This window comes from Artibeus jamaicensis, unplaced genomic scaffold (genome assembly GCF_021234435.1).
Source record: "Artibeus jamaicensis isolate MK-2021 breed Jamaican fruit bat unplaced genomic scaffold, CSHL_Jam_final contig_497, whole genome shotgun sequence".
NCBI classification, from domain to species: Eukaryota; Metazoa; Chordata; class Mammalia; order Chiroptera; family Phyllostomidae; genus Artibeus; species Artibeus jamaicensis.
In genome coordinates this window covers 5437076-5579775 of record NW_026521863.1, presented here as the reverse complement: position 1 = coordinate 5579775, position 142700 = coordinate 5437076, and the positions used below count along the sequence as shown (strand labels likewise).

Genomic DNA, 142700 nt, shown 5'->3' with positions numbered 1-142700 from the left:
TACAAATCAGCAGAGAAAACAACCAAGAGGCTAACTGTGCGTGGTTTCCCTAAAGCCCGAACCTTTAGAAACGGATTTACAGTAAAGCGCGGCACAGAGTATTGGCCGTCCTTCTTCAGAAAAGCCTGTAACCATCTACGACGTACGCGTAGGACTTCCGTGGGAGTTTTGGACCGAGGCATAGCTCCGAGCTCTGTCCCTGCACACCACACGCAGTAAAGGATGGTATGTGCAGCCACCCGGAGGGGACGGGGGCAGGAAGGCCAGCTGGCCAGGCATCACTGTAACTAATTTGTGGCACATGAGTGGGAAGCTCTGACTTATTTGTGTAATTAGAAAAATCTTCCCCTAAAAGTTGAAAAGGTCAAGTTTAGCCTGCTGCAAAATATAAATGAATGGCCCTAACGAGACAGTTGTCTTCCACATGGTGATTTACCAGGAGTGCGGCGCCGGCCTTGTCTGTGAGGTCTTCTTGTGTGACTCCCCCCAACACTGGAATCCATCGGGTCCCCAGCTTGTGCACTTCCTGGTCCTTCTCCCCGGTTCTGGCACAGACGGGTGACTTCAGCAGGCAGTGCACATGCGTGTGCGTGAAGGGAGGGCGGAACACGGGTGGGCCTTCTCGCAGCTCCCAAATCGCGCCTTAAAGACGGCCACCTGCTCGCCCGCTTTCCACCACTTGAGCATGAGCTCACCTGCGCCTCCTCTCGCTGTAACAGGGATGCTTGGTGGTGGGTCTTTCGTACTGGGAACCTTCTGGTTTATTCGAACGTGCCCTTTGAATACAGCTGTGTTGGGGCTTGCAGACACGTTTTGTTGTTTAAAGCAAACACGAGCCTTTTGAATACTCAGTCTTTTCCAGAAATGAGTGCTGCCACCAGCCCGAGGCCCTGGCTGAGCGCCCCCGAGAAAAGTTCCCGCTGGGGGCTGCTGCCCCGCTCCCTGACCTTTCCGCCCACCACACACCTCCCACTGCCCGGGTCGAGTTTCTTGTAAAAGGAAGAGGTGCCCTTATAAGACGCCCCCAAGGAAGGGCTAGGGGCTAAGAAGTAAGGTGTTTCAAACTCTCCCCGGTGGGTAATTAACTGTTTAGGGAGAGGAACGGGGTGGAGAAGCTGGGACTAGAGCCACAGGAAGTGGGACTCCCTCCTCTGTTCGTAAATATCTTCTGGGTTTTCTCTGAGTTTATTGGGAAAATACCAGATAATTTCCATATATGTGAGGGATTATAGCTCACTAGTATGGAGTACAACTTTGTTATTTAATTTTTAACTTTTATTCGTCAATTTCGGTTTACATTATTTTATACTAGTTTCGGGGGTACAGAATGGTGGTTCAGTAATCACGTATTTTACAAGGTGTTCCCCTCAATATTTCTAGTACCCACCCAGTGTGGGCACTTACACCCTTATTGACGACTGGAGCATGACTTTGTCTGCCTGTGTGTACCCCTCGGAGCCCGCCCTGCTGCCCGACCTAGAGGCTGTGCCCTCAGGTGCCCGAGGGGTCAGGCAGGAAAGGCAAATGGTGACAGGAGTGCCAGGGACCGGTGGGCACTGCGGAAGACGCCAGAAGCCCTGCTGTGTCCAAAGGGGCAGCTCGCTGGTCGCATGTATGATGGCGGGCCCACTGTTAGTGCCAATTATTTCAAAAGCCAGTAAGTCAAAATTCTATGGGGCGTCAGCTAATTCTAAGCATTTATTTAAACACAACAGGGAGCGATGCTCGGCCCCCAGCCCAGGTCATCCTCGTCACAGGCAGATTTACAGCGTGAAAGCAGGCAGACGCTGGGGTCTCTGGTGATTTGGGCAAAGTATTTGAACATTTTTAATTCGATGTTTATAAACCACACGGAGAGTAACAGGTCTAAATGTTTCATAACCTAAAGTATTTCCTTGAGCTTTAAAAAATATGGACACATAGATCATCCACACAACCAGTAAAAGGAAGTCAAGTTTCTTAGCGGGGCCTAGGGCTTTTCCACACTTTAAACTTGGTCCAGACACTTCCCCCCCTTTCACTTCTCTTTTCATTGCTGCCCCCCCCAGTGGCCCCTCCCCTGCTGCTACGTGTCTTGAGTCGCACGGGGCTGGGGCCCGGCTTCTGCACAAGGCTGAGTCTGTGTGGTCCTGAAACAGGAAGCCGCCTCGTGTTAACCACGTTTCACAACAAAGACGCCTCAGCGCTTTCACCCCGGGGGAAATTTTTTTAACGCACCGAAATAGGAAACAAGTGATGTAGCAGGTACCTGCTGAACGAAAATAACTTGGCCTTTCGCCTTTCCGAGTGGCGCTGAATTTCCAGCGCCGAGTGGAACTCGACGGTGGCTTCTCACAGGGAAAGTGCTGGCTGGCCGCACTCTGTGGGGACCCGGTCTGCTCCCCGGAACCTGACATGAGAAGTGGTCTAGTGCCTTCAGTGTCCTGCCAAGTTCAGGGCCACCTGTGGTCTGAGGGAGTTTGGGGAGCACGCCTGAGAGGGGAAGGCAAGAGGGCTCGGTGCCATGTGGAGCGGGGTGAACATGCTCACAGCGCCCAGACTCCATCTCCCAAATGTTCCTCGCCCAGCCCTTCCTTTTCCTTGGAGTTTCCCTCGCTAAGCTCCAGGCTCTTGGGGCACGTTGCCTGAGTTACTTCAATGGTTTCTGAAAGTTTCCTGGCCTCGGATCTTAACTCTTTCAATTCTGGGTTTCCCGCCATCCTCCACATCATTATCTTGGGGATTGTTTTAAAAAGCTGAAACCACTCCCGGGCTTAAAATCCACAGGAGATTCAGGGCTGTGTGAGGGCCCTCATGCTGCCTGGTGGGCCGTCATCTGTCTGCCCTGCCGTAATGCAGGTTCATTTGTGCACCCCGGCCGATCGCTGGATGCGGAAAATGTGCAACGAATGAATGAATGAGGCAAAGATGTGTGGAACCGCACTCGAACGTGTGTGTGAGTTGCTTCATTTGCTCCCCTGTGAGGTCATCTGGATGTATCTTGTCCTCTACTGGCTTGTCATAACAAGTCTGAAGTCGGGGGGCAATGGAGTGGCATGATGGGGAGAAGCAGCAGCTGGTGGGACCACAGGGAAGCAAGACCCATCTCGGGCTCTGCTCTGGAGCAGACAAAAGTGGGGCGATGAGAGAAAGGATGGAGCCGGGAGGCCCCTGTTATGGAGTGGCCTGGCCAGGCTCACCGCGCCAGCCTCTCCGGACCAGCAGTGCCGCCAAGTTCAGCACACGCTTTCACAGTGGACACAGTCCCTTGCCGGGCACCTACTCTGTGCCAGCCAGCGTCTGGGAGAGCCAGAGCCAGCGAGCAGAAGGTCCTTTTTTCATATTTTTTTTCCTTTTTTTACTGTGTGGCCTGTTTTGGGGCCTTCAGCCCACGGGCAGAGGCCAGCTCATGCTTTGAGGCCTCGGCTTGCTCTGGCACAGGGCACAGTGACACCCAGGGGACGGGCCTGCCATAAATCCAGTCCCACGCATAGCGAGCAGAAAGTTCTAAACTGTCACCTGGAGTTATGTCAAGGGTCCTTTTCTTTCCTTTTCCTTTGTCAATTGTATAATAAACAATCAAAGTGAGAGTATTTATGATACCTCATAACAAATGACAGACACCATTTATTCTCTCTCTGCTGGGTGTCCAGCTTTTTTTTTTTTCATGTTGGAATTTTACTTGGGGGTTAGAGTTGCCAATTCTTTTCCTGTGATGTTTCATTAGTTCTTTAATATTTCCTCTAATGATAAGATTGAGAGTTCAGGGCCCCTTCACCCCATCACTCACTTGGTTTTAATTCTCATGTACTTTGTGGACAGCTGGGGCGGGAACCCTCGGGCCCCATTTATAGGCGGGCAGCCCGAGGCTCAGAGAAGGTGGGGGACAGAAGGGCTCAGGGGCCAGAGGAGGATGTGAATCTGGGTCCCCAGACTCTCGATCTTACATGTAAACTTGGCCTCTTTAGTTACATTTGTTTGTTTTGTTGATCTCTTCAGAGACCGTCCTCTGAAGAGCCTCCCACTTGCTTCAGGCTGTGCTGGAACACTCTGTGTCCCAGAGACGGCTCTCAGAGGGGCCGACTGTGGCCTCGGGGGAAACCCCAGGGACAGCAGCCTGGTGCACGCCCACGGGGGTGTGAGGGCAGGAAGTGGGGCGCATGGGCTGTCCTGGGCACCCGAGGCTGGCTGCCCACCTCCCTGGCAGCCGTCCCAGTCCCCCTCGCGTCACGGTCGCAGCCCCTGTCTTGGTGGTGTTGCGTAAAGGAGACCTGGGTGGTCCTCAAGAGGCAGAGGCGGGGCAATCCAGCCCAGGTGTACCTGTGGCTGTAGCTGAAGGTCAGTGTCATTTCGGCTGGGTCTGAGGCACTTAGCATGCTGCTACCTGGGAGTCCCAGGATGGCTTCCTGGGGGAGGGCACATGGTTGGTTTTTTAAACCAGCTTCTCAAAGGGCTCCATGCCCTGCCCCCGAGTTATTTAAGATTCATTATGCCATAGGAATATCATGAATATGTAAATGACATACTACGTATGGTGGTATGTAGTATGTCATTCCTAGGTGGAGGGGCCCTGTATTCTCCCCCATCTCTGGAGATCGTATGTTGTGCTCACAAAGGCCAGTGTCTCTGGCTGCCTTGCACACGCTGCCCTTGGGGACGTGGCCCCCACCGGGCCTGGCCACCTCCCACTTGTCTGCTTGTCTATCAGAACCCAACTCAGGTTTCGCCTCCATGATCCTGGGCACACCTGGGCGCCCAGCTCTACACCTCCCAGCACCTTGCTCTGGCTATGACAGCTCTCTCGCTGTCCTGCTCACCTGTCGCTATGTCGGGAGCACCTTGAGAGCAGGGCCTTCGGGGTGTCCGCCTGGGCGTCCACAGTGCCCAACTCTGTGCCAGGAACATGGAAGGTGCTCGATCAGCCAGTGTTTGACTGACAGCTAGAAGCCAGGCCAAAAAGAGCAGACACGAAGCCCACGCCCAGCTGTGTCAGGTCAGAAGACGTGGTGGCCTGACCCACACAGCACTCTTTCAGCATCAGGTGAAAACTGTCACTTGCATTCGGCTGGTCTGGCCATGACGGCCAAGGCAGGAAGCTCAGTGACTTATTAGCACTGTGCCCCTTTCTAAGAAGATGTGTGAGTTCCGTTTGCTTTGGAAAGCTCATGGAGTACTGAAGGTCTTGACCTTGCCTTGGTCCTGTGACCAAGTCACCCAGCCTGGGTGTGATGTGTCCTGAGCCTCAGTGCTGTCCCCTGCTCACACAGGTGCACAGCACCTCCTAACACGGAACACCCAGTGACAAAGGGCCATTGGCAAGGGAGCCGGGGGTCCTTTCAGTGTCTTTGGGAGGAGAATGGATTTGATCACATGGGTCAGATCGTTTGTTGGTCCCAGAAGGCAGCACTTTCAGGTGCTGTGTAAACATTGGGACCCAAAAGCAAAGCTGCGAAATCCATCTATGCTAGTGACAGACAGACAGACACACTTTAATTTCGCTTACCGTCTAGAATATCATTAACCACGAAAGCAGTTTTGCTCAAAACCGACCATCATTTGAGTCTTCTACAAACTAGATGCCCATTCAGGACTTTTCTCGTCCTTCCCTACCGCGGACATCAGCTACGATAGAGCGTTAGGGTCTGCGAGTGCTCTGAAAACTTCATGGGAACTTTTAACTTCCGAAGATGATTCCCAAACCCAGTATGCTCTACTGGTCAGGTATCCATTCCTGGCTAGCAAATGCACACCATCTCCCACCTCACCCCTCCTCCTGGCGGTGCTCGGGCCTCTTTTCCAGGGTGGAGGGCTGAGAAGTGGCCAGCCTTCCCAGGTAGCAAGCACCCGGTGGGGACACCGCGGTCCCCAACAGGCACGCCTGCCCTCCCGAAGGCCAAGTGTGTTGTTTGGGCTCTCAAACAAGTTTGCCTGACGTTTGAAGAGCTTGGGAAAGTCATCTTCACCTGCCTGATGAAGAAAATAAGTTCCTGTAACTTTCCCAGGGGGTGGCCACTGTCCTCACGTCCCCTCTTCACTCCCCACTCTGCACCCCAGCACACTGGAGACTCGGTGGCGGAGCACAGTTAAGGTCCCAGCTCGATGACGCTCCAGTCCCTCATGCACGATGCTCCACTGTACCCCGGGCCTCTTCTCTGCACCCCTTTTTCTGCCCCCCAACCCAATGTCCCAAAACCATGGCGGAGCCTCAGCCGCAGGCCCAAGCTCACAGGGGTGGCCAGGCAGTGTCTGCAGTGGTCCCCACGGGCCTTTCTGCTCCCCCTGTCTCCACCCCATCTGTTCACAAAAGTCATGACATCAACCCTATGAGTCAAAGGCGACCAGCCAGCAACAGCTGTGTGACCTTCATTCTCGAACGACAAGAGGCAGCGAGGGAAAATCCCTCCGCCGTCGCTGCCGTGGCTTCCTTCCAAACGCTGACTTGTAATGACAGAAGCTGCCGGTCCACGGGCACCAGGGCTTCACGTGCAGGAAGGAGGTCTGCGGGCTCCGGGGTGCGAGGGGCACCTCACAGGGAAAGCTGGGAAGGGGTGGGCCATGGACCCTTTGAAGGCATCAGTGATTGAACTGCATTTGGCTCAGAAAATAGCCCGTTGAGGCCCTAGGTAAAAGCAGGGGCTGGCTGTGCAAGTCCCTGCACCAACCCGGCCGGGGAACCACCGGGGCTGGAGAGGAGCCAGCAGAAACCTTGCCCTCCAGACCGGGCTCGGCCTGTTCTGAGTCAACTTGACCCTTGACTTCCGGGTCTCCGATGGGGAGACTGACCCTGAACTGCAGTTGTGTTCCAGCTCTTTCATGGGCAGCAACCAAACAACCCGCCACCAGTGCTTGGCTTTATTTCTGCGATCCGCACTTCACCCGTGTGTCAGCTGGCGCTCAGCAGGGCTCTCAGGGCCTTGTTTTCGGTTTCACGGAGGAAGGCTACAGACCTCCGCTGTGTCGGGGGGAGGGCGTCCGTTCCCTTCTGTTGTTTTGCCGACACCTCATATTCTCCATGGACTCCTACTTTAGACAGTAAGGAGTCCCCGACAAGGATGGGGTCAAGGGCCTACCCTCAGATGGGAGGCGCCATGGGCAGGAGCAGAGAGAACTGGTCGTCTCCCTGGAGCCCAGGGGGCCAGCCCCTTCCGAGTTGGAGACCCTTGTAATGCAGTCACCTAGCTCTTCAAAAGGCCCAGTCATTGCCAGGTGTGGCATTGGATGTCGCTGCGTGTCAGACCTGTTGACTATAAAACCTAAGAACTCATTCCCAGGTGGAACACACGAAGTTCATGATCAGCAATTATGTTGACCCTGCAGGGAAAGGCAGGAAAGAGAAGGGCTGTGGTTTCTAGCCTCGTGTGAACTTACAGGTAAACGAAGAGCCAGGACGTGGGTGGCAAAACTGGGCTGCAGATGCCTACCCTTGGCAAACGGGGTGGACAGTGAAGGTCCCCAGAGGAGGGGGTGCTGGTGGGCGGGGCCGGCTCTCTGGAGCGCTGGGTCTCAGGTGTGTGGGGAACCTGTGAGACTGAATGGGAGGAAAGGATGAAAGAAATGGCTCCTAACTGGCCTGGTGTTCAGTGAAGAGGGAGCCTCTCCTCTCTAGGTGCCCCCCCCACCCCCGTGTCCCAGCCAATGGCTCCCTTGGGGGCAATCCACTTCGAAAGGTTTCTTGACCTCTGATAAAAGACAAAACACAGGAAGGTGCCCTTACTCATTCCCACCTCCAGATGGATAACTTCATCTGTTCCCTTTGTAAAGTCAGGTTTTCATATGAGGGTAAAGCCAGGAAAAGCCCTTTGAAAGCCGAGAGGTCCGGCTTCGTGTCTCTGTGTGGTCAGCCTGGCTCTGGGCACCCTCGAGCCACAGGTGTGACAGCCATCGTGCTCTGAGGGTCAGCCTTCTGAGTCACCAGCCAGATACACATCACGTCCTTCTCTTTCCTCTCACACAACTACCCCAAGCGCTGGCTGAATTTCCTGGTTCCCAACAGTTGAATCGCAGTGAACTGTCTTCCTGCCGGCCACCTGTGTTAGCAGAAGAGCAGGCTGGCGCTGGGCACCGGCCCCGGGCTGGCCAGCCCGGGGGGCCCTGTGGAAGCAGCCGCATGCCAGTTTTCCACCTCAGCTTCTGGACCTGGCTCCGTGACAGTCCCTGGCTCCTGGGATCCCATGGCTGCCTTGTGGGCCCTGGGCTGGCCTGCAGAGTGAAAGGGAGGGGCGGAGGGAGGGTGTCTGAGAACCTGCAGACTCGGGCAGGAGCCGTGCCCAGTGAGAACCTGCAGACTCCGGCAGGAGCCGTGCCCAGTGAGCCCGGCCAGAGCGCCGGCCCCTCCTTGCAGAGCCTCCAGTCCCCGAAGCCGTAGAAGGGGTGTGCCCTACGTTCTCCCCCTTACCTGGCATCCATCGGAACAGGATACCAGTTGAAATCTGTTTTCTACGCCTTTCCTCTTGGGAGATAAAATCTTTTACTTTATTATAAAAGGAAGTGAAAATATCAGAGCCCAGGTGGGAGATTTTTGGGAGGAGCGGTAATGGTTACTATTCCTTTCTTTGCTCTCAAAATGTTCTCTCTGTTTTGCTCTTTAAAATGCATTATTGTCTCAGAAACAGAATTTGAGTAAGTCTAACACCTTCAACAAATCCTCTGATTAGCTGCTGATCTGACTGACTTGAATGTGGTCTAGCTGTTTCCCCCAGCAGAGATGTCCCCAAGATACAGTATCCTCTTCATCTGTTTTCTCGCCCCAGCGCCTACCCAGCTAGGAGTCTGTCCGAAGCTGCTGGTGAATGACGGGCTGTACATCTCGGGAGGGCGGGGCCACACTTCCCTCCCTGCAGGGCCTTCTCCAGCTCCAAGCACAGGGCCGACTGCAGAGTGGGTGGGAGCAATTTAACTCCTAACGCGCTCACTTGCCAGGGACTGAATAAATGAAGTGAACCACATGGGGAAATTTTTTTTTTAAGTTTAAAGCTGCGGGAGTGAGTGGAGGGGAACCGAGAGCCCGATAATGCACAGTATCTACATGAGACATGGCTGTAGCAGCTCTCTCTTGCTGTTTTTAATGACAGTGTGGGAGAAAATGGCCCGCCTCAAAGCCACGGGCAAGATAACTGGTGTCGGAGGGGGTTTACCTCTGTCTATGGTATGGATTAAGGAGCCACCCATTCATGCTCGCACACCTGCAGAACACCTGATTGGCCCGTTTCCAATTGGTCTGCAGTCGGCATCTCCCTGGCTCCACGCAGGGCCCTGTGCTGACGGACTTAGGCGTGTGTGTACAAATGAGGCTTGTCCTGGTCCTCAGTGAGCTACATAAACGGGTACGTGCCTGACAGGCAGCACTGGAGAGAGTGGCTGACTGTGGAAGGGCTAAGAGGACAGGCTTAGCAGAGGAGGGTTTGTTGGGCTACTGAGGTCAGGGAGAGCTTCCTGGAGGAGGTGGGCTTTAAGCTGGACTCAGCAAGACCAGCGGGATCGGAGCAGACAGACCACAGTGTGACTTGGAAATGGGCTGGGCAGGCTCAGGTGCAGGGAATAGATTAAGGAGAAGGAGCCAGAGGAGGAAGATTTTACGGTACTGTATCTCTTGTTTAGCAGGCGACACACGGGCTGGGCTTAGTGGATACATTTTAGCTCATTTGGAAAGAAACTGGAGTAAAAATCGATACATGCGTCACTGCTACAAACCCAGCTTCCCTCCCCTGGCATCCCTGTGAAGGGCTCTCTGCTCACACCCCCACCTTGGCACCCCTCCCTTTACTAAGCAGGGGGTGGGTAGAGAATGAGGTGCAATCAAATGTCCTCCCAGGGAAACTCTTGCAGAAGCTTTGTGATGACATTTATAACCTTGGGTTTTCTTGCTATTTATAAACACACTTCTACCCCCGAACCCCAGACTGAATTCTCTGCTCCTGGGCTCCTACCGGAAGGTAAGCTGTCACAGCCTTGGAGGTTGGGCGCCCCATACTGGTGAGAGTTGGTAACTGCAGCATCGGAATGGCCATTCCCCGTCCCCCCCCCCCCCCCCGGTGCCCCAGACTTTTCCAGGCTTGAAGCTAGATGGAAATTGGCCTTCAGGTGAAAAACTGCTGATATTTACTGAGCACTTTCTAGGTGACAGGCTTCTTCTTCAGTGTTTATGTGGACCAACTCATTTTGTCCTTACTGGAGCCCTGTGAGGCTATGCCCATAAAATGCTATGCCCGTTTCATCCAAGAAAGTGCCCAGGCGTCAACCAAGGTGTGCCTGCTGACACAGAGCTGACTCAGCAACCAAGTGCAGGGCTTGCAGGAGTGCTGCTGATATAAACCTGCACCACGGTGTTACTAGACATCGAAGGAGTGAGTTTTAAAGCTCAGTTAGGGTGCAGATTGTTCAGGTCAACAAGCCTAATGCCTTCTACATGCAAGCCCCTGACTGGATGCTACAAAACGAAAGACAATGTTGTAATAACAGAGTTACCATCACTCACGGTGAGGTATGTGGTAAGACATGTGTTCAAGTAATCAGAATACAGACAGAATGTTCTAGAACAGCCATTTTCAACCATTGTGTTCCAAGACTTTTTAAAACATGCAGTACCTGACTGTTTACTCCAGGGCACTGACCTCTTTTCCCTTAGGTTGTCAAATAAAAAAATGACAACAGACAACCCAACCACAGCCGTGCAGTGTGACCGAATAAAAATTTTGCCTATTTTTTTGGTCAAATTGGCAAATAATATAATACATTGTTTGTTGTGCTGTGGAGTCTTAGTATCTCATTTATGTGTGCCATGAGCTGAAAATCACTGGTCCAGAAGAATGCTGCGGTAGGGAGGGAGGAACCAGGACTTCGGGTGGGGAGGGAGGCCGGGTGGGAGCGGCAGTGCAGATTTGATTGGATGTTCTGGGAGGGTGCCTGCCTGCCCATCAGGAGCCTGGCTGATGATGGAGGAGATGGCAGAGACGGTGGGGGGATGGGAAGACACGGCTTGTCTGGGGAGCTGTGCCATCAAAGGACGGGGGCAGGAGAGCCGAGGGTGTTTGGGAGGTGGTCAATAAACGAGGCGGCTTGAAGCTAAAGGAAGAGGAATTAGGTAAGATTGGAAAGTAAAGTTGGGCCACATCACTACTTAAAAATGTCAAATTACATTATGAACGGTGAAAATTCTGGATGAGCAAAGCGAGGAAACCAGTAACTGTTTGTTGGTACAAACAAAATTGTACAGAACCAACTGTACAGAACGGCGGAATGCACCTAAAGTTCAGATTACATTTGCAAAGACCACAAAGGGCGCTATAAATAGAACGTCCCCACTTGCAGCTGCTCTGGACCAGGGCCGAGCAGCACACCTGTGTGCACAGCTCCCCACCGGCCTGCTGCACTAGCTCTACCGCACCCTTGAGCACTTGGGGACGCAAAGTTTGGACTGGTAGCAGACCCCAATTAAAAGGCGTCTAGTTGCTTCGGGGGGCAGCGGGTGGAGAAGACAGTCACCATGAACACATTGATGATGATGATGGTGATAATAATACCAGCCGACAGTTACTAATCACGTACTCTGGGGCACTGTGGTCGGTGTGTTGTATGGACTAGCTCTTCTTCACCTCAGTCCTTCACAGCAGGTGCTTTTATTATCCCGTTTTACCCAGGAGAGTCCGGAGAGTCCACACACCTAGTAAGTGGCAGCCCTGGAACTCAGTCCTGCACTGTCTCTTGTGTGCTAGGGTCTGACCACTGTCTCAGTTTATCAGCTTTTAGCAGTAGCTCTAGGCTGCCAACAGAAGCAGGGCCGTGAGTTTAGTGACACAGGCAGGTGCTTTTTAAAAGGACACAATGTCCAGAATAGGATGGCTCTTGGAATGGGAGAAGGAGCAGGGCCCGAGAGCGTCAGGGAGCTGGAGTTGTCTGACTGTGTGCAGAGTGTGCAGCACCTGGTGCATACACTCGAGCCAAGGTCATGAGCTACCCAGACCGTGACCTCCAGAGGACACAGCTTCGCCTGTGTCGGTCATTGCTGCATCTTCTGTGCCTCGCTCTGACCGACAGCTCCTGGATTTGTATTTTGGCTGTTCTAGCTCAATCTGAAGTTACGCTTTTTTAAAAAATCTAGTTAGCCCCTAGAGACACATTTTCTTTCCTTCTAAGGGTCTTACTCTATTAGTTCAGTTTGTGGACATAAAAATCTGTAAGTAAACACACTGGTTCAGGAAAGGTTAGCTGAATGAGTCTCAGAAAACAGAGCAATTTTCCAGCACGGTGACCCCTAGGGCGTTCTATCGGGGTGCAGCCGCCCTGGTTCTGACACCTCTGGGCTATCTCCAGACGCTGTGTCCGTTCCCCCACCCCATGCAGTTCGGGAAGACCCCAACCAGTGAACCTCAGAGAGAGACTCTCTGAGAACTGCCAACGCAACTCAGTGAGACGTCTACTCAGATTCCTGCAAACAAGTTTTCCTTTTCACACAGCTCTTTTGTGTACATGGTGGCACTCGAAGGTTGTTTGGTAAATACAAATAAAGCTAGAGGAACTTAACGAAAACAGAAAACTCCCTGCCTCCAGTAGAAGAATGCACTTGTCTCATTTGTACAGCTACCATGTGCACAGCTGGACTGAACCCTTGCATTTGGAGGACCCTCTGCTGAGCAACACTGACTCTTCCGCTTCACCGCGATGGATCTCTATCGCCCTCCCGTGGCAGGCCTGTGCACTGCCGTGGCTATTTCTGAGACTCCTGGAAGGTTGGGCTGTCATAGAACGGACTGTCAAAGCTTGAAGGGCCCTCAGAGGGTTTTCACGCCATTATTTCTCCAGCTGGAGTGTTGGGACCAATTCTGAAAAGCCTCTGAATTCCCTGAGATTAAAACTTTGTCTGAATTTGAGCGACGATCTAAAATATAAGCATATTCTGAGTTCCATGGATGGCCACTAATATCCGCTGCTCAGAAATTCTGTCTCCTCATTTGTGGTTGTGCTTGTGGTTCCAAGTGTTCCTGACTCAACCATCGAGGGAGGCCCAGGGAAGCTCGGGTGCCCTGTACCAAGGACGGCCTTGCCATCCAAGGACCTCGGGCTGGGCGCAGGGACCCAGCAGGATGGACAAGCCCCCTGCAAAGGGCCTGCCTGTCAGCCCCGCGCTGGGGGAGGGGCAGTGTCCTTCAAGAAGGCAACATTCCTGCTCAAGTCAGTTTTTCCAATTGAGTTCAATTGACTTGTGGTGTGGTTATTTATTTTTTTAATGTTTTTTTAAGTGCAATTTTGATACTAAAGAGCAATAAGCCCACATGGTTTCCCCTTATCTTGTAATCGTGTTTACTTATGCATGACAGTAAAACGAAGTACCCAGCTGTGCAAGACTGCAGATTTCCCTTTGCAAGTGGCCCACTTGTCACCCGTGCGCAGACCACACAGCCGAGGCCCAGGCGAGCGACCTCACCCTCCCAGCGCCTCACGGGCAGGCGGTGGCAGGGCCAGAAATGCACAGAAGAGATGCGGCTTCTAGGCTCGCAATCCTGCGTTCTGCCCACGGTACCACCCGAATTATCCGGATTAAAAAAAGTCTATTTTGATAGAGACCAACCCTGGTCTTTGCTTCCCACGGTCAGTGGAGACCTGAGTCGCCATTTAAAAATAATGGAGTGTGGTACACTCCTCCCTCTCATGTGAGTTCAGGTCAAAATGCCCCTCACATGGCCCGTCGCACTTTTCTTAGCACCGGAAAACATAACATGTGATTCTTGCCCAAGAACACTTTCTAAGCACATTCGGGAAAGACATACATGGAATTTTAAGATAATGAATTGAGTGCAGCAAGGAAACACTGCAGACAGCGGTACCTGTCACTCTGTCTGTCCCCGCCCAGGTGTCTCCTAACACTGCTTGCCTTCCCTGCACCCCAGCAGTTCTTTCTGTCAAGTCTCCTAGGATGCCGAGCATGGGATCTCAGCGCCCCTGGTCCTGCGGGCACATCTGCCGAGGGCCGGGCCTCGGCCCCTGTCCCCCAGAGGTGGCCTGGGAGTGCGCCTCGGGCCCACGCGGGAACGTGGTGGACTGGCTTCCAGGAAGAGCTGTGCACAAATGTTACCAGGAGTGCGGCTCCGCAGGAAGAATCCAGGGCCCTGTAGGGCCGGATCTCCCACGTCCCTCGACAGTTTCTTTGTGGTCAGCTCTGCCGCTTCGCCTGGCGAAGAGCAGCGGGTTCCCTGGGGTGGCCAGTGGCCCTTGTCACCAGCGGGGCTGCATGTGCCGAAAGCACCACTACCATGAGTGCATGTGTGGGGGCGTGAGTGTGACATACGTGTGCCTGCATGTGCCCATGTGTACACGGGCACATAGGGACGGCCTGGTGGTTTCCAGCCACGCCTGGGAGTGGAGCAGCTCTGGGTAGAGTTTGGGTTCCTCTGGCACTGAGTGACCCCAAGATTCATGACTGGGGTATCCCTGACTCGCCGAGATGATGCAACTCCAACCCCACCCCCAAACACAGGTGCGTGGCATTTCCAAATTCAAGGCTAATTAGCTTCAAATCCGGTGAGTGCCCTTTGAAAGTATGTCCATCCTGTATCTATAACATGAGCAGGTGTGTAAGTAAAGGTCACGCAGTTTGTGACAACCAGGACAGTCCCCGTTCATTTGGAGATGATCCATTCATCTCCAAACAGGGGCGTTTTATTGCTTCTTCTCACTGTGGGGGGACTGGGTCGGGTAAGCATAGCTGACAGTGGGATGATGTCATCCCTTGTTCTGACCTCCTTCACAAGGTGCCTGTCACCTTTGACCATGTCCCTTTGGCCAAGACACATCACGTGCCAAGCTCAGCTTCAAGGGGGTGGGGGAATAGACACCACCTGCGGGCACAAGGGACCAAGGAGCCACAAAGTCACATGACAGAGGGTATCGGTAGAGGGACTGGGGACTTTTTAGGAACCTCCACATCCGAAGAGCAAAGATGAAGACACTGTCTCCACTCTCTAAGGATTCAGAGTCTGGGTGCCCGTGATCCAGTGCCAGAGCCGAGTAAACCCTAGAGTGTCCACTGTGGGCCCACATGGTGGGCACAGGCTGCCCAGGGAGGGCGACTTGCTAGCCCCAGGCACGACCTAAAAGGTGGGGCGGGTCTGATGCCCTGAACCAGCTGCACAGAGGATGGAGGTGCCTGTGGTGGGGGCTGAGGTGGGGCCTGGCCGGTTCTAGGGGGAGGTGGCAGAGGAGGCCACCAGCTACACCTCCTCTATTATCACAGAACGGTGCCACAAAATTCTTTTTAGTCAGTCTCAGATTCTCACTCAGGTGACTCTGGAAAGTTCACTTATACAGTCCTAGCAGGTTTATCAAAAAGTTACAAAACTCTTTTTTTTTAAACCTGGCACAGAATGAAAAATATGTGGATGGATTTTTATCACTAGCCTTAGGATGATTTATTGAACCCTCTTCCAATTTGAGGTGCATGTTAATATTTCTATGGGCGTTGCCTTTCTTATCTCAATTATATGGTCAAAGGAAAAAGACACTTAAAAATCTGCAGCTGAGGCAGTTGCAACTTCAGCTTTTTGGATTAAATCTGGCACAAGAATCCTGGCAGCCTGAGAGCCGAAATTGCTGGAGAGGTATTTATTATGGCCCGCGGCCACTGCAGCGGGACTGGAATCCTGTCTGAGGCTGCAGAGAAAGAAGGGCCGAGGATTTATGGAGGCACGAACCGCATGGGCGTCTCCGCGAAGGGTATTAAGTGTGATGGGTGCTCCAGGTGATGGGGCTCGAGGCTACAGATTTATTTTGCTCTCTGCTCCTAAATGACAGAAGCCTCCGTGGAGAGTGCCTGCCCCCCTTCCACCCCATTTTATTCTCTCCTCCATCCGCTGTTTCAGCTTCTCTCTCTGTTCCTTTCCTCACTTCTTTTTCCTTCACCCCAAGAGAGGAAGCAGCTGTCCCTGCGCCTGGCAGGGCCCTTCTGCAAACTCTGAGTAGAACAGGGACTGGACCTGCAGTGCCATCGGGGATGGGACAAATTATGGGCTACTTTTCCAGAGGGGCAGCAGGAGCTTCCCTCAGCAGATGAGGGAAAATACAGGAGAGGGCTCAGAAACTAGGGTTTTTAAATAGAATCTGCTTCATTCTTGCACCACCTCCCGCCTGAATTCCTGGCATCTATTCTAGGGTTTGGCCCAGAGTGAGTGTAGAGGGGGAAAGAAAGCTGAGGTAAGGCTGTTTCCTCATCCTCAGAGCTTCTGTTTGTTGGGGGGGGGGGTGGAGGGAGAGAGGAGGGAACACAGGGAGAGAGGGGGAGAGGAAGGAGGGGAGGGGGAGGGAGGGCCGCAGGGCGGGACACTGGCACAGGGTCTGACCCCTGGGATTTTGAGCTTTGCAGGCATGGTGGACTGCGAGTGGAACAAGGAGATTTGGGAGGAGGTTTGCAATGTCTCTACTGGACGCAGCGCACAGAGGTGTTAGTACGGGGCTGTTCAATGCAGCGTGGTTGGGAATAATGAAACGCCAGACACACTGACCTGTTCAATAACAAGGCAGCAGTTTAAAACTGCGGCTTTGCTTCTCGCGGGATGCTAGGCAGACATTAACACATAAGGCTTTAAATGTGGCTCTCTACCCACTGACATTAAAATGTATTTGTGATGTATTATTAAATTAAAAAGCATGTTATGAAACATCTCTAGCATGAGCTTATTGTGTAAAAAAAAAGCACCACTGTACATATGTACACAAGTAAAAAACCTGGGTTGATGTACACTAAAGTGTTAGCTGTGATTTCCCCCTAAGTGGTAGAATTTGGGTGCACTCTATGTTCTACTTAGTCTATTTCTTTCTGTATTGCTTGACACTTGACAATAATGAATGTGACCATTTTAGGAGTCAGAAAATCATTAAGAATACTGTTGTTTTGGAAATAAAATCCACCTTGTGCATTGCCTCGGTGAGGTTAAGTTTTCTGAGGAACAATGATTCTAAGTTAGCAAACGGGACTCTTTCCTGAGGGGTTGCGTCCCCTTCTGCACTGTGAGGGTGAACTCTCGGAGTGGTTTTCTCTAAATCAGGGGCCCTCCCACCTCACCAGCCCGAGGAGGCTATGAGACTGCAGCTCGCTGGGCCTGTCCCCGGGTTTCTGACTCAGCCTGGGGGGCCCGAGAACTCCCATTTCTAACAAGCTCCCAGGTGGGGCTGATGCCGCTGGTCCTGAGCCACACGTCCGACTCTGAGAACCATCAGTCAAATGAAGGAAAATGGTGCTTCAAAGTCGGAGGTCACCATCTTCTTCCCAATTTCCCAAATTTTCTGGAATAAGTGTTCCTTTAAAAATACTGCAACCAAAAATTCCTGAATTTTTATGAGGCCATTTTTTTCCTCAAACTATGCAACACATGTGTATGAAGCAATATTCTAAGCACAGTAGACTCCAAATGCCTGTAAACTGGATTTCGGGTCAAAGTCTCCGCCTTGTGTCCTGGTCCACGCAGACATTTCACGAGCAGTGCAGCGACGGCCACTGTCCACCTTGTGTGGCAGTTCTGCAGTTCTGCCCATTTGCTAAATTCTGGGCCGAGGCCGCTGCCCAGAAAGTCACGCTATTGCTGGCAAGTGTCTTGGCGAATCTGGGGGGTGCACACCCTCGTGTGGAGTTTCTCCAAACTCCATTTGTCTTCCTTGGGCAGCCGCCGAGTCATGGCGAGCTTGGGCCCCTGGGCCCCTCGGACCTGCCTCCCGAAGTTTGCGACTCACCTGTCTGGTCAGTGGGGGGCGCTCTGCTCAGATCCCTTGGGCCCTTTCTTACCACGTCTGTGTGCCCCGCTGGCCCTTCTCAAAGGACAGCCCTCGGGGGATGGCAGCTCAGCCCCAGCCCCCACGGGGTCCAGCTCCACACCCACGGGGACGACCCTGAGGTAGGATTTACCCTCCGAGGTCCCTCCGCGGATGAGCCTGCAGCTGGCTCCGTGGGGCTCTGACTCAAGCTGGAGCCTTTGCAGGACCGCTATCGGGCCCTCCTCACTTCCGGTCAGGCCAGGAGCTCTGGGGAGCTCTGGGGAACGGCGCACGTCCTGTGTCAGGGGACAGTCATCGGACCTGCCTAAATATGTGTAATTTACTCCAGGAGATTATCAACAATCAAGTGCACCCATGGGCACTCTGCTGACCAGTGAGGACATAGAGGGGACCTGAGGCACCGCTGATATTTTGGAGGGAATCACATCCTGTTTGGGAGAGGTAAAACTTGTAGTTTAATGTTTGAAAATACACTGGGGCAGGGTATTAGTCAATTCGTACTAGCCCACGTGTAGGGTAAGTGGAGGCAGTCTGGCTTCCTCCCCCAGGTGTCTGGGTAACTAAGGGAGGCAGTGTTCCCATAGCCTTGAATGGGCCGGATAAACTGCTCCCACAGCATGAAGTGGGCGCGCATGTGCAGTGTGAAGCTCTGTTGCATGAGATCTGTTGGCACCCTTCCGGCTTTGTTTGCCTCTCGTAGTTAAGCAGGCAGGGACTCCCTACTGGGCGCCACGGCATGTGCCACGCTGGGGAGCAAGGGCCACACTGCATGCCATGCAGAGGGACAGGGGACATGCAGAGACTTGAAGAGACATGTATGGAAACACACAGCTTGCATGCAGGCACTGCTCGCCCAGCTGTGAATAAAGGGGTGTCAAGCGTCACCACGGCTCTGCATTTTCTTCTGTCCCCCAGAATGCAGAGTGGACCTGCCAGGCCTCGGCAGGTGCCACACACCTCGTTTTCATCTTCGGGTCGTTCTCTGCATCCCTCCCCTCCCCAGTGGGGGCTGCTGGGACAGTCACACGGTCCTAAGTATGACACGCAGTCCAAGTGGTTCTGTGTGGGGCACAGAAGTCACAGGAACACCCGTCAGGATGAAGGAGGAGATGTCTCAGTGGGGACACGAGTGACCATGCAATGGGGGCCAGATGGCACCTTCCTGGGGACTCTGCACCCTCTAAGCTTCCTAAATGTAGATGCCCCCACAAGGAAAGGAGAGGGAGAGCCGGTGGGGGCTGAGGTTGCCCTTCTCCTCACCCTGGCAGGATGGAGAGGAAGCGAGCGCAGTACAGAAAACAAGAACCGAGAGCCGTGGCCACCGCTCGCCCAGGGGCAAGGGCCTCACTGGCAGTGTGGGACGCAGTTCCACGCTATTTCACGTGCGTGGGAAACTTTTATGGGGTCAGACACGTTCTGCCACGTGAGTGTCTTCTTGTACAAAGTGTCTAATATCTTAGACCTTCAGGCAAGTAAAAGAGCTGGTTAAACCAACAAATAAGAAAAGCCCTATGCAAGATCACACCCTCATTTTATGCTCTGCTTTGACTTGCTTTACTTTTAAGTTTTCCCAAGGCCGTGTAATCCCCAATTCAAGGCTGGTTAGAACTGAGCCCAAGCGTTTTCACAAAGCCGAGGGAGGTCGGTCTTCTAAAAACAAACATGCAAGACTGAAGCCGTGCCTGTGACTGTCACTGACACTCTCCTGGCCCGAACTCTGTCTCTTTGCCTCACCTAACTGCAGGGCATCTGAGAGACACACGGGATCACACACATCCCAGTGTGTGTCAAGCCACACACTTGTAACAAACTGCCACAAGTGTGTGGCTTGACACAACATACATTTATTTTCTTGGGAGTCTAGAGGTCTGGGAGAGAGATTAGAGGTATACCACCGGGCAGGGATTCTAAAATAATAGGTGGTCAAGATCGGGTTGTGATTCCCTTCCATGAAGGGCATGGTCAGGTAGGTTTACAGCGTAGAGAGCGTTCGTCAGAAAGGTTGCCGTGGAAAGATATCACTCTGGGTACCAACCCTGCCTCCCAGAGGTGGGAGCATAGGGGTGACCCCCTCTCTGTCTCAGACCAACAGGAGCCTTAACAGGGCCCTTCAGAATGAGGGGGCAAGCAGCTGACACACAGCTGAGAATGTAAAGGGGAGGCTTTTGTGCTCAGCCCAAGGCGGCTGGGCAGAGAGTGGGCCTGGACAAGCTGCAGAGAGCCACGAGTCAGAGGTGGCAGGCGGGGAGGGTGGGAGGTGGGTCGTGAGTGTTTCTCATGGGCCAGTCGTGGACCACAGGGGAGAGAGAGCTGGCCATTCAAAATCCCACCGTGGAGGGCTGCCCAGAGGGGCCATGGGCGATCAGCCCTCTGGAGAAAACAGTGTTGACAGCATCATGCACCAAGGGGACACCCAAAAAACTGGAATTATCTTCTGGAGGGCAGTCCCCTTGGAGTATGGGCTTCCCCCACTAGGTGAGAGTTCTAGGAACCCATCTGGATCAGTGCACCAGCTGGCGTTGCTGTGAGAGGCTGCATTTGGCTTCAGTGAATTTTTTTGAAGACTCTTTCAACGTGTTTGCCCATTTTTATGATGGGTGATTTACGAGCCCACCTGCCCACACCACACTGAGTGTTCAGCAGTTTTTGACCAAAAATGGCATGACCCTGTGCCTATTCACCTAATCTCTCCCCATGAGGCGTTTTTTTTTTGTTTTCCCCAGAAGAAAAAAGTCCTCAAAGGGAACCCTTTTTCAGATGTGGAAAAGATAAAACAAAAAATGGCAGATGCACTAAAAGGCATCACAATGAATGAGTTCAAAAACTGTTCTGAACAGTGGAAAAAATTCTGATGGATGTATTGCATCAAATGGGGAATACTTTGAAGGTGACTGAGGTTCCAACATGTAAGAATAAATACACCATTTTATGGGTAAATTCCGGGTTTTTTGTGTGCCCCTCAAAAAGTGCTATCGCTGGGTCCCCCAGGGAGCCCGTGGAGAACCTGCAAAAGCACCCATGGCAGAGATGCCAACCAGCAAGATCCCCAGCCAGGCAGGAACTCACCTGCCCACTTCTCACTGCCTCTTACTTGGGACCTGGACGGGTCAGCATCCTTCAGCAAGCTGAGGGCTGCAAAAACCTAGGGGAGAAAATCAGAATAAGCAGCCAGCTTGGCCCAGCAGGCTCCAGTCAGAGGGCTGCGAGAAAATATGATTTAAATCAAGTTTGCAGTTTTTATTATACAGGATTAGAGAGGTTGAGTTATTGAATCGACACAGTGTTTATGATTCAAAGGGACCATAGGGTTTGGTTATTACCTCTGCGTTCACGGAGGTCATACGGCTGCTGGGGTTTGGTCCCCAGAGCAGAGGAGGGAATTTACTCACTGTGTATATTTTAAAAGAACGGGGTTGGTGGCGGGGGAGACAAAAACGAGGACATTTTTATAATATGACACCTTATGAGGCTTTAAGTTTTTACATGGCCATTATTACACTTTACAGACTGTTCTGGAATTTCCTTTTTTTCCACTTACTGCTGGTTAGGGGACCGGCCCTGGTCTGTGTAACTTTGCGGCACTGACTCGAAGGGCCGCCTGCCACCCCACAGTCTGGGAGCGAAGCACTGTCTTTAACCGGTCCCCTACTGACGGCATTCCTGGTGGTTCTATTACTTACCATCAGGAATAATACTGACTTGGGGAGGGGAGAGGGTGGGGTTGGGTGGAGGTGAGAAAAGGAGAAAAAGTGGGAACCACTGTAATAGCATATGGACAACGAAATAGATAAATAAACAAAGAAAACAATACTGCAATAACCCTGCTCCCCACCTGTGTGATGGAGATGAGTGGACTCGGTGCATTTGCTAATGGTAGCACCTGTATTTTTCTTTGGGGTAAATGGAGCTGTAATAAGAAAACATCTCAAATTTTTGACTTCTGCTGTTTTTTAAAAAACAAACGCTGTGGGGCACTGCTTGCCCTGCGCAGTCTCACGCCCTCTAGTGGGGGGAGCGGGAGTCAGGTGACCCAACTAAGCCAATCAGTGGCTCCCTCCTGGACCCTGCCTTTTGGACTGAATGACGCAAAAATGGAAAAGGGGAGAAGAGCTCTGTCTTGAAAAGGGTGCCTTCGAGAAGTGGCCAAATGTTTCTGCCCGAGGGCTCACCTTCCCAGGCCCTCGTGAGTCAGCCTTTTCTCCATGCAGGGGTCTAGCCCTGCTTTGGTCTTTTGCTTACTCTAGCTTGAGTGTGCCCCTGTTCTCAAGAATATAAAGAATATGTGAATTTAATATTTTGTCAAATACCGCTAGTTGCCCTTCCATCTGGGGTGGCAGTTTAAACTTCTGCTAATGGGTGGGAGCTTCTGGGCTTCATTTTATATCTGTTTCCTTTAAACAATTCTGTGGTATGGATGAGGCTCCTTTTGATTATTTAATTTCCTAATAATTCTGTCTACTTCTACATAACTGGAATGTCATTTCCCACAGCGGGTTTGGCCAACAAATCACTCATTTATTATCCTTAGGATGTGCTTGGTTCATATTTATTTGCCAGAGGTAGTTGATGGACGGGCTCAGTGTCAAAGTCATTTTATTGATAAGTGGAGGGTTTCACAAGGCCATGAGCCACCCACTTGGACTCTGAGTGTTCCCAAGTGGACTCTTCTCATGTGACCACTTTAGCAACTGTAAATAATGATGTAATCGTGAAACACCAGCAGAACAGGGAAGTGTGCTACCAAAAGTTCCTTTTTAACATCATGTTTGCCAGTGACTTTAGTCTTACCTTCAATGTGCGTTAGAAAAGCCAGCTGTAGAAGTAGGACAATGGGATCCGAACTGAAGGCATGTGAGGAAGACTCCGGTTTCTCCACCAGGCGCATACCATCATGAGAAGGAATCATGTAGGGCTTTGTGCCCCGTGCGAAGAAGAATGGCCAGGTGATTTATGAACAACAGGGACCCTAAATCAAGATGAAGGACAGTGAGCTCTCTGTCATCAAAAACTGTGTGTCCCAGGGAGAAATGAAACCACGCCCACCCCCAAGTCTGGACACATTTCCTGCAGTTCGAATACAGGAAATAATGCACATTTTTGACTTTTACCTCCTCCGCTCGCTCCGCAGACCTTTGTTGAAATTTAAAGTGTGGAAAATGTCCGGGGGAGAGAGGAGGATAATGCTGGAACGGGGCTGCCCTGAGGCTTTCTGTAAGAGCAGGAATGCTATTTGAAATATTCCACAGTGGGTGTTGTCATGTAAATCAGTATGTAAGGCAGAATTAAACTCATCTTCCCCACGTGCTTTCAAGGCCCTCAGACAGGAAGCTTACTTACACAAATAAAGCTGTGTTGTTTTGTTACTAAGATACAGGGGGAAAGATTGCCTTTTGTGTGCCAAGCAGTGCAACTGACAGGCAGAGAAATTGCCAAGCGCCTGAAATAGATAAAGGGCCTGTTGCCAAGTTCCCCAGTTATGGTGGGCCGAGGGGAGTGGGCATCACGTGCTTCTCACGGTTCACAGTGAGGAAGTGTGTTTGCCGTACATAGGATTTTTGTAAATACTATTCATCAGTTTTTTTCGATCTCCCTTGTGTTTTGAGTTTCTTAAGTTATTATTTTTTAACATGAGGGGATGATGAATTTTGTCTAATACTTTTCTGAGTCATAGAAGACCATATGGCTTTTCTCATCTCATCTGTTAATGTGGTGAATTACACTTATTCTAATGGTAAACCTCCCCTGAATTTCTGGGAAGGGGCGAATTTGGACTAGGTACATTTTCCTTTTTATGTTTGGCTGGATTTGGTTTGTTGATGTTGTTTAGGGATTTCGTATCAGTGTTTACCAGTTAGAATGTAACTTTCTTTCATCATACCATTTTTGTCTAGTTTTGGCCTGGAGACAGTATTAGCCTCATGGAATGCTACCAGCAGAGTAATTCTGCATTTTCCATCTTTTAGGAAGTTGGAACAGTTTTTTTGAAAGTTATGTAGAATTTGCTCATAAAATTGACTGGGCCTGCTATTTTCTTTATGGGAGGATTTTTAACTACTGATTTAATTCTAGGCATTCTTTTTCTTCTCGAGTCAAGTTTAGTACATTATAATTTTCCAGGCATTAGTGTATTTCATATAAGTTCTCAAGTTTATTAACATAATATTTATGAGCAGGTCAATTAATTATTTTGAACAGATGATACAATATATTTCATAATATATTCTTTTCCTTTTAATATCTGCTGTTTGTGTGGTGGTGTCTGTCCTCTCTTCCTATTATTTTTAAATTGGTGCCTTTTTTCCTTTTTTTTTTGATAACTCTTGCTAAAGATTTGGTTACTATATTAGTCTTTTTTAAAACCAATTTTTATAAACCTTTTTTCTCAGTTGTAACTTTGTGTTCCTTTTTGTTGATGTGTGTTCCTGTCTTTATAATCTCCATCCTTTTTCTTCAATGGATTTATTCTCTGGTTCTCCTAACTGTTAATGGACATTCAGTTTACTTTCAGTGTTATGATTTCAAATACAAATGTTTAAGCTATAATTTTTTCTCATGTATTTAAATAGGTAAGGGGATATATTTTTCACCTTTGCAACATCCTACAAGTTTGGATTTGTAAGAGATTTATTTATTCTTGTTCAGTCCTGAACATTTAAAAATTTCTATTATGATTTTGTCAATCTTTGGTTTTAACAATATATTTTTAATTTTGATTTCTGATTTCATTGCACTATGATAAGAGATATAACTGTATGGCACCTTTGTTTTTGAAAATTTGACATGGCTTTCTTATGATTTAATTCGTGGCTAACGTCCATACGTGTTCTATGTGAGCTCATGAATAATGTGTGTTCTATATATGGTCATGAAGTCAGGCTTGTGTGGTGTAAGTCTACCGCTTCACTCCTTTGTCTGGTTTATCTACCTATGATTGAGGGAAAATATAGAAACGTCTCCTTCTATTGGTTTAAAAGCTATGCAGTCTATATTTCCAGTTGTTACCCTTAAAAATTTTGCTATCCTTAATTTAATATTCTGATTTAATTCCCCTGTCTCTTTCCTGAACAGTAAAAACTCATTCGTACAATCCTAACAATGCTTAAGACTTTACAGTTTTGTGATGAATATTTTCATTTTCTTCTCCTTTAGCGCCAACCGGTCTTTCTGTAGATTACCTACCCGTATTTACTTCCCCATGCCCATATTTGGGAGGAATAATGGTTATTAATGCTGCTGTTGAGTTCTGTTTATATTTACATTGGTGAAATATTATGTTACTTATGTTATTAAATATTTTACCACATTTTTTTGCTTCAAAAATTTTCTCCTTATTTTCTCCTTTTCTCCTCTAAAACCTAGGTGTGTCTTATGGTCCAAAAAATACAGTACATATTTCCAAAGTCCTTTGTTCACTGTCCCCCTTTGGATCTCAGGCCTCATTCTAAGTCACTGTTTGCTTCCTGAAGTTCCTGGAGTAAAGGTCTGTAGCTGGTAAGGAGTCCCAAATTTTATTTATCTGAAGATGCATTTATTTTACTTAATTCTTGAAAGATAGTATTTCTGAGCACATGATTCTTGATTGGCAGTTGTTTTCTCTCAAAGTCTGAAAATATGGTTCCACTCTCTTCATCCTCCTGTTGTTGAGAAAACTGTTGATTAACTTAGTTTTTTCGTAGGTATTCTCATATCTATTTCCGGCTGCTTTTAATCATTGGTTTACATTCTGTGTTCTCAGAATCACTACAGTTTACTTAGGTGTGGATTTCCTTGTATTCATCCACTTGGTGTTTGTTGTGCTTCTTACATCAGCAGATTTGTGTATTTTATCCATTGTCAGCCATTATTTTTTTGAGCATTGTTTCTTATCTGTTCTGTCTAATGTTTTCTTCTGGGGCTATTTTTTTCATATCTTTTTCTTTCTTTATATTTTCCATCTCCCTTTTCTCTGCGCTGCAATCTTAGTAATTTCTTCTGACAAGTCTTCCCATTCTCTGATTTTCTCTGCTGCCACGTCTAATCTATTAGTCATCTCTGTGCTCTGCTTTTATTACCAATGGCAATATTTTTTCTTTTTATGTTATGTTGGCTAGTGTTCACACCATTGTTTATTTTTTATTCTATTTATTTCTCTAAACATATCACATATAATCATTTTATATTTTGAATCTAGTAATTCTAATTATTAATTAGAATTTTGGAATTCTAATTCCAAACCTTGTCTCTGCTGACCCTTCTTATGTTGACCCTTCCTCTTTGGGCTTTCACGAGCCCCTATTTTGTTGATACTAAACTATGGAAGTTCTGAGGGCCAGGCTTGGGGATTTTTCATCTGGAGAGGCTTTGTTTGTTCTGACAAGGGTAGAAGATGTGTGTGACCTAGTCACTGAGGACTCCAGGGTTATTTAGGGGGTTGGAGGTGCTCAGATTCAGTCTCTGTCACGTGGGAAGCCAAAAGGTGAGTGATGGGTCCCATTAAAAGCCACTTTGACATCACGTACACCACATTCTGTTAGTTCTGCCTCACAATACCCTCTCTATGAAGTCACGTCTCTGCTGCAGCCCTGGCTCTGGGACCTTCCACCTGTCATCTAGCGGATTTCAATAGCCTACCTTCCTCTCTGCCTCCATTTCTTCCCTGTCCAATCAGTCCCGCAGCCAGCTGTCTCATTACCCTCCCTAGAGCACAGTTCTAATGTTGAGTGTAAACCCCTTGGGTTTGTACCACTTGTCACCTTTCTGAAAGTACTGCCACTAGATTATCCAACTTGCACCTCTAACTTGGCACTAGTGACTTGTGAACAACAGCCAATCAGTGTTCCTTTTCAGTGGCTTCCTCGCACCTTCAGAGCAAACTCAGACTCCCCAGTGCTGTCTTTACCTCGGTCTAGCACTAGCGCCGCCCTGCCTTTAAAACAGCGCCCCCTGCTGACCCCTTTCATGCATCTGACAGTCCAGCCAACTGCGATGTTGCAAACCTCTCCTTTTTCTTCCTCTCGTTGGTCCCTCTGAGGTGCATGTCCTGCCAACAGGGGCCTTACCTCTCCTTCAGGCTGGGTTCACATGCAGACTCTTTCAAGATACCTTTCATTTGCCTCCTCAGCTGAACATGCTCACCTGTGCATGAAGCAGCACACACACACAAGCGTGCAGATGCAGACACACACACACACACACACACACACACATCCTTCCCTCAGGAGCTAATTGCTTTGTCGTTTGTCTCAGGGTTCTTTTTCCTCTTCTCTGATGCTCTCAAACTGCTTTTGAAGGTCAGGTTCCGTTTCACCTTCGTAGCCAGTCCTCTGGCTTATTCAATGCCAACCCCACCTTTGATAATTCTTCTATGCAAGGAGAAATGTATTTATAGGCTCCTCTGTCTGTTAAAGGGAGGAGAACAGGGGCGGCCTCCCTGGGAAGACTGCCTGCCGTGGTCCCAACTGCAGACCCACAGCCGGGGCACTCTACGTGGACGGTGGGACTGGAGGCGGGCACATTCAGTGGATGATTTCAGGGGACTTCATGCTTAAGGGCTAAAAGATTAAACAGGCTTTCTATTAATTTGTATTTTCTGTGGAAAAGAGGAAAAAGGCAGATATACAATGTTGAACTTACGGTTCCCTTTGGAACAGATGAGAGGCCACACGTCTGGCCTCACGAGGGTCTCGGAGCACAGGCAGGAGGCCAGCTACTCGGGGCGGGCGCCCTCCGCCCTGCAGACGGGCCCTGCTTCCTGGGAAGATTCTGCTCGCTTGCCGACGGGCCTGGCGGTCTCTCCTCTTGGACAAACTGTAACAGTCACCTGATTTGGTGGTGGCTCAGCAGTTTCAAGTTTTCCCTGTGATATTTGAAACTTTGCATATTTTCTTTCTTGCCAACAGTTATAGCAAGACATTTTGCTTTAAAAAAAAAAACATTCCAATGACTTTTTCCTGTTAGGCTCTACAAACCAAGCTAACAATTGCCTAAAGAGAATACTGTATCCAGCCTAATTAGCCTTGTTGTGGAAGTTGCTAACTACTGCAATACCCAAACTGACCACATTTTTAAAAAATCATCACTTGAGGACATGCTTGTTGGTTTTAGAAAGAGGTAAAGGGAGGAAGAGAGAGGGAGAGAAACATCGATGTGAGAGAGTAACATTGGTCGGTTGCCTCGCGTAAGCGCCCCAGCCGGGGATTGCACCACAAACTAGGCATGTGCCTGACTGGGAATTGAACCTACAGCTTTCTAGTATGTGGAACGTTGCTCCAACCAACTGGACCACCCGGCTAGGGCCATGGTGCTTTTTCTAAAGTCAGGAAAACCTAAATGCAAATAAAGAGACCTTAGTCCAAACTGCCTCCCTGCCAATATGTCTTTGCTGCTAATTCTACACTGGAGAATGATTCTTCCACTAGCCTGTAATGCAAAGAGCCACTCAGTCTGCCATCAGAGTGTCAGGGTCTGCCTGCCAGCTCTGCCATGTCCTCACTCCATGAACGTGGGCTGGGCACGTAACCTCCAGTAGAGCAGTGGAAGCCTTATCAGTCACTCCCATCTCAGTGGGAAGGAGGCGATCAGATCTTTCCTTGAAGGAATGTTTGATGGGTGGGGGAGGCAGAATGCCAAAGGGCTCCGTGCCCAGGGAGTGGTATGAGAGGGGACACCACCCAAGAGGAAGGGGGCTGAAGGTCACCACTGACAAACTCTTCTTTGTCGCCTGCTGCAGGGCTGGTGCTGGGAAGCAGCATGTTGCCACAACCAGGGTCCTGCGGGCACCAAGACTTCACTGGGCCTTTCTGTGGCTTTCCTGGGGGCAGCCCACTGAGCTGCCATGGCAAAGCTGTCCGTGCATATGGTCGGAGGCCCGTGTGCCTGGTGTGGCCTGCTCCGCACACAGCGGTGCTGTGCCGGGTGCCTCTGGGGTGCCCACCCACTGACAGCGGGGCTCTGCTCTCCACAGGAGGGTGGGCGGTCAGGCAAACATGGCTGGAAGGCAGCCAGGCACGTGTTTTTCTAGCATAATGCCTGGGCCAACTTCTAATTCTGCCAACTGCAACTGGAAGGCTGTACATTTTGGGATCTTGTCCCACCCTGACTTATTAATGCCTCCTCCCCAAACTGGGCCCTTTAGTCCCGCAGCATTAGAGTGAATGCACCCCTAAGTCTTCCTACAGAAGTACAAACATGGTTAAAAACCTGGGGAAAAAGAAAAGAAGAGCAGAGAGAGGCAATGTTTAGAGCAGCTCCCGTAAGTAAGCTTCATGGCCTGTCGTGGCCTATCAATGACTCTAGACTGTCACGGGGGTGGGGTTGTTTCTCTCTCACCCTGAATGTGAGCTTTGAGGCAAGAGCTGCCTGGGCCTCTGTCACATTTGCAGATCCTAACCCACCCCCGACGCAGAAACAGGTGTTCTCAGAGGTCGTGTAAAGGAACAGGCGGATGAATGCTTCCTCTCGCTGTACCTCAAGCCCTGTGCCCACAGACACATGGCAGGTGACAACCTGTCCATGGCAGTGCCTGTCTCCTGGCCTGGGCCGTGGGACAGAAAGCCAGGACGAGGGTCTGTGGGCTTTTACATCACGGCAATCGAAATATGCTCAGTCTGAGTCCTGAACAATTCATAGGCTGGGTTGTGTATCTGACATCTTAATCCTTTGGGTTTCACCGCTTCCCAGGGTATTTGTACAAGAGAACTCGCCCTGGCACTGCCTGCAGTGAAACAAGTCAGGACTTCTGTTCTGAAGGAGCGTGTTTCAGGTGATGATGGATTTATGGCTTTTTTTTTTTTAGGAGCACCATTGCTTCCCACACCTTCCAAGCCCTGAGCAGATGGATGATGTGATGCTGAGGTCTTGTGTAACTGTTTGCTGAGCAACATTGCTCACCACTGGGATACGGAGGTGCCTCTGAGAGATCTGTCCTGGCCACCGAGCCACGTGAAACATCCCGTGTGGACCCTGGAGCTCTCATTCAAAATCTGAGGTGCCACGGTGCCATGGAAATGAATGTGCACTTGGAGTCAGGTGGTCTGCCGTGGACATACCCCCTCGGCAGTCCCTACTGTGGGGTGGACAAGCCACACCCCACCTTGGAGCCTTGCTCTTTTCTCTGTAAAATCAGATTAGCGCCTCTCAGCGTGTTGTGGGAACCAGAACAAAATAGGTAACTGCTCAAGAAAAGTGTGGTAAACATTAATTTATTTTATTGCCGGTGAGAAGCAATCTCTTTTTTTGTCCCATGTCAAGGTGAAGTCTACGTGCCTACTTCTATTTTCTTCTTCTTTTCCCTTTCCTCTCTGTTTATGGAATCCTAGAGACTGTGTTCCTTCAGATCTGTTGTGTCTGAATTGCTGATTTCCCCAGGCACTCCAAGCACAGCAGCTACTCACCCTCTGTCATTCCACTTCTGGCGGTCTTTTAAAAGTTGTGTGCACATCACCATTGTGTGTGAGTCTTGTATCATGACCCGCTGGTGTCATGGTACACGGATGCATCCACACGCGGTGCTTAGAAAGAAATGAAAGAGCCCTGAGAGCTGTCTGAAGCCGGAACGAGATTTGACGTCAGATGATAGCATGAGACGTGCGCTTTCAAAACTGGTCGAGTTTCTCCCAGATGGTCGTTTGCACTTGGTTTTCATCTGTCCACATGAAACAGGAGAGCAGTGTTCATACCGACCCTACCACATGGACCTGGCCTGCCGACCCGGACAGAGAGGGCTGCACTGTCCGAGTGGGTGCTGTTTGAAAATGGTGAGAGGGAGAGGCACTGCGTGTGAGCCCGGACTGGCCGGCAAAGCTGGAGATGGTCCCTGGGAACCATCCCCAGGTTGGTAGAGGACCAGCATGAAACAGCCGATGACACGCACTCAGTTTGGTTTGGATAAACAAAACAGAAGCAATAACCAGGAGCTTAAGAAACTACATGGAGACTTCCAGCCAAGATGGAGGCGTAGGTAGATACAGTTGGCCTCCTCGCACAACCCAAAGAAGGACAACAACAAATTAAAAAACAAAAAACAGCCAGAACTGCCAGAAAATTGAACCGTATGGAAGTCTGACAACCAAGGAGTTAAAGTAGAAACACTCACCCATACTGGTAGGAGGGGTGGAGATGGGCAGCTGGACAGAGAGGACTCACGACAAGGTGGCGGTTGGAGGACAGGGCGATCCCACATTCACACGTGGATAAACTGGGGAGTGAGACAGACTGCACAACCCAGGGCCCCAGTGGAGGGAAATAAAGTTACAAACCTCTGATTGAAAACACCTGTGGGGGTTGAGGCGGCAGCAGGAGAAACTCCTAGTTGGAGAGATCCACAGGGTTGTAGAATCAGCACCAGAAGGGCCCAATTTGCTTGTGGGTAGCGGTGAAAGTGACTGAAAACCGGCCAAGAATGGAGCAGACCACACTGTTCCCTCTCGGACCCCTCCCCCACATGCAGCGTCATAACACAGCGACCTGGGCTGCCCCGCCCTGGTGAACACCTAAGGCTCCGCCCCTCACTACGTAACTGGCACACTGAGACCAAAAAAAAAAAAAAGGTCCAAATAGGTCCAAATGAAAGAATAGAGCAAAGCCCCAGAAATAGTACAACTAAGCGACAAAGAAATGGCCAGCCTATCAGATGCACAGTTCAAAACCCTGGTGATCAGGATGCTCACAGAATTGGTTGAATATGTTAGTAAATTAGATGAAAAAATGAAGGCTATGCTAAGTGAAATAAAGAAAAATGTACAGGAAACCAACAGTGATGGGAAGGAAACTGGGACTCAAATCAATGGTTTGGAGCAGAAGGAAGAAAGAAACATTCAACCAGAACAGAATGAAGAAATAAGAATTCAAAAAAATGAGAAGAGGCTTAGGAACCATCAGGACATCTTTAACTATTCCAACATCTGAATCATAGGGGTACCAGAAGGAGAAGAGAAAGAGCAAGAAACTGAAAACTTATTTGAACAAATAATGAAGGAGAACTTCCCCAGTCTGGTGAAGGAACTAGACTTCCAGGAAATCCAGGAAGCTCAGAGAGTCCCAAAGAAGCTGGACACAAGGAGGAACACACCAAGGCACATCATAATTATATTAGCCAATAATCTTAAAAGCAGCAAGAGAAAAGGAGACAGTTACCTACAAAGGAATTTCCATGAAACTCTGAGTTGATTTCTCAAAAGAAATCTTGCAAGCAGGAAGGGGCTGAAAAGAAGTATTCCAAGTCATGAAAGGCAAGAACGAATATCCAAGATGACTCTATCCAGCAAAGTTATAATTTAGAATGGAAGAGCAGATAAAGTGCTTCCCAGATAAGGTCAAGTTAAAGACCTTTATTATATGAAATGTTAAAGGGACTTATCTAAGAAAAAGAAGATAAAAAATATGAACAGTAAAATGATGACAAACTCACACTTATTAACAACTGAACCTAAAACAAAATAAAAAACAAACTAAGCAAACAACTAGAACAGGAACAGAACAACAGAAATGGAGATCACATGGAGGGTTATCAGCGGGGAAGTAGGAGGGGAAGAGAGGGAGGACAGGTACAGGGAATAAACAGCATAACTGGTAGCTACAAAATAGACAGGGGGAGGTTAAGAATAGTATAGGAAATGTAGAAGCCAGAGAATTTATATGTATGACACATGGACATGAACTAAAGGGGGGAAATGTGGGTGGGAAGGGGTGTGCAGAGTGGAGGGGAATAAAGGGGGGAAATGGGACAACTGTAACAGCATAATCAATAAAATTATTTAAAAATTAAAAAAATATGTGGAAATAGTAATGTCTATGAGGACAATGATGACCAGAGAGTGGACTAAAAATTGACTAGAAGGAAGAAAACTCCAGAGGCCTTATGTCTGTGAGACGGTCATGTTCACAACAGATGACTGTGACTTTTAGATCAGATTCTTTTGAACTTTGTTTTAGGACTGTTTAAAGTGAGTTTGATTACAATCAAATTTGTAATCAGAATCCGGGCCTGTAAAGTTTACTGATGTCAATTCATATCGAACGTCATTGATTGCTCTGCTCTAGACATCAAAACTCTAGAGTTGGGGGTCATTTTGCATTGTACGTCGCCCTGAAATGCCCGTGCGAGGACGCCACTCTAATCTGTGACTCGCACTTCGCGAAAGGAACGGAAGTGCCCTGGAGGAGCCCTCACTGTGAGCTTCCGTAGACCGTGTCCTGTGTTAACTTTATTAAAACAATGTGGAAGAGTGAGCTCCTGAAATGAAAAGTCCGATGGAGAGTGAATGACCAGGGTAGGAACGGCGTGACTTCATATATTGCCCATTCTCTTTCTCTTCCCCGCGCTGCACCCAGTTAGTCCGAAAACCACCTACTGGCACCTTCAAGCTCTGCCCAGGGCCTCACTAGCCCTCACTTCCACCAGGGGGATCCTTCAGGTCCAGGTGCCTCTTCACTCAGCTGGACCATAAGAGCCTGCTCACTGGCCTTCGCCCCCCCCCCCCCACCCCCAGCTCAGCATGCAGATGCTGTCCCTTCTCTCCTCTGATCCAAATCCTCCAGTGCCTCCCACACCCTCTCCGAGGAAAAGCCTCAGTCCTTCGGGTGTCCTGGGAGGCCCTAACCAGCCCTTCCCTCAGCTGCCTTAACTTACCTCCTGCCAAGTTTTCATCACTGCTTCTTTTAGTCAGCTCCCCCGTGTCTAGAGCAGTGTTGGGGACACATAGATACACAGCAAGTGTCCGTTGGATGAGCAAGTGAGCAGCAACAAACCTAGAAGTGCTTCAGGAAGTCACTTGCGCTTAGTGCGGCGACGGCCCCCTTGGGAGGCAGATCGCAGGTAAAGGTAAATCCTGATCCTCATCTTCCTCAGGATGGGAGAGTGTACTGGTCTGTACTCACTGGCTGCATGAGACAGAAACCCCCCCCCCTACCGGAGCCAAATGGAACTTTCATCCCTGAGAACCCAGGTGCAGGAAGCGCGGCTGGAGCTGGGCAGAGACCCTCGGTCCCTGTTTGAGTGTGTCTTCCACGGGCTGGCCTCGCTCTCTCTGGGTGGTGCCGCTCCGCGCTTCAGCCGGAACCGGGCCCCTCTTGGCTGCTGTATCAGTTTCCTGTGGCTGCTCTCACGATGGCCAGTTGCGGGTGTAAAACCGTAGGAATTTATTCTCTCACAGTTCTGAAGGCCAAAACCTCAAAATTAGTTCCACTGGGCTGAAGTCGACGTGCTGGCAGGACTGCGCTCCCTCCACAGGCTCCAGGAAAGAGCCTCTTCGCTCCTCAGCTCCTCCAGCTTCTCGTGCTTGTGGCTGCGCCAGCCATTCCCACCCCTGTCTTCTGAGTACATCTCCTCCTCCTCCTCCCCCTTAGAGGGATGTAGGTGATGGTGTTTAGACCTGCCAGAAGATGCAGGGTAATCTCTCCATCTCAAGATTCTTAACTTAATCATATCAGCAAGGACTTCCCCCCTCATATATGGCAACATTAGGGTTCCGGGGACCAGGACATGCATCTTTTGGGGGGCCATATTTTGGCCTACCACAGCCACCATCCACCCACACCCATGACTGGGAGAAAGAAGAGGCTTCCCACCAGCTGCAGTTACAAAAGTCCTGACTCTGAATCGCCAGACTCGGGCCACTGGGGATCCTTGGACCAATTGCTGGGGTGGGGGTGGGGGCGAAGGGTGTTTGGGAGGCACACTAGAGCCACTTGGTGGGATTGGGGGGCAGGACTACTATTCTGGAAAGAAGGGCAGGGTGGGGAGGATGCTGGGCAGCCAAAAGCCATAGTTCCATAAATGGCATGTGGGCACGCACAGAAGGGAGTGATGTAAGAAGGTGTGTATTTAAACACTGACTCGCTTGCAAACTCCAAGGGCTGCTCACTGAGCTTACCAGATGATTGAAGAAGAACCCCCACTGGGACCCAGGAGAGAGTTTCTGAAAAGGAAGGCTGCCGGGCCATACCTTTTACCTTTTGTGGATGCTGTTGGGCAAGAGGCCCCAGCCCCAGCTAGGGCTTACTGGCATGGATATGCTGTTGTTTTGTTTCAGAAAAGAGATGCTGCATTTCTGTTTCATCGCCTACAGTCTATTTCCTCTCTACAAAATGATACAAATCTGCTCAGGTTTTTTAGGTTGTCAGCTTCAGCCGAATAAATTTGCGAGGACAAGCTGGGCGGATCAGAGCACTCGGCTCCTAGCTCCTCGGCCCTCCTGGCGCAGGCGTCCAGGTCGCCTCCAGGGGCGCTCCAGTCCGGGTGGACGTGCCGGAGGCTTCCCAGGCCGGGAGCTGACCGCTAACATGCGGGATTCCGGAATAGGGAACCCCTAGGCAGTGTTAGCATTGTAGGAATTGGAGGAAGCAAGGCCGGTCAAGTCCTTGGCAGGGACTCCTGGTGTGCTTAGTTAGGGATGGCTGCCTTTCAACCTGGTTGGTGCGCTCCACCGATGAGACAGCAGAAGCCCCAGGGTCTCGGCACAGTAAACCCCTCTCCTGGGTGCACGGGGTGTGGGGAAGACCGGCCGGGGTGAGCCGAAGAAAAGACCGCGAAGTGCGGATGGACCTGAGGGGGCCTGGCCCCTGCCCCTGAAGTTGAAACCAGAGATATTTAAAGGTGACATGGGGCATTCGTTGGCTTGGCAGCGACTGGACGCCTGGAGCCATTTTCCGAGCCAGAAAACGAGAGACGTTAGACAGTGGGAGGAACTTTCCCAGGCACTTGGTCCCGCACGTCAATCACCGAATTTTCAGAAACACCAAGCGGGGTTCCGGGGCGATCGGCACCCCGAGCCCGGGCCGCGTTCCCAGCCACCCCCGCCGCCCCACCGCCCCGCTGCCGGCAGGGGGCGCCCGCGCGCGGCTAAAAGGCGCGGCCGGTGGCGGGCTGCCTCAGTGCGGAGCTCAGCGGCTGGTACGCGGGCAGGGAGAGATCCGCGCGGGGCCGGGGCGCGGTGGGCAGAGCGCAGGGCGCACGCACCGACACGGACGGCGGGGACCCGACGGCGGCGCCTCAGCACTCCCGACTCAGGCCCAGCCCCCAGCCCCCCAGCCCAGCCCGCCGCGCACCTCGGGGTCCCGATGGCGCCCGAGGCCAGGGCGCCCCCACGCGCGCGGCGCCTGCTGCCTTGGGCGGCGCTGCTGCTCCTGGCAGCGCTGCTGCCCGTCGTCTCCTCCGCGGGGGCTCCAGGTACGCGCAGCCCGGGCTGGGCTGCCCGGCTCTCCGCGCCTCCTCACCACTTCTCTGTCCGCCTCCATGCACACCCACCCCGTCTGTCGCTCCGGGGACCGCCGCCCCGCTCTGTGCTGGCTGCGTGTCGTGTCACTAACCTGTGCGTCCTCATCGCTCGCGAGTCAGGGCGCCGAGGGGCGGCCGAGGGCGCGGAGCCTGGGCGCTCGGAGCCCGGCGCGCTGGAGGAGGGAGCAGGGACACCGTCTGAGCCAGGGGGGCTCAGTCCGCTAGGTTTCAACTTTGACGGCGAACGCCCGGGCGTCGGGAGACTTGGGCCGTCCAACTTCCCGGGGAGATTCAGGCAACGGTGGGGTCGGGGAGAAAAGCGACCTCTTGGCGCTGCGGCGCGAGGTGGGGTGCTGCTTTCCCTCGCCCAGAATTTCCCCGCGACATCCTTCTCCCCTCCAGTTCACCTGCCCGGAGGCTGGGATGCCTGTAGGTGGCAGACAGGTGGGACGGTTCCAGAAGCGCGTGGTGGCGGGGGCCGGGGGGAGGTCGGTACGGCAGCGTCCGAGGGAAGCCTCTCTCATGTGGAGGCCGCGCATTCCGGTGGGGACTTGGGAGCTGCGAGATGACATTTGTCCTGAGCGGAGGGAGAGGGAATTGAGAGATGGTCGTTTGGGGAGTAGCTCACCCTCCCCTCCAAGGCTGGGGCTGGACGTCTTTGGGGGCCGAAATGTGAATGACATTTTTCAGAAAATGCCAGCGCGCTGTTGTCAGATTTCTTGTACCAGACAAGTTGGTGGGTGTTTCTCTTTTTTAAACCCCCTGAGCCTCTGGTGGCCCTTGTTCCCACTTCCTGGGCAGGCATTCTCACACTTGAAACTGTGTGGCTTTTATTCATGTCATCGGTTTGCAGGAATCCAAGAAGTTGACTTTTTGTCAGTGCAGTTCCCTCCCAGATGAGTTATAAAAATTCAGATGTGAGTCCAATGAGGGCCATTTTTTCTGTATCTCTGTTGCCCTCTGACTACAAGGGAAAGGGGGAGCCAGGGGTCGCATCACCTTGTGGCTCTTTTTGTGGGCACCTCAGGCGCAGTCTTGCTTCAGGGTCACACCAGGTGCTGGGATGCCAAACGCCCCCCCCCCATACAAGACAGTATTAATTGCAGGTTTTGTTTTCCTCTCTGTTAGCAATCTCCAGGAAAGCCGCCACTGAGCATTTTGTACAGTATTTAACAAGAATAAAACTATTTTAAAGCCTTTTGACTTCCCCACCTACAACTCATGGCGGGGTTTTTTTCCCCCTAAATTAAAATTTTCTGAATGTTAAAAACAGTTTTGTTTTAGAAGACAGACTGGAATGGGACCCAGGCCAGACTGGCTTCATGGTGCTTGCCACTTAATTCCTGTTAGCTTCCCCTGCCACCTGCCTCGGGGTCCCCGCGAGCTGTCTGAAGCTGGGGTTGCCTGCGGCACCTCCTCTGATCTGCTGCGCTGCGCTCCTGAGCCCCGAAATGCTGGCGCTGGAACTCCCGCGGGCGCTTCTCTCTAGTGTGTGGGTGGGACTTGTGCAGTGGAATGATGACCGGGCTAGAAATGGACAAAAGAGGACCACCACATTTCGAAATGGATATTTACTGCACTTAAGTGAAATAGGAGGGAGACACGGACGGAACCTGCAGAGAGCTCCCAGGCTGCGAAGCAGATGCTGGGGCGCCTGATTTATTTCATCTGCTCCTCCAGAAGGCTTCCCCTCTGTGCTCCGGGTCTGACGGCCAGGCCCGGGCAGCCTCTCTGGCTGCAGTCCCGCCTGCGCCCAGCAGGCGGCTGGAGTCAGCCCCCACCCCCACCCCCACTTGCCGCCCAGACCCTTGGGGCCAGAATCCCTGTAAGGAAATCACGGAGAGCCACATTAATAGTGGCAGATCACCACTTGCTCAGAGGGATTTTCCTTAAAATAGAGGTGATTCACAGGGCATGGTGAAGATCTAAATAAACCCTTCAGCTTGGTCAATTAAAACATGAAACAAAATAAGCAAATGACACCCCCCCCTCCGTGCCCACCCCTCCATGATGGAGACATTTTTCTGAGAACACTGGACCAAGAGAAAGGGCAGCTTCCTTTCAGTGTAGCAGCCCTTCAGGACCTCCTGTGGCCCAGCCTGCCTCCAGCTCTGCCGTGCTTCCCTCCTACTCCTTTTCTCTTTGAGAGCAGGGTGTGAACTTGCCCTTGCCTTGTGCGGTAGGCACTGGAGCCCACCCAGATGAAAGAACGGTTCGATCCATCAGCTGAGTATGCAGCTCTTTACTGTGGCATGACAGGTTGTCACAGAATTGCAGAGACGACGTGTCCCTGGAAAGACACCACCAGACAGTTCCAGAGCATTATTAGTATGGCTGTTTCTCATAGTGCCTTAAAACCAAACAACTTTGTTATCTTATAGTTCAGGAGGTCAAAGATCGAAATGGGGCCAGTGGGCTGCAATCGGGCCGTGTTCCTTCCACAGCCTCTAGGGGAGAATCCAGCCTCAGCCTTTCCTGCTTCTAGAGGGGCCCGTGTCCCCCCGCCACACACACTCATGGCCCCTATCGGGGATCCTCCTCCTCTGGGCACCCAGCACCTTCTCCGACTCTGACCTTCATGTCTGCTTTCTTCATGGACCGGGACCCCTGTGATTACACTGGACCCACGGGGGATCTCTCTGTCCCCAGACCCTTAATGTAAACACAGCTGCAGAGCCCCTCCCCTTTTTGCTACGGGATGTCACATACTCTCAGGTCACAGAGATTAGGACGCGTGCATCGTGGGGGTTCATTATTCTGCAGGGTGAGGGCGGGTTTCAGGGGGAAGCCCCATTTCCCTTTGCTGGTCAGGGATCGGACTTCTTTTCACTATTTCTTATGGAATTTGGGGGTTTCTTGAAGTACAATTAAACCTCTTTTCAGGAGCTTTTATTTTTAGTTAGAAAATATAGAGGTAAGTGTTTTAAAGGTGTAAAAATCAAGGAGATAGAAGACTATATACGCCTTCACCTGTTCATCTATAGATGTTTTTGTCCGGATAGATCAGAAAATGAAACCTTGGATTCCTTTGAGGGTAGCTGGGGGTGGGGTAGCGGAAGGCAAATTGTTTCATTGTTTCCCTTATCGGTTTGGTAGCCACACGCTATGGCATTTGGAATTAGGGAGGTATCCGTTATACATATGAGCAAACACCCTCTCTTCCTTCCTTCTAGAGGTTACCCTTGTCTTACAAAGGGTATGAATTAATTCAATTTTGGGGAATTGTGTTATTACTATCTAATTAAGAAAAATTCTTCAGTATGGAGCAGATGGTTAACATTTAGCAATTGTGACTATGGACGTTTTGTGCCGCTGAGTATTAGGTGATGATGTCACGTGGAGGACAGATTTTTCTCCCAGATTTTCTCCCAGTTCCTTCTTTTTCCGCTCTGGCCCCGGCTGGCGACGGCGCTTGCGCCCCGCGGCCCTTAGAGGGCGCTCCTGGCCTTCCGGCGGCATTGCCACCGCGGGCGGAGCACAGGAGCTGAAAGAATTAGGACATTCACTTATCTGCGTTGATTTCCCCTTACCGTTTGTCTTTTTTTTTTTCCCTTCCCCAACTTTGCTACTTGTTAGTAATTTTCAACTGACCGCTGGTGAGAAAGAATCCTAAGCCTAAACCTAAAGCTGCGTCAGCAGCCCTTTAGCAGATCCTGCCAAAGCTGCAACAGCTGTGGGACCCTGGAGGGACAAGGGACACCCAAGGGGGCGGGGGTGGGGCGGGGCAACTGCTTCCTGAGAGCTGGTTATCAGTGTTGAGTGAGTTTCCATCAATCGGTCCAAGTAGCCCCCTCCCCCCCCCCCCCATGGATTTTGTTCCGTAACAGGGAGAGGGAGGCAAACTCTAAGGCGGTTTGTGAGTGCAGCGGAATCCCGGGGGGCTGTTCACGTTGCCGCCTCGCGTCCCTGCTGTGGCTCTTGTGTGTGTGGGCAGAGTGATTAAATTATAACCCCGTCATGATCTATAAAGTACCGGCCACTTAATTCTATTTTTATTTTTATGAGTTCTCAGGTGCGCGTTTTAATGTCTTTTTAATAACAACCAGCGGTGGAAAGAGCCACAGAGCTTTCCATTTCCCTGCAGGTCACTCACTGAGTTTTCACAGCGACTTGTGAAGCTGGTAGCGTTCTGGGTTCCCAGGGGCTGTGGAGGGCGGGGTGGGGCTGTCAGTCATCGCGCACAGGGTCCTGGACCCAAACCCCACGCTCCTGCAGACGCTCCGGGCTCGGGTGGGCTCCCATTGGCTTGGGCGTGGCCTGTCTTTCCCGGCTTTTCCTTCTTTAGGGTGGGGTGCGGGGCACCGCCACCCCGGATTTGCTCTGGACGCCCTTCTACTCCGCGCGCCCCTCCCATCGCCGCTGGCTGCGGGCCTGGCACGGTTGTATCCCACCCAGAAGCGTGTTCATCTCGAGTGGGGCTTGACTTGGGGCGAAGCGGCCGTCGACCCTACTCTCCCTGTTGTACAGTGTATTTGGCATTTGGATATAAGCAAGGTCCTCGCAGGGGGAAGTGCCCTTTGCTTAGTGGGTCCAGGGACAACGGCCCTCGGGCAGCGGCCTGGGTGCAGTTCGAGACTTCGGTCCGTCGCCGTTTCGTACAGGGGATCCCGGTGAATGTTCGACCCCATCATGGAATTCCCAACTCCGAGCCTGTCAGCCTTGCATTTGAACCAGAAGGCTCCCCGAATTCAAGTTGTTTAGGGCAGACCACCTAAATCAGGGGCAGGGGGTGGGGGGGTACAGACAGTGTGGCATCTGTGAGGACAGTCCCAGGTTGGGGCGGGGAGGGGCGGGGGGCGGGAATCAGACCGGAAGGTCCAGGACAGCCATCCTTGAACTGGACTTTGACAGCGGAAGGCAAGGAAGGGCAGTGCTCCCCCGACCATGCTGCGTGCGCAGCAGCCAGAATCCGCGGGACCGGTTTGAGGAATCGCGTGCTCCGCTTGGCTCCCACGGAGTGGCCCCCCTGGGGTAGCACTGACATTTGGGGTTGGGGGGTCAGCAGCAGCCAGCGGGGGAAGGTCCTGGAGTTTGACCACAATCCAAAGCAACCGTGGCCACAGAAGGAGTGTCCGCAGTGTGGCCCACCACGGCGCTAGCGTCAGGCGGGTCTGGAGCAGATGACGCCTCCGCACCTTGCGCTTGGGGGTTCTTTTCTATCCGCTTGCTTATTTGGGGTCGGCGGGTTCTTCATTAGAATATAGACTAAGCTGACTGTCTTCACCTGCAGTCCTGTCTGAAATGGCTCCTATGTTCTAGCAAAACCCCAGTTTGGAATGGGTTCCAGGGGGCCGGGTCTCACAGGCTCACACGTGGGCAGATTGGCAGACTTCAGGGTTCCAGAAACAGTTCAGTAAAAGGCTTCAGGGCCTGTGGACAGAATGCAGTGTGGTTTCTAAGGGGAAAATCTCTGTGCAAGTAATTTCAGGAGTCACTGAAACTCCAAGTGGTAAGTTGCTTGGATTAAAGAGGAAATCAGTGGATATAATTAATGGAAATTTTTAGTCTAGATAGTGACGGTCCCCCTTGAAGGCCAGCTAAAAGTTCGGCTCAGGTTCAAAAGACATTTTGTCCAGGATGGATGACCGACTGATCAGAAGCTGCAGACCAGACCGGGGTGAGCCGTGCTGCTCTTGGGGGAGGTGGGCGGTGAGTCCCCTGTGCACCTGGGCTAGTCAGCATCCTAGTCCACAACGTGACCAGCGCGGTATCCCTGGCTCCCAATCTGAGATGACACCAAGTTGGCCTGGAGAGGAATCCCACTGACCTGTGGCCAGAACCCCAGGCCCGGCAGGGAGAAGAGGCCAGAGACCACAGTCAGGTGTAGCCTTCTAGGAGTGCAGGAGAAGCGGCCTCCTCCAGGTGAGGCGTGGGCAGCAGGGCAGGAGGGTACCCGTGAGCTGCATTCTGAAGGACCGGGCAGAGCTGCTGGTGACAACGGGCGGGTCCTCTGGGGTGACAGGGGGAAGCGGCCTGGAGGCACAGTGTTGTGAGGACAGCACCGCCTCATCCTCGCATGTTTTATGGAATGTGTTCGGCCTGTCTGGCTGGCAACGTGCAGCTGTGGGTTGTCCACTGATGCCCCCACGCAGAGGGGGTTCATGGGTGCATGCCTTTCACAGAAGCCGGTGGTTTGCCGTGTTAACTGCAGTTCGGTGGCCAAGGATGCTTGATGGGACTGCTTGTCGGGCATCTCCTGCAGTGTGATCATTTCTCCCAGGCCCAGGGGTCAGGGCTTTTAATGTCCTCAAAGGTGTCAAAGACTATTTTAAAAAAGGTTTTAAAAGTTTTTATTTTGAAACGGACAGAGACTCACATGCAACTGTAAGACAAAACACAGAGACCCCGCGTGCCTTCCACTGGCTCCTCCCCAAGCCAATGTCGTCCCTAACGGTGGTGCAGTCCTCAGCCCAGCCAGGAAGCACACGCCGGTACAGTCCATCCTGCGTGTGGGTGTTTGCGCGACTTTGTCCTGTGTGCAGATCGTGTGGCCACACAGTCAGGACACCAGCTTCCGGCAGAGGGTCCCTCTCCTTCCTCTCCACCGCAGCCCGTGGCATCGGTGACCCTGTTCTCCATCTCCATGGTTTCGTCACTTCACAAAGGCCATGTAAATATAATTGTACAGTGTGTAACTTTTCGAGATTGGTAGAAGCCTATTTTTAAAGAGTATTTATTTTTGCCCCCTCTGCCGGAAGTCACGACAGTTGGTTGGCACATCATTTTGCATGTACTGGGGTATCATGGTTCAGGATCCGGCAGCAGGGAAGTCCTGCTGCTGCCTGGGTCTGAGCCCCCTCACCAGGATTATGGCAGGGACCTCCTTACCGGTCTCCCCGCTTCTGCCCTCTCCCCTCCACTCCGTTCTCAAACCAGCAGCCATGGGCATTCTCGTCATGCACGAAGTCACAGAACCTTCCAGATGCTCCCCATCTCTCTCAGATACAAACCTAATTTTCAGGGCTGCCCATGGTCGTCTTCAGCACCACTCTCAGCTCCAGCCCCCGGCCTCCTTGCTGGCTCTCTACTGTGCCAACTCCTTCCAGCCCCAGGGCCTTTGCACTCACTGTTCCCTCTGCCGGAACAAGTTTCCATAAACCTTTATCTGTGGGCTGGCCCCTCACTGGCTTCGGGTGATTTCTGCAGCATCATCTTCTCATTTAACGGTGTCCTGCACCTGTCCTCGGCTCGTCTCATTCTGGCTTCATCCATCACACCTGAGAGTCCAGTTGTACTTGACAACTGCCGCCTTCCTCTGCTGGAATGGAACCTCCGTGAGGGCAGGGCATTTTGTGGGTTTTGTTCACTGAAGTCTCCTGGTGCCCACCGAGCTTCCTGCCAACAGTATATGTCTAGGAAGCCTCCGCAGGATGACTGGGTGCACCTTCTCCAGTATTCATTTCATGCGATGGGCACTACGTATATTTATGTAGGTGGACGTGATACCAGCAGGCCATGTGGGGGTGACGAGTGTGGGACAGTCCCCTGCATCCCTGTCACCCTCACCTTGTGGGGTCAGCATGTGAGTTTTGAAGGGCGCTGGCTCGAGCTGGAGGTCCCATCTGCAGTGGGGGTGAAGAATTATGTTTACGCAGGTCACTAGTGTCCTGAGGCCGCTGCAGCCAAGGACTGCAAACTGGGCGATTTGAAACAGCAGACATGTATTCTCCCATAATTATGGAGGTTGGAAATCTGGAATCTGTGTGGCCGGCTCATATTTTCTCTGCAGGCTCTGGAGAAGAAACCTCCCCTGTCTCTTCTCGGCTTCTGGCGGCTGCTGGCAACCCCGCATGTCCCTCGGTTTTGGACGAGTCACTGCGATCTGTCTCCCTTGTCAGGCGGTATTCTCCTGGAGTCTTCTTTAAGGGTCCTGGTTGTACTGGATTAAAGCCAACCCCAGTCAAGCATGATGTTATCTTAACTTGGTTACACCTTCAAAAATCCTGTTTCCAAACCCCATTCCCAGGTCCTGGGCAGCATATCTTTTGAGGGGCGGACACAATGCAACCCACAATGTGTGGTATGCTGACCGACACAATTCCTCTTGAGTAGGTGAAAGAATTCGCACAGCTTCCAACACTGGGCCCAGCTGAGATGTGGGAAGACAGGAGTCACTGGGTGTATTGTGTGTGCTGAACTGGCACCGCAGGGTGCCAAAGTCCTACGCACATTCAGTGGGCTTAACTCGTGGCTCAGGCCTGGCTAGAGCCTTCATTCATAAAGTAAGTAATTAGGTAATTAACCCAGAGCTTCTGTGAGCAAGAGACAGTGTTAGACTCTGCGGCACAGGCCACAGACACTTAATAATAGAGAAGCTGGGACCAGCGTGGCAGGAAATAACGGCCTTGACTGTGGTAAGTGTAGCAGTATGGATCCTCTGGTACTTCTATTGTAGAACTTCTCCAGGCCAGTTACAGGGCTCAGCTCTGAGCGTTTTCACACTGCTGTGCAGAGAAGTACAAGATCAGCAAAAGAATTCACACAATTGTCTGAGGGCTTTACAGGGAGGACCACTTGGATATTGACTCAGTCTACATTTTTTCCTTTTCAGTAAAACTTCTTTCTTTTATGTTGATTTTATTTATTTTTTTAAAGGTTTCATTTATTTATATTTAGGCAGAGGGGAAGGGAGGAGGAAAGAGAGGGAGAGAAACATCAACATGTGGTTGTCTCTCATGTGCCCCCTACTGGGGACCTGGCCCACAACCCAGGCATGTGCCCTGACTGGGAATCGAACCAGTGACCCTCTGGTTTGCAGGCTGGCGCACAATCCACTGAGCCACACCAGCCATCGCAGATTTTTTTGTTTGTTGAGACTTCTCTGTGATGAGATGAGGCAGCCTTGTTCTCCCACCAAACGTCTGCCCTCTTTAACATTCTTACGTCGTGGGAAGCGGCCACATTCTCTTCTGCTGTAACAGATGTCCTGGCCCTACTCAGTTGTAAAGATCATTTTCTGCCCCACCCAACAGTTTCCTTCCATTATTTTCTGATTGATTGTAGAATTAAAGCATCTTCTTGTGGTTATTGACTCTGAGAGTCCAAGCAAACCACAGCCAAGGAGAAGAGAAAGCGGGGGCCGGGAGAACTAAGCTGTTTGACTTCCCTGAGACCCGAACTGACCTTCTGTCACAGCTGTGTCTGTCAGTTAGTTGGCTGGGACTCCAACGCCTGGGAGGAAGGGTCTGGGAGGCGGGACGCAGGCTTTTGTCTGAGCTGGTGGGTGTCTCCCTATAGAAGGTGAGGGCTTCGAGTGGGCTCTCTGGGGTGAGTCCATGAAGCCTGCTGATTCTCTGAGAGTGTAATGAATTTTCAGGACAGGAAGCAAGTCGGGGCCTTCCGGGGTGACGGTGGGGAGGGCAGGCTGGGCCAGGGTCACAGAGAGGGCTTGAGTGAGTGTCCTGTTCGAGTTCAGGCCCAGGAAAGCAGTGCTCCTCCTGGAACCTGGCCAGGGCCATGCTGTCGGTCGGCCGAGCTGGAGGACTGCCCTTCCCACTCCCCACCCGCACTGGTCCCTGGCAATGACTCCTGTTGTAGCGCTCAGCGGAGAGTGCCGATGCCCTCCCTCTTCTTGGCCTGTGCCAACAGACTGCTTCCCTCGGGAGATTGACGGCCATTGCCTTCCTGCTGTGTCTGTAATTAACTGGCTTGTCTTAGTAACTCTGTCACCCACCTGGGTAACACATTCACAGATGCTTACCTTCGAGGGCAAGTCACCGAACGCTCTCAAACGCAGAGTCCCCACTTCTAGAACACCCAGCAGAGTACTTAGGGTTGGGGATTCAACAGCTGACAGTTACGATAATGAGGAACTCTTTTCAATCACCTCTGGATCCCCAGCGCCCAGCTCAGAAGCTGACGTATAGTAGGTACTCACTAATTATCTGTTGTAGAAGTAAACTAAGTGGCTGGCCCTCAGTAGGTTACAACAGGTGTCCAGTCTCCTTTACTTCTCTCTCTATTTTTTTATTGCACGTGCCTCCGCTGCAAAACAAACTTCACTACATTAGGAGTGTCATGCATTCTTCCTCTTCATTAAAAGATCATTTTCCTGGGCCCGTTCATAACCACGAAGTGATTACCTGAAATGCTTAAAAAGGCGGTGTCTGTTAGGCACCTGAGCTGTCATGGGGTCCCTGGGGTGGCTGGCTTCCGGTCTCGTCTCTTTCAGGTACGCCGTTTCATACCTGCCGCGCCAGGACACTTACTTGGCCGGCCCCCTAAGGGTACTTTTCTGGGAGCTTTCTGAGTAAGACGGGTGGTGGTTTTAGCGACAGCAATGCCCGAGTGTTTAACATAGTTAGACAATGACTTTCACATTTTGGGCAAAGGAATGAATTTTGTAGGGAGTTTTTGTGGCAGGCATGTCAAGCAGTTTACAAGTAGGCTGAGTTGAGGCTGGACCAGCGAACAATGTGCCCTTAAGAAGCTATTTCTAGTTGTGAATTGAATTTGAAGAATGTGCAAAAGGTCCCACAAAAACCTGGGAAGTGCGGGGCCCTTGCAAGGTCTCTGATGCTGCTCCACAGCAGACAGAGTCCTGCGTCCCCTTTGTGTCGCAGGCATTTTCTCGTTAGGTCCCTCGTCTCCTTATTGCTGTTATAAATAACTGTATCTATGGAGTTCCTCCAAGTTCATTTCCCTAGACCATTCTGGGAAGCCCATGGCCTGGTGGGGAAACATTCTTGTTTTTTTCTCTGGAACAGTAGCTCCAGAGAAGATTTTTTTGCTTACACTGGTTCCTGAAGACAATGGTCAACAGCTTAAGACCTTAAATCCTAATGATCAAATCCTGCCAGCTCTGCTGGGGAAATTCACTCTCATTCCTGGCTGCCCCCTTGTCTGGACAGATGTGCTTACTCAAGTCCATGGCCTCCGACAAAGAAAGCACTGTCAAAATTAGGCGGCCCCAGGGTGGATGGCTTAGAAAGAACACAGGGGGAGAAATTAAAGTTAAAACAAAGCAGCTCCCACTTATGGGTCCGGAAATGATGACACCAGGTAGAGATGGATTGTGTTGCTGAGAACGAGGTGTCTGAATGACAGTGGCTAAGCCTGGAAGGGAATTGCTTATCTTACCAATAAACCTGGGAGCAGAGACCCAGGGACCCAGGGCCTTCCCATTTTCTACTCCCCCACCTAAGGTCAGGCCGTCATTCTCAGGCTTGTCCCTTCCTGTTCCGAGACGGCTGCTGCATCTCTAGGTGCTGACATCCCAGAGGGGGAAGCAGAGAGAGTATAAAAGGCCAAAGCACAGGACGGCAGATCCTGACCCCTTTGTAATGCTTCCCCATGGCAGTGGCAACAGCGTGAACTTCTACACTGATGTCATCGGCAGGCATCGATCCTGTCCTTGGCCACCCCTGGCTGCCGGGGAGGCTGAGGGTCATGAGTATCGACATCCCGGCTTCTGCTGTGGAAGAAGGCATGGGAGGAGCGGCAGTGGGGAGTGGCTCTGGGGCACCCCATCTGCAGCGTCTCCCACGCCCGTGTCTGAACTCAGTGCAAGCTGCTAAACAGTTACCAACTAGTCGGGAACTCTGGACCGGAATGGGCCTCATAAAAACTTAACTTAAAGTTTAATTGCCTCAGGAAACATCTTGAGGAAGAAGGCAGATTCATTTTAAGAGTAATGTTTGGACCTGAGAATTTGATTTTAGTTTTGCCACTTGTTAATTTGAAACAGAATTCCTCGCTGCTTCATTTTATTGTGTTTTTCCATTTGGTGGATCTTTCCCGAGTTAGGAGGTGGTAGGAGGGAAGAACGAAGATAAGGAAAGGGAGCAATGTGCCCTAAACTACGTTAACAAGTATTTGGCCTTTCTCTCATCATGTTTCCCACTAACACAAATAAACAAACAACTTAGACTCTAGGACATTCTAGGCAAGCTCTCTCTGTGAGGAGCCATGAACCCTCCAGGTAAGGAGAGAGCCTTTGCTCACCAGCGCCGCAGGATGGTGGCTGCAGTGAGGGTGCCTGGGGTGGGGGCCAGTTCCTGGGGACGAGGAGTGGCACAGAGGGAGTGCTGTGCAGGCAGCATCCGGCTTTCTTCTTGGGGGGAGTTCCCACCCATCTGCAGGAGTGCCTGGCGACCTCCGGCGATGCCAGCTGATGAGCAGCATAGCATGGGGGGAGGCAGGTGGGCGGAGCACCTCTCTCCCTGCCGCTTGGGCTTGCGCAGTCCTTGAAACGGTCCTTGAAACTGTCGGGTCAGGTGGAGAACGCTTGCGCAGAGAACGGTGACTGTCCGGAGAGACTCAAAGTGGACCCTGGCAAGCTGCACTTCAAAGTTTGAGACTGGGATGGTGCCGCTGCCTGGCTCCTCCGGGCCGATGGAGAGAAAATGCGATTCCCAGTTGTCTTCAGTGACCGCCAGTGCTCCTATAAGCCCATGGGCACGTGTGCGTGCTGATTTGGCCTTAGGGTGTGAATAAATGATGCTTTGTTGTTATCAAAATACTGGAAAATACCTGAGGGGTCAGGGGCAACCAGGGGACTCAGGTTTGGCGGAGGCCAGGGCAGACGTGAGCAGGAGGACACCCTGAGCCCAGCGGCCCAGCTGGCGCCTCTGTTCATTGAGACACGCCAAGGGCAGCCAGTAGTTGCTGCCCAGTCACACAGAGCAGCGCGGGGCATTTGGAGTCTTCTAGCTTCTTACTCTGCTGGCTTATATCCTCACTGGGTCACCAGGACAGGGCACTTCAGGTGTGGGGGCAGAATCCATTCAGTGTTGTGATGTGGGGAAATTGCATTTTGGGGAATGTGCCCCTGTGGGTAAAGTCCGGAGATCCCCGGCCGCCTCCGGTCTTCTATGGGACCGGCCATCCGCTTGGCTTGCTTCTCCTCTCTGATGGGAGGACAGCGCTCTGTGGCCATCCCGCAGTGGGGTGGCAGGTTCTGTTTGCAAAGCTCTTTCAGCTCCTTGGAGTGCTTTTTAAGTTTAAAGACTCCCCAGACCTAGATTTCGGTTTCATTTTCACCCCAGAGAACCGCGCGGAGTGCGTACAACTGTTACTGAGCCCACGTGTCCTGGGAAAGGTGGGAAGAGAAGCCAGCGTGTGACACACTCAGCCTGTGTCTGCTCAGCCCGGCCGTCCCTCCGGGTGGGAGAGGCAGTCGACCACCTGGGAATTGCACTAATATCACTCTTATTTCACAAGGTTGCAAAACGGCCTCTACTTACTTTCTTTTTCTTCTTCTTCTTCTTCTTTTTTTTTTTTGATGGAAGGGTCATAATTATTTGGCACATACGATCCCAACATCTATTTGAAAAATTGTTTAAAACGCCATCCTTTCCGCGTTTTGCCCCATGTTGCCGACCGTCTGGACGTTTCGGCATTTTGGAATATTCCTGTGCTACCTGGCGTCTCGGGGACAGTCTCTGGATTTTCCCACCTTTCCTCGGAATCCTGGTCTCAAAGTCGCCCGTCACGCCGATTCCTGTCCCTGAGCAATGTTGCGATGTCAGTGCTCGCTAACCCTTTCTGGCTTGTGGGTTGGATTTTTGGTGGAGCACTCACCACTTCACTGAGAGCTGTGTTTTCTTCATTTCGGGGTCTGGGAAGTATTTGGCGGTTTCCAGTGGAAAGTAAAACTTGAGTTTCAAACAAAGATGGAGCAGACTGACTTACATAAACATGAACGTTTCTAGCATTAGAGAGCAATCCTTGGTAATACTTAGGAAATAATTTTTGCATTTTTGGGGTTTTCGGGGTCTAGCTCATTTCAAAAGCCGTTACCATTCCTTTGGGGGTTTTCTCCTTCTCCCGGGCTGTCCTCTCCTCCTTCTCGTGCCGACTGCCAGGCTGGGCGGCTCGGGCACTTAGCTCAGAGAGGCAGCCGTTCCCGGCTGGTATGTGCCCTAATGTCTTGGGTGTGTCTGCACTGGCAGCCTTTTGTGACCAAATGTATCGGTTGTGTCAAGGAGCTATTTTTGACTTTCACAGAAGATCATGATTAATAGTCTCTTCGCCCATCGGGGCTGACTGCAAGTGGCAAAAATCCAACTTGAACTACCATATTTTTTAAAGATATTTTATTTATTAATTTTTAGAAAGAGGGGAAGGGAAGGAGAAAGAGTGGGAGAGAAACATCAACATGTGGTTGCCTCTCATGTGTCCCCTACTGGGGATCTGGCCTGTAACCCAGGCATGTGCCCTGACTGGGAATCAAACCGATGACCCTTTGCTTCACAGGCCAGTGCTCAGTCCACTGAGCTACACCAGCCAGGGCTGAACTACTATATTTTGCCATGTATAATGCACACCTTTCTGTGCAAATTTTTGAGGGAAAAGCAAGGATGAGCATTACACATGGGCAGTACTAATTCCATATCTATATAAATGTTTTTAATTCTTTTATTTATGCATTAAAAGTATAACTCTAGAAAGCAGTAACAATATCTGTATGCAGAATAATACCTTGGAATAGAATAATCAGCTTTGTTTCTAAATATAAATAAATAAATATTTAATAACAAATAAAAACAAAAGATTTTTTTTCCTGGTGGTTTGGCTGAAAAAATGTGGGAGCGCATTATACATGGCAAAATACGGCAATCTACAGCTCAGAATTCCTCGGTTCGTGGAGTTGCATGTGAGGGAAGTTCAGGGGTCGAGCCGGCCCTGGAAAAGCCTCAAACCAGGGCTCACCAGGTGGAGGAAACAAGTGTGTCGGTACACAGCTCATTTCAGATTCGCTGCCTCTTAGAGACTTTAGCATCTCGGGGCTGTAAGAACTGAGGCGAGTGGGAGACCGGATTCCATTCTTTTTCCTTCAGGGGGTCCTGAGGGTCTACACTACTCCCAGTGGGAGGCGGCAGAGGCCGCACTTGCTGGCAGCACCCCGAGCCCATCTGGGTGCATCAGTGGATCTACTCTGGCTGAAGCCAAACAGAATTAGTTTGAGGGGAAAGAAACGTGGACCTTAAATTTCTTTAAATTTCTAAGCCATAAGATCCAGAAGTCCTTGCTCTCAGACTTCAGTTTTCCCTGGGAGTTTCGTAAGGGAAGCGACTTCTCTCCATACCGGGCCACTTGTGTGTGGTCGGATGATAAAAACAGGCCTGTGCTGTGGTTGCACCCCCCTTGCTGAGACTCCGGTGGGTTGGTGTGGGTAGGGCAACGTTTGGGATTGGGGTCAGGCAGACCAGGAAAGGCCTGGAGGTCAACTCAGACTAGAGTTTGGAGTTGGCTAATGAATGAGTCTTCCTCATTTGAGAGCCTTTTGGAAACTGGGGGTGGGGAGGGAAAGCCCTACCTACAACCCCAGGAGGGCCCAGGGCGGGTCAGCGACTAGTACTGGGATGAAGGGGCTCCAGAGGGCAGGGAAGCGGGTCCTGACCCTCACTCTGAAGGGAAGCTGCGTGTTGACGTCAGGTTGATGGTCATGCCTAGAGGCATCAGGGAATACCTAGTTCTCGGAGGTGTTTTCGTTGACCTCATTAGTCTAAATTCCCCTAACATATTTCTCTGGAATCCATCAGCATTTTAAGTGAGCACCAGGTATATGGTCACACGAAAGGCCAAGAGAGATGCCAGAGTGGGAAGTCCAGGGAGGGGGAGGGGAGGTACTGCCCTCCTGTCTACCACAATGAATGGCTGTGAAGATATTGGTCCGCCAGGCTGGCCTTGGGCCCTAGCTCTGGACTCAGGCTTCTGAGGGTTATTGTCAGCCCTGGAGAATCCCTTGAGGCCTCTCTGCAGAAGCCAAAGACCCTCTGAACGCAGACGTTACAGAACCGTTGGCATCTTGGTTTCCAAACCTGAGCAGACACAGACACATACTTTGTCCCTTGAACCCAACTGGCCCGCTTGGATAAAACCTGAGTTTGGAGCTAGGTCCAAGTGAAAACTGTAGGAGCTGACTGTGCCCGAATGTCCCATTCCAGGACAGACCCAGTAGAGGTCTCCTGGGACCAAGGGCATGGAGCTGTCTAGCCTGGCAGCTGCCAGGTATCTGAAAGGTCACCAGAATATCATTTTACCACTCGGTCTCTGGCAGCGTATCCTTGAATCTGGATAAAGGTCACTGGTATGAAGTACAGAAACGACTTTGTTGTGGTGTGAGGTGGCTTGAGTCATAGCAGACTTGTTGGTTTCCTTCTTCCGTCTGGCACATCTCAGCATCTGTCGCCATTCAAAGGCAGCCTGGACTGGGGAGAGGTGGGAAGGACACGGACAGGGAACTCTTTTCACTTCACCCACCATCCCGTCGGCTGCAGCTGCAGCTCATTACCTCGTTTGCATCCTGTGGAGGTGAAAACACAGCCTGTCCAGGCCCTGCCCCGTCATGCACGCCGTGAGGAACCTCCCAATGTTCCCTGCCTTAGGCCACTCAGTTCTCATTGTGTTGACCTTGGGTTTGTCCTTTTTCTCCTTAGAGAGGCAGTTCGTGGGACGTAGAGCTTGGAAGAATGTGCCCACTATCGTCTTCATTAGATGAGAGCGCCGAGCACTTACAGAAGGCCACGGGCTTCGTTTACCTAGCAGAGGGGCTGGTCTGTAGTAAGTTCGTAAGGACACGTAAACCCAAACGAGGACCCACGTTCTCACAGTCCATCTTCAGCTTTCAGAGTGTGGGTCCTTCAGCAGAGACCCCAGAATGCAGCCTGCAGACTCTGGAACCGACTCCAGATTCCTCGTGCCTTCACTTCACACTGAAGGTGTGAAGTCGTGAGACCTACACCATGTGATCAACCCCCAAGAATAAGCTTTCTAGTCCAAGTTCACACACATTGACCTGCGCCTGCCTGGATGGGTTGTTCCTTAGGTGGATGCTGGTTTGATGAATGCACTCAGAGCCCAGGCGCTGGGGGTCCAGGTGGGGCTGGATGAGGGACCAGAGTGCCTTTTCCCCGGCCTTCCTCTCCTTGTCCAGTTCTTCCCGAGCAAGGCACAGACGGCATTCACCAATGGGACATCAACCTCAACTACCAAAGTCAATGGGAATCCAGGGAATGACAGTATTTCCTACCCAAGTGGCTGGCCCAATCTGGTGTGCTGGGCGTAGGGCGGGAAGTGGGGGTGTATTGGCCGAAGGCTCTTAGATCACCTGAAATTTAGAACTGGTCTTACAAGGAGATTGACCCTAAGGTTGTGTCGAACGTATGGTTTTGGGCCCCCCAAAGGCCTTTGTGCTGGACAAAATTGACCTTCCTTCGGTAACTCTGTGAGGCCTGAAATGCCACTGTTGGAAAGTCATTCCTCTGCGTAAGGTTTTGTCGTCAGAATTCAGGTCTTCCTGAGAGAGCATATTTGTCACTTAGTCCGTTTCTCTCCGAGAGGAGGGCAGCGAGGACCCCCGGCACAGGGAATGGAACTGTGGGCAGAAACAGGAGTGCCCTGCACCCCCCACCAGAGGAAAATGGCCCGGGAAGGTGGGGAGGACGGTAGAGGAGACGGTTACACAATGGTGGAGGTTTCACAGTTTGTTTTAGTGTAGCCGTGGCTCCCTGGATTAATTGATTTTCAGTGAGTGTAGTCACTGGTCCTTTATGAGCAGGGACAGAGTCTGTAGGTCTGTGAGCTGTGGGAAGACTGGGCTTTAGAGCTGTAGGGCCTTGGCCTTGGGCTCCCGTCCAGTGCAGCTGTGTGGCTCTGGGCAGTTCCACTCGCTAACCTCTCCGCTCCAGGCTGGCTTTCCCCATCCAGGGGTGGAGGGAGTCAGCCGCACCTCCCAGGTCCCTGTGTTATGCACAGCTCAGCAGCGTAAGGTTAAAAAGTGCTCCCAGGAGTGGGTGGCAGGTGGTAGACCCTCAGTAAGCCCTCCTTATCTATTCACTTTTCTATGCACTTACATAGGGCGGTTTGACACCATCTGACTTCTTTTAAATAATGTACAAATGCTGGTGCAGGCATGTGTTGACTTGAGAGGCGCTGCTTCTCTGGCAAGAGGAGAGCAAACACCCCCATGCACAGACACGCGTGGAGATCTGATGGGCAACAGAGTGAACTGCTGGTCATTAGGTCTTGGCAACCCGACTGTGTTTGCTCCTTCCCCTTCTTTCCTTTGTCCACCTTGCCGCAGCTCCATGAAGGTTTTGCGCGTCTCTCTTTATGCTGGGCTGATGTGACCACTTGAATGTGAGTTAGAAATGACTGTGTCCTGTCCAAGAGCAGATGTGAAGCATTGCTGGTATTTGTCTAACATTCTTCTTTCCAGATGTCAGTGATGAGGGTAAGTGTTTTCAGGCCCAGGCTGTTGGGTACCAACTTGAGATTGAATCACAAGTGCCCGGTGGGAAATGTGATGGAGTTGCCGGTTCGAAGGTCTCACCTTCAGCCTTTTTCCTGGGCCACACTTTTTCTGAGGGAGGTTTGCAAAGGAACCACAGAGAAGAGTGTCATTCATGCATCCATTCATTTGTCCTCTTCCCGAGAATCACCTGGCTGTGAGTTTCCCGTCGCAGTTTCTGAGACTTGGCTTTGGCTCCACTGTGTTTGGGTGGGAGGGAAATGGGACCCCCGGGACGATTCCTGCCGCGGGGGAAATAGGGATTGCGACTAGAACAAGTTAGCTGACAGGTGGCAGGGAGGGAGGAGAGGTTTTTGTAGTGAAGCTTTGGGAGGAACAAAGGGAACTGAGGAGGGGGAATCCCAGGCCTCGGCCGAAGAAGATCCTGAAGTTTCTCACAGGCAAGAAGGGGTGCGGGAGAGCTACTGCCGGGCAGCCGCCATTGCTCACTGTACAGGCCCAGAAGCCCACCGTTGTCCTGTCCACGGTCCCCTGAACCAAACACCCCGCTGGCTGTGGGCTTCCTGTTTGTGGCCCCGCCCACCAGGGCTTCCGGGAACCTTAGCTCAGGCCCTGCAGAGGGGACACTTTTTGGGTTTCCATCCACGCCCACAGGCTGATGTCACACTCTTGTCTCCAGGATGGACTGTCTGTCCCTGATGCTTTGAAATCATCATTTTCATACTTTGTTTTTCAGTTCCTTGAATTTCTCTAGCAGGTCAAAGAAGTTCTCTCTGTTTCTGATTGTTTTCCTCCAGAGGCAGTTGGGCAGTTTGGGAAGAATCAGTGACTATTAGACTCAGTCGTACTTCTTCTGTGTGAGGTCTCACTCGGAACTGAAATCACATACTAACCAATCTATTGTCATGAAACACTGTCCCTGCCCTTTCTTCTGCCACGAGTGTCCAAATTCATCTTTCTCACTAAGTTTAAAGGATTCTGTTTTTTTTTAACTCCTTCCCCACCCCTGAGAATGCCTTGTGCCATTCAACAGTTTCAGATCCCAGTATGCCCCAAATTTGACTTTTGTGTGAATACTTTGCATATCTTTATATTATGTTACATTGCAATATCAGTTACATGTTATGTTTCATTTTGGTTATTTTTGAAAATTAAGAACACTTTTTAGAACCTCATAACTGAAGATAAAAATATAATTGTGCTTCTTAATAACTTGTTTTTCTTCTTCTTGTGACAAAAATAGAGAAACGTATATTTAAATTAGCTACCTGCAGATAAAACCAGAGGTTCATCTGCCTTTTAAGGTGTGGATGGTTCTGGTTTGTTGTCTTTGTGGAAATGAATGCTTCTGCTATCTCATTTTGGACACAATGGGTATTCTTCCTGATCATGAGAGTTTTATGTTATTCTTCCCAGAGGTCGTCTCCAGAGTGTCTAACAATACTAGGCAAAGTACTAAGAACGTATTTGATATATGGCTGCCCCAAGAGAATATGTCAAATTACTAATTCGTTGTTCTTACACTAGTGAGGCAACATGAGCTGGAGAAAGCCCAGAGTTTGCTTTGATTTGTTTCAGTCTGGGTTTAAACTTGCCACCCACAGTTATCCAGAGCAGATGAAAGCTTGTGGGTTCGGTGTGTTTGTGTTGCTGTCACACTGTGACGATGTCCACACATGACTGTGCTTAACGTCTTCAGGATCAGACAGATTAACAGCCACTTGCTTGTTTGCTAACTGTGTCAGAGCGCATTGGAAACAATTCGTTCTCCCAGTCTGCCAGTCCCGTAAGTTGATAGTTGCGCTGTTTGCATAGCTGACCACCCACTGAAGCCAAGGCACGTGAGACTGCTGTCCACTAAAATGGGCCTGAAAGTCACGTGGGACCCACCCAAAGATGCTACCAGTAGACCCGTGGAGTATTACAACATTGCCTACGGGAAGTCACTGAAAAGCCTTAAATACATCAAAGTGAAGGCGGAGACTCAGTCCTACCTTATTGAGGATGTGGGTAAGTGACAACTCTGGTCTTGTTCTCAGTCAGCGCTAGCTGTGCCCCTGCGTTCTCGGTGCCATTCTTGGGATGTGCCTGTTTGTGAGACAGAGCGTGTCCAGGCTCACGTGGCCGCTTGGGAATGGAGGGCCACGGTCACAAATCTGTGGCTTAACAGCCTTCATCCTGCCAGTGGGCCTTCCTGTCCCGCACTTGAACTCCACTGTTCAGGATCTTTCTCCAAACTGAAGTCAGAAACCACTTTCAGTTTCCAAATGTGCTGTTTTGTCTCGTGGAGACATGACAACTGGGCGACTTTGTCGTCTGATCTGGGGATCTCTCCTTGGTGAGTGACTTTATCATTGGGGATCGCCCAGCAGCACACGCCTGTAAATGTGCACGCGATGCGCATGCTCAGCCACGTCTCCTTCAAAGGTACAACATTTCTCCCTATGCAAGTTCACTCTGGGAGTTGGGAGCATTTTACACTTTGCCCCATATTGTTTTATAAGAGCAGGTGTAGATGGTTTTGGACTGACTCAGGCTTTGGATTGCCCCCCATGGGCACCCTGTCTTCTGCCCTTTTGTCCCAGGAGCCGGAAACCCCACTTACTCTTCACTCATCTCATGGTCCCACCTCCCGGTGGACCCTAGGGACGCAACGGCAGTCAGCAGGTGCGGCATCAAGCCTCCTCAGGCCTGGCTAACATGCTGCCACCTCCCTCCAGTGGGTCCACACCCACAGGGCTCCTAGGCTCCTGGCCACAGTCTACAACACATTCCTTCTCCGTCTCTGAGCCATCCCGTCAGGCACCGGGGTATCAGGGCAGAGACTGTGCAGACAGGAGACAAAGGAGCCAGGTTCCCTTGCTCATGGTCCCAGCTAGACCCACAGTTCTCTGAATCTCCCTCACATCCCTGTGACCCTGCAGGTCCAGCTGTGGGGCGACAGGGTGGTTCTGCTGGACCAGAGGCCCGAGCAGGGTCCCATTTGCTAGCTCGGGTTGTGAGGGTTGCTGCAGAGAAGAGAAACATGCAAATAGTAAGCCCGAGACACTCGCTGAAAAGCAGTGTCTCCCCAGCAACTCTGATGAGTTAACGGGAATCAGAGACATGCGGGTGACATTTCTTCAAAACACAAGTAAGCTCGGGAGGAAGGGAGAAAGGCCCTGGCAAAGCAGACTTCTGCATTCTGTCCGAACCTGAAGCATTTCCCCAGTTGGGCTGGCAGGTTGTGCCAAACCCGTGGTGCCGCCAGGCCCTGCCATAGTCGGTCAGCAGCCACCCCTGTCTTGAGCACAGCAGGTGTCCCAGACAGGATTGGCATTGTCCCCAAGTTCCTGGGCCGCTGGCTCGAGAACTGAAGTCCGTGACAGGAATGCTCCTCACTGTGAGGAATGTGCTCACCATCACTGCCTCCGACAGAACTAACTCCAACCCCTGCAGGCATCTGTCCCCAGAAACGCCTGCCAGCTCCCATCCCTTCAAGGGACTGGCGACTTCACCTAGCCTTTCTGACGATAATAATTCATTCTGAGGAAAATCAGCACTGCTAGAGTTTTGCTTTTCCGAGCAGCAAGTTCAGGGCACACTCATGTCCTACCTTGGCATCTTGGTTTCCTTTAGTGTCCCAACAGCTTCCAGAGCTCAGCCAGAGACCACTGCTATTTGACCTTGACCCTGAGGTTCAAGTCAGAAAGCGAAGCCCAGTTGTTTCAAGATTAGTGTTTTCCAAGACTCCAGGAAATACTTTTCTAGATGTTTGCTGAAAGAGTCAAAGACAACGTGCAGACACAGCATGGTGAACATTGTATTGTGAAAAGGAGAACATTTCATGAAGCTTCACATTTTCTAATTATTTTTTAAGATTTCCATTTGGAGCTTTCCTGGGAAAATATTATTTGTAGTCATAGACATTGTAGCTTAAAACATTTACTTAGTAGACAGTGCATTCCTATTTCCTACATTGATTTCGCATTAAAAAAGCTTAAAAGCTTTTCTGTCGACTATTCATGAACCCATGTACTTTGTTCTAATTAATTTTGTGTTCTTTGGTCAGATGTATTTCTGTTACAGGAGAGGAATGTTAGCATTTTGATTTAAAAAAGAGAGAGAAAGCTATAGTTAGATTTCTCAATTCAAATTTTAATATTTGGCTGTCACTGGTATAGAGGAGACGGTTAAGCAAATCAAACTGTCGTTCTTGGACATGTGAAATGGTGGCTTGATACAAAACCGTGTGTTTCAGAGCCGGGGGTAGTGTACTTTGTGCTGGTTACTGCAGAAAACCACGGTGGAGTGAGCCGCCCTGTTTACAGAGCTGAACGCCTGCCCGGTAAGTGTCCCTGGAACCGGAGGCTGTGTTTTGTTCCTTAGACTCAGGGAGGAACATCCTCCTCACTTTCTGAGGTCAATACAAGTTTGGAACCATTAGAAAGCTCCCGAACCCAAATTTTTAGACCTGTAGAGCAAGCTAAGGGACTGGAAATGAGGAGAGATTTATCTCTGCATTTAAAGCCATTGAATGTAGGGTGTTAGCGTTTTGCCTTTAATTTTTGAGCACTTGCTAAGAGTAAGCCATGTACAAGAGACTAAAAAGGCGTGTTGTCCATAAAGCTTAGTGCTGAGTCACTATTGTGGCCTGAGCCCATTGATCCCTTTGAAGCTTGTTGAAAAGACCACTTAGCAATACGTTAGGGATACTCTGAAATGTGCAAAACCCTTTGGTCCTCGTTTCTAACTACCAGGTTGCATTTTCCTAATTTAGGAGGTGAATGGATCAAGATTGATGGTTTTCCCATTAAGGGTCCAGGACCATTTAATGAAACCGTCACAGGTACTATTTGCTCACTTGGTTCATGTCCTCATTGAAGCACCGTCTCGCAAGAGAGTTGTGCTTCTGTTACACCCATGTGCTCACCACCCTTCATTCTGTCCCCATCGCTACACTAACGCACATGCCCCCCAGTGTTGGCCAACCTGCTGCGTGCCTGGTGGACTGGACTGCAGCCGGTGTTGCTCACTTCTCACTGTTCTCTCACCTTCTGGGCTGGGGACATCTCTTGTCTTCACCGGGGGATTGTGTTGTGCTGTGGACAGCAAATATGGCGGCTGAGATGGAGTCCTGGCCCGACGAGGACATTGGTGGCTCCTGTACCTGTGGATGTGTAAACACACGGGGCCCACCAACCGGTGGCTTTTATTGGCTCACATGCTGCATTGAGTCTTTCTTTTTTTAAAACCATGGGATATTTGGTGCTATGTTAGATTGCCTGCCTTCCATCTCTGCTCCATATTTGTATATATGTGTGTTTTATCATTGGGATGTTGAAGTTGTCCGATCATGTTATTTTACGTGTTGAGAGAAGTGTTGACACTTCTTTGTGTTCCTTGAATGTATTTAATTAATGGTGAAAAAACAATGCCAAATGAGTGAAGCTACTTTAGAGTGTGTTGGCTAATATCCCAAGACAATGGGAGAGAAGCTGTGTTTTATTTTTGTGAACCATGTTTTTAAATACATCAATCTTGTGTTATTGTTGAGAGGAAGGTGAGTATGTTGAAACCAATGACTCTAATCTGCTGCCACAGATCAGATTTGATGGGTATAGGCAGAATGCAAAGTCCTTTTATATGAAAAAGGATGGGAGAATGAAACAATCAGAAAAGGAAACTGGCTTTGGAGGAAAGGTGATGTGTGCTTGTTCAGATATGTTGGACTTAAGGTGGCCTTGGGGTATGGTGATGGACATGCCTGTGGGTGACTGGAGATGAGAGAATGGAAGTTGGAAGGGAGAAGGCAGAGGCAGACATGGATTGAGGAGTCGTGCTGTCGAGTGAGAGCTGAAGGAGAGAGAGTACACGAGAGGGCAGGAGCTGCAAGAGACGCGCAGAAGGCCAGCGGCACACCTTGGCAGCCACTGACAGTAAAATTATCAAGAAGGGAGGGCGCCTAGGCACTGTGCAAAAGAGGACAAGGAGTTTGCTTCAGGGGTTGCCTGTTCCTGAAGACACACAGGTAAACCTTCACAAAGACGCATAAACCTTTTACTGACATGTACTGGGCCTTGCATTTGAATCTTGCATTATGTTTTGTATTTTAAATGACTATTTTATTGTTATAATCATCTTGATACTGTTTTGAATGACAAATAGTTTTGGAACAAGTAATTTTCCTGCTTTTTCCTAAGTAATTGATTTTGCATGGCTTCTTTAATAGAAACACATGTGTGCACATGTGTGTGACCTTTCTGAGTAAGCATGTGTTACAGAAACCCTGGGAACTGGGGATCAGAAACCGACATGTGCCAACTCAGCATGGTCGTATGTACCGTGAGAGCATTTCATCTCTCTCTGCAAGGGCCTTTGTAGGCCCTGGTCACCAAAGATACATGACACTACATTTGTCATACATTATGATTAAAAAGAATATACCGGAAGAAACTGCTAGCTGAAACCATGTGCAGCATATGATATAAAGCAGATTTTTAAAAATGCATAGTCTTGGTTATAGGGCTCCAGAAAAAAATCACATTTAATTGTTAATTAAAAAAATAAGAATAATGTATGAGAAATGATCAATTAGTGACCAACATGCATCTATACTTTTTTATGTCCCTTGGACAATATGCTTTGATATTGTTGTGAGAAATGGTTACTGTATGATTATCCTGCCAAACAAGAAAAGGATCCTTCATTCCACGTAACTTCATTTACAGGGGTGGAGGGTGGGGGGAGGTTTGTTTTGAAATGGAGACTTTGCCTTCAGTACCTGGTGTGAGCCCCGAGGATTTGCTTTAGTGCTTTGACTGTTAACACCTTACTTTCTTCCAGGGTTTTATTTGAAACTAGAGGAAAATCCTTTCTGAAACAGTGGTTTCAGGCCGTATTCTGGAAGACCTCCTTTTGCTGGTTGAGACTCTCTTGACCTCATCGTCTGTACTTACATGTAGCACTTGAATTGTTTAATTCACTCATGAGGCACCCGCAGCTTTCCAAGTGTAAGCCTAGGTGCTGGAGAGACACCAGTGAACAAGATGCACAAGGGCTTGCATTAGTGAAGACTGTATTCTCGTGTGCAAGAAAGGCAGTGAGCATGGAAACGAGAGGTTGTTTGTGTGTCATCTGTATTAGTTTGCAAGGGCCAAATACTGCAGACTAGGTGACTTCAATCATACAAACTCATGTTCACACAGTTTGGAAGCTGAAAGTCCAAGGTCAAGGTGTTAGTAGGTTTGATTTCTCCAGGGTTCTCTCTCTCTCTCTTGGCCTTGCAGATACCTCCCTTCTCCTGTGTCCTCACATGGCCTGTCTTCCTGAGCACACATCTCTTTGTGTCTCTTTGTGTCCAAACTTCCTCTTCTCATGAGAACATCTGTCAGGTTGGATTGGGGCCCACCCTATGGGCCTCAATTAACTTAATCACCTCTTAAAATGCTCAGTCTCCAAATAGTCACATGCTGAACTAACAGGGTTACAACTTCAACATATCAATTCTGGAAGCGGGCAAAATTTGACTTATAACATAATCATAAATTCTTTGAAAAATAGGCAGCTCTGTAATATACAACTGGGAAGGGGGCGCCTAGAGGCCTGGTAAGAGAGCAGCGCGGGCCAGGCGGGGACCCAGCAGTGAAGCGAAGCCGTGTGAGGAGAAGGAGAAGCTGGGAGTCCTGGGGGCCAGAGGCCTCGAGGGAGTCTCGGACTGGCCACTTGTCCAAGTGTGAAAACTCTTCGGACTTAGACAGGGCTCAGTGGACATGCAACTCCACAGCAGACTCTGGGCTTCCTCTTTGAGGGGGCTCATCTCAGTATCTTTTAGTTGGAAAGCCTTCTTCGTAGGTAAATGTAAATGTAAATGTCAAATCTCTGCTGTCGAGATGTAAATCCATACCCCTCTGTTCTGTCCCCACAGCAGAGATGACCCAGGTCCTTTCCCGGAGTGGAATCCTATTATGTACCTTTCCTGCAGACTTCTTCTCTGAAGTTGTTTTATTGTTTTTCTGTCGCAGGTCTGGGCTTATCTGTCATAGTCAAAGACAGGCCTTGGGGGGTCGGGATGACGACAGACCAGACTGAGGCCCGACTCTGCAGTTCATCTGCGTTCACCCAGCTCTTCCTCTGGGGCCTTTTAGCCCTCGGTGGAGTCCTGTGCCGTGTCAATCATGCTCCCTCTGGGCCTTGTCTGCTCACACTGGGGCCAGACCGTGGGGTGCTGCGTGCCAAATGATCAATTAGAGACCATCCTTTTTCACATAGTAGCTTAATTAAAGTCATTGGCTAATGGGGAATTAATGTCTGGGGCATTATTTTCTCATGCAGTTTTAAGTTTTATGTAGTGGGCAATTTTTCAGGGCAAAACTCAGCTTCTGGTTCATGGCCTGGTGGCCGAGCCCCTCAAGGGCAGGTCACTTAGATTTCCTCATCTCTGTCTCCCCAGGGCTTGGGACAAGCATGTGGTCCATGCTCAATAAATGTTTAGTGGAAATGCATTCGGAGGCGGAAATGAGTGCTGACCAGGGCTGGGCGCTGAGTGATGCGGGGCTGTCCATCGGAAGGCCAGCATCACTCAATGGCTGATTCTGGGGGTGGTCCCCGGCAGGCCAGCTTGTCAGCTGCAGAGGGGTGCAGCCGTTAATCAGAGATCCTAATTCTCGCCTCCAGTTACCCAGAGGGGCCTGGCTGAGGCATGGCGTGGAATGCCTTTGCAGGTTGAACTTCTTCCAGGCTGGCTGGTCTCAGAGGACGAGGTGCATCCACTCAGATCTGTTTGCTGCGAGGGAGAGAGCCTCCCTCCCTGGTAACAGGCTCCTTCTTCCCAGGGCTCCGATCTCTCTGTCTGAGAACCCATTGCAAAGCTGCCACTCACACGAGAACACAGCTGGACTTCCCCAGCTTCGAGCCCACTCTTTAATCACAACGAGTGGAGGCTTGCATGTGGGACTTCACTGAGCCCCATGCTCTAGGTAGGAGCAGCTAACTCAGGAGTTGCAGCCCAGCAAAGATGTGTGGAAGGGATGCTAGAACCATCAGCTGCCTCCTAGGGCAACAGCTGTGAGCAGCCAGCCTTCCTGGGCACCAGCGTCTGAGCCAACATTTTGTGAGGTTCCTCTACTTTGATGAACATAAATATCAGCTCACTGATTTCCCTTTCAGTGAATTCTAGGAAGGAAATGGGAGTGGGGCCATGGGAGGTGGCAGAGCGGGTACTGGTCTTCCAGGCTCATAGATCTAGGTCATTGCCACGGGTGGGACCCAGTGCCCCTCGCTCTCCTACAGGAGGAGTAAGGCTGTCAGTTCAGCGCAGGGCAAGATGCCCCACAGGAGGCTTCTGCCCTGCGAACACCGAGGGACGTGCCCGTGCAAGCGGCTACAGAACCCCTGAGCTCTTGCTGTGGCCAGGGCTTCATTGCCAACCTGTGCAGCGTCCTCCAGGGTCACTAATGGAGCAGCGCTGACCACGGTCTGCTGTGATATGGCCGTTTGCAGCCACACACAGCCCGAGCCCTGTGGGTGAAATCAATGGCATGAAGTAGCTGTCACTGATCATCATGTCACTGCTGGGGTCAGAGGCAGCTGCTGTTGATTGACACTTTGGAGGACATCCTGGAGCTGCTGACAGGAAGCTGTTCCCAGGCCTTCTCAAATGGGGTCCGCAGGGGCAGGGTGCACTAGCCACACCCAATGGGGGTTTGTTTCCTGGAGGGCTGGTCATTTAAAATATGATTTTTTACTTTAAAACGAACACTGAAATATTATGGAGCAGTCCACAAAATGCAAGGGCAATTGTGAGGTCAAACTGTGATTGTGATGGAATCGCCAAGCTCCAAGCTCCTGGGGTCAGGGTCCTTCTCTCGGCCTCTGAGGCCACCTTCGTGGGAGAGTTTGAGGAGCCCTGTTAAGTGAAAAAGTGACTCAGCGCTTTTGCAAAATAAATAGAGAAACAGAAGCACGTGGTTGAAACCGCGTGGTCGCAGGGCGGCTGGAGAACTTGCTTTGCTCCTGAGACGGGCTGATAACTGGGTTCGGGGCAGCACAGCTGGCTGCCCTGTGCCCACCCCTGGGGCTGGCCACTGACCTCACCGGCCCTGTCTATACTCCACGTCCCTGTAGTGGGAGTCCCCGGGGCTTCCCGTCTCATGACAGTATGGACTCGTGGCCCCAGGCGCAGGAGACAGAGGCTCTGCAATGTACCGGCGGGGTCCAGTGAGCAGCAGACATTTTGGATGGAGGCCCTTAGGCTCACTTGTCTTACAAGAAAGTTTTAAATGCTTTACAAAGGCTTCCATGACCTGTAACATTTTCAGTAAATGGCATTGATTAGCATGGGGGAGGTCAAGGTTCTTTTTCCCTATCTTTTTTTTTTATTTTCTTTTTCCTTTTAAGACCATCTCTCTTCTCCCAATCCCTGAAAAGGCAGCAAAGACTTACTGACTCCCGGTGATGGCTGAGGGTGCTGTTAGGATGTCTCTGAGGGATGGCGAGATGTCATACTAATTTGTCCTTGGTGTCCCGGCAGCGTGAGTCATTGTCATGAGCATCACCTTTGTGTCTTTCCACAATGCCAGGTGTGTTAGGGGAGACCTCCCCAGGAAGCCAACAGAGTCACATGCAGGTCTCAGACAGACAGAGAGGGGAGCTTATGCAACAGAAGCAAGCAGAGCAAGCAGTGGGCGTGAAGTCCCCGTCACTGGTGGCATCTGCAGGTAGAAAAGCATGCGTGTGTCTCCAGCTAGGTGGCTGTAGTGTCGCACGCGTCCGGCAGAGGGGAAGTTCAGTGGAGTCCGGAGCCGGATCGGCAGTGCAGCCCAGCTCATGTGTCAGGAGCTCAGGGTTCCTACAGCCCACAGGGACGGGGCCCCTCGTGTCTGTGTCCCGAAGGAGCCCTCGTCCGAGTGTCCAGACTTGTGATTTCGGGCCTTCCGGCCCCTTTAAGGGCATTCCCATTACACCCCATGACCTCAGCCTTGATGTAGCACTTGACATGGCCGTCAGCAACTCCACCTGGGCTTGTCCAAGGGGCCCAGACAGACCACTGTACCCTTGCTCTGCACTGTCAGCCAGCCAGGCTTTCGTGGGGCTCCTGGCTCTTCCCCAGGTGATTTTTCCTCGGAGACCCATGTTGGGGGAGAGTGTGATGGGTGGGTCCTCAGGGGAGGGGACTGACTTCCCTTGAAGAGCACCAGGCCCTTGGGTCACCTTTTCTCTGAGTGACCCGTGGCACAGAAGCCCTGGACAGTGATTCCTGGGGCGACAGACCAGATCCTTTGCCAGAAGTGTGGGTCGAGCTCCACGGGGCTCTTTGTCCACAGCAGGCACGTGCTCCCACCACATCAGGTGGCAGGTGACACCAACTCTGCAGCCAGCCTGAGCTTCTGACCATGAGCGGTGTGGAGGGAGCCAGGCCTGGGGCCAGTGTAGCGCCCAGCTGTCTGGCTTTCAGACTCTCTCGGAGCCTCTCCAGGCTTCCCTTTCTTTGTCTGTAAATGGGTGTTACTGTGTCGTTGTGAATATGCTTGTCCAATGCCTTATAGCCAGCAGGGCTCAAAAAAATCACAAAGGTTGGTGACATTCTGACAGACACTGCTCCAAAATAAAGAAATGACTCTTTTCCTTCCTATTGTGAAAGGTCACACAAGAACGCAGTGGACAGTTAAGAGCGTCGGGCGGTTTACCAGAGGGGGAGGCCCGGCGTTCAAGAGAGGGGTTGGACTACGCAGTGCAGATGCTGGTGTGCGGGAGGAAGGGGCTGCGGCTCACTCACAGGTGTCAGAACTCACCCAGGAAGGAGCCCTTGGCAGACAGAGGATGGGGAGGCGCTGGCTGACCCGCCTTGGCAGCTGGTTACTCCATCGCTGGGTCTGGGCCTGTGTTGGGAGCAGGGAATTGAGACTCAGAGCAAAGCACACATTCTGTCTGTGTTCTGGCTGTGACAGTTCACCTTCACTCCTCTCCAACTCATACTCCCCCCTTCCTTATCATGGTTCCTCATCCCTGGGCTCTGGAATCTCACCTGGCCTGATACAGGTGGGAGTCCTCCAGGTGACTCTGACGACCACTGCGGTGTGAGGACCAGCCCTCCTGCCACATGGGCTGGACCCCTGCTGCCCTGAGACTTGATGTTTGGAGATGCTGGGGGAGCTGCCTGGGGCTGTGGACAGGTGAGCGGAAGGCAGTGAGCACATGGACCTGCCTTTTCAGGGGACAAAGATCAAGGCCACCTTTGCAGAGCTTGGAAGCAGGCCAGGGCCGTGGGGGGTCAGGGGCATCAGAGGGACAAGCCACTCACTCTTCAGAGCTGTAGCCTGAATGAGACCTCACGCTCTGCCTGCTTGTCCTGCTAGCTGAGACCGCACCAAGGAGAAGACGGCCATGCCGTCTTTAATGCCAACAAGGAGGAGGGACTTGCTCAGAGTGAGGGGCGACGTCAGGTGTTGATGGAGACCATGAGCAGTGCTTTTAAAGTCGGGTGTACCCCAGTCACCTGGATATAGACAGCCTCCTCCCAGATGGGTTTTCCCATAAAAACCTGTAACAGCAGGTCTGTTTCTTTCTGTCACGCCCGCTTCTTTGCAATAGGTGTTTTTAGTGCCCCCTGTGTGCAAGGCATCGTGGTCGAATCTGTCATGGGACCTTGAGTTCCATTCTGGAGGGGGCTGCCCACTCATCCAGTGAGTCTGGTGAGGGGTTTTGTTTCTATCACAATGACAAACACAATTAGCAACTCACGGGTGCTTCATATATGCCAGGTACGGATGGTCCTAGTGCTTTTCGTGGCTTATGTTACAGAACACAGTGTTCTCGACACCACTGTGCAAAGGAGGGAAAGGGGGGTCAGTGCAAGTCTCAGAGCCCCTCTGCCGGTGACTCGAGAACCTGTAGAAGCCCGCAGCGGAGGCCACCTCTTTGAACTAGCATCAGCTTGTACGGGGACGAAGCTGCATGTTGCATTTGGGATTTTCTTTCTTCATGAAAAGAACAGATTCTGATTCTGTACGATTTTAGGATATTTGCCACTTTGGGCAGCTGATGCTGCAGCTCAGGAGACATGCCCATCTGGCTTTCTGAAGTCCAGCCTCGGTGGGAATCGCCTCACCCAGCTGACCTGCGGGTGGACGAGTGGACGTGTGTGGTACTGTTACCAACCAACTGGCTCTAGGAGCTACCGGAGGATGAGCAAGGGAGGGGCTGACGCGAACCGCCCAGTTGTAATGCACTGGGCCCTGGGAGACGTGAACGTGACGTCCTGTTTTCAAGATCAAAGAGTTACGGGGATTTATGAGAAAAATTGCAGAATGATTCTGTGAAACCATCTCATGTGGCTTAGAGAAACACTTAAAAAATTCATTGCGAGCAAATTTGAACCATCTGGGTAGTTTTTCTGAGGGTGCGCGTCAGCTTAAAAGAGGATGACCAGATGACCTAGAAAAGATCTGTAAAAGACTATCCCCAGAATGGCGCAGAAAGGACATTTCTTTAAATACTTGAGAGATAGAGGACTACACTTAGAGGGATGGTGTTGTCACCTCGCTCTGGCGTTCAGGGTCAGTGACTGCCATGCAGTCCGGGACCAGATCTCCGGGGCGGTTGCAGGTGACAGGTCTTCCCTGGCTCACTGGCTGCCTGCTGAGTGCACTGCCTGATCAGCGCGCGCGCACACACACACACACACACACACACACACACTCAACGCCCACAGTGCAAGGCACCGTGCCCGCACTCTAAACAGGGCCTGCCCAGCTCAGAGTCCTTGTTCTACCTTCGTCAGCAGAAGAGTTAGGGGGCCGGGGCGTGGCACCTGTGGTGACAAGCAGGCACACATTAATGGGACTAGTTAGAGGAGAGCGGGACTTGGCACCAGAGTGGCTGAATTCAGGTCCCTGCTTGGCACTTGGAAGCCATGTGGCCTTGGGTCAGTCCTTCCACTGCTTCGAGCCTCAGTTTCTCCCTGGGGACTATGACAGCTATCTCATGTACCTGGGAGCTGTTTAAGGGCAAAATAAACCACGCAAGCGCTGATGACAAAGTATAAGGCTCTGTGTCAAGCAGGCACTGTGGCCGGTTGACAAGGCTAGCCTCGGCCCCGTTCCCACAGAGGGCCCAGTGGACCTGGCTCCTCTCGAACCCTCGACTGGAGAGACTTGACAGCAAGCTGGAGCCGGTGGGGAAGCCCCCCACAAGGCTGTGTCCCCGGCCGATGGGTGGTGGGCCCAGCCTGGGTCAGCACAGACCCACAGGCCATTGCTTGGGCCATCTGGGACCAAGCTCCTGTCCTTGGAACCTCAGTCCTCCCTCCCCCTTGGAGACCCTCTCACATTCAGCAGCTCCAAGGGTCTTTTCCTGACAACTGTTCTGTTCAGGATTTCACTGTTAAGTGTCAGGGGGCACTGGAGGGGGACCAGCAGCGCTCCTCAGGGCCACGGCTGGAGGCTCCCAGGACTGGGGCAGAGCCTTGGGCAGAGAATGCCGTTTCTGTCAATCATTTATTTTGTAGCTGATTCCTGTAAGACCCATGTGCCTGTGGTTACATTTGCCCATTGTGCTAGAGGCCACCCCCGGGCCCCCATGCCAATGTGCTCTTTCAGTGGTGGAGGGGGCATCGTTGGAACACAGAGGGCTTTAGACCGAGCGGTGTGGAGGGTGGCCATGAGGCCAGCCAAGACAAGGCGGCACCGTGGACATCTGTCCCACTTACCGTGGCTGCTCAGGGAAGAGATCTCGGCCGCGGTGTTGCCTGGCTGGCGACTCTGGCTGTCCTGCCCGGGAAAGCAAGCCGGGCACAAGCCTGCAGCAGCGTGTGCAGATGTCATTTCTCAACCCCACGTCACGGAGAATCTCTGGCCATCTGAGCTTCCCATAAAAGCAAAATAAACACCACCTGTTATTCTCGGAGATCATTTTCACATTGTAGAATATTTAAAAACACAGCCCCAGCTCCTGCGCCCAAATGCGCACCCCGTGAAATCAAACCTGTCCCTCAGGTCTGCCGTCAGAGCCACAGCTAATGGCAGGTGACGTCACTCATGAGGAGGTCTGTTAGAACCGAGTTGTTTCTTAATGTGCTGAGAGTTTGTGTTGGAGGCACAAGGAGGGAAAAATGGCTTAGGAGATATCAAAGAGAATGAAGCACAGTTTTTTGCTTCCTTTAAAATTTCTTCTCTCAACTGCTATTCCCATGCTCATGGCTCCCATAAAGCCAATTTCATAATGTTGCATAAATCTAAAATGACACAGGCAGCATTCCCGGTAAGTTAAACTTGTTTATGTGTATTGTTCCCATGAACAAGAATCTGCTGTCTCTAAACAACAGACCAAAGCTTCATGGCGGATAAATAAGACGATTGCTCCTCATCTAGATTTTGCTTTTCATAAGTAGTTTATATATTTTCCCCAGGAATTTTGTAAAAAATATTTTATTTATTTTTTTAGAGAGAGGGGAAGGGGGAGGGAAATGGAGAGAAACATCAATGTGACAGAGAAACATTAATGGGTTGCCTCTCGCACGCCCCCAACTGGGAACTGAACCCACGACCCAGGCAGGTGCCCTGACTAGGAATCACGCCAGCGACCTTTTGGTTTGTGGGATGATGCCCAACCCACCGAGCCACACCAGTCAGGATTTTTTAAAAAAACTATTGCTACCCTAGCGTCGCACAAGGTCTATTTAGCAGTGGCACTCACTCTGCCACAGTCACCCACGGGTGACTGAAACACTTACAATGTGGCTGCATGGACTTTGCATTGTTATGAGTGTGGAGCAAGTGACCCCCAACAGGACCTTGTAGAACAATCAGTTTGTGGGATTAATACCGGAAGCCACAGGATGTACCGAGCCATAGGCTCTCCATGGGCCCCTCTGTTGAATCAATGCTGTGCCGTCAGTGAGTCGGACTATTAGCACTGAACACTTCGGGACAAATGTTTCCTCTTGCACTATGTGACTTAGCGTATCTGTCATTTCCGTAATCACAGGGTGGTCCTCGATTTTTATAGAGGCCAGACCTTGAAATTGAGAGCTCACCTAGTAACCTGGAGCGAAACGGAGATCAGTTCAGGATAACCCCAGTGAAAGTAGCTACACTCACAATCCCACGTGCGAGGAGGAGTTGTGCATAGTTAGTCCACTGGCTACTCTATTGAAGTCCAGGCAAAACACCTTGCTGAGCACTGCCTTACATGGGGGAACATTTTCTGGACCACTGCAGGGTAGTCTCTGGTAGCCTTTGGGAAAGGGCTGCCCAGTAACATGGTAGCAACTCCAGGAAATGGAAGAATGGACACTCCTTTTGGTTGGATTCAGCACTCACACCAGGTATCTGGCTTTCAGAATAACCATCTTCCATGGCTATTTATTTATTTACTGCGCCATTGAAATTGGTACTAGCTCATGACATTGGATTGTGTTCTTATGCCTTAGCCTAGCTGGGAATTTTCTGGTCTAACAAGATAGGTCAGCATCGGCCATGGGGTTAATGAGCAGATTGGAAGAAGAACGCCAGGGAAGATACTGGCTTACGGAACTAGAGAGATGCTCACTAGCCAATGGGGTCCCCAAATAACGGTGAGGATCCGCTCCCCCATCAGAAATGGACAATGTAGAAATGGGCAAATGCACATGGTCTACAGCCCTTGTTGCCCAACTGATCAGCCCTTCACTGATGTAAAAGCAAAATTCGAAACACTGAGTATCGGCCACTGGAAGGCCTTGCTTTAAGAGAGATAACAGTGAGAGACTTTCTCGAGATTGATCTTTATAGCAACAGGGTTTCTCGAAACTGACTGATTTAGCCAGAAGGAAACAAGACACAGGATAGCAGCCATGGCAGAGCAGGACTGGCGTCTGTCTGGAGGGGCGGACTTAGACGTGTCAGAAAAACTAATATCAACGAGAAGTCAGTGACTCCTTAGCCCCAGTCATTCCCCATGAAGGCCAGGAAAGCCCGTCCTTTCAGCTTTACCATGAAAAAACGGCCTGTAGGGCAGTTTCGAATAACAGCACGTAATGCGTGTCTGTAGTATTTTTACGCTGACCTTTAGCTGTCACCAGAGAATATATGGTGTTGGACTGAAGGGGACAAAAGGAAGTAGGTGACAACAAACATTTGTAAAACACTCAAGATTTCTGGCTGGTGTCTCACTCCCGGTATGTGTTCACTTTAAGTCTTGAGATGTCTTGGTCTGAAACACGGGGTGGGGGACATGGGCGCCGGGGTGGCGCGCTCAGGGACAGAATGTTCTCACCAGGATTGGTTGCCCAAATGGGTGTTTTGGGTCCACCTGCGGCTCAGTCTTTGGACAGACTTCCTGTACTTGCTGGTGGACTCCAAGGATATCCTGTTTAATAGTTTCTGTGTCATGTCCTCTTTAAGAAAAGGAAGTGCCAAACAAGCCCTTGCGTGTCCGAGTCCGACCCTCAGACGACCGGCTGTCCGTGGCCTGGAAGGCACCACGCCTGTCTGGAGCCAAGAGTCCACGCAGATCACGGGGTTTTCTTCTGGGCTATGGGGAGAGTGGCCGGAAGATGAATTATGTCCCACTGACTCGAGACGAGCGCACGCATGAAATTAAAAAGCTGGGTGAGTCCATGCCGACTGCTGTGCAGGCAGAATCTGCTGACCTCCCCCTTCGTTTCTGTATGCGGAGGCTCCTTCACGTTTGCTTGCCATGTTGACTTTGCAGGTATTGTAGTGATTCTGAATGTTTTCTCTGTCCTACCCTCCCTCTGTGCCTTTGGCCTTTGACCTTTGACCTTCCCTTAGCAGCAGGACAAGGCCGCCTCCCCAGCCCCAGTCAGCTGCTCCCTGGCCCGACAGCATGGGTCCTTCGAGTGGGACCATGTGTCTGGACAGTACAGGAGCCAATGCATTTTGCATTGTGGCTCTGCTGTCCCTGTTTTGTTTTCTAAGCTTTGTCTGGGATCCGAGGACCCCGGACCCCGGGCCTCAGCTGAGGAAGCCTGCATGTCAGGCCTGCTGTCTGGAAGAAGAGGGAACACCCCAGAAAGATGAGCTGGGAAGGGGGGCATGGGAGGGGACCAGGGACAGAGAGACGTGCTTTCTGGGAACCCACCACAAAGCCTCACCGCCTGCCCCTTGCTCCGCAGCCTCTGAGTCCGTGTACGTGGTCTCGCTGCAGTCCTTGAACTCCCGGGGGCGGAGCCAGCCAGTCTACAGGGCGGCGCTCACCAAGCGCAAGATTTCAGGTCTGTACCTGCATGTGTGTCAGGCCACCACTGTCCAGTGAGACTTCAGAGTTGTCTCCAAAGGATGCTGGTGGGTGACGAAGCCCATGGGTTTTCCCCAGTGAAAAGGATGAACCAGGGTGAACCAGGCCACCTTCTGGATACAAGCGTGTTTCTTTTACACTCCAAGGCTCGAGTGTGCTCATGACGAGACACACATCTCTGTATGTTTTGAGTGTCTTCATGATGCCATGGATGTGCCATGGTAAGAGCAGCCAATGTCCCTTAAATGGGACACTGATCCCATTTAAGTGCACAGTGTGCTCACCACGCAGAAACTTCTGCCTGGTGGAACAGCGTGAGAGTGGATGGCATGGCCTGCGAGACTGCAGTCAAACTTCGTTTCGGCAAAAACTGAGTGAAAGGGCCCCAAGAAGAGTGAGGAGAGAGGTAGCAGCGGCTGGCTGACAGCTGGCCACTGGTCACGTGTGTGCTGAGGGACACTCTTTCCCATACCCACTCACAGATCCTTGTTAAAGTACTTATTTACCAACAAATTACATATACCTTTTCCAGATCATGTGCCTTGAAAGGGCAACCTATAGCATGATTATTTTCATGAACTTACAACTCACTTGTCAATTATAAATTTTACATTACATATTATTATAGTACTATATAACACATTACAATTATATACTTATGATTATAATTTTCACATTAACAGGAGGCCTGTATACACAATGTTTCACTTTTATTAATCGTTCATTGCTGCTCTAGAAGAAGCTCCTATATCACTCTTCTAACAGGCTAAGTATTTCCACCTCTCCCTACTTGTAGTTAAAGCTGCAAACACAGTCCTTGAAAGTTGAAAAGAAAACAAACAAACAAAAAAAACAAACAGATGAAAAAGGCCAAGAGACTCAAAAGCAAAACTGAAGACAGCTAGTGAATTGATGTTAGAGACCGAACGAAAACTGCAAGCTTTGCGTGTGTGACGAACTCCTCTGGGAATCAGCAAAGGGGACTCCCTTTCCCGCAGAAGATAACTGTTGCTTTGTCTCGGAATCCCCTGCTGTCAAGTGCAAGGACAATGGGCCCACTGTGACTAGAGCTGCTGTTTGCATTTTCATTTCATGTCATGATTGCCGAGGACAATCATGGCTTGGGCTTCTCTTCCCCCAAAGTTTCGCTTCCCGCAAAAAAAAAATTGTTATTCCCCAGAAACTCACAGCAAATATTGGGAAGGCACTGAGAAACTCAGAGAAGCTCTGACCAAGGCAAAGCCTCCCTTTCAAACCATGCTCTCTGACGATCGGGTTGGGCAGCTCTTCCCTTGCACGGCCTGTGTCTTAGACCGCGCTTAGTAAGGGCACGAGTGGAGACTTGGGTTTTCCTACAGACCCAACAATGGCTTGACTTTCCATTTGTTTCATTTCTTCTACGCTAAGTGTAAGCAGTTTAAAGTCGTCGGGGCGACTAATAAACTGTGGAGGCCTGAGCAGTTAGGGCGGAGCCTGTCGTTTGGGTCAGCCTCTCCACACGCCCCCTTGTCATTTCAGAGGAGGATGAACTGGACATGCCGGAGGACATCAGTGTCCGGGTTATGTCGTCCCAGTCTGTGCTGGTAGCCTGGGTGGACCCTCTGGTGGAAAAGCAGAAGAAAGCTGCCGCATCGAGGTACTTTTCTTACCTCTTCGCTTTTCTTTTACGTACGAGAGGTGTGGTTTTCCTGGCCCCGAAGGGACTTGTATTTATTGGAATGATTTTGGTTTCTGACTAGTGTGAATGCTGGTCTCTTTGGTAGCTGAAGCATAGGCTATCGGCATCGATCTAGCCACTCCTGGCGCAGTTGCACGACCAGATGCTCCTGGGGCCTCGTGCGTGATGCCACGGTGGGACCTCGCACCTCGCTTGCTCAGTCTTGTCTCATGTCCTCGATCCCATCTCTCTCTTTGCCCCCCTTGGTGTTCGCTTGGCCTTACTAACGCTCTATGAGCGTGCAGAGGACGTGGGCCGGCTGAGCGGGGTCTTACCCTGCCTTGTGTGGGCTGAGAAGCTGGCAGTAGGAAGGCCCTGGCGCAGAGTGGTGGCCTTCGTCTGATGCCTGGCACGCAGCGGGTCCCCTCCACACTCCTCAGGCACTGAGCCACATCCTGTGTAGCTCTTCATGCATAACAAATGAATCATACTTTTTCTGAGGCCATGACCTTGTGCTAGTCTGGTTTTTATATTGGTTTGCAGTAGCGAGAGAAGAAAAATCAATCATAAAGTTAAAATATTTTTTGTGTTACAAAGGTCACTGGTGAACATCCTTTTGACTGGTAGATTAAAAGAGTCATCAACATTTTGTGATAAGTGACTTAGTAGTTTATATAGTCAAGAGATGGCCACGGATTTGGTGGCCTCGTCATGACATGTTCATTTTTGAAACTATCTGCAACCAGGAAAAGTGAATGTGCTTTTCAAAATGAATGACCTATAGTACTGACAAGTATCTATTATATATACATATAGTATTTATACTGTTATTTGATTTAGATATAGTTTCTGTCAACTGTCTGCTAGTACAAAAAAGACATCTGCTTCCTTTGAAAGGCTTGGGGAGGGTCCTGGGGATTCCTTCCCCAGACACCTCGTCGTGAGTGTTCCTGATTACCCGTGGACTTGGATTTCCAGCATTTTGATGCAAACAAAAGCAGGCTTGAGTTTTCTCGGAACACTTGCAGTTAATTGGCGTGCCGTGTCTGCGACGGAAGCCCAATCCTCATTTGGTAAATGTCATCATGCACAGCACATTTTTAGTGCATCAAATGCTCTCTCCTGCAAAGGGTCCACGAAGGCAAGTGCTTGGCAAAGGAGCCCAGTAGTTGCCATCCGCAGCGCGCAGGGTGTCGAGGCTGTCTTGGTCGGGGACTCCGGAAGCCCGCCACATCCGGTCGCACTATGTTTTCTCCTTAATAATCTCACATTCCGGTTCTTTCTATCGGCTCCCCTTTTACCCGTTAGTTACACGTTTGCTCCTTCTCACGGTAATAAGTCTACTCAAAGCCACATGCTGCCTTCCCTGGAGCCTCCAGGAAACATGCCTGACCTGGCATCAAACGAGGCATTTTGTCTTTCTTTTCAGGAAAGCCAGGGACCTCTGGCCAGTTTAGACCCTTAACATGGCCCTTTCTACCCCTTACCCCCCCCCGCACATGCACAAACGCGCACACGCACGCGTGCACGCACACCCCCGAAAAGGCGCCTGCCACACCAAAGCCGGCCTTCCTCAAGCCCCTCCCGAGTCCCTGCTTCAGCTTCGGACCGGTGAGACTTTGCAGCCTCGGAAAGTCGTTGTTCCTGGCCTGCTTCAGACGCCTTTGCCTGTCACTTAAGTCAATTCTCTGGGCCAGTAGCATAGTCAGAAGTGTAGGTTTTTTTCCTTTCTGAGTCGCTGTTTACTTCCCAACGGCATCACTTCTTGGGAAGGAAGAATGCCAGTGTTCAGCAGCTGCAAACTGGCACCTGGGTGCCTTGTCACCTTGTGTCCCCTTACAGACAGTACACCGTGCGCTACCGAGAGAAGGGGGAACTGGCACGGTGGGACTACAAGCAGGCGTCCAACAGGCGCGTGCTAGTCGAGAACCTGATTCCAGACACCATGTACGAATTCGCGGTCCGCATCTCCCAGGGGGAGCGAGATGGCAAGTGGAGCACGTCTGTCTTCCAAAGAACTCCGGAATCTGGTCTGTACTGCACACGCCCTTGGCTTGTCGGTTTGGGAATACCCCCCCAAATGAGATGAAAAGTTTAAAAAGCCAGTCATGATAAAGGCCAGTATAGGCTTTTTTTAAAGTAACATTAACCCTAAGTCTTGGTGGTGTGTCTGTGCACGAACACAAGAAGTTAAGGAACTGCTTCCTTCCACCCGTGTTAGGGCCACTCTGACACATACAATCCCGATGTGGAGCATCCATGAACCATCACCATGGGCATGGATGGGGCCGCCGTGGCTCTGGAGTGTGGGGGAGACTTATTCTTTGATTTGGGGGGAGAATTCTGCTCTGTATCCAAAGTTAAAGTTGTTTTCTTTTGAACCATGTCTTTATTTTATAAAGCTTGGATTTTAATCTTGTCTATTTCAATAGTCAGCCATGAGAGAAATCCTGATTTCTCAAAGTATTTCTCGGGGTATATCCAAGCCCACTCTGTAAGGTGGTGGAACCGATAGAAATCATGTCACATGAGAGCAAATGTAGAATTCTGCCTCGTGACAATAAAAGTTAACCCAGTCACTCTTCCATAAAACTGTGCACCTAAAGACTGTCCATCATTTACTTTTAGAGTGTGCCCAAGGGCATTTTTAAAGCTCGTACCCTTGATCTTCCTTTTGTAGCTCCTACTACAGCTCCCGAGAACTTAAACGTCCAGCCAGTCAATGGCAAAACCACAGCTGTCACTGTAGCTTGGGACGCACTGCCTGAGACTGAGGGCAAAGTGAAAGGTGAGAACCTCGTTGCTTAAAGGGTGAGGTGCGCGTGGGAGTGAAACCCCCAGACAGGCCCGTGTGTCTGGACTTTGATAAACACAGGCTCCGATCACAGGTCTGGTGACGGAACAGGAAATAGAGAAGCAACGCACTGTGAGGCGCTAGCCCAGCAGACAAGGCCGTTCCGTGCAGGCCGGTTTTGTCATTGTCGGTGACATCCAGGTAGTCACGAAGGTGCCTTCACCTTTCATACATACGCGAGGATTTGGGTGCTGCCGTCAGGGGGGTGTTGTTCGTTTCTAACTGTATGGGTGTGACACCCTAACCTTTACCTGTACAAATGACACCTTGTTTTTCATGGTGTGCGTTTTTTCAGTGTGCCGGTAACATCATAGCAAATAGCAGTGAGCAGTACCCCACAGGAACGTAAGTGTCTTGAATGGGACCAAAAACATTTGTAATGGGATTAAAAACTCAAGTAAGAGAATCAAGTGGAAAATGGATTTTTTCCTATTTGTCAGCCTTTTTAATTACTTTTGGGGAGTTGAGGAAAACCTGACCTTAAAATAACAATACTGATTTAAAAATAGAATAATCACAAACAGTTAAATTTTTAAAAGTCTGTTGAGACTACTAAATAAGAGCACAACTCTTTTCTTTTTACTGTAAAACACTGAAGAGCCTTTCATAAGTCTGTTGGAGATACTTTAAAGTGGTGTATGGGTTTTTTTTTTACATCATTTTGTACAAATGGACCCTAAGGGTACTTTCTTATTGTTAGAGTTTTGGAAGACAACTTTTGTCTTCAGAAACTAGGAAACTTAGCCCTGGATGGTATGGCTCAGTGGATGAGCACTAGCCTGTGAACCAAAGGGTCACCAGATCAATTCCCAGTCAAGGCGCATGCCTGGGTTGTGGGCCAGGTCCCCAGTAGGGGGCTTGTGAAAGGCAACTGCACACTGATGTTTCTCTCCCTCCTTTTCTCTAAAAATAAATAAATATAATCCTTTAAAAAAGAAACTATGAAACTAAGTGTCCGGAAACCATGAAAAGTTTGTGTAAGCTTAAAGACATCCAGAAAATTACCACTGATCTCCTTTGAGAATTTCTTAATTAAAAAAAAAGTTTTGTCTGTTGTATTCAACTGTGAGTTATCTTCATTGGCCTGTGAGGAACAGTAGAAGGAAGATAGGCATGAGATAGACTTTTCTAAACTTAATGCTTTCTCACTTGCCAGTTTTCTAAGAAGAATATATTGTGCTATTCTTGCTAATTTCCCCCCAGTGGAATAAATTAGGAATAAATAAAGAGAAGAAGTATTTAGTTGGCCCCTTTTAATAACTCTCTTTGTAAAAAGCTAAATATTGGCTCCTTCTGAATTAAGTATTGTGGTGCTTCAAAAGCTTCTAAAAATGAATAAAGATGGTTTTTGGCTGACTACTGTTTTTAGTTATAAAAATCAATCATTGCTCCTTTAGTGACATTATTACCAGATTACTTATTTTCTTTCCTTCTTCCACTTCTTACTTTGTATTTACCTCTCTTTGGTGAAAGACGCTCCCTGACAGTCAATTCAGTAGCACCAGAAATAATAATAGCTGCAAATTAAAATCACAGTGAGATACCACTTCACACCGGTCAGAATGGCCATCAGAAACAAACCAACAAACAGCAAATGCTGGCCAGGTTGTGGAGAAAAGGGGAACCTAGTGCACTGTGGGTGGAATGCAGACTGGTGCAGCCACTGTGGAAAACAGTATGGAGATTCCTCAGAAAACTAAAAATGGAACTGCCTTTTGACCTGGCAATTCCACTCCTGGGATTATACCCTAAGAATCCTGAAACACCAATCCAAAAGAACCTATGCACCCCCAAGATTCATAGCAGCACAATTTACAATAGCCAAGTGCTGGAAGCAACCTAAGTGCTCATCAGTAAATGGGTGGATAAAAAAGCCACGGTACATTTATACAATGGAATACTGCTCAACAGAAAGAAAGGAGGAGCTCCTACCCTTCACCACAGCATGGATGGAACTGGAGAGCATTATGCTAAGTGAAGCCAGGCAGAGAAAGACAAATACCATATGATCTCACCTATAAGTGGAACCTAATCGACAAAACAAACAAGCAAGGAAAATAGAGCCAGAGACATTGAAATAAAGAACAAACTGACAGTAGCCAGAGGGGAGGGAGGAGAGGGATAATGGGGGAAAATAGGGGAAGGTCCATCAAGGAACACATATAAGGGACACATGGGCAAAGCCAAAGGGTGTATGTACAAGGGTGGAAGGCAGGGATAGGGGGTCAGGGGGTATTGTTGGGGGGGGAAATAGGGACAATTGTACTTGAACAACAATAAAAATTAATAATACTATCAATATAACTACAATGAAGAAAAAACCCAAACATGGTATAAATATCCTTTGTAAGCTGCGTGAAAAACTGTCTTCTCAGGTACCATATGTTAAATATTTTTTTAAATTTATTTATTTGAGAGAGAGAGAAACATCTATTTGTTTCTCTACCCATTTATGCATTCAGTGGTTGATTCTCGTATGTGCCCTGGCTGGGGACTTAACCCGCAACCTTGGCATATCAGGACACTAACCAGCTAAGCTGCCGATCCAGGGCCCCGGATGTTGAATTTGCTGAGAACAGACAATTGCTAGCTAATTAATTAGGTGGCCCTGTCCCATAGCCCAGGCGCACGCGAGTCCACCTGCTCCCGTGTCCGTGCGCTCTGGCCGCCTTCTCAGCGTGCGTCGCTAGACTGAGGAGCCTGGTGGCACACGTTCCAACCTGCCCTGCTCACACAGTCTGTCTGCTGGGCACAGGACTGCTCTCAGTTTCCTGCCCCCGACCGTCTGCCAAATCATTTCAGAATACATTCTTTCATACGCACCGGCTCTCAAGCCCTTCGGAGCAAAGTCCCTCACCTACCCTGGAGACACTACTTCTGCCCTGGTGGACGGTCTGCAGCCTGGGGAACGCTATCTTTTCAAAATCCGGGCGGCAAACCGGAGAGGAATGGGGCCTCACTCCAAAGCCTTCATTGTCGCTATGCCAACAAGTAAGCATCGTATGTGTGTGTGTTGTGTGTGTGTCTCCCTTCCCTCTGTTTGTGCTAATTGTGGTGTGTGACCTTGAATCATGGTTCCTGGGCTTAGAATGGCTTCATGGGTGATTTGGGGGCTAAGTTTGCACAGTGATTTCTAAAGTATTTTTATAATCCCTTTAGAAATTAGTCTCACCAAAGATTAAAATGTTACTGATGGCTAATAACATCAATTACTATTGCATTGTTACAAAAATACGACAAACACTGTAATTTGGGAGGGAGAGGACGTTGTCACAAGTGCCACGTGACATTTCCAGTTGTCAGCTCTCTTCAGTTTCCAAATCGCATGTGAAGTGTTTAGTTTGTATTCCACTGTGTTTGGAGTGCAGCTTTGCTCAGAAGACCTTCGGTTGCCTTATTCATCTGGTCAGTCTCAGAACCAAGCAGGTTAACGGAATCCCAGAATGGAGAGGCTCCCTCCCTGGGCGCCCGCACCCCCACCCCCACCAGACACAGGTGGCGCTCTCCCTCATCACGCTGCAGCATCCCCACGTAGCGCCATGGCCGCCCAGCCCCGCCCTGGAGGAAGTGAAGCAGCTGAAGTTTGCTCCCTGTGGGTTCCCCTGTGCTACATAAATGCCGCTCCTCACAGCGCCCCCTCACCATTCAGTTCCACTGTCAAGAAAGGGCAGACTGTAGTGTGTGCTGAATGTTTTGCCTACCTCTAGAGTGTTTGTACTTTTGGCCCTATTGTGGAATTACAAATGTATCCATTATTAATGAGATTTTTATGGAGAAGGAGAAAGCGAGTAAGGACATGTTAGGGGGAATAGGGAACTCGTTGTAACCCTTCAAAAATGACAGGTTTGTCACCCACCCAAGTCACTTGCCAGTCACACACAGCACATCCCCACATTGTCAGGAATAGAGACCATTCAACATTTTAGGTGATTGCTTTGCCTATATTGTCAAGAACAGCTAGAACACATCTGTAACTTACTGAAAGTTAGCTTCATTAAAAAACCCTATGTAAGATCTTGCTTTTGCAAAACCAATGGATTACTTCAAAGTATTCATTTGAGGATTCCTTCCAAAAATAAGCTGTGACATAACCTCATTCAATTCATAGAAATTCAGTTCACACACATTTTCTAGAACTGTATCTGTTATTTAAAGCAAAAGAAAACTTTAAAAGAGATTGCTATAGTTGAGAAAATGTGTCCAGTTCTACAGAATGAGAAGCTGTCAGTTAGAATGACTCCCCCGCCATCTGTAATACTCACTTTCTGCTGCGCACCTTCTGAGCTTCTTCTCTGACGGCAAATTCTTTAACATCTCTTCCAGCCAGGACCAGCGAGTCTGAAGTTCAGCAGAGAACAGACACTGAGGATAACTGGAAATCCGGAAACCCCGAGCCTTCCTCCTCTTCTCCCAAAGCCCCAGCTTCCTCCAAACACGGCCACTTGCCGGCTTCTCCCCAGGGGAGAAGCAAGAACCCCATTCCTGACTTGAAGAACAAGATACTGGCCAATGGTGGGGCACCCAGGAAAGCTCAGTCGACAGAACTCACAGAAGAGGAGGAGCCGGATGCCCCAGGGGACCCGCCAACATTGCCCTCGGAGACCCGGGACCAGACACGACAGCAGAGGCCACCAAGCCGATCTGTCCACCCGGCCCTTGCTTCTGGAAGGACTCCGGGGAGAGTCCGAGTACCGGTGCTGCCCCGAAAGGAAGGTGTGGATAAGGCTGGCTCCTCGCTGCCCCGTTTGGGGGCCTCTTCTGTTGCCCAGACACCTGCTGAGGGCAGCCCTCACCACCCTGCCAACGGGCCTTCCGGCTCGACAGACAACGACTCCCTGGATGGGGAGGAGAAGGAGCCGGCTGTGGGCTCCCCCCACTTCAAAGACGCCTCCTTGGGGCCTCTGCAGCCCAAGAGTACAGCCTCCGCACGGCCGGCCCTGTGGCCCAGCCGCCAGGCGGCCTCCAGTGCCCTGCAGAACAGAGGCCCTGCGCACCATGGTGCCAGGCCAGCCTTGCCAGCTCAGAGAGCCCCCCATTCTGAGGCCGGGGAGGAAAATTCAAGGGCTTCGGCGCCCCCCTCGAGACTTTCTCCACCCCTTGGGGGATCGTCTCGGCTACTGCCCACCAACACACACGGGAAGAATGGACACCATGTCCTACCTACAAAAGCCGATGCGCCCTCACGCCCTACCAAGTCTTCCTTGGTCTCTTCACGCCTCAGGTCAAGGACACAGGTCCCTGAGAAGGTGGATGCCTCTGATGGTGATGGTGACAGCGATGCAGAAGAAGAGGGGAGGCAGGCTGAGGTCACCACCCAGACGCTTCGGGCCCGGAAGCCCGCTGGTGCCCCTGTCTCTGGTCATTTTGGTGCGCACAGAAACAAGCCCTTTGCTGCCCACGGTAGATACCCAAACAGGTTTGGCTATGGCCGAGGACCCCGACTACAGCCCTCCAGCTCCCCGCCGTCCACCATGGCCCCCCAAGTTCACACGGGGGGGAGTTCTCACCCAGCTTCCAATTTTAGGCGTGGCTTGGGTATCCATGATGAGCAGAGTGAAACAGAAGAGGAAAAACCACTTCCTGCCGCGGTGGGGAATGACCATGTGCCTTCTTCCTCCAAGCAGCCCGCCTCCCAGGGCAGGGACCACCTGAGCAGAGGCCCCCAGAGAGGGCTGAGCCTTCAACGGAAGGAGGCCCTGGCAGAGAACCCCAAATCCGCTGGGAGCTGGGACAAGTCTCAGCCTTCTAAGGCACAGGATGTGCCGCAGAGCACGGATTCGGGGGAGGAGAGGGATTCTCCCAAAACACAGCCGTCCCCTGCTCGGCCGCCCGCGGCACCGTCACAGCACCACCTGGGGTCTAGCGCGCCAAGAAGGAAGCACACGTTCCCCCAGGCTGGGCGTCCCCACCCTGTGTCGCAGGAAAGCGTTTCCTCGGACCCTTACACATACCCGTCCAGAAGCCGTCAGTCCTCCCTCCCAGTGAGCTCCCGAGGGGTGCCTCCCTCATCCCCCCAGAATCAGAACAAGGATTCCAAGAGCAGATATGGTGGAAACCACGAGGACAGCACAGAAGTAGAGACCCCAGGTGTACGGGCGACCACCCATTTGGCTGGGGCCAAGGACGCCATCCCGGCCACTCCCAAGCACCGCCAGGTAGAGGCTCCAGCAGGTGGCACAAGCGACGGCCACCTCCGCAGACCCCCAGGCTCCTTCCTGAGGCTCGGAAGGCCCTACACCCATGCCCGCACCCGGGTCCCTGGCCGGGCAGGGACCCAGGCGGTGGGCAAGAAGGACGGGGTGGCCCAGGCCACACCACCCAAGAAGGAGCCCCTGACCGCTAAGTCTCTGCAGTCTGTGTCAGCCGAGGAGGAGGAGGAGGAGGAGGAGGAGGACGTGGGGTTTTTCAATGGAGGAAAGGATACGGACCCGCTGTTTTCCTCTGTCTCGAAGTGGCCCTCCTCCTCGGCCCACGGGGACAGCAAAGATGCAGATGGGGACAGTGCTGAGACAGAGTCGGCCCTAGTGCCTGCACCCCCTGGAGGGAGTTCCCCCCAGGATGAGAACCCCACTCCGGTGCAGCGCCCCCCTCCTCCAGGCAGCTCCTCCAGGCACCTCCCGCCCAGACTCCCCGCCCGCAGCTCCGGCACCCCCAGAGCCCCCACGGGCACCCCGGCCGGGCCACGGCACACCACCCAGGCCCCTCCGGCCTACACCTCCACCACCCCCATGCTGTCCCTGCGACAACGCATGATGAACTCGAGGTTCCGGAACCCCTTCTCGCGCCAGCCTGGGAGGCCCACTTTCAGACAAGGTACTTGTTTTTTTCTCACATTTTCCTTACTGTTTTCAGCAGTGTTCACAGCAATTCCTGAGAAGCTTCTGTTTTATCCAGCCTCTGCTATGCCCACGGACAGCATTAGCGGCTTTGCAGGTGGGACGTGACCGCATCCTCTTAGCTACCTGGGAGGGCTTGCAGGGTGTCTCCCGGTTTTCCGATGGGGAAGCTGGGGCCGTGGGCTCTGAGTGGCTTGCCCCAGGTGGGACAGCCAGGAAATGGCGGAGTTGCAACCCCAATTCGGAAACCGAGTTGCACAGCTGGGGTCACTCCACTACCCCCCAGAGCCCTTTGGCATATGCTCTTCACCTGTGAAACTGGGTCATGGCCACGATGCCAAACTCGGGTTCCGGTATTTGGATCATTTTCAGTTGTCCCCGTGACAGGTATGTTTCAGGAATTGCAGTAGGAAGTTGGAACCTTCCTGTGCACTTGGACCACGTGCTCACCGACTCTGCACACGAAACTCCCCACTGACCGCCCCACAGAGCAAACCCCGATGTCTCGGTGGCATGTGGCTGAGACACTGCACTCAGTGGATGCTGTTTACACCTGCAGAAAACCCATGTTACAGATGAGTGTCATGCAGATCTGCAACGGGCAGGCATGTGACTTGCACTGAGGATGGAAGGAAGTAGACAGCTCTGAGCTGTGACCTGGAGTTCACAGGGACCTTGGGGCAGGACCTGAGGTCTTGCCCCAAGTCCGTGTTCCTTGTACTCTCCTCACAGGGAATCAGGGCTTAATAGAACATTTCTGAATGAACATATTAGTATTTGTTAATCTGTATATTGTATTGTTAGTTTAGTCCAATGTTCACAGAGCACAGGCCTCACATGGAGGTCAGCGTTCCATTAAAATGGACTAATTTAAGCAAGCCTAAGGCTCTAACAATACATGTAAAACACATGCCCTTGTACACAGCACCCAGTACATGCTCAATTTTCTTTAACTACTTGAGCAATAGAAGTAAGTCTCTGCCCTGCAAACCATTGTCACAAAGCCCAAGCACTGAATCTCACGGAGGGGCCGGGCCACAGGCTCCTCCCAGCAGAGCCTTGCACTGACAGCCACTGAGAGACCACAGGAGAAGGGTGGGAGGAAGGGACGGGCAGAAATGGCAATGAAAAGGGCCGCCAGCTGGGCCTCGTACCTCCTCTCGGAGCGGACACTTCCCAGGCAGTGCTGCGGGGCCCAGTGAGCTCTGAGTCAGCACGAGGCATTTGTACTTGGAGGTTGAGGATGGTGGCCTGAGTCTGCGGGAAATGGTCGTCGTGTTTAGTGAACCTGTGAAGAAGACCAAGACAGCAGCTAGAACATTGTGGAGACAGGTTTCTCCATCCTTCCAGCCCCATCTCCCTGCACCTTGCAGCTGCTTGAAATAAAGCTACAGCTGCGGAGGCCTTTCCTCTTCATCTGGGTAATTTACTCATGCTGAACACTCCCATTCCTCCAACACGGCCAGAAAACTGTGACTTTACTCTTCTTGATTGACATTCATGTGTGTCACATAGAAGTCACAGTATCATTCTCTCATATAGATGAGCTATTGTGTTTCTGTTTGAAATGGCGAGTTACCGCTTATCGATGGGTGTGAAGCCAACTCCCCAGGCATGTTTAATTGATCCGGTTCTCCCTCTTTTTTTGCGCTGTGCAGGTTCCAACGGCAGGCCGAGTGTAGAAGGGCAAGTGATGCCTGACAGTAATGGGAAACCGAGCGGACAGAGAGTTATCAATGGCCCTCAAGGAACAAAGTGGGTAGGGTGAACTTCCTTACGCCTCTTGGTAGTTCTCGTGCCATTGGGAGGAGGAAAATCAGGGGGCGTTGTGTAACAATGAAGGGGTCTTTTCCCCCCTTTTCTCTAGTTTTAACCACTCATCTGTTCAATATGCTATACTCAATACATTTCTTCAGTGATGAGAAAAATCTTCGATTCTCCTAGGTAGCTAGTTTTTCTTCTCATAGCTGAAAAGGCATGGGCCATTGTCTTTCCTCTGCTTTGCCTGGTTAGGGAGCTCAGACAACGGTGTGGCCAAATCACAGCAGGGACCCGAAACTGGACACACGGCCTCGCAAATGAACTCCTGTTGTTCCGGTCTACTTCTTGTTTATGGTTTAATTAACTGGCACACAAATTTTCTGTAAATCGTCTCAAACCCTGTGCAAAAGGAACAAACAAGAAAACTCTGGATCAAGTAGGCAATTTTTATCAGATCACTGTTTGAATCTTCTGATAATTGTTGTTTGCCCAAAATAAAAAATGAGTATAGTATTATAAGTACATTTAAGTTAAATAACCAGCTTCCTGGACTTAGATAAATGGTTAGGGATTTTTAATGGGTTGAGGGTAAAAGTATTTTTTCAAAGAATTGAAAAAATTATTTGAAATTTTTTCATGATGGAACTAATTCCCAGTCAACACTTCCCATAAGGTTTCAGAAAAGATATTGAAGGATCTCATGAAATGTTCAGTCACAGGTTAACTAAAGATACCTCTTATCACTTCTTAAAGGAACAGAAATTTATTATACAAAGAATATATATTAAAGCAAAAGTCATGTGAACAATTTTGAACTGGACTGTATGGGTAGATTTTAAAAGTAGGGTTTATATCAATGAGTCTTATTTAATTACTGAGACAGGACAGAACGAAGCAGCCTGCTTGCCGGGTTCCTTTCTTGGCCTGGTCCCACAGAGTGTGGTTCTCAAACATCAGCGAGCCTCAGAGTCACTTGGCGAAGGGCCAGGCAATTTGCGTATCTGACCAATTCCCAGGTGACTCTGGGTCTGCCGGGCTGGGACCACACTTTGAGACCATGAGTTTGTTTTGAACGGAGATAACAATGCCTTATTATTTCCCGTTTTGTAATTCCTTTGAACATAGACTTTTTGAATATATACTATATCGGGCAATATAATTACAAATCAAGTTGTTCTTGTTATCGCAACTGTGATTTTTAACATTAACAGTAAAATGGAAACATTTCATGTTTTTAATACACTAATGATACATGTTCATTGCAAGAGATTAAAACAATTCAGAAATACATGAAAAAGATAATAAGCATTCCAAACCCCTTTTCAAAGATAATCACTGTCAATACTTGGGGATGTAGCTTTCTGGATTTTTTTTCTCTGCAGTTTCAAGCTTATAGACAAAAAAAGAATATATTTTTACTTTTGAAAAATAATCAGCCCTTTGATCTGAGTTCATGTCTGTATATGCCAAATATATGTAGAACTCCTAAATCCTTTTCACGGACTGCATAGTATTCCACCATGTGGATGTGCCAAATGTATTCAACCTCTGCCCTCCGTCAAGGGACGCTTAGGTTGCTTCCTACTTTCCAGCATTACACACAAAGTACTACATGGCAAAAGTGTTTTGAACATCTTTTGTATATTTGAGAAACTTAAAACCATTTACATACTGTGTGGGTAAGAAACTGTAATGTGAACTACAACTGTTGTGCACTGTATTCTCGTTAAACTTTATGAAGGATGCCAACAACAATAATACTTTCTACTCACTTTAGGGTTTCCTTCTGTGGAAGTTTCATGCGTGTATTCATGAAGCGGGATTAATGCAGACGTTTTGAAATGTCCAATATAGTCTTTAATCTATGTCGTGGATTTAGGTCGTGGACCTTGACCGTGGGTTAGTGTTGAATGCAGAAGGAAGGTACCTCCAAGACTCACATGGCAATCCTCTTCGCGTTAAACTAGGAGGAGACGGCCGGACCATTGTGGGTAAGTGGGAGTGGTTTCGAAGGAATGCAAGTGCCCTGGCTCAGCTGTAGAATGACAGCTTCTTTTCCTCCCCTCCCTGCTTTGAATGGGTTCCCTTGGACTGGTTACTTTTGGACACGTGCTTTTTCCCTGATACAGAGATCAGCTATTCTTCCAACAGAATCTGCCCTCTTCGAAAAGGTGGCGCTAACTTTGTTCTGGAAATGGGCAGCCTAGTTGGCAAACTTTGACCCACAGGCCGAACCCTGTCTGCTGCCTGATTTCTATGGCCTGTGAGAACAGAAGAGTTTTTTTCATTTTTTAATGATTCCCCCCCCAAAAAATCAAAGAATAATAGTACAGTCATACCTCAGTACTCATCGTCTTCAGAACTTGTTAAACCCCGTACTAATCACATTTTGATGGGGAAAAAATGTATCAGCACCTTGCACTTGCTTGGTACTTGCACAAGTCACGTCACCGCCCCAGAGGAGAAAATGCTTCATCATTCATGGCTTGCTCAGTACTCATTAGTTTTAGCACTTGTCGTGAGTTCTGGAATGAAGTAATGATGAATGCCGAGGTACCGCTGTGTTTGCGACATGTGAAAATTATACGAAATCCACATTTCAGTGTTCATGCACAAAGATTTGTTGGAACATAGAAACACCCACTTGTTTGTGTGCTGTTTATGGCTTCATGCCCTACAATGGCAGAGGGGAGCAGTTACAACTGACATTGGCCCATAAAAATTAAAAATGTTTAGTTTCTGGCTTTTTACGGAAGACATTTGCCACCCCTGGTCCAAAGTAACACTTTTCCTCCTTAGATGTTGGAATGAGAAAGAGGAAAGAATTACGGGGCATGTTGATGACATAGTCATTCATTTATATAAGAGAGTACAGAGTAATGGGCAATATCGTAAGTCTAAAATGTTCTGTGTTTACAGCAGATATCTCTACCTCAGCTGATATCCTTCTAATTATTCCCTTGCCTTTTTACTGATTAAAAGATAAGAACACACGAGCTTTGAGAGGATTCTCCACTTGCTTGTTACTCCCTCTGATTGTGTCCCCTCACTGCACAGACTGTGTTTGGTCTTGTTTCAGATCTCGGAGGGACCCCTGTGGTGAGCCCTGATGGGCTCCCCCTCTTCGGGCAGGGGCGCTACGGCAAACCCCTGGCCAGTGCCCAGGACAAGCCCATTTTGAGTCTCGGAGGGAAGCCCCTGGTGGGCTTAGAGGTCGTCAAAACAACCACTCATGCCCCTACCACCACCGCGAGACCCACCACCACCCTGAGACCCACCACCACCCCTCGGCTTGCCACGACAACCCCAAGACTCAGAACCGCCACCCGCCGGACCACCACCACCATGCGCCCAGCGACCACTGTCCGATCCACTACACAGTCCACCACCACCACCACCACCACCACCACTACCCTTGAGCCCACCACCCCTGCCCCCACCTGTCCCCCGGGGATGGTGGAGCGGCATGATGAAGATGGCAACCTGCTAACAGGCTCCAGGGGGGCCCCAGCGTGCTACCCCGAAGAAGGTAACGTCTTCATTCTCACGGCGGCCCGAGTAACGGGTGTGCTGCTTGCCAGAGGAGGGTCCCAAAGGCTGCTGGGAAGTAGGGTGCACGGTGGGACAGAAACCTGGGGCATTTCTAATCCCAGCAGTTGTGTTCGACAGGACTGTGTCAAAGCCAGGGTGTCAGATTTAGCAGGTCGGGATAATGCATGGGACACGCTTACATGAAAGAACATTTGCTACTTAAAATCCTGGGTATCCTTTGTTCTGTCTGGCAACCCTTTCCACAGCCCAAGTAAAAAAAAATTAGCTAAAACATGGGACATTATTAGTTTGGACTAGCATCTCCCAAGGGTGTCCCACTGGGTATTAGTAGGTTAGTAGTTACTAGATAGATAGATAGACAGGCAGACAAACAGAGATTGAGATGTATACTGCATATAGAAATGGTTCTGTGATTGGCTATGTGCTTTAAACAAAGTTAAATGGATTTCTTACTGTTGGATCACTTGGACCATTGAATAGTCTTATTGTGCATTTCTGAGAAACGCTGTGTTTCTGGAGCACATTTGGCAGCAGAACACTTTTTGGATCAGCAGCAGGGGCTTTCCATGGGGGGGTGGACACGGCACCATTTCCCTGCTTTGGGGTACCCAGCGAGGGCTGCCCTCTGCCCCTCCTGAGAACAGCCTGCTTCCCCTAAAGAGCGGAGCTAGGACACTTTCGGTCTGGTCCTGGTGGAGCTGGGATGGCACCATCTTTGCTGCTGAGTTCCTGTTCGAGCGGCTTTGGAAGAGGCTGCCCTGCATTTGCCTCGGGCTTGGAGGAGGCAGATCCATCTTCTTCCCCTCGGGGTGAAGAGAATTGGCGGCGGCTGTAAGGATTATGTGTTTTAGGCTAATGCAGAGTGAGGACCCTTCATTTCAGCAACCATTCGCACGCCCAGAATCCTCACCCAGCATCACTGACCGTCAGTAGCCCAATCTATGTGAACTTGAATGCGGCGTCTGAGATGGGACTACTGTTGGAAGTCAGTTGTTGCACAAGAAAGTAAATAAAGAGGAATATTTCACACATCTGAAAAATGCACGCCAGAGGACAGGAAACATGATGAGGAAGAGAAGCATGGGAAGAATTCTCCCAGTGGATACGAATTACATTTCACCTGTGGATTTCTGGTATGACATATCATGTACTTTCCTTGACCTCTTCTGCATACATGAACCTGTTTAAACATCAAACTAGAATCAGAATAGCTATTTTCTTAACAATTGGCTGTGAATAGAAGAGCAGCTATTTTGGATTTCACAGTAATTACTCTTATTAATATTTTGCACTCTCTTTTGTCTGCTTTTGTATAGGCTTTATAGATGTTCTTTCATTTACTTTGTATTTTTGGCCTTTTGTTCGGCATGAAAGTCAATATTTCTCTTGGCATTTGTTTCTCCTTCTCTTTGCAAATCATGACATATATCTATATACAGGGTGGGCAAAAGCTGGTTTACGGTTGTGAGTACGTGAAACAGAGTTTATTCTTGTGTTATTATCATTTCTTGTCCTATTTACTTGCACTACAGCTGTAGACCTACTGTTACCCTTCTCTGTGTATATATATTTTTATTCACCCACATCTGACCTTCTGATGCCCTAATGTCCAAGTGTTAATAATAACTTGCCTCTAGGCAGCATTTTCAAATTAAGTACAAATCAGTACAAAGTCCTGGGAAGAAATTAAATTTAAAGGAAAAAGTGTGTCCTTTTAAACAATGTTATAATGTACTATAATTCATTATTTTAAAAATACAGTCAACCCTTGAATAACAAGGGTTTTAACATACAGGTCCACTTATATGCAGATTTTTTCAATAAAAATTATAAATATTTTTCTTATGATTTTTTTAAATTGTGGAAATAGTATTCCTCATTTTTTGTTTGTTTTTTAAAATACTTTATTTATTTATTTATTTTTAGAGAGAGGGGATGGGAAGGAGAAAGAGAGGGAGAGAAACATCAATGTGTGGCTGCCTCTCATGTGTGCCCCACTAGGACCTGGCCTGCAACCCAGGCATGTGCCCTGACTGGGAATTGAACCAGTGGCCCTTTGCTTCACAGGCCCACGCTCAATCCACTGAGCTACACCAGCCAGGGCTAATTTTCTTAATAACATCTTTCCTGTAGCTTACTTTACCATAAGAACCAGCATATAACATACATAACAGACAAAATATGTGTTAGTTCACTATTTATGTTATCAATGGCTTCTGACCAACTGTGGGCTATTAGTAATTAAGTTCTGAGGAGTCAAAAGTTATACTCAGATTTTTGGCTGCATGGGTGGTCGATGCCCCTAACCCTTGCGTTGTTCAAGGTCAACTGCGATGTGAAAATCGGAGTCAAAATTACTCTAGAAAACCCTGTGCATTGTCTGTAAAACACAATACATTGCCATTTCCTGGTTGAATGCCCTTGCGGTGGCCTTGATGTGCCAACACATTCTGTAAAGGCCATAGTGACACTCAGGGCAGAGGGAGGCTACCAGGAAGAGGCTCTGATGGCAGTAGAGGGACAGTCCTAAGTCTCCCCCGACTGTAGTCTGCAGAGCCACCCGCACCACGGCTCCCAGACTCTCCCTGTGCTCACCAGCTTGCATTTCCTCTCACGCTCCTCCCCTGCTGGTGCATGAAGCACAGTTCAGTCCACGGTGCACACTCCCAAGGTCTGGCGTCCACATGGGTACAGCCAGTGTTTAGCAAGGGTCACTGGCCGTGGCCCTTTGCAGCCTGGTAGCCGGAAATGGTTGTCGTTGTAGTACTCTTGATTTAGAACCAGCCTCAGTGATCAGTGAAGATCTGCTCTTCCGCCCCCACCCCTGCAACCCTCATCTAGTGGACATGTGTTGTTAGATGCCATTGGAAAAGTACTAAAATTTTGTTTCTAGCCCTTCAGTGTTAAAATCATCTTGTTGGATCTCACAGTCCAGGTTCCCCTGTTTAAAGCATGATCCCCTTTTCCTGGAGAATGCTGCTTTAAAATAACGTTCCAGGAATGACCTTGACTTATTCAGTCATTCCAGTAATGCAAGTGTGTTTATGTACTTCTGCCTTAGTTATGGACGCCATGCTGTGTGCATCTTCCCATGGGCCCAGATGCACACCATGTGCTTGTTTCCAGTGTATTGCTGCTTCCACTCCTCCCCCTCCTCCCCCTCTGCACACACCTCCGTGCATGCCCCTGGATACGCTCTGCTTGCTCCGATATCCTGATGGATAGTAAAGTCCTGGCAGTAGACAGAGCATCTCCTTCTTCATCTTCAGAGTGGCACCTAATCCTTCGTCTTCGCATTACCTAGAGAACACTTCCAGCTCTAGGTGTGCTCCGTTTTCTAACTGAGAGGTAAATGCCCGTGGTCCTTGCCTTTCAGGTTCCATTTCTGCCGCGAGTCTGATGAGATCGTGTGTGTTTGGAAATGTGACACCTCAGCGGATTATCTTCACTGATTTGTGACAAGATGGGGCCTGTGACAGGAAGACAGCAGTCATTATGGAACGACCCCACCCGCCATGGCTCGCTCTCATGGCAGAAAATGCAAAAAGAATAACTAAAAATTCACCTGGCCTGCATCAACTGTACACTTTGCAAATATCCTCAGGTTTCAGATGGCTATCTCGCCTCTTCTCTAAACTTCTGAGAATATTTTGTATAGTTTTTAAAAATATCTCTGGACGTAAGGCCCTAGTTTTGGGGGGATATTTTGCACCTGAGGGAATAAACCACGCCACTGTGGTTGGTGGCTGGCAGTCACTTTTACATGAAGAAGTGGAAACTTTTGACGTTAATGTGGGTTTGATTTATAAAATATTCAGTTTTACGTAGTTCCATGTGGTTTAAAAGGCACTCAGGCAGGGCAAATTCTGACGGTCAGCTTTTTAAAAAAGCAAATGTAAAGACACTTTATTACGTCTTGGAAGTAACTTCTACTTGGAATCCAGTTGGTGCTATTTTAGAAAAATATGCCTGACTTTATTTGGTCTTTAAAAAAAGAAGGAGCACTGGATTACTCAGGACGTTTCCTTATGCCAGAAGACTTAGCAGCCCGCTCACCCCGAGAAGTAATCCCCGTTTGCAGGTAAAAGGCATCATTTCCGGGACCTGCTGCTGCCTGGAGAATTTCAGCACTTCCAGAAATTGCACTTGGCCCCTTTTCCCCTTTCTTGTTCATTCTGAGGTGCAAATTGTACAATTTATTCATTTTTGACCTGGCCAAAAATAACAGTGAAAAGAAATGGACCTGAACTGATAATGAGGAAAAACAGGGCTGTGTTCTTAAGAGTTACATTGACCAGGGAAAGAAAATGGTGTTCTAGGAAACAATGGCAGGATGACCCCAAATGTTAGGGGCAGTGAACTTGAAACTGCCTGATTTGAACCATCCCAGCAGTGATTCTCCTTGGATCCAGGAGTGTTGACATTGGAACAACTGCAGGAAAAATGTTTCGTAGTTTTTCATGAAATGACCATTGTGATCCTGGAGGGTGGATCATTGACCGTATCTCTCTTGTGGCAATTCACTGGCCCCCTCAGAACACACCCAGTGTTGCCATCACGATGGTGACGTGGGTGTTGGGCACCTCCCAGGCTTCCTGTGGCTTCTTGCTTCGTGGGGCAGGGCTGGGTGGCAACCAGAGGTCGCCAACGTCCCCCGCTGGTGGGGTTTGCTTTGGCGCCATTACATTTGTGATGTTATCCAGCCCGGGCTCAAGACAGGCCAGTGGAGTGATTCGACTAGAATATTTCTGGGGAGTGATCAATGATTTTCTAACACTTAAAAATTCAAATTGGTGCCTATAATTTTTTAGCGAAGGAGTTTAATATACTTTCTACTTCAATTTCCCCTTTATTGTGCTGTGGAATGATGATTCTAATAGAGCACCTTAAAGTTTATAAGCAGTTTCATTGGTTAGTTTAGCTTTTAAAAAGTGGAGGCAGTTTTATGAAGGGTAAAGTACACAGTCAATGGGGCCAGAGGGTTTGAAGTCCAGATTCAGTTTTACCTCTGACCTTCACTAGCCGTGACTCCAGGCATATTGTAAATCCTTAATGTCCTTGGCTGCAGAGTGGGTAGAAGTCCAGGCCTGGACCTTAAGCATCTTACATGAGGATTAACTCCAATAACGTAGCATTGAAAGTGCCTGGTGCCCAGGAGGCATCTGATAATCTGTAGTTATTTCTCCCTTCTGGCCCCTCCCCCACCACCCGTTAAGGGGGCACTGAATTCAGAGTTTGGTGTAATTGCTTTGGGTCCAAAGAGGGCAAGAAATGCCTCTGAATTGGTTTGCGTTAGGAATTTTTTGCCTCATGATTTTATCAACTACTGAGAGATGTTCTTTTCACTGGGCACCTACTTGCCCCTAAGTAGAGAAACAACACATTGATTTTCTTGCGTTTTCTCAAAGAAGACTGATGTTCAAAATACCCAGATAATGGTGGCAAAAATGTGTTTTGCTTTGTGGGCTTTTTCTTAATTTTGGCTTCAGTCATTCCCCTTGTTTAACCATATTGTTACTCATGATCATAATATCAGTTCCATCATTAATATAGTCATTTTAATATTGGCTCTTGTAATGAGGGCTTCCGGAGAAGTCGGGAAAAAGTCACGCATGAAGTTTAGAGGGTAATTCTGCAGGCAGGATAGACCTGGTGGTTTCGGGAGGAAAGCCCAACCTGTTTGTAAAGAGAAATTTGTAGTCATTGGAATGTTATTCCCAAATTTCATCTGCAGAAAAAGATGTCTGATTAGCACAGACTTATCTCCCGGGTGGGGAGGCAGAGTGAGAGGTGGGAGGGGCACAAAAGGCCCAAGGTACGCTTTGCAAAGTTAGACTGTCAAGGAGGCCGGAAAGCACTTTGCTTCTAGAACATGCGATTGGCTGTGGGCTGGAGACAATGAAGGTGCCATGAGCCCTCAGGTGGAGGATTCCTGTCCCCACCCTGAGAACCGGCCACCCACTCTCTCCCAGACTTCTCTCAGCTTCTTGACCGTGCCTGTCCTTGAGCCTGTGACAGAATGGGTCTGGGGACCTTCCCCCAGCAGGCAGGGTGAGGGGTGCTGCGTGGCCAGGAGGGAGGTCAGAAAGAGCTGGCTGTGCTGGAGGCCAGGACGCTGAGTGGGGTTTTTCCTCTGCTTGAGGGAGGGCATCTGAGGGCCCCACCCTGGGCTGGAAGGAGAGGGGGTCCAGCCCCTCTTTGTGCTGATGCTGTTCCTGCCAGAGAAGCACAGGAGGCCCAGCTTGAAGGACTTACTCCCATGAAATGGCCACGGGGAAGGAGCCCGTGCCCTGGACACGATTCTTAGCCACCTGGGGCAAAAGCCTGGGGCAGTGATGACTTTGTCCCCTCCTTCTTCACTAGATGATTTCTCAGGATTGGAGACCGACACCGCGGCACCCACGGAAGAGCCCTACATGGTCTATGATGAAGGTACTCGCTGACTTTAAGCACATTATTTGGCTAATTTCTTTCCTGATGAGAGGATCTTATTTTCATCACCAAGTGGATGATCTGAATTGCGGTTTTCTTCAGAACTCTGGGCTGGGTGGCCATGCTTAGGGGAGGGTGTACCCGAAGCTTTTAAGCTACTCCCAATACATCTTTGATCCAAAGAAAAAGTGTGCACGGTCAAAAACTCAGCTTCCACACAGGTGCTCTGTGCTTCCTGTCCCTCCCTTCCGGCCCCTCCTTCCTCCGGAAATCCTGGAGCCCTTGGGTCCGCCACCCACAGCTCTTTGCAACGCCAATGTCTCAGCTTCCTCAGGCTCCTCTCATTCTTCCCTGTTCTCTTTTTCTAATTATATTAAAAAATGCAATGCCTTGGCTGGGTGGCTTAATCGGTTGGAGCATCATCCTGTATGCCAGGAAGGTTGTGGGTGCGGTCCCGAGTGCGGGCCCCTTCCCGGGGACAGGTTCGATCCCTGGTCGGGCTGTGTACAGGAGGCAGCCACTGCTGCGCTCACATGGATGTTTCTCTCTCTCTTTCCCCCTCTCACCCCCTCCCTCTCTCTCCCTCTCTCCCCCAGCCCCTTCCTCTATCTCCAAAATCAGTAAAAACATATCCCCAGGTGAGGACTGAAAAAAATGCAATGCTACGGATGTGTAAAACTTTTTAAATCATAGACTCTTTTCAAGTACAAGTAGGCTTATAAGATCAAGAACACGAATACCAGTCCGGGCAGTTCCCCAGTGAGTGGTGACTGGCGGTGGCGGTCACCCATAGGACCCTCTGACTCTCCCGTGTGTTTTACAAGTTGCCTCTGCAGTTGGAGAAATTCATGCAGGAATCTTGTCTCCACCCTGGTGCCAGCCTGTGGCACTCAGAAGGTCCTCATTTCTGCGTGTCGTCTTCCTGTCACTCCAAAGTCACAAATGTATTATGATTACACCGTTGATGTCATCACTATACAGTTTGAGGTAGTGGTTTAATCTTTCCAACAAAAACGGACTTAGAAAGACATCGCATGTCAGAAAGCACAGGAAGGTTTCTCGGGACCTTTGAAAATACTGTGCACCTTTCTTACTGTCTTTGAGCAGTTGAAAGGGAGCAGAGTTTTCTTTTTTTTAAATAAATTTGTAAAGATTTTTAAATTTATTTATCTTTAGATGGGAAGGGAGGAGAGAGGGAGAGAAATATCAATGTATGGTTGCCTCTCCCCTGTTGGGAACTGGCCTGCAACCCAGGCATGTGCCCTGACTGAGAATCGAACCGTGATCCTTTGGTTTGCAGGCCCGCACTCAATCCACTGAGCTACACCAGCCAGGGCTTCTTTTCTTTTTTAAATGTTAAAGAATTCAGCAATGGGGGAAAATTGGGACAACTCTAATAGAACAACAATAAAAACATAAATATTAAAGAATTCTCTTAATAGAATTAATCTCAACTTCTGAGGGGAAAAAAAAAGCCCCAAGATGATAAATGAAAAAAAAATCAAGTTCATTTTCTGATCTGAATCATTCCTGGCTCGAAAAAGGAAAAGTATTCAGGTTGAGAATGACCTTGGAACAGTGACGAAAAGGTGCTAAACTGGATGAAGTCTAAGGCTTGCTCCAGCGTGGATTCTGAAACCTCATTTTTCTGGTCATATCTGTTTCTCTCTCCCTTTCCTTTCTTTTCTCTGCAGCTGCTTTTCTGAGGGGGCTGAAGTGAGAAATGTGGTTTCATTGGAAAGAAACTACGTTTGGGCACTTGCGTTTGGGGTGTGTGTGTGCATGCTTTCATCTACAGTTGGGTGTTAGGAAGGTATCTTTGACTATAAACAGTGCTCCTTTCTGCAAGTGCCCCGTCACAAAGCCTTGCCATCATTTCAGATTACGCACTTGAGACCTCGATGTCCCCGGCCACCACCATGCCCGCCACCACCGCGGCTGCAGCCCCGAAGCTGGAAGTCATCCTGCCCGAGGGCACCGTGGGTTCCTTTCCTGAAGAAGAATTCGATCTGGCCGGAAAGAAACGATTTGTTGGTAAATAGAATTTTCTATGAAGAAAGTTCTACCCAGAGAAACATGGGTATTCGACTTTCGTTCTTTGAAGAAGGCGTAGCTAATCTCTCGGCCTGGCCACGGAGGCACCTCTGGAGCAGAGCTTGCTCAGGGTGGAGTTGCCGTTCGGGGTGATTCGGGGAGTCGTTCCGATCAGCAGCACTGGACCTGCTTCCTGCACCGCCAGGAGCTGGGGTGGCCGGGGCACGCTGGGAACTGCACAGAGTGGAGAGTAGAGAGGGCTGGCCGGTGTCGTCTCAGAGTGGGGGACACTCGGGAACCGTAGGCTCCAGGGAACGTGAGCACGTTCATGCAGCCCACTGCCCTAGACGAGACGCCTTCTGGGCTTTGTGGCAGGTCGTTAAGTTCGTCCTCAAAGGCGAGTGGGTGACGCAGCTGCAGGGGCTGTTTCTCCCAGTTATTTCCCATCGTTTTCATTGGCCTCAAGGAATTGGGGTCTAGAAATTCACTTTACTCTTTTTTGTCCGTCATGAAAACAATTTTGAGAGGAATTTCTGTTTCACTGAATTGTGTCTCCTTCCCTTTGGAAGTCTTCGGTGCCCTTAACGAACTTCACTAATGAGACAGATTAATATATCACTAAGTGGGAAAAAATAATACATGACTAAGTAGGACTGGCAACAGTTTGAACTAATGTCACACATTTTGTTTCTAAAACATATGCTCTCCCATGAGCAGAGAGCAGCTCTTGCCAGCCAGTACCGAGTTTCGAGTGTCTAGCCTACACGCACTTGAATGATGAGGGTGACTAGGGTGAGGCAGCACTCCTGCGGCCGATGCTGAGGCTGGCCTGTGGCGATCAGCAGCCTGGCTGCGTTCACCAAACCCGACTTCCTCTCTACAGTTCTGTGACAGAATCTGAAATCCTCTTAGCACTATTATTAGCTATTCCAAAGAACTCTTCAGAAAGCTGAAAGGCTTACCATTGTCTGGCTATTTTAATATGTCTAGAACTCTATAAAGCATAGTAGACTTCCTGATAAGATCCCTGGACAAACCCCCAAGGCCTAATTTTATACAAATTATTGGAAAGTATAGGAGCTAAAAATTGCTTGATATTGCAATGGTCCCTGAGAAGGAGAACCTAAACCGAAGCCACAATAGAACCTTTAGAAAATACTAGAAATTCCTTAAACATGAAAGCACTCAGAGTCTTGAATGTGTAACCTTCAACCTGATTCCCTGGCCTTTGTAACTTCTCACACAGCGTGTTTCACAGAAAGACCTGCGAGCCACAGGTAGTGTCTCCTGTTTGGCCTTTGTTTCATGACCACTCTGTGACCACAGGCTCAGCTGGGGCATGGGACATCCATCCAGGTCTGCCTCACTCCCAGTGCCCTCGTACCCACTGAGATAATGTGTGCAGAAGAGGCTCAAGCCTGTTCATAAAGAGGAGTAGCTATCATTGTACTGAGTGGAAATGTTGTAGAAGGTTGGTCAGGCCTGGCCTTGGCAGACGTTCCAGATGGTTCTGGGGGTCTCTGAAGTCCTAGGGAGGGCCTCCCAGGACTGAGTCTAGAGGTTCTTTATCTTGATCAATGTATATTTCTTTTTGGCCCCAAGACAGTCTAGGCAATGAACTGTGTTGAGAGAACCCCAGCTGGGCCCAATCCACACTTGCCCAAATGTTTGGGCTTTGGAATGGCGGAATACTGCAGACCCAACTCATGTTACATTGACTGCAGCCTAGAGATCTATCAAAGTCACTTTGGGGCCATTGTCATCCATGTTCATGGGGCAATGGGATCTTTTGAAACCACAGGTGAACAGGGGTAACTGTGCGGATCCATTAAGGAGAGCTAGCGGTGTGCTTTCTGAACTTGGCACCAGACCTGGTGGCCTTGGAGCCTCCATCTAGCAGGGAGAGACGGAATGGTTGGTCGGCTCAAAGGAGCGGACGTCATGCGTCTGCCTTCAGAGAGAGACTTTGGCAGCCAGAGGGGGTGTCTCTGTCCTTCTCCAGCTCCGTACGTGACGTACCTCAGTAAGGACCCAGCAGCCCCTTGCTCCCTGACCGACGCGCTGGATCACTTCCAAGTGGAGAGCCTGGATGAGATCATCCCAAGTGACATGAGGAAGAGTGACCGGCCCCCACAGCACACCCCCCGCAATATCACCATTGTTGCTATGGAAGGCTGCCACTCCTTTGTCATTGTGGACTGGGACAAAGCCACTCCGGGAGATGTGGTAACAGGTAAGTCTAGCCAGGCAGATGCTCAGAGTGCCCATCGACATGCAGGTGGAAGATACAGGTTGGAGTGGGTGGACAGATGAGGGGTGAGTGGGTAAGTGTGTGGCTGGAGAGAGGGAGGCATGAACTCTGCTAGGCCTTCGGAGGCAGCCTGGGCAGGGGTCAGGGCTGAGGGCTGCCCCCTGAGGTCTGTGAAAGCAGATAAGGCAGAAAGAAGAGCTGCCTGATGGCTGTCATTAAACATCAAGGTCAAGGGCAAGCACAGGTATTCAACCATGAGAAATCCAAGAAGAGCCCTCACCAGATGGGTGAGGAGACCCCCATAAGTCTGGGCTCTTTCGGCCACCCAGGCACAGTTTCCACAGTTTCTGGGTTTTGCGTGAAGGCTGCTCAAAGGATGCTTGTTTCCCTGCCCGACCCAAGTGAAGAATGTCTCTGGTGGACTCCCGCTGTCTACATGCTTGTAGATGACTCTACCAGGAAGTCCCCAAACACCTGTGTGGCAGTCACTGCTCTTCTCTTCTGCTTTCCCCTCTGCACAGTCTAGCTGAGGGGTTATGCATTCTGAGGAGAGGGGACTGGCCAGGGAATGGGGAAGATGAGGAGAAGGAACAGAACTAGGGAACTAGCAAGTCTCGGGAAGCGCCTTCAGTTCTGTTACCTGCACCTTCTGCCACCAGAAGTTCCCAGCGTTGTAGCCCATCCTCACCCAACACGCAGCTGGCTCCTTCTGGAGCCCTTCCCACAGAGCTGCTCTGTGCCCCACCCCCCATGGGGTTGTACCTCTGGCATGACATGGTTCCTGGATGCTCACAGGGTCCCTCCCTCTCTCCACGTGCAGGTTACTTGGTTTACAGTGCATCCTATGAAGACTTCATCCGGAACAAGTGGTCCACTCAGGCTTCATCAGTAACTCATTTGCCCATTGAGAACCTGAAGCCAAACACAAGGTACGATGTGTGTGTCATTGAAAAACCGAAAACTGAGACCTGTGTCCATGGTTACAGAGATCCGAGGCGGAGAAGGAAAGGCTCAGCCACAATGGTTTTATGACTTCTTTTGCATTCTCCCTTTAGTTCTCAGAGAATATCAATGAACACTCGCCACATGACGTGTATTTTTCTTGGAAGAACTTACTCTTTGGACTGTGACAGTTAGTCTAGCGTGTGGATGTTTCGTTCCCTGGTTTCCAGAGACTAAACACCACTTACCACTGGGGTTGCCCTGTGTTGAAAAGGAATCGGGCCATTTCTGGTCACCTGTGTGGTGGTGGCAGACAGCGCAGCCTTCACGGCTCACGCACATTAAAGGAGCAGCGATTGCTGAACATTTTAATTAGCTGCTACTGGAACACTATGAAAGATGAATTTTACACATTAATGTAGGTTACACCCACGTCTTCCTAAGCTGGGCGTGTGGCCGGCTGGCCAGAGGGCCCTCTGGGAGTCACAGGTTTCAGCCCTCAGAGGGAAACACTCAAAAGTTGTTCCCAAGGGTGCAAAGCGGGCGAGTGTGCATTTTTGCTTTCATGCTGTCTGGTTTTGATGGTAATGGCCATCAGGGAAGCTCCCCTGCTGGGCCAGCATGGGCGGAGTGCCAAGTGCGTGATGGTGGAGCACTGATGTGCTCATAAATCAGTTCTTTGGGCAAAAACAGAATTCCCTGGTTTTCGGCGTTTGCCAAGCTCTGTAGTGTAAATACTCCTGCCACGGCCAATTCCAAGCTACCGGTGAGCATTCAGAATTCCTGAATAGTTAACCATCGGCTCGCTCAAGCCCATACAAATGGCTCCAGCACACAGTGTCACATCAAGCCACCACACTTATGTAGCAAAGAGCGCTGAGTGGCAGGGCTGGGACCGAGGTCTCCCACTTTCTATATGGGTCTGAGGACCACAGAGAAGGTTAAAGGAAATCCTGTCCTCAAACAGAGACGTGCTAAAGGGAATAGAAACTGGACAACAGCCACGGGTGCCGAGAGACTTCTGCAGTAGCCGGGACCATCTCTCGGGGTGTTTTAATGTGCCACTTGGGTTCACTTGAACTGAGCTTTTATAAACTATTATGAATTTCAGGATTTGGCAGATAGAAAAGTACGTAGCAAAACAAGACATTGAGAAAACACTTTACTTTTCCCTAATAGTGATGAAAAATTAACTAATTAAAGGAAACAAACAAAAAAGGGAGACGGGGCAACACCCAACGTGGTGTGTGCTGCTGACGAGGCTTTTACGGCACAGCCGCCTTGTCCGAAGCTGCAGAGGCCTTCACGGTGCTCCACCCAGCGCCCCTGCTCAGAGCCGGAGCCAGTCTCCTGTGCCTGCCCCCAGGGCCAGTGTTCTTTCCACGGCTTTTGCTGCCAGACTGATGCTGAGTTTTGAGTAACGTGAAGAGATGGTTATGCGGGATGAGGGTTTGTTCATACTTCCCACAGGTATGGACGGGCCAGGATTCACTGAATAAGGACTCACTGCTTGCTCTGTGCCAGGCACCGTGATGTACACGTGCTCTGAGGGTGGAAGGGGGGTGGGCGTGGCAGGAGGTGCGGTAAACCACCCATGGTCCTGTCCACACTCTGGCAGAGGAAGCCGGTTGTTCCAAAACAACACACCTGGAGAAAGGACTGCAGGCTCTGAAGTTTCTGTCCCACCCTCCACCCACGGTCAGCCCCCTGGTGGACAGACTGGGAACAGCAGCTGCTGCTGGGGCCTCCCCAGGGCCTTCCTGATGGGATGTGCTGGCTGGGGTGTGAGCCCAGGCCTCCCCCATCCCACTCCCACCCCACACAGATTTCTTCCAACCCCCCCTGGAGCAGCTGCCAGGAAGGGGTCACTTTGATGTAAGGGTGCTCGTTTCCCCTGCCTCACCGTAGTGCAGAATGTTTCTGGTGGTTTCCCTTCAGGAATCCACAGACTTCCTCCACGGAGTCTGTTTTCCCACTGTCCTCACAGGCCCCAGGGCTTCTCAGGAACCGACTTCAGAGTCCCCTGCCCAGGGGACACAAGAAGTCCATGGCCTCACGCAGAGCCAAAGTGCAAAGCCAGCTGCAGCTCTTCACAGTCGAAGCTTGTTCTTGACTTCGCACGGGCATTATTCACCCCACTCAGCGCTGGTGCGCTTTCTGGAGTCTGCATTCTAATCCGTAAAGTGCAGGGATTTGTCTCTGTGCGGCCCGCTCAAAGGAAGGGGCCAAAAGCTGATACAAGGAGGCAAGGCACGGGTTGCTCCCGTTACTTGGATGAGGCAGAAACTATTCAGAGAATGAAATATATATTTTAGTTCATAGGAAAAGCTTAATGTGGTTTTTGCAAATGGGAACTTGACTTTCTTTCATAATTCCATGCTGCTTTTCCACTCAGCATATTTAAATTTACTTTGACACATTAGGTGAAGTTCAAGTGGAAATATGTCTTTGGCAGTGGGCCATGCGGGCTTTGCAGAGGACAGAATAATTGCGTGGACGGAAGGTGGGCTTGGAGGGCTCTCGGGTTTCAGCGGTGAGACACGTTGTTACAGCAGAGAAGCTGGAGGCTCCGCTTCATCAACGCCCGGCCCCCCCTTCCCCCACCATCTCCTTCACTGGGAGCTCGGGGACCAGGTCCAAGGAGGTCCCGGGGGCAGCGTGAGAATGTCGCCTTGGAATATAAGTGTCATTCTATGGGCTCTGATTTCTTTTTTTTTTTTTTTTTAAGGAAAAAGAAAGTATCTGTAAAGTTTAACCAGTATCATTAACATATGCCAAACTCACTGCTTGAACTGCCTGTGGAGTTTGGCCTCAGATAACTCCACAACCACCAAATTGAAGTCTGTGTAATTGGGAAAACACGAACTGCCAAGTGAATTGAAATTTGGAAACTCATATGTTTTTAATTGTGCCCATCTTGTTTTTTTAAATGAAATTTTAAAAAGGATTCTCTCCTGAATGAGACTTGAATCACTTTCTTGAAAGGCTTACAAGAAGTCTAATTTTACCGAATGGCTTCATTATTCTAACCATTGCAGCCAGCTCTCTGTTCAATCAAATGCAGCTTCTTGTACCATCTCTGTGTAACTGAAGCCACAGGCCCTTTGGGGACCCCAGACACCCAGAGCCCAGCGTGAGCTCCGAAGAATGGCAGAGAGCCGCATGCGCAGGATTTCCCCCGCTTCTGCGCCCGGAAGTAGCCGGGGGCTGGGAGAGCAGGAGAGGAGGAAACCCAGAGCTTCACAGAGAAACAGCGGTCGCAGCTGTGGCGTTGGCTTCCAGAACCGCCCGACCATGGCTTTTCGCCCTGCAGCTCCTTGGGGGCAAAGCAAGAGGTTTCAGAACTCCCAGCCCGGCTGGCTTCTCAGCCTCCCTTTAGATGAGTTTGCTGATCCAGACCACGTGCCTTCAAGCACATTCTCCTTTCCAAGGCAAAGACTGACCCTCCAGCACAGCCTCTCTGGGCCTTGTCCACGTCCCCTCCCTGAACTCGCTTCTCTTTCCTTGAGGTGCAGACACTCAAAACGCATTTAAAGCTCCGGAGCCAACCACAGCCCATGTAGCACCCCCACAACACCCACACTGCTTCCCTGAGGACGCCAGCCTCTGGACTGGTTCACCCACTCTCCACCAACGAGCACTTCCGGGTCAAACAGCCTGCCTTTGCCCACGCAGACCAGGGAGAAGCATTAGGTTAACATGTGAATTCCGCTGCATGTGTTTTACTGCTGCAGCTTCTCCCTCTCGAGCTGGGACAAGGGCAGGACAAGGGAGGAGCCTTTGATCCAGGGATGTGTCTCATGGGGCAGAACAACCCGTGATGCCCTAAGGAACTCTCTCTCTCTAAGTGACTTATTTGCCCAATACACTTCTTCTGCTCCCATTAGTTATATATCTGTGCTGTTAATTGTATTATTTTGAAAAGTTGTTAGAAAATGAGAAAGTTCAGAAAAAAATATGAAGAAATAGCAGTGATGTAGGCATTAGTAAAAAAAAAAAAGGAATCAAACTGCCACAGAGCAGGAGCTCAGTGGTTTGGAAATCTGTCTTATTATCACACAGAATTTAGACAAGCTTCTCTTTCAAAAAGTGTTTTCTTCCAATTTCAGGTATTATTTTAAAGTCCAAGCCAAAAATCCTCATGGGTATGGACCCATCAGCCCTTCAGTCTCATTTGTTACAGAATCAGGTATGTTGGCTTCCCTGCTCACTTCTTTTCCTTTTCTCAGAAACAAATAATTTGGAATAATGACTACAATAGAATAAGAACTGAAGAAGTAAATTCCTAACTTTTCTATTTCATGAATCCAGACTGGGTATTGCTTTATAAAATAAACATGATTTTCTTTCTACTGGGTTAAAACTAGGATAATAACATCAAAAGTGGTCTTTGTTGGAATTGCCTGGGAAATGGCCAGGTCAAATTCCAATGGGAGGGAAAAACAATCTAATCTTCAGCCACGTGGGAAAGATGAGCTGGAATCCATCTGCAGCAGAGCTAGCTGCAGAGATCATTGCTGTTATTGCAGATAGCTGAAGAGCAGAAATGTCGTGCGGCCTGAGAAGCAGTTGCTTTTAGCAATCAATCGGTTAAGTCTCTGAGATGCTGCTTGTACTGGGCGATGCAGACGTCTTTCCTGTGGAAAGTTTCATGCAAACCCTATGCAGCCTTGCAAGCCATAGCACTCACTGTCTGTGTGCTGATATGCAGAACTCCATGGCCCTTTAAGAACACATGAGCGCGGTCTGAAGCAGTGCACACAGAGCTGGCCATGAGGCAGTGCCTGGGAGAGTGGCCCCTCCGCAGGGGAAGCCAGGCAGGAGGGCAGGGAGCTAAGGCTCAGAGTCAGTCCCAGCTGAGCCAGCTCCACAATGAGGTAGAAACTGGAGCTCCTGTTTGGTTACATTATTTCCTACATGTAGCTTGATCCCAAAACATGGGTCATCAGAAGATATTTTTCAGTGTAATGACTTGAAATCTACTGAATCAAACTTCTGGAACAAAAGTTAATCTCTATAATTCTGGAAATGTAGGCAAACCACCCCAAAAGCATTTTCGCCTATTCATCTAAGAAGTGTGTTTGTGAGTAGTAATTAAGGAGTAAGAGAAAACCATTACCAGTGGCCGATATGCTAAATCAAGGAATGTGTCTGTGTTTTGGCTGCATTTCCTAAAATAAAATGGACTTTGGCAACTATCAGATTAACATGATAAGGATCTATAGAAAGAAAACCAAGTAATTCAGATTTAAGCATCTACCAAGAAACAGAAGTCCAAAATCTATCTGACAGTAGGAAAATACAAATATGGTTCATTCTCTTTGACTAGTAGTATTCCACGGTGGTGCCTCAATTAGTTTATCCGTTCACCTGTTGATTGACATTGGGTTGCTTTTGCTTTTTGAGTATGAAAAATAAAATTGCCGTGAACATTCATGTGTAAATGTGTGTGTGGACATGTTTTAATTTTTCTTGGAAAAACACTCAAGAGCACAATGGATGGATTGTGTTGGTGATGCACGTTTACCTTCTTAAGAAACCACTCAATGGTTTTCCCAAGATAGACACATTTTAAAACATAATGAGTATTCAATTCTTTTGTAGTACCCAATGTCAATATATTATATTCAGACACCTATAGCATCTATATAAATAAGTATTTCTCAGAAGGAAAGACAGAAAATAAAAACTAAGGAAAAGTGTTATTGGAAAAGCTCATCTAAATCTTATGTTTTTCTTTACCTATTTCAATTTGCTTAGGCCTTTCAATTAGAATAAATAACAACTGCATGGTTGTGAGATATGATAATGAAGTCAATTATTTCTCTTTATTCTACAGACAATCCCCTGCTTGTTGTCAGGCCACCAGGTAGGTTTTCTTCCTGATAAACTTGATATTTTAGTAATCAAGTTGAAATACTAAAATTCAACTTGGGTTCTTTACAATTATTCACAAGTAAACATGTTGGATCATTTTTATAATTTTATGACAACTTGTATGGTTTCTTTGCATGCTTCATCCCAGTCCAGGGAAAAAAAATGGTCTGGGGATGTTTTAACATGGCCACAGCAGCTAATATCCATAAAACCATTACAGGTGGCCAGTAATGAGAACACATAAGTTTATTTGAACTCAACCCCATTTGAATATTTTAAATTGCTGAAAAGTTAGCAAAATACATTAAGTGTACAACAAAATTTTACTTTAAAAAACCTGAGAAAGCTCTATTGCTTGAGTTCAGGACAGGTCCTGTTTGTTAAGAGAACAGCAGGCGCCGATGCTGAGGGACTTTGTGTGTGCGTGTTGGGGCGGGGAGGTTAGGACCACATGCCCTGCAAGGTCCAATTGGCCTTCCTAGTTTATTTCCCTTGAGCTTAAAGCCTCATTCTTACTTCGTGATTCCATTAACTATGCTCACGTAAAAGGAGCTCCCCAATTGTGTTTCAGTCCTAAGAAAGAAGAGAAAAGAGAAAGAGGGTGCCCATTGGGAGGTGGGAAAACTGTGCTCAGAAACAGCCTGAGAAAAGAGGAAGGCCCAGCGAATAAATTAAGTTTCCTGGGACTTTGTGCAAGAATAAACTCTGGGTATGTTTTTCGTTGTCAAGGCGGCGAGCCCATCTGGATCCCATTCGCTTTTAAACATGACCCCGACTACACGGACTGCCACGGCCGGCAGTACGTGAAGCGGACGTGGTATAAAAAGTTTGTGGGGGTTGTTCTTTGTAACTCTCTGCGGTATAAGATCTACCTCAGTGACAACTTGAAAGGTAGGTCTTTGAGGGTGGTTGGCTGTGGGAGGGTATGAAAAATTTGATTCTATGAGGTACTGACTTGATAGGGCAGGGGTACAAGAATATATCTATGTCTCTCAAATACAAACCAGTCTTGCAGGCTCTATTTTAGGGTGACTGTTTTTTTTTTTTTTATGTTGGCAGCCAGAAATATATATATATATTTAAATCTACTAGACTTTAGGGATGAAATCCAAAATTCTGTTACAAACTTAATGGACAATTTTTGCTGATAACTCAGTAATAGTAGGTATGAGTATAAGCTGGAAGCATTGAGGAAAAGAACATCCCCTTCATTCCCTGCCACTGGCACAACTTTGCAGGGAAAAAAAATGTAGATGATGAAACATACATTAGCAATACTCTTTGTGCTGTGTCCAAATAAAAATTACATGGTTTTCATCATGGGTAGGGATTTAAGCAAAGAATAACATACGCACTTTGAGCTACTAACATTTCAAAATGCCATTTTGACCCACCTGGCTTTGACTCACCCACCTACACAAATCTGTTTTTATTTCAAAATTCACACAACTTTTTATTTTTTAGTACATACATTTTTTAGTTTGCCCTTAGCTGGCCTATACTTTGTTATGGTTTTCTTGTTGTTGGTGGTGTTCTGATTTTTTTCATGCTAGTGATATCATTTTAAGATGACGTCAGAACAAATCTTTCTCAATATCCTGAGCTCCTGCAGTTTCTCAGTGTCTCTGCCTCTCCCAACACCCACCGTCTGTTTGTTTCCCTCTGCTCATCCTGTTTCCTCCCACCGCTGACCTTGTCCCGCTGTGATTGGGAATTCCCAGGAGACGTTGCCCAGCCACGTCCAGCATCCTGGGGCTGAGAACGACCACTTTGCCCTACTGTGCAGCTGCAGTTCAGCACCACGGACAGTGTCTCACACCACAGGGTGCTCTCTACTAGTTACTTGGGAGAATAGGTCCCTCCATTTTTATAGATCTTCATACGTTTCATAATTACTTCACAATGCATTCTCTGATGAGGTTAGGTTCATCTATTGTTTTAAACACAGGTGGCAAACACAAAGCCCTCAGGCTGAATCTGGCCCTCCACCTTGTTTTATCCGGCCCAGCACCTTGCTTCTACCCGGCAGCAGCGAGCTCTTGCCTAACTCTTAAGGGGTAGTTACATTTATACAGACCTAAAGTTACATTCGGTCCTTTGAAGGTAACCTGAAGGCTGATGTGGCCTCCAGTGAAAATGAGTTTAACACCCATTTTAAACCAAGGAATAGAAAGTTCTACCATTCATAGGCAGAAACTGCCTGTAATGTTAATGCAATAGTTTCCATTTATGAACACCTGTTCAGTATTTTGCACACATGATGTCTCTGACACCATGTGAACATGTGTAGTTTGGTGCCATCATCCCTATTTTTCAAACATGGAATGTACGACACGGAGTTTAAGGAGTGGACCCAATTCAAATGGTCCCCCAAACCTGTGCAAACTCCTAAACTAGAGGTGGTCTTTCTTGAGCAGTCACTGACTTGTCTTATTCCTTCACAAAGATACATTCTACAGCATTGGGGACAGCTGGGGGAGAGGTGAAGACCATTGCCAGTTTGTGGATTCACACCTGGATGGAAGAACAGGGCCTCAGTCCTACATAGAAGCCCTCCCTCCAATTCAAGGTAACGAGAACAAAGATCTGACACCTTTCTCTGGGGGGGGGGGAGGGCTGATGCGAGGAGAAAACTCACTGTGGCCCTGCCTCTGCTTTACCTGAAGGCAGGTGTTGGCAGCGCTTCGGATCATGAAAATAAAAAAATCTAAAAATACTCCCACCATGTGCTGGCATTGGGGTGAGCGCAGGAAGGTAGGGATACAATGGAGTGAGGACTTTACCCCTACTTCCTCTTACCAGAAGGAGAAGATGAATCCATGTTAGTGTGTTTCTCTGACTGCAGTCACAGTTTTGGCTCTGAACAAAGGTGCTGGTCAGTCAACACACCTGCTGGTGGAATGGCAGGTACTCTCTCATCTGGCAAGAGTAAACAGGGCCAAAGGTGTGGTCCAGTCATCAAAAATAATTTTTTGAGGAGGTTGAGCCATCACCTTCAAGGGATCGGTGGTCAGAAATGCCATGGCACTCTTTCCTTTGAGAGGTGTATTGGAAAGACCCAAGAGTCTACCAAAGACCCCACGAAGTAACCCTTGTCAACTTGAGGTCGGGGGCACGTCATGAGGCCCCCAGGTCTATGAGGTCTATTGTGTCCTGTGATGAGTGCTCATACCGATGGGCTAGGCTGCCTTCCTTTGTGGAGAGAGAGGAAGAGAGAGAGTGTTGATGAACACTTTCCTGCCTGTGTCCCACATGTGTGGGGCCTGGATTATCCCCACAAATAGTGCTTGGGATATGCCTCAGAAGCTACTGTGACCCCACCCAAAAATTTTGGTGCTTATTTAGAAGTCACATTTTTTAACACCAAATTATCAGAGGCCTTCTGTCTGAATAAGGTTGTAAGGATGAGGATTTCTCCTGTTGGTTTGGGCACTTTTGATGCTATGATCCTACTACCAATTCCAGTGTGGGCCCCCCTGACCCCCACCATACTCACCACCAGGCAATTCTTCAATGCCAGTGGGGTGTCCTACAATCCAACTCATTCTGATAGTGTCACCTGGAGTAGCGTCAGACCCCACGGTTAAGGGCTCAGTCCCTCAGAGTGCCTCTCCTCACCTGCACCAGACAGTCACAGGTCCAGCTTCTCCCCTGTGCTTCTCACCAATGGCTGTAGGTCCAAGGTTCCCACAGTCTCCTCTTTGGGTTTGATTAACTTGCTAGATTGGCTCACAGAACACAGGGAACGTTGCACTTATGAGAAAACCAGTCTATGCTAAAAGGCTGTAACTCAGGAAGAGGCAGATGGAAGAGACACCCAGGGTGAGGTCTGCAGGGAAGGGTGTGGGGCTCACAGGCCTCTCCCCAAAGCACCACTCTCCCCAAATCTCCACGTGGTCACCAGCCTGGAGCTCTCTGAACCCTGCCCTTTGGGGTTTATGGAGGTTTCATTCATAGGCATGATTGGTGACATCACGGTGACTGATGACTGAACTCATCCCTGGTACCCCTTCCCTCCCCAGGGTTTGGGGGCAGGGGGTCAGGCTGGAAGTTGCAACCCTCTTATCACATGGTTAGTTCTCCTAGTGACCAGCCCCCGTGCTGAGGTGCTTTCCAAAAGTCACCGTATGAGCATCAACTCAGGTGAGGTTGAAAGGGGTTTGTTACGAATACCAGCACCTTTTTTATTGATCTTATCACTTAGGAAATCACAAGGATTTGAGGAGGTCTCTGCCAGGAACAGGGATGAAGACCAAATACCTATTCTTATTATAAATCACAATATCACTGACGCATTTTTCTCTTCCTCTCTTTCCTTTTATCCTTCCAGGCTACTATCGCCAGTACCGCCAGGAGCCCGTCAGCTTTGGCAAAATTGGCTTTGGGACCCCCTATTACTACGTGGGCTGGTACGAGTGTGGGGTCTCCATCCCAGGGAAGTGGTAACCACAGGATCCTGGGAGCTCGCTCTGCCCGGCCCCCTTGACGAACCTGAACTAGGGGCCATGAATGAGAAAAGGAAGATGGTGTCCCAGGCCCCCCTGCCCCAGTGTCCACAGGACATGTGATGGACACTGGATATTTGGGGCATCTCCGGTCTGGACCTCAGCCCCACTTCCTGGCCTGGACCACACGCAGGGTTCAACGTCGTCGTTCACTTTGCTTCTCCGCACGTTTTGCTTGCGATAGCGCCTCTCAGAGACGACTGAAACCCGTGGCCGCAGGGCAGGCCCTCCGAGTCAGGACATTCCACACTCCTTAGGTGCAACTTTCAGACCCCTCCTATCTCCAGGGAACTGCAGAAGCTGGAATGCTACACGCTTTCTCTTTTCTCACTGGACTCCTCCCGGCCTAGCTCATTTTAAGCTTCGGGTCTCTTTCTATGCAGCAGAACTGAATTTCTAAAATCACCACCAAAGGAAATATATCCTACTTAAGATTTATCCTGTGGACTTACCCACTGCTAGACCAAATGTATCAACTCTTCTTTGTAAATTCTCATTTTGATATATATATGTGTATATATGCATATACATATCCACACTTCTCTGCAAGAACATTGATTAAAATCACTAAATTTGTACCTGTTCACCAGATATGTGTGTGTGGGACTTTTTGGAGCAGAGGTGCCGTTTATTAACGTCTTTCCGAAGGGTCCGCAGCGTGCGTGTCCTCGGGTGCTCAGACAGCCGTGGGAAGTGTGTGCCGCTGACTGGTGCAGGGGCTCCGCCGCATGGATGACACACCAGTTGCAAACCAAGTGCCTTCTGTCTTTGTGTACCTGTGTGGAAAACACGCTAGTTGCCTCTGTGGGGACATAACCAGTATGACTTCAAATTGATTATAGATTGTAAGTCCCAAATGATTTGAAAATCCAGTCTTAAAAAACAAACTCCTCTTTCCTTTCCCTCCTATCTCAGTACCTACTCCTTGAGATAGATGCGGAATGGTGTCCGTTCCACGTGTGTGGCTCCGCTGTGCTGTCAACAGCTCTGTGCAGGACGGGTCGGTCTTCTCTCATACAGAGCTCCACGTGAGAGAGGCAAGGGTGGGAGTGGGCTGGAGGTAGAGGCTTTCCTCGGCCCCGCCGGCTTTGCCGCTCATGGAAAGGAGGTCACGGCAGAGTGCAGTCCTGGCTCCTGGAGTCGGCTGTTGTCTGGTGGTGCTGTGTTGTCAAGGTGAGACCCGATGCATCCCGCAGGGTGAGGGCGAAACTTACAAGGAAGTGAGTGACTGAGTTGCAGGTCTTTGTGATGGGGCTGTGACAGCCAGCAGGTCCCTCAGCTTCCTTCTACCACTGCCTTTGTGCAGGAGACAACAGTAAAGACTGCACGAGCTTCCGATGATCTGGGAGAGCACGAGGGTCCCTTAGGGGCACAGATTCGATCATATGACCTTCACGTTCCCATTTGCAAAACAGGACGGGAATCTTTAAGCAGCTTTGGGGGCTTTGGTACATGAGAGCGGAATTAGTCATTTATTTTTTCAAAAAGAAGGTTATCTAGAGAACGCTGTAGTTTTCACTCTGTTAACATTGCACGTGCTTTACAATGCCAAGCCAAAGATAAGATCTTGAAATACAAATGAATTTTCCAAATAAGCACATAACCTCCTTCCTTTAGTTCTCCCACCTGCTCCTCCAAACTTCCCTCTGGTTTAGTGTCCACTGGTCGGCCATGGGAGAGAAGAGAGAGGCCAGCAGGGTTCAATTTCCTCGGTGTAAATCACTCACTAGCGAGTGCAGGAGGAGAGTCGTTCGGTCTGATCTACAAGCCCCCTTGGCCCCAGGCCTCCTTTGGAAGAGATGGAGTTCGGACCAGCGCAGAGTAGGCGCGCACCCTCTCCTTTGCGACTCACACTTTTCCTGACTAGATGGCGCGTCCCGTGCTCATTTCGGAGACGAAAGGACATGTGTCCTCCGAAGGGTTTCACACACACTTCACAGAGATACAAAGAACTCACTGGCATTCACTTCTGCAGGGATTTTCGAGCCCCACCCGCAACCTTGGACTGTATTTCATTATAGGAATCTGAACTTTTGTTAAAAAGAAGAATTTGCAAGTGTTGATGGAAATCATCACAAACCCAGATGATAGAGCAGCCAAAACAGAAACGTGGGCTCCAAGCATCAGTGACATCATGTCCCAGGGCCGCTCCGTCCCAGCTCAGAGGAGTCCTCGGGGGTCACGTCCAGGCACCGGCACCGTGTGAAGTCGGGAGGCCAGGGTGCAGGAACACTGTGGGCCTGAGCACCATTTTATGTCCACTTAGGGGGACTGTAACAGGACCGCTTTCCTAAAGAAGTCTCCATCTGCTTCAAAGTTTCTAAAGAAGAGAGTTGGCCAACTCGAAAGGTCTGACATAGATGTAAGTGGGAATTAAAGGGGAAGAAAATGACTCAGTACAACGAAGAGTTTTTGTTCAGCTGTCACTTGGAAAATGGTGAGGTGTCCGTCCCTTAAAAGCCTGAGACAGACCTGGAAATGTCTGAACTTGCCATTGGGAGGCCCCCAGCCTGTTTTCACATGGCCTGCAGGCTCAAAGTGATATCCATGAATTTAAAGGGCCGTAAACCAAACAAACAGACCAGCAAAAACCCAGTAACGCTCTGCAGAAGCAAGTGTGGCTCACAAGGCCGGAAATACCTACTATCTTCCCCCTGAAGGAGAGGTTTGCATAGCCCTGTGGGTTAGAGTTCCCCTGAGGCTCAGAGGAGGTGGAAGCAAAGTCTCAACTATCACCTCCTCCTGGGTGATGTTTGCTTTTCTCTTGCTTGAGTTAATCTGTTTTCTGACTGGTGACCCTGGACTCTGTGTTGAGGGGTTGGATCCTGAAGTCCCAGTTCCCACTGGGCAGGCCCTTCGCTTGCACTGGGGTCTCAGGGGCTTCACACTCTGCAGACGGCTGCATGCACATTTAATGTTACCATTTGGCGAAATGATTTCCAGGCCTCACCAGACGAGTTTTGTCTCCGTTTTTCCCTTTTGACCTGTTCAGGCCACATGTCTCAGTAGTCCGTGAGAGTGGGGAATTTCAGTGTGCTGACGCGTGGGGTCAGAACAGGCTTACGTCTCTTCGCCCGGAACACAGGTCTCACCCACGACACACACACATGAAATGATTCCACCCACAGAGTCAGCTCACATTCCCATAGTGTCTTACATGCTGTAGATGCCTTAAAACCACCTGAGATGCCACTACTTCTCCGTTGGAGGTAAGAAGGGAATTTAAAAAGTAAAATACTTTTCCAACCCTGCCACGGCCTTGCGCTCAGAGTAGGCCCAGCTCATGGAAGCTGTATGAAAACCCAGAATGCACTTGTCATGAAGGGGGGGTGTGGATTTAAATCTTAGTTGTAAGATTGTTAATGTGGAGAATGTAAAAGTCATAGAGCTAAGCACTGAAGGACTTATGACAAAAGTGAAATAAAATTAATACAGAAATGGAAGGTGGTACATTCAACACTCTCTCTCTCTCTCTCTCTCTCTCTCTCTCTCTCGGTCGAACTGGGGAAAGCAATACTCTCCGAAGCAGAAATTGCTTGTTGGCCAAGAATAGAAATGCCCCAGGGGTCAAGGGTTTCGTAAGGTTGGCCTCACCGTCCCAGGACAGGAAGTGATGTGCGGGAGGGACCCCTGGGACCTGGGGCGACCTGTGCCCAGCTCCCCACACAGCTCAGACTCATTTCCTACAACGGCTCTGTCTCCCGCTTGAGAGATCCTTCCCCAGTATTCAGACAAATTCTAGTCTTTCTCATCTTAAAAAATATATATCTTTAGTTTAAATTAAAAAGTGTGTTTTCATCACCCAGGTCCCCTTTCAACTATTCACATCACACTTTCCTTTGACCTGAGCTCTCGAACTGGTCACCTCCACTCCATTCTCCCACGCCCCACCCCCATCCCCGGCACTTGTCACACCCCCATGCCTGGGCACCTGTCACACTCGGCTCTCCAGGCCCCCTCTCTCCTGGCAGCTGAATCAGGCAGACACAGGTCAGTCTTTTTCTGTTTGACCTTGGGCAGCACTTGACAGTGTGTCCTGCCTGGGTGCCCCCTTGCAGCCCCCAGGTGGGAGCCAAGTCTCCTCGAGCCTCCTTTAAGGGGCTCTGGTGTTTTGGGGACAGACCTGAAGGCAACTCTCTCCCTGGCTTTCCTTTCAAGAGCCCAGACACAGTGGCTGGACTGCTCCCTGAGGGCAGGGAGTGGGGGTCCTGGGTCACCCTGAAGCCACAGCATCGAGAATGGTGCCTGGTACGTACTTTGGATTCAGTTGGCATTTGGCGAGTGAATGAGGGGAGGGGTGACTTGTCGCTTGTGCTGTACTTACTGCCCAAGCCTCCAGGCCCCTTGAAGGGGAACACTCTTTTGCCCCAGGCCGCGTCGGGGTCAGGTGGGGCTCAGGTTGCGGTCAGCAGGGAGCTTCCACGTGCCCAGGTCCAGCCTCGTTGGCTCACCCCAGTTTTCCTCACTCGCACATCCGTGGGGGCCTGCAGGGCGCTGCTCCTCTGGGACCCCGACTAGCATCCGCGCGCCTCGGGGACCGTATTTTCTCTGCGCTGCCCCTCAAACGTCTTCCCGAACCTCCGCAACACCCCCCACGGCACTCAGCGCCCCACACCCACCCTGGAATAGTGTCCACCAACCCTGAGCCCCAAGGGCCAGAGGAAGGAGCGGGTAGCAGAATCAGAGGGTCTCAGAGCCGTACTCAGCGCAGAGAAGAGGCGGCCTCGCCCAGGCAACCACGCAGCAGAGCCCGGCTCTCCCTCCTCCTCACGCTCCTCCCTTCTTTCCTTCCCCCCCTCCCTCCACTTCCCTGCAGGTGGGCCCCATCGCCCAAACCTCCGTGGGAACCAGGTGAGGGGCGTGAAGCAGGTCAGCACCTGTGGCAGGGAGCCTGGCGGTGAGGGAAGGAAAAGGGTGGATCTGGAGGGACACCCGCCACCTCGGGGAAGCAATGGCGCCTTTTCATGACTACCCGCTACTCCCAGCACAGCAGGCGGACAGTGTGGGCAAACTCGAGTTAAGGGCCATTTTTAGAGTCCATTAAAGAGAAAGGGCCTGTAAATACCCCTTTCTTCCTGGAACAGGTGGAGGCTTTACACGGCATTTAGTTAAGTCTTCTCATAATTAAGGAAATGATCCTGAAATCCAACATAACGTGCCAGACATGCATCTCGCTTTGGACCCTGCGCATCCCACCCACAGGGAGGACAGGCGTGGACGGGTGTGGACGCCCCAGTCCTCTCCCTTCCGATGCTGCTCCTCAGTGAAGGCGGTTTCCAGCAGAATCTGATCAGGCAAGAGCCTCACAGCCGGCCCTGACCTCTCTGATGAAGGGCACCAAGTTCAAACCTCCGCGCCGCCTCCCCTCTCAGGGCCCCTCGCCCTGTGCTCAGCACCAGGGAGAAAGGACAGCCTGAACTAAATCCGCGTTTTCCACCCAGTGGAACCCAGTTTCAGTGTGGGTGACCGTTCTGGGTTCCTCAGCACCAGGTCCCCTTGTAGTTCGATTGACCAAGGGTTGTTAAGCCTGTGGTCTGCACCAGCACTGCTCCCCGCTGCTGAGGCCAAAGGGAGCACCCAAGAGCACGTTTGCACTAGCCTCCAAGTTCGCTCAGATGCCTCTCCCGCACGCCCAGACTGACCGCAGGGTTGTGACTCCTGCCACCCCTGCTGCCACCTCCTGTGACCTCTCCCATCCCCGCCTCAGTGGGAGCCCTGCCACCGGCCCTTGGCAGGCATGGTTTACCGACCACGGCCTGCCCCACGAAACCCTAGTAACCCCCACCCTGCTACCACCTCCCGGGGAGGTTTGGAGATGGATGGATGTGCCTCGGATGACAAAGTTGGGGAGTGCAGTGGGGCCTGAAATCTCCGGATGGGAACAAGTCCTGCCCTAGAAAACATTTGCACTTCCTCCGGGATTGGGGGTGTGCTCTCGGGCGGAGCTCCCCAGCACTGCACGCCCAGCCTGGCTCAGCACCTTGAGGGCTCCCACTTGAGATTTAGGGGGTACTGGGGGAGTGGATGCAGCCAGTGGTCAGTGATGTTCGAAAGCAGTGCCTGGGCTCTCTTCATGGCTCAGCGTTTATCTGTCCTTTAATTCAACAAACTCTCAGGGGCCACACGTGGCAGGGAGCCAGCTCAGGTGATCAACACAGGCAGTTCACCCTGAAACCGTGTGGGAAAGGCTGGGCTCGTTGAGAGGCCGGAGAAATCACACCCAGCTGGCGGGGGGGGCATTTTGTGTTCAGTGGTTGCTGAGTGTGCGGTCGCCTCTATGGCCTTAGCTCCGCGGAGGCCCAGCGGCTCTGAGACTGTCTAAACTCCATTCACTGCATTTCTGCATTGCCTCATTGTATCGGAAATATTTGTTTGGTGACCACAGCTCCCTTCCATGTTTGATGCTGTTTGTCCTTTGAGAATGTTCCAGTTAATGAGAAACAGACGGTGGTCTGAGAGGTACAAAGCTTGTTGACTAGTCGGCTTTCTCTGCAGTCCGGGTGACCGAAGTACTCGGTCTGCGATCATTGCGCGGGAATAGCTTTATCACAGTTCCAGTACAGGGTAGCTATTATTAACACACCTGTGTATATGATCATACCAGACAGTTGCGGTGAGTCCTTTCCAAGTGCCAGGGGCCCTTCCAAGTTCAGATTCAGACTTTCTGGGGGGGTTTTAATTTATTTTTTAAAAACCATTTTATGGGACTTCCGCCAGGATGGAGGCATAGGTGGAAATGCTGTGCCTTCTCTCACAACCAAGTTTAGAGACAACTAAATATTAGCAACAGAAAACACAGCCAGAACACAGAAAATTGAACTTTTTGGAAGTCTGATAACAACAAATTCTTCAGCCTGACCGCAGCGTCATAACCCAGTGACCTGAGTGGCCCCACCCTGGTGAACCACCTAAGGCTCTACTCCTCACCCAGCAGCGAGAAACAGCAGAGGGGGCCGCCATTTCCCCGCTCTGACCACACCCCCACATATAGCGTCACAACCCAGCGACCTGAGAGTCCAAGGCTCCGCTACTCATACTTAATGGGCGAAAACAGACCAAAAATGGCTCAAGAAGATCTCAAAGCCCCAGAGCCTATAAATCTAAGCGATGAAGAAATAGCAAAACTCTCAGATGCACAGTTTAAAACACTGGTCATCAGGATCCTCATAGAACTGGTTGATTATAGCCACAAATTACACAAACATATGAAGGTGAAACTAATTGAAATGAATGGAATTGCACAGGAAACCAATAGCGATGAAAAGGAAACTGGGACTCAAATCAAGGGAGTGGACCAGAAGAAAGCAAATAATGGCCAAACAGAAAAGAGTCAAGAAGCAAGAATTCAAAAAAATGAGGAAAGGCTTAGGAACCTCCAGGACATCTTTAAACACTCCAACATCCGAATTATAGGGGTACCAGAAGGGGGAAAGGCACAGCCACCAGTGGAAAACTTATTTGAACAAATAATAAAGGAGAACTTTCCCAATCTGGCAAAGGAAATAGACTTCCAGGAAATCCAGGAAGCTCAGAGAGTCCCAAAGAAGTTGGACCCAAGAAGGAACACACCAAGGCACATCATAATTACATTAGCCAAAATTAAAATGAAGGAGAGAATCCTAGAAGCAGCAAGAGCTAAGGGGACAGTCACCTACAAAGGAGTCCCCATCAGACTGTCAGCGGATTTCTCAAAAGAGACCTTACAGGCAAGAAGGGGCTGGAAAGAGGTATTCCAAGTCATGAAATCCAAAGACCTACAACCAAGATTGCTCTATCCAGCAAAACTTTCATTTAGAATGGAAGGACAGATAAAGTGTTTCTCAGATAAGATCAAATTCAAGGAGTTCATCATCACCAAGCCCTTATTATATGAAATGTTAAAGGGACTTATCTAAGAAAAAGAAGTTAAAAAAAACATGAACAGTGAAAGGACAGCAAACTCACAGTTATTAACAACCACACCTAAAATGAAAGCAAACTAAAAGGACAGCTAGATCAGGAGTGGAAACATAGAAATGAAGATCTCAAGGAGGGTTAGCAACAGGGGAGTGGGAGAAGGAGAAGGGGGGAGAAGGTACAGAAAATTAGTAGCATAGACAGTAGATAGAAAATAGATGGGGGGCAAGAATAGCATGGGAAATATAGAATCTAAAGGACTTGAGACACATGGTCATAAACTAAAGGGGGGTAATGGTAGGAATGGGGGGTAGGGTGGAGGGGAATGAAGGGGGGAATAGAACAACTGTAATGGCATAATCAATAAAAAAAATTTTTTAAATTAAAAAAAACCATTTTATGGAGGCATGATTAGCATACAAAAAGCTCTATGCAATTAATGTGCACACCTTCATGAGTCTGAAGGTACGTGCACACCTGTGGGACCTTCACCACCATCTAAACCATGAACAGAGCCATCACCTGCGAAAGTTTCCTCCCACCCTCTCTATTTGTTATTATTTTGTGTGTGTGATAAGAACACTTAACATAAGATCTCTACTTCTAGCAAAATGTAAGCATATAAGGCCATATTGTACTGTGTACTTAACGAAAGGCGCTGTGTTGTGCAGCAGCTGTCTAGGACTCACCCGTCTCATATCGGCATTGTAACGAAGACTTTGCACCTTCCACTAACCCTGCTCCACTTCCCCTCCCCCACCCTGCCAACCACCATCCCGCTCTCTGCCTCCAGGGCTTATTGTAGACTCTACTTAGAAGTCTAAATCATGCAATATTCGTCCTTCTGTGACTGGCTTATTTTACCTAGCATAATACCCTCGGGGCCCATCCATGCTGTCACAATCAACAGGATTTTCTTCCTTTTTAAAGGCTGAATAAATATTCCATTGTGTGTATATGCCACGTGTTTTTGTTCACTTTTTGAAAACTCTAGTGTACACTTCGGAATTTTAACAAATGCACAGTCATGTAAGCATCACTGTAATGAAAACAGACAACGGTTCCCTCAGCCCCCATGTTCCCCACCCCACCCTGTCACCAGCTGATCTGCTTTCTGTCTCTGCAACCTCGCCTTGTCCAGAATGTCATGTAAAAGGGCAGCTCTATTTCTTCCTTTCCCATCTCCATGCACCTTTTTTCTTTTTCTTGCCTGTCACGCTGGCTAGGACCTCCCCTGCAATGGTGAGTTGGAGTGGTGACAGACGACACCTCTGCCGTGTCCCTCATTCTAGGAGGAAAGTGCTTGCTCTTTCAACACTAAGTGTGACATCAGCCAACAGCCCAGTCAAGCTGACATGCAAAACTGACCATCACACACGGAAACTCCAAGAGGTCAGGAATGTGCAGTGTGCTGAGCACCTGGGACAGCGTCTGGCAGACAGGTGAGTGAACGCCAGGTGCGGTGTGAGGCCATCCGCATGCACTGAACCTGAGAGGCTGAATCTCTTCCCAGAGCTGCACAGTAGGAAGGGCTGCAACTGAGATACTTTCTCAGAAGACCATGGTGAGGACGGAGCAAGGAAATTTGTTTCAAGCGCTTGGACAGTGCCTTGCATGCAGTCAGTCATCAACAGTCAATACGTTGCCACTATTATCTGATGAACAACCATCCACCCTGAGTTCTCTGGTCTCAGAGAACAAGCCACATGTTCATAACTGCTTGTGGTTTCCTGGGTCACTCACCATGCTATGGTGGATGAACCCTTAGATTGTTATGGGCTCACTAATCACTCAGAACCATTGTTTGTATGTTTGGGGTTTGATTAAAATTCAAGCGCATTTATGCAGCCTCTTTCTGCAACTTGAATTCCACCCACCTATTAATAGAAACTTGATTCCTTTGTGGACGATCCATCTATATCTCATTGACTAAAGTTCTATTCATTTGGAGCCAGGAAGACTGGCTTTGCCTCTGAAAAAAAAAAAAGCAAAAGCCACTTTTTGCAACTGAGGAATAACAAAAATCTAAATTCGGTCTGAAATCCTAAACTCACTAATTTTTAGTGGCTTCTGATCTGGGCCAATATGGGCAGCTCTTGGTTTATGAAAGATTCATTCTTCCTTCATTTCTGGTATAATAATTGCTACAAAACAAACATTCCCCTCAAAAGCCACCAAAGTACTCTAAGACCTTTCTGAATGTTTTATCAGAGATTGCTGATGGAAACTTCTTAAAGAAAACCACCTGAATTTTGACACCATCATAAATGATTTCTTAAATGTGGAAATAAATATAGTATATAAGATAGGAATTATAAAGTGATTTATGGCCATGTCCACAGGAAAGTCAACTTCATTTTAGAGTGTCATTTGGAGGAAAGCCCTGAGTGAGCTGCTCATATAACTTTTTTGACAGTGTAAACCCAGCACACAGCCAGGCGTGAGCGCTGGGAGAACTTCCTAGGGACTCATGTTTAATGATGGACACTCGAGGGTGTCTGTAAACACTGTCACGGGGCCCTCAGACTGCGCTGTTCCAATCGCGCACGTCACAGTGCACACACCTGCACGTGGGGCAGCGTGTGGAGAGACCTGTTTAAAAAGAGGGTTTTTAGGAACTCAGTGTCTGCTTTATATTAGCTTCCTCATATTCCAAATAATCCCAACTGGTGCCAAATTTGAGGCAAAAATGAACAGCGAACTTTCACTTACACTGGAAGACACAACGCCCTTTGCTTATTAAAGGTCCCAAGTTACTCAAATGCCCAGAACCTCCAGCTGCTCTTATCTCCTGTGCAGCCCAGAGAGCTCAGCCAGAGGTGGGGCTCTGCTGGCCAGGGAGCCAGGAGGGACCCGGGGGCCTTCCAAGTGGAGACATGGTGAGGAAGAGCTCCAGCCTCACCAACTCCCAAGTTCTTTTCTCTTTTGGAGGGAGGAATCTTTGTAGAGACAGGAGAGGCTGCAGATGAGAGAAGGTGAGGAAGGAGAGAAAGGCAGAGGGGGCGGGCTGCTGAGTTGGGTTCGGTCTGAGCTGGGGTGTGGCCGTAGAGGTCCACCTGGGCCTGTCCGTAGGGTGGAGGTGAGGCTTGTGTGGCCAGTGTGGGTGGTGTCCATGGGGCCCAAGGCTCTGCCCCGGTACAGACATCGTTGTCTTCATAGTAAGCGGACAGCCGTCGTCACTGGGGCTCTTCCCAATTCTTTAGTGCTCCTCTGTCCAAGCACCTGTCCTTCCAGCGAAAGTGGCGGCATCACCCCTGGCAGACACACTTCACTGTCTGTGGGAGGCCTCCAGCCCCTTCTGCCTGGTTTGGGTGTTGTGAAGGCAAACGTGTTACTACAAATCCACAGCCATCCTAGACGCTGGAGGCCACAGTGATCAGAGCTTCCCCACAACCCACACTGCATGTGTGGCCGGAGCAGGGGACCACCCTCCACGGCATGTCTCCCGGGGTCGCAAGGTTATTGGTCACCACACACCCGCTAGCCCATCCTGATTGCCGCCACTGGTTTGGGTTTCTCCAGCATCCACTTCCTGTTATTCAGAGAAATGCCCTGTCGTTTCCCTCAAAGAGGCCACCAGCGTCCCACCAACTGCCCACGTGACCTGGGCAGAGCTGCCCGTCCTCGGGCCCCAGGAATGGGAAGGGAGAAGGGCATTAGCCCTTCTCCTCACAGAGAGAAGCACGTTATCCTTTAGGATGCCGGATGCCCATGGTCCAGGAAGACTAATGAGCATCTCTCCGTGGGTGTTAAGGTTGCCAGGGTACAAGTCTAATTCTGCTTGTGGCTGCATCACCACCTACGGGCACAGAAAGCCTGACACACATCAAAGTCAGCACAAAAGGAGCAAAGAGACAAAATGGAGTGAATTCCTGGAGATGCAGTCTGAGCACCTGCCTCCAGCTGGGGCTCAGAAGCACCCTCTCTGACGTCACAGTTAACCTGGGCAGGAGTCTGGCTTCTGTGCACACCTCAGGTTCAGTCCGGGCTCGAGATGGGAAATGGGAACTGTCTGAACTAACACCCTCAGAGAAGCCGCAAACCAGGGGAGAAGTCACAGGCTTCCCTGTCCCTTGGGCTCCCCAAGACAAGTCCTAGGTACAAATTAGGAGAGGTAAGTATAGGTGGCAGCAGTATGCACTGAGTGACGTGGGATTGGAGTGGGTCCAAAGTCTTACAGGCTATGATGCCGTGAGGGCTGAAAGACGAGGAGGAGTTTTGTGAATGACTCTACAGTCTAATAAGACCGTGTAGTCAGATCATTAATGTCATGCAAGAGTTGTTGGACAGGAAGGAAATTTTTTTAAATTGCAGTGGGTTTTTAAACTTGGCTCCTTGAACCTGATGTTGCTCTGTTTCCAGCCCCTTTGGGCTCTCTGTTTATAAACCTTGTGTATCTCTTTGCATAGGGCTGCTTACAGTGGAATACTTTCTTTCTCCTCAATTTTAATTCCTCTGGTTATAACATTTATTTTGACTTAAATCTTCAACCATCTCTACAAACTTTGTTTGCCTAGTATTAATATTCTTAGAAAAATCATAAAATAGAATTAGAAAAGGACTAAGAGACTGCAGAAATATCGAAGTTTCCAGGATAATTTTATTTGAAACAACAGACTGAGAAAACAGTCCTGTTTTACCCAGCGATTCCTTTTAGAAAGTGTGTGTGCTGCACATCATAATGAAATCAGTGTGAGCAAAGTTCCCTTGGTTTTGTTGTCTGAACTGATTTGGACAAAATTTCTGGAAGCCAAATTTAGTTAGCAGTCCAGGCAGATCACAACTAACTCACGGGCTAATTATCTCAGAAATTTAACATAACCCTTGCCAGAGCGCCATCTGCCCCCCAAGCCGGCACCATCATGGCTGACGGCATGGCGGCCTCCATCTTCCTCTGACATCCTGGACTTGCTAGGATGACACTAGAATGCTAGTGCTTAGGAGCTCACACATCCGTGAAGGAATGGTAATCTAACCAGGGTAATTGCTATCTGAGATGCAGTAAGGTCAAGGTGTGCTGCTGCTCCAAACTGGAAAAGAAAAACCAGGCAGAAAAGGAAGTTAAGCATCAACGCTCTTTTTATTCCTGGTCAAAGTCTCGGGCCTCGTTCTGATGTTGTCCCGTTGGCCAAGACTTGGAAAGAATTCGGAGTGGAGGGGAGCATCTAAAACGGGTTTCTCAGAAATGGGGCACACTCTGTGGGGGCGCAGGTGCAGGGGGCACAGGGAGACTGGCCTCGAGGAGCGGTGGGTGGCGAGAGCAGCTGTCCTCCATCTCCAGAGGGACGGGCGTCGGCAGACGGGTTTATGATGTGCTGGGAAGATTTAGGTGAGAGCCAAGGAAGAATTCAATGGCGAAAGCTTTTTCTGAGAAATGTTTCATTCTCATCCAAGAAGTATTTTAAATTCGACCGATGTTCACCTTCCTTTTAAAGCTTCAGAGAAAAGGCCTGGACAAAATGACCTTAGGAGATGTGCCCTTGGGGGAATCCAGCAGGCCACTGGTTCCCAGCTTGGCTTCATGCCCATCATGTTGCCTCCAATGCCGGGGAAAGTGCCCACTGTGAGACTGTGGAGACCCCAGGGTGCGAAACGACAGAGGTCGCAGTGGAGTCACAGAATTGTGGAGCTGGGCGGGACCCTGGTTCCTCACAGTCCCCAGCATTTCTTCGTTACTCTCAGCATATTTTGTAATTAGGTGTTTGGTTAGTGGCTGCCACTCTCACTCGGTTGGGAGCCAGCATCTCTGCACCCAGGCCAGCGCCAGCTGCTCCAAGTGGACGTCAACGTTTGTCACCTAACAAAAGAAAAGTCCAACCTTCTTCCTTACAAATGAGGAGAATGAGCCCCAGGAGCTCACGCAGCTGGTCGGGAGTAAAGGTCTTTTTACCCGATCTCCCGTGTTTAATACTTTTACCATGTAACAGGTTAGCACCCAACACAACTAACCATAAATCGTAGTCAACAGGGAGCTGTTTTCTAGGCGAGGTCTCATTTATTTTATAAGTGTAATCTTAAGTTACAGAGGCTTATTTTTTAATTCCTTATCAATTCAGTTCAAAGAATATATGGTGGAATCATAGTTCAGAAATATTAACGTAGGTCCTCCACCTCCCCCCACTCCCCACGAGATTTCTTTCTTCCTTTTTTCTGCTCCACTGTCGGGGTTGGTTCTTCTGTGCTCCAGGAAGGGTGAAGGCATGAACTCATTTCATAAATACTTCTCGGGCTCCGGGCCGCGCACAGATCTCAGCTCTAAAGGCCAAGCTGTGAGTAGTGGAGCCCATGGCCTCTCCTGGCTTTGTTTCCTGCGTCTCCATTGGGAGCCGGAAGATCCGCAAGATGTTGGATGGCTCGAGCTTCTAGAGAAGTATGGCAGGACTTCTCCTTCCCCTAGACAGCGGCCCTGTGTCCCACCTCCTGGCAAGGCAAAAAAGCCTGGGGTAGACCAGGAAAATCAGGGTGGGGGTCCCCTCTAGAAACCCTGCCCACGTGTCTAGGCCTTGGGTAGGGACCAGCAAATCCAGGCAGACAGGACAAGTGTCACCAAGGTCCCCAAGCTAGGAGCAAAACTGCCTCTGTACTCAGTGGAGGGACAGAAGGAAGAGCTGAGCCCCTGAGTCTGCAGGGGCCAGTTGACAGGAGCGTTGTGGATGGATATCCGCCACCCGAGGGGAGGAAAGCAACCTCCGCACACACCTGCTTGGACAGACAGCACTGAGGCTAGCGTGTCCCTGTCCCCTCCTCCACACACAGTGGCTTGGTTTAAGGTGCGCCCGATAGGATTAAGCCACCACCCCAAAGAAATGAACTGACACTGTTTTTGCCACCCAGTGGAGTCAGGGCAGGGAGGCTGAAAATCCAGTTTACATTTTTGTCACACGGTGGACTAGATTTATGCTTAATAGGCACAAATAATAGTTATTCCTAGAGACGGTGTGTACTTGAAGCCCACGCTAAAAGGCAGCAAAGCAAATTTAACAGGTCTGCATGTCAAAGTAAGATGAGTCCCGGCCCGCCCCTAACCAGGCAGGAGACAGCTCCGCCTCGTGAGGAGGGGGCACACCGCACCCTCCCCGCTCCCTCCCACCTCTGCCACCTCCCCTCCTCAGCTCCTTCGCTGATGTCCCCTTTTCAAGAGAGTCAGGCAGGTATAGATGTCCCCAGGTCAGCCCTAGACCCAGCCCTCTTCTCAGACCCTGCAATGGACTGAAAGTGGGTGTGGCCTCAGAATTCATGCGCTGAGGCCCTAGTGCCATCGGGACGGTGTCGGGACATGGGGTCTTTGGAAGGCGATGCGGTCGTGCGGGTGGAAGCCTCACATTAATAAGAGATACCATGGGGTTTGCTCTCTCCCTCCCCTGCGCTGTGAGGCCATGGCCAGGACAAGGGTCTCACCAGGACCTGACCGTGCCGGCCCCTGACCTCAGACTTCTGGCCTCCAGAACTGGAGGAGATCAGGCTTGTTGTTGAAGCACCCCCCACGCCCCCAACACCTCGCTGTCCTACGGTGCTCTGTTCGAGGGGTCTGAGTGGACTCAGAAACACGCTACTGCTGCTTTGCGCCGGGAATGGGAAGCTCTTGAGGGGAGCTGAGAGCAAAGGTCTCTGGGAAGAGGCAGGGAACTCAGAAATAGCATCTTGGGAAGACAAACCCCATCCTCGTGATGCGCACGAATCTCTGTGGTGTTAGCTCCGCTCTGTGACCTAATTCATTCCTGTTTCTAATTATTGTTTTAGAGTCGTCTGAGAGTCAGCTTCCCGTTATCTCCGTTCCCCGGGTTTCGTGACTGCTGATAACTCGGCAGCCAAGCGCAGCACAGTTGCAAAATACATCTCGTTTTGTTTAAGTTTCATTTTGCTCCAAGACCCTTTGCTTCGATACCCTACCGACAAAGATTTTATGGAAACCCTGTGCCAATTTAAACTAACTTGCTGAGAGAAAGTCTCAAACAAAATCTAGAATGTTTTTTGGTGTCACCACAAATATTTTTGGCCTCTGAGTAGATGTATGTTCCCTGTGGAGTGTTCCTTTGATGTTCCTTTGGCGATAAATCATTTAGTTCCATTTGATTTAATTTGATTTGATTTAGATCAACTCAGCTCAGTTCTATCACCCTTATTAATATTCATTAATACTTACATTTACGTACAGCCACATGGTAGGCATTTTGGTCGCAGCCCCTAAATTTGAAAACTCATCAAACTCATTAATTGGGAGGAGGGGATAAGATAGTCTAAGATAATTAGACTTCTAATTAGTCAGTCACTACACATCGATCAGCATCGGCATGTTGACTAAGCTTCTTCTCCATCCCTGGAATAAATTACACCAATGATCAGATGGATTCCAAGCTGGAGAATTTTATCTGGGCCTGTGCCCGTAGGCTTTGTGCTTAAGAAAATAAAGTTGATTGGTAATTACAAGGATCTGCTGGTGGAGAACGAATTAAAACAAAATAAATCTTTACTGAATTTTTTCCAGTCAACTCACAGCATGAATTTATACACGACTGCAAAGAAGCGTTTGAGGGATTAATCAGAGAGTTTTGAAATCTGAAATTGAGATTGAAAATCCAAAATTTGCAAAGTGCGTTGAGACAGAGGAGCCAGATTCCATTGTGCTTTTCCCGTAATTAATTATGCGATCTCGGGTAACTCTCCACCCTTCTGTACAGTTGAGCTTCACCAGGGGCTAGGGAGTGTAATGTTTTTAAAGCATTTTTCAAAAATGGTCTGAATTCAGCGCCCCAATATAAATAGCAGATAAAAACATGATGTGTCTGGCTGAGAGGGAGGCCGGGCCCTGACCCCCACTATCTTCCCTCCAGCTGCATCTTAGGATATCTCTGGAATTTCTGCAAGGAACGTTAGCAATTGAAGAACAAATTTTGAAAACTAGACAAGAGGCCCCTTAAATACTCTTGCAAGTCTGCACGTGGGGATGGATGTAAATCAGCTAAATCTGATTTGACACAGCTGGACCGGGCATCGGTGGAGATCAGTGGAGATCCTGGGTGTAGGGGAGGCTGGAGCAGATGGACCCGAGAGGGTCGGCCTTTGCTTCCCTTGGAGGGCCGTTCTCTGCCCCCACCCCGGCCCTCACTCATGAGGTCCTGCTTTTGGGAACTTCTGTGCAGCCCATCTGATTGTTTTCATATTACTCTGCTCCCACGGCATGTGACGGGGTGAGGTCACCTCTGTGTGTATAAAGTTGGAGGAATGAATAAACTTCTAATGGACTGGGGGCCAGATTTTTAACTCCAGTCTGTTTTTAGTATTTTGACATTTTCTTCTGGACACCAGTTCAATAGCACATTAAGAGACCTTCCAAGGGCTGTATCTATTACCCCGCAAACAGACTCGCTGGATCCTGCACCTCAGCGGGTCATTCGGGTCAAAGTCAGGCCTCCGAAACTTACTGTTTGGATCCCTTCTTGAAGTCTGACGTGCACATATGAATAAGACAATTTTAGGAAGGCTGCACCGTTGTGGTAGCACGACAGGTGTCTGGTGACCCGGCTCTTGCATTCCAGGGTCTCGAGTGGTAATAGGCCTTGAGCTGGGTGGGGGATCGTGGGAGAGCCTTCCAGCTTCCCAACCTCTTCCCGTGCATGGACTCAGTCCTGCTGGAGTGGAAGCTGAACTCACACAAGGAAAGAAGGCAAACTAAACCCGCTTCCTGATTGCTCACTCAGAAATAGTTAGAGAGACCTCTGGAGCATCCCTTCTGGGATAGACTTTCACAGCTAAGTTTGCAAGCTCTAGGTTTCTGCAGAAACTGGATCTCTCATGGGGACCAGGGCCTCACACAAATACTAGTAAGTAGCATAAAGGACATAAGGACAAACAAGCTTAGCCAACACCTAACAGGACTGCAACCAACACGGACTAGAGGTGATGAGCATTAGAAATTATTTTGAATGGGAATTATCTTTGAAAGGAGAAGAGTCCAAGAGAATCCTAACGTGTTGGGGCCCAGAGCAGGAAAAGGGTTTGGAGCGGGGGCACAGATCAGACCTTCCCTGACCTGCATCCCCTTTGTCTGGTCTCCGCAGGGACATGCTTCAGGCCCCCAGCCCTGTGAATGGTCTTGTCTTGTGAGGGGCCCGATCCTGCAGGGGACGCAAAGTCCAAGGCAGTTCTCCAGCTTGCTTTTAGAAAATGCCCCCCTGGGCCCCCTCAGACGTCCTGAATGAGAATTTCTGAAGGCGGCTCCTAGAAGGAGGGAAGTGCTTTAAGCTGCCCCTGTTGTTCCGACAATTTGCTTAGTGAACGCCTACCTGTCCTTCAGAACATAGCTTAAGCATCGCCTCCTCAGAGAAGCCTTCCCTGACTTTGCTATAGAATTGACTTCAGCACTGATTGTAGATTTATTTGCATGGTTATTTGTTGTTATCTGTCTTCCCCACTCGACCCAACTCTACGACAGCAGGGGCTGCGTCACTCTCACGGAGCCCTGAGTGCCAGGTCTCAGCACGCGTGGCACCAGGTGCACCGTGGGCGCTGTGTACAACATCTGTTGAATGAGCAAACAAGTGGGTGGGTGGATAGCCAGGTGGATAGCTGGGTGAATGGCGTGAATACAGCCAGGTTCGGGAGCAGCCAGGTTTGGGAAATGCCTCTGGCGGGTGAGAGTCCTGTAGACAGGTTAGCTCTTGTGACAGCTGCTTACACGTACTCCCTAGTATGGGAAGCGTGTTATCACGCTAGGAGATGGAGAAAGGGGTCGATGTGTACTCTGTGCAGCGATCACTTTGTCACTTTGCCAGCCCAATGTGGAAGGAAGATGTCACAGATGGTATTGCCTGACCCATGGCCCAGGCCCACAGTAACCAGAGTTACTGAGGGTTCTGTGGTAGTAACTTCAAAATGTGGCAATAGTTGATCGAGTCACCTCTTTTGGCTATCTATGGCTTACTGAACCCTGTCATGAGTGAGCTTTATAAAGCACCAAAGCAGCTTGATGCTGACAGCATCTGTCAGGAAATTGTGTTACCTGGTACTGAGTTCTGAACTCAATGGTTAAGCAGAACTGTTTACTTTGCAACTGGCTCTCTTCAGTTTGATTCTTGAAGATTTTGCACAGTTTAAAAAAAAACCTGGTTGTAGGGCCCAGAAAGTGGCAAAAGAGCCACCGTGGTGGGACACAGGCTAACTCGTCAGGTGCAGCTCAGCCGAGAAGGAACAGGCAGTGGGTCAGGTTGACGGCAGGCGAGGAGCCTGTCCTTTCAAAAGTCAGGAGAGGCAAGCAGTCTGCAGGCTGGAGAACTGGGCCAGAGCAGCCGTCAGAAGCCAGAAACAAGGTCTAGCCACTCAAGTCAAGTGCTACGAGTCCAGAAGCCAGGCCTACCTATCAGCAGGAAGCCAGCGTTTCAAGGATCATGACCCCTGTCAGAGGGCAGCCCAAGTTCAGAGCCAACCAACGCTGCACCCCAGGAGCTAGGCACCAGCACCGCGCAGTCCTCACCACAAAGTTATGAAATAGGTGTCAGTCCCCACTGCAGCTGAGACGGGCCACAGTTCCGGGTAACAGCAGAATCGCTACATTTATTGAATATTAATTTCTGGTTCAGCCGATTCTCAAAATTTGGTAAGTACTTACCAAGTGCCCACGATAGAGCAGGTATTCTGCCAGGTGCCAGGAATTTAAAGATAAATGTGACACTCTCATCCCCCTGTGACCTCAGAGTCTGGAACAATGGTTCTCAGGAGGGCTGATTTTGCACCCCAAGGGACAGCTGTCTGGCCACACATGGCTGTCACTACTGGGGGGAGGGGTGCTAGTGGCATCTAGTGGGTAGAGGCCAGGGGCGATCCCAGAATGCACAGGACAGCTCCCACACCAAAGAGTTACCAGGCCCACGAGGTCAGTAGTACTGAGACAGAGAGTCCCCGGCTGAGAAAGTGAAATCTGGGTGTCAAACTGCACGTACAGGGAAGTTTAGGTGTGTCACGGTGCTAGGGCTGTACAGGGGGCAGTGGGGACTCAGTGGACAGGATGACCGAATCTACTGCCACGTGGCCGGGCGGGGGCAGGGCCTGGAAGGGGCCTACGGAAGACTCTGGAAAAGGGGCGTCCTGGGAGGTGAGCAGGTGCCTGGGCGGCAGAGGCCAGGTGGGCAGCTGTGCGGGCGCCCAGGCAGGCGCCTCTCGGGACCCGGAGCCCTTCGTGTCAGGGCCCATCGAATTACGAAAGCACTTCCTGAGATGTCCAGACGAAAGGACAATTATGCATCAGTTTGCCATCAAAGAGCTCACGCTGCATGTGGCCAATGGAACCTCTAAATCAAAATAATTCCTCGCCAAGTTTTTGTTTTGGCACAGACGAGGGGGAAACATTACCCTGTAAGGGAAATCCCAATATTAATTCTGAGACGTGCTGTTGCCACTCGTGAGTTTTGATTCACTTTGAAGGGTAAAGGTCTCAACAATGAAATTGCCTCCCCCAATCGAGAGCTCTGAGTTTTTGTCTGAGAAACACAGAAAAGTTAAGTAATTGCACAGTAAGCCCCAGAGAGCACAGCAAGGTCAGCAGCCTATAAAATATTTCTGAAATTTGCTAGAACCTGACACGCTTTCATGGGGGGTGCTGTCCCTCTGCTAATGCCCCTCACTTTCGTCCTCTCTTGCAGGACCACTGTCAGCCTAAGCAGGCAGCCCTCGCCGCTGGAGATCCACTTATGAACAGAGTCTGGGAAGACGTTTCATGGAGATGCTGCCTTGTATACTCAGAATTTAAACGTACTCCAATGTCCTAAGAAACCAGCAATGAGATGTCAAGATAAAAGAAAGAGGCCAGAATCTGGGAACACAGGAGAAAATACACTGAGTGAGTCCCTGAACAGGAGGTGGGTTCCACCAAACTCTGGCCAGTGTGGCCAATAGACTTTTTGGAAACCCTGGCACGTATTTAACCCTTCTCCTATGGCTTAGGATACGGTTACAGGAAACGTCATGTGCTGGGTAATTGATCAAACCGTTGCACATAACAGCCTACAATCAAGAGCTTTGACAGGCTAGATCCTTTTCGGAAGCAAGCCCGGCTTGCAGAAGTGCTGATGTGCATCTTTGCAAAGGTCTGTAAAATTGTGGTGAGAGAGGGAAATTTATGTTGGAAGTCCTCCCCTCGTCAGCTGACCCGCCACTGCCCTGCTCCCTGGCCGGCCTGCTGGCAGAAAGCGGCATGGGGCAGGGAGGCTCGGAGTGCATGTTTAAATGCAGGGAGCTGCCCCTTAGCCCAATGCTGGGCAGCTGAGCAGATGGGGACGCCGGGCCAGGGAAGGCAAAGACACTGGGGCTGCGCGGGGACAGGAAGGTGAGGCCCTGCATCGCTGGCTGGACTTTCCAGAGGCAGAGGCTGCAGTGCTTCTGTGCGTGGGAGCCGCCTCCCGTCTGGACAAACAGTAGAGAAGGAGACACGTGCACCGACCCTTGCCTGCCCCTGTCAAAGACGGGCAGCCCGAGGCGGCAGGGAGGCTCGGAGTCTTGCCCAGCAGCACCGCTCCTCCGGTCCTCGCCACAAAGAGGACACATCTCCCGTGTTTTCTTGTCCACACACGTGGGGTGACTGAGCCATGTCCACTCCTGGTGCCTGTGGCAACCACCAGATTAGGGGACGTTTATATAAAAGAGTTGGGAAGTGCATCCTATGATTTGGAAAAACTGAGTTGTTTTTTTTAAATGTTTACTTATTGACCTGGGGAGGGAGAGAAATATTGATTCTTTGTCCCACTTATTCATGCACTCCCTGGTTGACTCTTGTATGTGCCCTGACCAGGGTCGAACCTACAACCTTGGTGTATCAAGGTGACATTCTAACCAAATGAGCAACCCTTACCCAGGGCAAGTGTTGCTGCTGTTTAAATCAGTGCCTCTGTGCCCCCTTGTTTTACCGTATTCTTTTCTCCCCCGAGAGCCTTGCTTTTCCTCTCCTGCCCATAGCAGGGGACGGCGGGAGGAAGAGACTGGGTCGCTGAGGGGTCCGCATGCCCTTGGGCAGGCTACACCCTGCACGGCGTGCCCTGGTAGGGCCCCTGTGGGCTGAAGGTGCCTATCACCCCAGCTCCCAAGTGGGAAAGGCCATTGTCACTGGTTCTTTAGGGACAGTGTGGTCGTGTGCAGCTCTGGGACTACGCAGCGCTGCCATGCTGATGCGGCCTCGCCAGCACATCTCTGTCGGGCTCTGCAGCTCTCTGGCGTGGCCTGGTCACCTCCACCAGGGGCGTGGGGCCTGGTGAAGGCCGGTGGACCCAGAGCAGTTCTACCCCACCTCTGTGTGGCCCTGAGGCAGGTGAGCACAGGCATCCCATTCCATTGGCTCTGGCCCTGCTGTGGCCGGGTCCGAGAGCCAGCCCTTCAAGCCCGGGTCCTCACCTCCCGTTCCTGAAGAACCGCAGGGGGCCTCGTGTGGCCTCCTCTTCCCAGAGGCGGGGGAGCTGCGGGTGGCCCTGGCGAGTGGGCGCGGTCTCCCCATCCTCACTGCTCCCCCTCCTCTCTGACCAGCTTTCTTGATTCCACAGTCAGCCCCTTCCACTTATCTGTCTGTTCTTGCCTTGCCATCATCCCCCGCCTCCCTGCTCCTCCTAAACCATGACTAAGTAGAGAGGAAACACATTGACAGCCCCCCCCCCATGCCCTGCCCCACAGTGGGCCTTCCTCACTACGCTTCCAAGGAGATCATGTCTGCACAGGGCCACTTAACACCCACCAAGAGTCCCTACATCCTTCCAAAGCAGCGGTGGGAGCCAGGCTCACTCCCACTGGAGACGGAGTCAGGCTGCTGTACCTAGCGAGACGGTCCAACACCGTCCTGGGTGACCCCCGTGATCTCAGAGGCAGTGGCCTGGCAGTGTGGGTGGCTTTCCTGACACACGTGGACAGGGGCCTGGCGCCCGTCTGGGGCCCTGTGGGAAAGTTTCTTATCTGTCCGCACTGCCTGGGGCAGCTCATTGCAGATACCGGGTGTTTCTGTTCAGCTTATTAAGACCCATAAAACCAACCAACACAAAGTTGCGCCGTGACTTTTTCATAAATATAGATGTCTGGGCATTTGAATAATGGTGCTCCACTTGAAATATGTTTTTGTATTAAAATGAGATATTGAAATTTAAGAAGTAAAACAAATGTCTTAACTTTTAAAAAACACTTAAATAATTGGCAAAGCTGATTTCGTAAGAGCAGTGCGCACACAAAAATATTGATGGCAGCCCTGGCAAAAGCACCTCACGCTGTCTAGACAAATATAAACTTGGAGTGACTGATATTTGGAAAAAGCAGAGTCCTCCTGTCAGTGATGGAAAAACAGCACAGGCCTCAGCCTCAGTTCAGCAACCACCGGTCTGGAGTTCTGGCAAAGAGGAGGATTCAGAGCCAGGACTCCAATCATAAGGGAAAGTTTATTTAGAAAATCGTAGAGGTAGAAGAGGTGAGCCATGGAGAAACCGGCTCGGGAAACAAGTTTCAGCAAAAGAAAGGCCCTTGGAGCCCAGCGGGGGAGGCAGTGGGGGCGGTTAGTGGAGAGAGTTACCAATCTTGCACCTTGAGACAAGAGGGGTGAGAGGTTCTGACGGGGGAGGGAGGAGAGAAGGGGGTGGCACCCTGGGGAAAGGAGTGGGTGGAGAAAGCCAGCTGGGTGCTCTGTCCGGAGGGTTTTCACAGGGGGTCTCAGGAGTGGATCTCCATAGAATATTCACTGTGGTCTCCACTGACTGGTCGGTGCCGGGGCAGGGGGTCGTTTGTCAGTGCAGCTGGTCCTGATGCAGCCATGCCATCACTGTCTGACTTTGCTGCTTTGCTCCACTTTGAGTGGAGCTGAAACAGCTGAGGCCTAGACACCGCCTCTTCGGGGGTTAAACGCTTAAGGGAGAGGTCAGCGTGCAAGGGCTTGTGGTTCTGTCCACCGCCAGGCACCACACTCTGCTCTTGGACCCTCGTTCCTGCTCTGCCCGTGCCTCAATGCCTACTGCACCTCTAGAAATATAATCTCCATTCATATTTTGTCCGGAAACCAAGGCGGTACTTACTCACAGCTCAAAGAGAATACAATTCCCCTGCTGTCTTTGATTCAAGGGGACTTCAGGAGAATCCAACCAAGATAATCTGCTTATCAAGGATGAAAGCTGCACCTCTGAGATTGTTTCTCTTGTGATCTAACCTAAGTAAGTAGACCAGCGATGACAGCAACACTAGCTAAGTGAATCTCAAAGGCTTACGTCCTCCCAGAACTAACCTGGTGGCATCATCAATACTGTGCCAAATAGGACAGTGGTCCCCAAACTCTAGGCAGTGGCTCCTCAACAGGCAGAGGGCAAAGGGGTTCGCAAAGCCACATGGACAATAAATAGGACATGAAATATTTTCCGAATGTATGTAGATGCTGCTACAATGAGTAAAAACAGAAATCAGTTTCAAAGTGTTGCTTTTTGAGAGCGCCCCCTGTCTGACCCCAAGGGTACAACACTATAACCGGGGAAGAGGGTGGGGGCAGTCGCACAGGGAAGTGTCCTGTGCTGCACAGTTGGGAACCATGTAAGTAAAGCTTTTGCTTTAAACTAAGCTCCCTGTTCTTTGGGTGTTTATTCCTAATTTTAGAACTTTGGGGGTCTTTCCTTTGGCATTATTTATTTACTATAAAGGGCTTAACCCCGCTCATGTCCTGCTTCTTGTTGTCGGAGTGTTTTTGAAACCACTCAAAATGTCGACATTTCTCAATATCACCCGAGGAGGACTTTTTTGGTGGATCTCCACTGGGTCCGATTTCACTCGATGCTCTTCCATGCCTTCTCCTTGCAGCCACGTCAAGCCGTCTCTGGAGCACTCACATAAATGCGCGCTGTGGGCTGGTGTCAGCGAGGAAGATCAGTTAGGGGTCGTCTCAGCGTACAGTTCCACCTACTGAAAGCAGCTCAGCTTCGTTCAATGAATGAGCCACACTGCTACGCTCCCGGGCAGGACTCTGGCCCCGAGCTGGGTGAGTCCCCGGAGAACCACTGCCGGCCACTCCTGCAGTGTCGAGAGGGCAGTCGCCTATGCCTTAAACCACGTCTGCAGACAAAGACCTTCAGGAGCAAGAGCAGGCGGGGAAGATGAGGGGTGAGTGGAGCCAGGACAAGGTGTACCGGAAGCCTTCCAAAGGTGCTGGCATCGAGCAGCACAGGGTCCCCAGCTGCGAGGACAGAGGGAATGAGACACACACGCCGATTTTGCCAGCACGTCTTCCAGGGGACAGGAAGATAAAGCACTTTTCCAGGAGTGTAATGCAATGGAAAAATCTACCCCCGACAGATTCAGGTTTTTAATTCCCTGTGATTGTGTGAGAATTTTAATGTTCCAGCCACTCATGCTTTTTTTTTTTTCCATTAAAGGTAAAGCATCCTTCCAAAACTCTGTTCCATTTGTGTCTAGAAGTGGCCCCCACAAATGTGGAGTCTTAGATGTGCTGCCTTGGATATTGACAAACGGCAGGATAACAGGCAGTGAGTTCCTACTGGACAAGTTCCTGCCCTCTCAGATGAGGTCCTCCCTGAGACCCCAGCCCCGTTTGATCTTCCTTCCATCCAGATCTGAAAGGAATGATCCAGATCGGGTGTATGAACATCGATCTCTCCGGAAGGCTGAGCTGGAGGATGTCTGCCTCCTGGTGCCTCATTAAATCGCACAAATGTGCTGAGCAGTTAAAACACCCTTAGAGACCCTATGTTTACACGTCTAACTTCTAACAACAGAGGAAACAGGAGGGAGTTTGGAGGTCTGGTCCTCATTGTCAACAACACGCTCTGGAGTCTCTGACAGCTTCAGTCTTTTCATGTTCCCTGTGCCTTCTTCCAACACAGACTGTCCTCATTTCCAACGTCCTGGGCTCCTCCTCCCCGATCTTCCTGATTCTCTCACGGGAATATCCGTGTGGCCTCTCCAAGAAGGTCGCTGAGTGTCTGTAACCAGACCCCGCCCTCCCCACAGAGACCCGCTACCTTCTGCAGGTGGCTGGGGTCCCTTCAAAATCATGCCACCTTCTCGTTCTCCTCCCCCAGGGAGAGGGGAGCACCCGCACACCTGTAGTTGTCATGATTCCTGCAGAAAGATTTAACTTTCTGTTTTTCTAGTTGGAGATAATCCTTCTGTATAAAGAAAACTGACCACAGAGTCACATCCCTCAGTTCGAAATTGAATGACGTGATTTGTTCGTTGTGGGATTGGCAGCCCCTACAACAGAAGAGCAGTGCTTTGGACTCGTGATTGTCAGGTGAAAATCTGCATCCAGAACGGGCCCCAAAGTTTGCCAGAGACCCCTGAGGTTTTATTTATTAGTTACTTTGTTGGGGGTTGTATAAGAAATAATTTATCTTCCCATAATTTTATATCTTTAAATTCCATAGACAAAGGGAACCACAGAGCAATGCAAAGTCTACGAAAAGATGAAATTGGCTAATAACTAAGTAGCTTAATTCAATTTTTACTTTGGACTTGTTTCAGAAATAATAGCATGAGGCAGCAGGGACATAGAGATTATCATGCTGAGTGAAATCAGCCAATCAGAGAAAGACAAATGTCATCTCACCGACGTGTAGAATCTAATGAAGAAACTAAGCTAAAAAACAAAATAGAATCAGAGGCACAGACACATGGAACAGACCGAAAGCTGTCAGAGGAGAGGAGAGGGGAGGGGGACTGGGTGGAAGGAGGTGAAGGGCGTAGCCAAAGAACGCATATGCATGACCCCTAGACACAGACGACAGTGTGGTGAAGGGGCGGGGGCTGGGTGGAGGCGGGGCAAGTTCTCAGGGGGGTGAGTTCTCAGCAGGGTCCTGCTTCAGTGCGAAAGTGGAGGCTGTCAGGACTGGACAAATAGCAAGGAGCAAGGCCGAATTATATGATGTTTACAAGAAACTCGCTTTAAATTCTAAAGATGCAGCCACATTATAAGTAAAAGTCTAGAAGATATACTAAGCTTTCACTAATCAGAAAAAAACTGAGGTGGTTGCATTAATATTAAACAGAGTCTATTTTAGAAGAAAAAATATCAGAGGCAAGAGGGCAATTTCATAATGGTAAAGAGTCAAATAATCGAAACGAAATAAACACCTACGTGTTTATACACTAAATAAGAGAGCTTCCAAACACATGAAGCAGAAACCAATAGAATGACAAGAAGAAAGAGACAATCCAAAGTTATACACGGTGATTTCAAAACCCCTCCCCTCATGTAGAACAAGCAGAGAGAAAATCGGGAAGGCCGTAGAAACCGGGACAACCCTGCCAGCCAAATGGATGGGTGTGGAGTATGACCCCCCCGAAACTGACTACACATCCTTTTAAGGGCACTTGTCCTGGGAGACTATTTCTCCATTTACAAAACAAATCTCAATAACTTTAAAAAGATTAAAGTCATACAAAGTATTTCTATGACCACATGGAATGGAATTAGAAATTAATAAAGAAACTTGTCCGGAAAATTATCTATTTGAAAAATAACTTCTAAAGAACCAGTTGCTAAAAAAGTAATAAAAATAAATAGTAAAAAGTATTTTTAACTGAATAAGAACAAAAATATAACATTGAAAATTATGCCCTGGCTGGTGTGGCTCAGTGGATTGAGTGCTAGCCTGCCAATCAAAGGGTCACCAGTTCGATTCCCAGTCGGAGCACATGCCTGGGTTGAGGGCCAGGTCCCCAGTAGGGGGAGCATGAGAGGCAACCACACATTGATGTTTCTCTCTCTCTCTTTCTCCCTCCCCTGAACCTCTCTAAAATAAATAAATAAAATCTATTTTTAAAAAACCCAGGGGGGCTGCAGGAAAAGCAGTCCTTGGAAGAGTATTGATAGCATTAAACATCTATGTTAGAAAGGAAGGATGACTTCAGATCGACAATCTCAGCTTCTACTATCAATATATGTAGGTCTAATCTATGGATACTATCTATAGATCAGATCTGACATTTTAAATGAGATAGACAAATTCCTTGAAAGACATAAACTGCCAAAGCTCACTCCAAAAGAAACAGCCTGAAAACATGACTTCAGGTGTGCCCCGCCCTCTGGAGCTCCGTGGCCCTGGGCAAGGTGTCGGGGGCCTCCGCCCACCAGCCTCCCAAGGGGGTGGCCCTCCGCTGTGCAGAAGGCATCTGTCTCATTTTCGGAGAGAAAGCACCCTTACCCAAGTCAATGGCCCGACTTCTGCTGTCTAAACTTTTAATTAAGGGTTTTGAACAGTTTATGCCAATGTTTGCAAAGTTCCCCAGTTTGAAAACAGGCTGAGGGAATGGGCAAAAATGCAGGGAGTAAGGGGAAGCATCATGGGTTTCCTGTTCCTGCTGAGCCCACCCTGTGGTCCTCGCTGCCCCGCCACCCTGAGGACGTCTCTCCCCACGACAGCAGTGCAGTGTCCCCAAGGGCAAGCACAAGGGCGCAGAGGCAGCAAGAAGGACAGGGCATGGGCCTGTGGAACTTCCCTTACTAGACATCACCTTTAACAATGGTAAAGCATTACAGAGTGCAAACTAGACGAAGAAAAGCTTTTAGGTAAAAGGACTTTAAATTGTTCTGCAAGTTTCCAGGGAACCTCAGGGCTTTGGGTCTCCCCTGCTGGGGCCCCAGCTCCTTGCCACCTCTCCTGAAACTTGCTCTGCCAGCCACTGGTCCCTAAAGACGCTGATGTGCCGCAGGGAGCAGGAAAACAGCGCTCCTGCCAACCTTGGGGTGCAGAAACTCTCCGCTCCGACAGCAGGAAGCCCGATTCTGCAGAGGGGAACCTCAGAGCAGCGGCTTCAGTGCCACCTTCTGCTGCTCCCACAGGGCTTGGGTCAGTGCAGCCGCCCTCCTGTGGGGGCCACGCTGTGCCAAGCAACACGTGTTCCGATTCCAGCTTCCAACATAAACTTCCTCGGCTCTGCCTCCCCCAGACGAGCACTCTCTCCTCTCTGCAGTCGCAGGCCTGCGGTCCCTGGCCCTCGGGTCCCGTGCACTCACTTGGAGGACACACGGGGCTGCTGCCATCTGACGCAGTGATTGGATCAGGGTCTCAGAGTCCCGACCATGGGGCCAGTGACTGCCCTTTTCCCCCTGAAACACAGTCCACTCTTCAGCCACCACTGCTGGGCAGGGTCTTTCCCTGGGCTCTGAGCAGAAGCTTTGAGCTTCCCGTCACCAGCTGGGGCTTTGAGGTGCTGGGTCACTTCTGTGACCTGGCAGCAAGGAGCTTTCTGAAAGGCAGAGGACAGTCCACGGGCGCTGGCCTTTTGTATTGTTGACCTTTTGTATTGGGATTATAACGTCTATCATCCTGCTTCTCCCTGTACAGCAAAACAAATTTGAACTGGCGCTTTTATTAGCAGTGCATTAGAAAGAAATGAGGTTGGCATGAGATTAATACTTTGAAGCTCACCCTGCTTCACCTCTCATCAGAAAATGACACGAACGGAAGGCTAGAAAAGCCACAGCCCCGTGAGCCAGACGGACTCCGTGTGACGTGCGACCCTCATTCAAGAGACGATATCGACATTGTGCGCAGGACAGTCGGTACTTGCTCTGGCCGTTTCTCACTGAACCCTTGTGGTCAATCTATGAAGTCAAGACAACATGCGCGTTGTCTTGGCCTGGTGAAGGTGACTCACCCGAAGCCACGTGGTGATGCGTCAGGGCCAAAGGGAGAATGCGGTTCTCCTCGGTCCTGGAGCCACACTGGGTCCCCCTGGGGCCAGAGGGGCCCCCCACAGTGCCTGGTCCAGCCTGTCAGCAGCCTGGAGGCTTGTTTTCCTCAGTTCCCTACATAGATGGCTAGAAGGGGTTTAGCCAAGAGGAGAACGGGACCAACCACGCGCTGCCCAGGCGCTCAGGGGGAAGGACCACAGAGGAAGGAGGCAGGGACCCAAAGGGGAGGGGGCAGGTTTTCCAGTGTTTGTGTGAGGAGGCCTGTGACCTGGGACAGCCGTTAGACTGAGCCCAGTGCCCCCTGAGGCTGCATCACTGCTGGTCAGCCTCGGACAATCCTGAGCCCCTCGACCTTGGTCACTCTGCGGCAGGACAGGCTTTCCCCACTGGGCCGTCCTCCCAGTTTCCAGTTTCCGCAAGAAGAAATGAAAGCTTTCTAAGCCGATCACACTTCTGCTAAGTCGGGGTGTCTTATGGAAGAAAAGTACAGAGAACACATGTGGGGGGTCCGCCTTACCCCATGGAATCAGTGTCACCCTCAGATGTAAACGTCACCAACTTTTACAGACCGTTCTTGATATGGTCCCCAAATAAAAAGCACTGCCCTGGCTGGTGTAGCTCAATGGATTGAGCACTGGCCTGTGAAGCAAAGGGTTGCCGGTTTGATTCTCAGTCAAGGTACATGCCTGGGTTGCAGGCCAGGTCCCCAGTAGGGGACACCTGAGAGGCAACCACACATTGATGTTTCTCTCCCACTCTTTCTCCTTCCCTTCCCCCCTCTCTAAAAATAAATTAATTAAATTAAAAAAAAACTTCAAAGTACTAAATACCAGCGCTGCCCTCTAGGCACACTTGTCCCCAGGTTTGGTGCAGGATGTCACAGATTCCTGGCGGAGACTCTCATCCCCTCACCCCGCCCTGCATGGGCGTCACACACAGTCGGGGAACCAGCCTGCAGCCTTTGGAAAGGGCCAGAAAGGAGTGGGACAGAAGAGGAGGTGTGCGCTCAGGGACACCCAGCAGTCAGCGGTCTGGGTCTGGGGGACACAGCCAATCAAGTCGCAGACTCCCAGAACCTTGCCAGACCGGCCTCGGGTTTCAAACGCACCTTCATCAGCAAGAACTTCACCTCAACAGGATGCTAATAGCCAAGGGACAAAGCGGGGGCTCCTACCTGACCCCCGCCGGCTTTAAACAGAGAGATACATGGAGGCTAAAAGTGTGACCGGTGCTGGGAGCCTGAGGGCCGAGGTGGTACCCCACTTACTAGCTGTGTGACTTTGGGCGAGTCCTTGACCTCTCAGAACCTCCGTCTCCTGCTGGTGACAGCACCCCAGCCTCAGAGGTTTGTTGCGAGACGAGTGAGTTGATGAGTGGAAGGCCAAACATCTGGCACAGGGAAGTGTCACGTAGGCAGGTGGTCACTGCGGCTGCCTGTGACTATGTCCTGCGCTGGGAGCTTGGTAGCTCTGGCCTTGACGAGTAGGTCCCCTGTCACGGGTGACAGCATGGCCTCTTTGACACATTCAGATGAGGCGGGTAGAATTAACCATGTTCCCTCTGTGCTCCCTACTGTGCAGGTCGCCTTCGCTGCTTTAGTTACCTACCTTCTGTTCCTTGACAAACCACCCAAGACTCAGTGGCTCTCAGCCACAGCTGTCTCCCTGCCGCGATCCTGTGCCTCTGAGTTCAGGCCGGACTGAGAAGTCAGTTGGGCGGCTCCGTTCTTGTCCACGTGGCCTCTTTCCCTGTGACCTGTGACCTCTCACCATTCACCACCTAGCATGCATTTCCAACCCGGCAGCTGGCTTTGAAGAAGGAGCAGATGAAAGCGGGGAGGTCTCCCGAGGCCCAGGCTCGGAGGCGGCACACCATGGCTTCTGCCACGTCCTGGTGGTCCGGCCAGTCTCCAGCAGCCCTGACTCCGGGGATGAAAGTCGAAGCCTCCGCATGACGGGCGGGGCTGCACCTGCACACAGGGCGGGCGTTGCTGGCAGCCGTCACCCCGGTGCCCGTCCCACCGACCAGACCGCGGGGCTCTCTGCACTTACTACAGGTGCCTGTTGTGCCCGCCTCTCTCCTCTTTGTGCTCGCGTGCTCCCTGCTCGGTGCC

General features: G+C 50.0%; 1 protein-coding gene across 2 annotated transcripts; it reads left to right on the top strand.

The window, feature by feature from the left end:
* The first annotated feature begins 35598 nt into the window (after positions 1–35598).
* FNDC1 (fibronectin type III domain containing 1) lies at positions 35599–111620 on the top strand. 2 transcript variants are annotated; one of them, XM_037126142.2, is made up of 23 exons: positions 35599–35881; positions 55941–56135; positions 58366–58452; positions 58885–58953; positions 71486–71692; positions 72220–72318; positions 73860–73977; positions 75841–76028; positions 76679–76786; positions 79655–79843; positions 81176–83665; positions 85347–85447; positions 87329–87440; positions 88529–88978; positions 95365–95433; positions 97315–97467; positions 99470–99700; positions 100539–100647; positions 104770–104849; positions 106500–106529; positions 107267–107428; positions 108984–109106; positions 110868–111620. In XM_037126142.2, exons 1-23 carry the CDS (start codon positions 35773–35775, stop codon positions 110981–110983), a joined length of 5595 nt encoding a protein of 1864 aa, XP_036982037.2. In that variant the 5' UTR covers positions 35599–35772; the 3' UTR covers positions 110984–111620. The 2 variants fall into 2 exon arrangements, with proteins under 2 accessions (XP_036982037.2, XP_036982038.2); XM_037126143.2 differs by lacking the exons at positions 55941–56135; positions 58366–58452; positions 58885–58953.
* The last annotated feature ends 31080 nt before the right edge of the window (positions 111621–142700 follow it).

What these genes read in the sequence shown, in the direction of transcription:
- FNDC1 (XM_037126142.2), top strand. Translation starts at nt 35,773, where the DNA reads ATGGCGCCCGAGGCCAGGGCGCCCCCACGCGCGCGGCGCCTGCTGCCT. An exon ending in CCAAAGAACTCCGGAATCTG is followed by an intron (nt 76,029 to 76,678) that starts GTCTGTACTGCA and finishes TTCCTTTTGTAG; the next exon opens with CTCCTACTACAGCTCCCGAG. An exon ending in AGACGGCCGGACCATTGTGG is followed by an intron (nt 87,441 to 88,528) that starts GTAAGTGGGAGT and finishes GTCTTGTTTCAG; the next exon opens with ATCTCGGAGGGACCCCTGTG.